The 144,179-nt window shown below is 41.8% G+C and overlaps 1 protein-coding gene across 1 annotated transcript; it reads left to right on the forward strand.

Annotated features, from left to right (window-relative positions):
- Positions 1–5,109: 5,109 nt before the first annotated feature.
- pcgf3 (polycomb group ring finger 3) lies at positions 5,110–103,474 on the forward strand. The gene is made up of 10 exons (XM_033632576.2): positions 5,110–5,238; positions 48,202–48,311; positions 60,919–61,036; positions 71,237–71,333; positions 75,818–75,873; positions 76,999–77,106; positions 88,020–88,108; positions 94,876–95,013; positions 100,225–100,305; positions 103,089–103,474. The coding sequence occupies exons 2-10, from the start codon at positions 48,297–48,299 to the stop codon at positions 103,134–103,136; spliced, it is 750 nt and encodes a 249-aa protein (XP_033488467.1). The 5' UTR covers positions 5,110–5,238; positions 48,202–48,296; the 3' UTR covers positions 103,137–103,474.
- Positions 103,475–144,179: the final 40,705 nt, after the last annotated feature.

Consider the following 144,179-nt stretch of genomic DNA (forward strand, 5'->3'; position numbering starts at 1 on the left):
CTCCGAACTCGCGTGAGTTTTCCACAGAACCGGAAACAAAGTCTCGCATTCTTCTTCTTCTTCTTCTACGTTTTCGAGTGGTTGGCAACATAACATAATGGCTACTAATGCATGCTTTTATTACCTGCAGAATTGACTATTGTAATGCTCTACTTTCTGATCTCCCAAAAAAAAATATATCTCACCTACAGTCACTTCAAAACTCAGCTGTAAGTATTGACAAAGACACTTTACACCAATTTTAAAGTCTCTGCATTGGCTACCTGTGTGCTTCAGGATTGATTTTAAAATCCTTTTATAAGTGCTATATAAATAAAGTGTGATTGATTGATTGATTGATTATTTTTTTTTATATGTATGTAATTGTTGTCTCATTTATTCATTTTAGGGTTTATTTCATTGTCGTATTTATTCATGACTATACCATTTAAGTCAATATTATTCATTTATTAATGACCTAAATGGTATTCCATACATCTTCCATACCTTGAAATATATAAATATGGCTATGGAATAAAATTATATAACAAATAAATTACGCAATACAGATATAAATAAAGGTCAAATGTTTCTATTCTTCATATTTATATACTGTCTTATTCATTTACTTTAGGATTTAATTTACAGTCATATTTATTTATTTCATAGACATTTATGTAATACTGACTTAAATGGTATTCCATCTTCCATATCTTGAAATATATAAATAAGTCAAAACATGAATAAATAAACGTAAATATAGGCTACACATAAAAATGAAAATGAATAAATAAATAAATAATAATAATGATAAAAAACTAATTCAATTACAAAAATTAAAAATCTTTATTTTTAAAAAGGATGTTTTTCAAATGACTTCAGGGGACTTTTATTTCATTGGCTAATTCATATATTTCTTTGAACATTTATTTATATATTTTTGTCTCATTTATTTATTTTAAGATTTATTTCATAGTCATATTTATTTATTTAACATTGACTTCAATAGTATTCCATACAACTTTCATACCCTGAAATAAATAAATATGGCTGTGAAAAATCTGTGACGAATAAATGATATAATACATATATAAATAAATATAGAAACAAGTCAATGTAGTTAAAAAAGAGGTTTTTATTTAAAAAAATGTTTTTCAAAGGGCTACTTTTATTTATTTCAGGGGAATTTTATTTCATTTACTCATTTATATATTTCTATTTAAATGTATTTTTTATTGTGTTATTTATTTACTTAAAGATTTTTTTCACAGTCATATTTATCTATTTGATATTGACTTAAATGGTATTCTATACATCTTCCCTATCTCAAAATATATAAATGATGCAACATAGTTAAAAAAAACTCTTTATTTTTAAAAAAGGATGTTTTTCAAATGACTTCAGAGGACTTTGACTCATTTATATATTTCTATGAAGATTTATTTGTACATTTTTGTCTCATTTATCTGCTTTAAGATTTATTTCATGGTCACATTTATTTATTTCACAGGCTTATTTATCATTTTAATTCTGACTTAAATGATATTCGCTCTCCAGTCACATTTCCTACTCCCTGCAGGCCCCCACTCTCATTGCCGTTATCCACACACCTGTTCCCACTTCCTTCATCTTCTCTGCCAACACTTCACCTGCAGCTCAGTCCCTCATCAGCCACTCAGCTCATACACCGACCCACTTCCATTCACCCTCTGCCAGACTATCAAAGCTGTCATGAGCTCTGAACTTTTCCCGAGCATGAACTTTACCCTGACTTTGGCCTTTCACCTGGACCTGGACCTGGACCTGGACCTGGACCGATCTGCCTACCTGTGTCTGACGCTGCCTGCCTGTAAGCCTTTAACTCCACATTCAGAACAGAACAGGTGCAGTTCAATTAATTGTTGCCTTCCTCTCCATTTGGATCCCGTCTTTGTTCTTTTACCTTTGTAAACTGTAAAGCACAGTGGGCCGCCTCTGGGCATGAAATGTGCTATATAAATAAATTTTCCGTGCCCTTTATTCATTGTAATGTGACTATTTTTTAAAAGTTTTGCAGAGTGTCTCAGAGTTGATGTTCATGGTTTTGGGATGATGAATCTGATCCCCTGATGTTTCCTCGAGAGCCACCAGCATTTCTGCAAGAGATGCAACATTCTGCAGACGACATTTATTTTTTGTCATTGCTTACATTTTATAACAGAGCAACCTGTACCCTTGCACATTAACTGATGTGCTGCTGTGATCTGTCATCTTCACCTTTCCACCATCTGTTCTGCATAAAAACCTTTCTTTATTTGTTTTATTACACTGTTAGTTTCCTGTTTTCTTTTTATTCTACTATACTGAATGGATGAATAAAGTTCTCATGGCATTTACACTGCTCAAAAGATTAAGTGAACATTTAATCCCCACAGTCTAACACCCAGTCAGTTACACTTCATCAGTCTGTCCATTTAGGATGCACAAGTGATTGTGAATCAGTTTCAGCTGCTTTGGTGCAACTGCTCTCTCCTTATCCTTCCTGACTGATTCCTCTCTAGTTCGGTCTTCTGCTAGTGTCCTTGTCACTACTGGTAGCATGAGGAGGTACCTGCAGCCCAATCAGGTTGCACAGGTCGTCCAGCTCCTCCAGGATGACACATCCATACGTGTAGTCACAAGAAGGTTTGCTGTGTCTCCCAGCACAGTCTCAAGAGCATGGAGAAGATACCAGGAGACTGGCTGTTACACGAGGAGAGCTGGACAGGGCCGTAGAAGGGCATCAACTCAGCAGCAGGACCGGTATCTGCTCCTTTATGTGAGGAGGAACAGGAGGAGCACTGCCAGAGCCCTACAAAATGACCTCCAGCAGGCTACTGGTGTGCATGTTTCTGACAACACTGTCAGAAACAGACTCCATGAGGGTGGCATGAGGGCCCCACGTCCTATAGTGGGACCTGCGCTCACAGCCCAGCACCGTGCAGCTCGACTGGCATTCACCAGAGAACACCAGAACTGGCAGGTCCACCACTGGGGCCCCGTTCTCTTCACAGATGAGAGCAGGTTCACACTGAGCACATGTGACAGGCGTGAAAGAATCTGGAGATGCCGTAGCGAATGTTACGCTGCCTGTGACATCATCCAGCATGACTGGTTTGGTGGTGGGTCAGTGATGGTCTGGGGAGGCAGATCCTTGGAGGGTCACACAGACCTCCATGACATAGTCAACAGTACCCTGACTGCTGTTAGGTACCAGGATGAAATCCTCAGAGTGATTGTCAGACCTGACGCTGGTGCAGAGGGCCCTGGGTTCCTCCTGGTGCAGAGGGCCCTGGGTTCCTCCTGGTGCAGGGGGCCCTGGGTTCCTCCTGGTGCAGGATAATACCCGGCCTCATGTGTCCAGAGTGTGTAGGCAGTTCCTGGATGATGAAGGCATTGATGCCATTGACTGACCCTCTCGTTCCCCTGACCTAAATCCAACTGAGCACCTGTGGGACATTATGTATCGGTGTATGCGACGGACTGTCCAGGAGCTCACAGATGCCCTGATCCAAGTCTGGGAGAAGATCCCCCAGGACACCACCATCATGCCTCAAGTGAGGGAGTTCAAATATCTCAGGGTCTTGTTCACAAGTGAGGGTAGAATGGAGCGAGAGATGATTTGGTGCGGTGTCTGCCGTCGCGGTAAAGAGGGAGCTAAGCCGGAAGGCGAAGCTTTCAATTTCCTGGTCCATCTACGTCCCAACCCTCACCTATGGTCATGAGCTCTGGGTAGTGACGGAAAGAATGAGATCGTGGATACAACCGGCCGAAATTAGTTTCCTCCGTTCAGTGACTGGACTCAGCCTCAGAGATAGGGAGCACTCTCCAAGCGGCAGAGTGCACTCTGGGGAGACGGAGCAGCAAAGCACCGAGCGGAGTGAATGTGTTTTTAACTTTGTTAATTCATCTAGAAATATAACGCTTTGTTTCTTCCACCAACAGGGCTCTCATTTTAGTGTAGAGCGTCAGATTGAATTTACCAACGCACCATGTCAGGTCACTCACTCTCTGGGACCGCCAGTGTTACTTGAATAAGTAAACACTGACCAACGGGACCAGACTGGCCGACCCGTATGCTCTCACTCAGTGGATAGATGATGTCACAGGAAGCCAATCTTACAAAGGAGGACCACACTTGAACAGTTTCCTCCAGTTTGTTTTGCTATGGAAGCTAATGTTAGCTAATGCACTCAAAAGTTAAGGCACTTTCACATGATTACCGATTTGCCGATGCCGCAGCACTTGCCGTCGGCTTGACCCAACGCTGATTATACACACGCACTGATGGCCAGTGGAAAGTGCTGCCGGCAGCGGAATCATTGGCTCAGTGTCAAACGGGGTCGAAGTTCAAAATTGAACGTGAGCATCAAAATGCCGGTGAAGCCCACAACGCGACGACAAAGTCGAAAAGTACCCCGACGTCTGCATTAACGCTAGCTTCCATAGGAAGGTCAACGCTGGTCATGTGCAAGCGCCGTTCCAGAGAAATCCAATACTCCTTTTAATCCCTCCCCAGTTTCTGATGAGGTGGACATGATAACCCTTAATACACATAATGTTATTCATCCCTACAACAGGAAATACTTTTTCCCTAACCTGATATGAAGTCTCCACCCAGTCCTTTGGTCTTATCACATTTAACCATAACTGTCTTAATTTTTTTTGACGTGCAGTGGCGGCTGGTTTGTGATAAAATGTAAGTTTTGAGCCATGACTCCTTCTATTCTGGCTCCCAATAACACAACAAGGGGACATTTTAAGACGGCTATGTAGCCTACAGCCCTGTGGTGGAGAGGCAGACCCTAAAAGAGTCTGTAAGAGTGTACTTTCCTTTTCACACAGATCTTACCTTAATTTATTTTTAATTGAGTGCTGTTTTCCTGCTGTATCTGTGTAGACAGAGGGACTAACAGGTTTATTACAGCTCTATTTTATCTCTGTTGACTCTGTGTCCCACACACAATGAAAACAACCATCGACTCGAGCCATTTCCTCTTAAAATTAATAATGAATGACACACTCAGCGGATCAATTTTAGAAATTAGTTGCACTCATCCACCCCACCCCCTCTTCCCCATCCACCTCCGACTGTGCTCTGCGCATGCGCCTCGCTGCTCCAGGAGTGTTGTTTCGGCCTGTTCCGCGGCCGCTCGGTCATTTTCGCCTCTTTGTTGTACTGATAGTGGATTTAACTCGGATTCAACCCAATATCCAGCGGACCGTGCTGCTCCCAAACAGGTTAGTTCGCCTAACTAGACTTGTTCTCTTCATGTTCAGTGCTCGGCGGGTCCGTCGCCGGTTTACGGTCCCGGTTTGTGCCCCGTCCTCCTCATTTTTCGCATGTCTCTTTCCGCTTGGTGCTACGGGGCATGCTATACGTGTTGTTTTATGTGTCTATGTGGTGGTGTATGGCGGCGCCGGGCCCTGCAGTTGCACACCGGGGATGGGGTTTATAAGGGGAAACGTGCATTGTAAAGGCGGCTTTAACGCCAACCGGGATGCACGCGGCGAGGCGGCCCGGGGAAGAGGCTCTGGCAGCCGCCTCTCTGCCTGTCTCGTCATGTTTAAATGCTGTTGTTCCTCTCAGCCAAACACCAATTCTTCTTTCCCATTGAGCCGGAATGTTCTTGAAAAAAAATCTCATGGTCCACCATTAGGCTAACCTCTTCCTCCTGCCGTCTAAAGTTCAGTGTGTGTGTGTGTGTTTGTGTGTGTGTGTGTGTGGAGGATCTACATGAGGTTTGGATTAAATCAAGACAGAAAGTTGGTGCATTTTTTTCTTCAGGGTGGATGTCGCCCCTCGCCAGACTGCTGCTGCAGCGAGGAGCCCTGTGTGACATTGTGGGGGGGAAGGCATGCAGAGAGCAGCCAACAAGTCTGTGCAGTTTTTTGTGTGTGTGGGGGGTATGCATTTAAAATATATGCCCCTCAAACAGTGACTAACGGGACAGCACCAAGCTTTAGGTTCTCAACTTTTCCTCTGTGCAGCACAGGAAGCATGGTGAGGGTAATAAACAGGTCAAAAAATGTAGGTGTGGAAGTTCAAACTGGGCTCAGTGTGGTTGTCTGCGTACAAGCATTGCCTCGACCACATCTGAAGATCTACGTTGTAAACATCTCTCTGATCAAGTAATTTTGTTTCCCCTTCACTTTGACACCAAGAAGGTTGTTTTCACGCTCGTCTGCTGCAGAGGGAAACTTTCTCTTTGCTCACACTGAATCTGAGTTTAACAAGTGAACGTACCGGCAGGATTTTGTGACATCTCAACGAACGGTTGAGAAAATGGACCATTGTGTTGAGTAAGAGGCATCATGTGTTCAGTTATAAAACGGCTGACATGAGTTTGCATATTCATAGGTGGTGGATTTTTCAATGAGTGAGTAGGAGTACGGGTAATTTTGATGCATTTTTAACAAGTGATGTGAACAGTTTTGTGGGAAAACCATATCATTCAAAGTAGAGTATTTCTCTAAATTTTAATACATGTTTGGACCCTTATTGTTGACTTGTTGGGGATCGTTAAAGTTTAATTTTCTTAAATCACATGACAAATTAGGGCTGAATCGAATGCTTCAAGGTAATCAATGTCCAAATCTGTATTTGAATGCTCTGTTCTTTTCTATACCATTACCCCCGCACATTGTCTTGCAAAACTAATAATTTTCAGGCAAACCTGATGAAGATTTACAAGTTGTCCACACCTGTTTGGAAATAGATGTGCATAGCATTCCTTTGTACTGACTTATGGCTGATATACCATTACCCCCGAATATCTCAAATAACCCATAAATTCAGAAGTAGCGATCCAACATGATTCATTATGCATCAGCATTAATTATTAGATATTCTCAGATGAGGACATTAAAACTTAGCGATAGGCCTGGTCTGACCACCTGTAACAGGCTCACAGATTCGCTAGCAAGATGTCTAAAGTGAAGCGTCTGGAATAGTTCCAGAATTTACAAAGATGACCCCCAAGAAGTCGAGTGCCAGATACGCCAAAGAAACCGGAATACCACAGATCTACAACCAGCTTGGCCGATCACCTGAAAACTGTGAAAGCTTGGCTGTCTTGGAGAGTATTCTTCTTTTAAGCTATTAAAGCAAATGTTTGTGCGACCTGCGTGCTAACAAAGTAGCTGATTGTTACATTCGTCAGTTGTAGGTGCAACGACTGAAAACTGATGTGATCTCGTCTCTCATGAGACACAAGTTCGGTTAATCGTCAATAATTCTCGATGAAGCTTCGATATCTTTGACAGCCATGTGAAAAACATATTTAAATTCTTCCTTATGTTGGCAAATGGACGTGTACAGCACTATTCTAGTCTTCCAACCACTCAAAGTGCTTTTACACGACAGACACATTCACACACTGGTGACCGAGGCCACCACCTGCTCTTCTATACAATCACTCAGCGATGGAGGGTTCAGGATCTTACACAAAAGTGCTTCGACATGCGGACTGGTGGAGCCAGGAATTGAACCGCTGATTTTCCGATTAATGGATGATTCGCTCTGTTTCCTGAGCCTCAGTGACCCCTACTTTGGTGCAGCAATATTTGTTTCTTCAGATACAGACATTAAGTTCTTGAAAAGTCAGGTTGAAATACTCTCTCAGCACTTTTTTGATGCAAGAAAACAAGGTTTGAAAGACTTGATAGATGTGTAGTTGAGACCTGCTTTCAGGGACGTCGTAGTGGGGGTAATGGTGGGAACTGATTACCAAGGGGCCTCGAAAAACCTGGGTTGAAAAGCTTGGCTTTGTTTGGAATTTTTTACTTCTAATTAGTGCCATAACTGAATTAAAATCGGCTGAATAAATCAGCTGAGTGACTGAACTTTGTATTAAAAAAGCACCAGTGTACACCGTCATGTCTCTCCCCAAGGAAGTGAAATCAGGGTTCCAGAAGAGACAAGAAAGAAAGAAAGAAAGAAAGAAAGGAAACTGACTTTGTTAAATTAAATAAATTCAAAAGGTGCATGAGAGAGACATCGATCAAGACAGGAGGAGCAGAGGGACAAGGACACTGTTGATATATAGGGCCCAGGCTTTGGTGCTACGCTCCTGCCTGCTTTACATTTAAATACAGTTATTGAAACACTGTTGAAACAACTGACATGCAACTCAGATGCCTAAAAACCTTTTTCTTTCCAACCATATGCAGCCCAATTGTAGCAGAGATGTCTAGACATCTTTTGATCTGCAGATCATCAAATCAATGCTTGCGTGCACTGTAAGCCACAGACCTTTATACTGAGCACACTCTCGGTGCAGGGGAGCCTACGAGTGTTGAGTTCAAGTTAGGGCAGTGTCTGTATATTGACACTGAAGCCGCCCCGGGCTTTGTCGTGCACATTGGCAGCTTCAAACAGGAGTGGAAGGTAACTGAAAAAAAACAAACCTGTGAACCTCCGTAACCTGACTAAGAGGGCGGTTGTTTAAAGCGCTTGACTCCCATTTTGCCTGCTAATTATATAATTTGTGATTTTGAAAGTGCACACACTGTGCACATGTTTTCTCTGCTTTTTATGAGCTTCAACAGCCCGAAATCCTCTAACATGCTGCTACTAAACTGCACCCAGCGTGCTTCTGTTTTAACAGCCGAGCTGCTCTCTGATGCTTTATACCATCAGAGAGGGAGGAGATCTAAGTCCGGCTCCTCCTGGATGGGGCTTCCACTTATTCTTTTGATATTTTTTAGCTTCCTTTGGAAAAGTGTACCACCTTGACACCTGAATCTAAATGCACAGAGCATCAGTCAGAAATGAAAGGTATCAGTTCTCTGTAACAGCCGCACTTCCTAGATGATGTCGTCTTTCGTAGCAGCCTCATCTTGCTTGGCTCCTTTCAAAGCCCGCTGAAGGACTTCGCTGACCTCAACGATGATTCTTGGCCAGCTGAGCGTTACTTGGCTGCTCATCAAGAGATACCATATGATATGGCTGTTGCATAAGACCGCACACACTGGCCAAGCATTAACTTTCATGTCAGGTTTCTGCTAACTTGGCAGGGAAACCCCAAATTACCCGCAGCGTCTCTGGACAGCTGACCTCTGACCTGAAATTCAATAACATCTAATGAGTTTTTTTTAAACACTATGGCAGGATTTCTAGCACACAGTGACTACGAGTCGAGCAAAAGGATATTTATTTTGACCCATTACCACTAAAACATGCGTCCATGCTCTGTTTAAACAATGTTAATGGTCCCGCTGGGCAGTCAGATAAAACTGTCGGCCCTACAGGACAGGCGAGCTGGATACGGCCTCTTTAGGGCCAGCACTGCTTGATAATGAAAAAATGGTGACTTAAGTGCTAGAGGATGCATTTGTCTTTTTCTTGTGACAGGAAATTATCTCAGGCAGCTTCCTAAATGAGCTACTGTGGAGAATCCCTCGCCTACAAATCAAGCTGCAGTTTGGAGAAGCTGTTAAAAAATCCTCAGCACCGGTCTCACTTTCTCCTCCTCGACACACTTTCTTTGAACATTTGATAAGAAACGAGCTCTGTAGGAAAAAGTAAAGTAGATTACAGTTCCAATATTCAGCAACAGTGAAGTCAAAATGGTATTCGGACCGGACAGTCCAGTGTGATTTATATCCTGTTAGATTTAGATAGAACTCAATGTCGGGTAAAAAACTTGTGGGTTTATCTCCACTCGATAAGACCTGACAGAAATATTTATGCAGTGGAAAAGCTGTTTAGACCTTACGGAGAATATCTGACAGAAAAATGAGCTGCATCGTTGGGTCTGAATGAAGTTTGAATGAAACCTCCATGGGTTTATTATCAGATGTCAAAAACGCTGCACAGCGCTTTATGATACGATGAGAGGGGATTTTGCAACTCTGTAAAGTTATCACAGCAACAATCACTTTATCCTGCGGCGGTGGGATGTGTTAGTGGTTGACACTGCATTTTGTTGAGCCAGGTTCAGACTTCTTTACCGGACAACCCTCTGCTCGCTGATGGATACAGTGTCAGCACAGAGGTCATGTTGAAGTGAAGAGGGAGCTGACAGGGAGGCAAAACCAATTAATCAATTAATTTCAGTTTGAGAGATCGCTGAGAAGTAAAGCCATATGATTTTTTCACATCAGGTTTAACTCAGGTTGATCTCTATAAACAGATATTTGCACATGTTTGCAGAATCTGTCGCAGCGGGAAAAGATTTTGGTATCGTAAGCATTCTGGTTTCCGTTTGTCGTTTGAGTAGTATTGATCAAACAAGTCTGAGCAGCATGTAGGGTTGCAACAGCATGAGATTTTCACAGTGCGATAACTGTCTCAGTATCACGGTGTTAAGGTGTACAGTATTACACAGTTATGATTATTATCAGTACAATGACCTTTAAAGGAATGAAAACAGGAGGATTATTTTGGATGAATTAACACTTTACTGTAATTGAAACTTAACATTTTTCAGTTGAAGTATGTGTAAAAAATCTGACAGTATTTTTCCTCATACCATAGACAAGCAAATGTACATGGTATGATAAATGTCATTGTTTCTATACCAAGGTATACGGTTTCACGGTGTACTGCTGCAACCCTAGCGGCATGTAAATGGTACGTGTGGAGAGGTGGAATGAATTGGCTAGTATAAAGCTAATTTATCTGACAACAATTTAGCTCTATATTAGCTTTTTTTAAAATTGTATCTGCATTCATATGTAGATTTCTGTTTGTAGAGTTTGGCTGAAATGAGTGGTACACAGAAGAGAAAGTCATGGCCTGGATATCTGCTGGCTAAATATTGGCCATTGCCCCCAGAGCCTTATTGTTACCAGACCGATAGCGGATAGGCTCCGAGATTGAACTCTGGGTAACTGACATACAAATTTGTGCCTTTGTACAGCAGCAAGCAGTCTTAATACCGCTGACCTTTTGAGGAAGTGGAGAGCTGGAGAGTCCAAAATAACAAAACAACTGCAAGATGACAAGTTTGCTAGTTCAGAATTCTTTCCCCCTTTTAATAACTCTTCATTAAAAGGATTTACAATCTTGAGGATGAGATACAAGAGGGAATAAATGGAGAAAGAGCAGAAGTAAAGAGAAAATGAAAAGAAGCTTGAAATGATAGAGACTGCAGAGCTAAAGAATTAAGATTGCCTGATTGCCTGCAACAAGTAAAATGCCACATCAGACTAGTAAATATGGCAACTCATGTGCCCAGTTGAAAAAACAAAAAACGTTTAATAAATGTGATGATGGAGTAGCCAAGGAGCAAGCCATCTCACTTCCTTCTGATCTCTGATGAGAGGTCGACATGCACAGCCCCGATTTGGGCATTTGCAAGAAAATGGTGGTTGGTATAGACGTACTTTACGAGCCGAGGTGCAGGTGAGTATTTAAGTTTCCGGTAAATAGGGTGGCGTTAAAAGATGTGAGCGAAAGTCCAACTACGCTTTGTATTGTGCAGTTAGCCGTGGTGTTGTGACTACACTGAACTTTTTAACTTTGATACAATACCTTAAACATATATCAATATTCAATACTATTTGTGATTCTATGGGGAAAATCTGAGGGCACAGAAGCTAAAATCTGTATTAAAAGATAAATATAATAAGGCAACAAAATGACGACTTTTCTTGACTAGTAGGAGAGGACAGCATAATCACTCTAGTAAACAACAATAACACTAAGAGATAAATAACAGTAAATAACAATAAGAGAGCGAGAAAGTGCAGCTGGTACTTGTGTTACGATACTGCAGAAAATGAGTATTGAAACTTTTAAATATTTCGCATTATAGATAAATTGATATTTTTGACAGCACTAGTTTGAGAACAAGTTGGATAAGACGGGGAAGTTTTTCATGACAGTTAACTTAGGTTTTTGTTGTTATTTGATAACCATTAATAAAAAAACAGTTTGTGTAGGGGCAAATAAAAGCTAGGTTTAGACAAGTAGATTTGTTCTCTAACATTAACATTGAATCCTGGACTGATTTCCTGGTTCCCGGCTGGCGAGTGTGTTTGTGATTGGCTCACCAGATATAGTAGTTTACTAGCTTACCATGCATGTAATCACAGCATCAACAAGTTTTTGAAACCACACACTCAGCAAAGATGTGTAAATGAATTTTGTTGTGCTGATTTCTGATGTGACTAGACTGTAAAACACAAAACTAAAGTCCTTTTTACACAGAGATCGCGCTATAGGGCTGCCACAAAGTCCCTTCTTTATAACTCCTTTGCATTTTTACACAGAACCAAATGACGTTAGCACCATTCTGCTCCAGTGTGTGATTATAGACGGCATTCAGGAAGCAAAAGAGGCATGGCGGGTGTTACATGTAGCGCAACAGCATCGGCCTCTAGTGTGACAAAACATATTCGTTGGCACGGCTTTATAAACAACAATGGCAAAACATGGCATTTATCATCTCTGTTATATGGTGACAGATGTCGTCCTCTGCTCGGAGGATAAGGAGCTCCCAGACCTCACTGTTTTCTCAATGTGTGGACATTTTCAGCTGCTGTTCTTCTTCTTTGAGTTAGCTGCTAACTGTCAATTTTTAAATCTCTTGTCATAGGTCACACCCATAACACATCATCAAAACGTTACATCTGTCCTGCCGCCTATCCTGTTTGTACAGACACTGTTGTGGTGCTGTTACTACCTTCCATGTCCCCCTAGTATGTGATCGTACCTTTATATACAGCCTGGTGAGGTGATGTAATGGTGTGGTATTCCCGCCTTGAACAGGCAGTGTAAAAGGGGCTTAAATGGTATAAAAGCAGAATTAAGGGAACAGGACTCGCCATCTTTTTATCCCTTTAACATTCTCTTTAGCAGTATGTAGATCAGGGAACATTAACACTTAGAACTGGAACAAGAGGTAACCAAACTTTCTGAAGAAGACTTATTAGGCAGCAGATAGGACCTAAAGCAGTATTAATACCACAGTAAAAAAAACACTCTGAATCCAGCAGCGGTGATTCATTTCCCTGAGTTACCGTTCAGATCAGAGGACACACCGATCTCTCACCAGAGAAAGTTGCAGCAAAAGTGTTAAAATTACACTTTTAGGCAGCAAGATGAAAAATTCTCCTTTTGTAGCCGGAGCACACAGAATTATTAGAAGCAGCATAAAGACCAGCGGACACAAGAATACACATTAAATCAGTGCAGATTAATATAGTGGTGTCAGGTGGGGCTGCTCAGACTCTGCAGATAAGATTCACAGCTCTGCTTGTGCTTTCACTGATCGTTTCTTTTTGACGTCAACATCTTGAGTAACTGGTCGTCAACAGGTTGTGTGAATTTAAATGCTTTGACTTGCTTTTATGTTGACATTAAAAACACCAGCTGACAGACTCGAGACAGATTTAGGTGGAGAAAACAGCTTGTTTCAGGAGCTACTTTCTCTTCTGTTTTTAAGTTTGACGTCCTGTCTGCTTTATTCCTCAGGCTTTTTTTAAAATGCAGGGAGAACACGGTTTTTCTTAAATGTAGAAGTCACTCTCAGTGATTTGTGGCACATTTTGAGCTTGTTTGTTATGTAGTACAGTGACGGGCTAATAAACAGGAGCTGGGTGGCTTCCAGACTCACTTGTTAGCTCAGTCAGTTTAATGAGAACAGTGTACATTGAGTGTATGGATTCTGCTGGGAACAGTTTCTCTTTGGGCTTTCAGCTGCTGTAACCTCATCTTTCTCAACAGTACAAGTTACAAGTTGATTTTCTGTACTGGATGAGCAACCAATAATATCAGCACTGCCTCATGATTGACTTTATATTGAGTTTAGTGATGTTAGTTTTGGTAAATGTTGCTTTCAGTAGCCCAACACTTTACTTTTGATAAAAAAAAAAACAAACTGATGTGAAATATAAGAGGCCTTTTCTTTTTAGTCTGGCGCTCCACTGACTCAGTGAGCTCAAGCACCATGTTTCAAAGTGCTATTTTAATGTTTTGTGACGTAAATGCCTTTCATTTTATTTTCTGTTGGCTTTGCTGATACACAGCTGGCTGGCCACGTTAGAGAAAGTGCCCACTGCCCACCCTCTGGTCTCCTCTGGTTAGCTGATGTCATGCTAAACTTGGCCACTCTGCACTGTGTACCACCTGGGTTGGGTGGTAACCAAAGGAGTGGCACCGATCATTTGGCTATTACCGCTGGTAAGACTGTCCTATTGGTGGGAGGATGTTGCTGTGTAAACATGGTAGCCACCCTCAAGTTTCCCTCCCAGGTAGTTGTGGTGAGTCAGTAGCTTCATTCTTAGCTGCAAAGCCCCTGTAGTACTGTTAACTATAGGCCCGTTTCCACCGCAGGAACTTCGGGGTAATTTTACGGGGCCGGGGCCGTTGGTGCGTGTCTCCACCGCAGGATCCACCCCCGAAGGACAGAGTTCCGGAACTTTTACAGGGGCTAAACAAGTCCCTGCCTCGGAGTAGGTACTCAGAACGGCCCCGAAAAACTCCTGGCTGGGGCTTGGGGATTACTTGGTGCTGATTGGATATACTCAAGGAGGGATGTGATGTCAACAGAAAGCAACAAAATAGCCGGCATTTTTAAAACTCAGCAGACGAGGGTTAGCTCGTTCATATAGCTTCCGCCGCCATGTAAAAAAAATGTTTTTTCCAGCGGATATCTCAGTTACAACATGATTGAGCTAGCAAAGCAGTTTTGTGTTGCTATGTGTGGTATGTATTCAGTTTTGGGAAATCACGATGTCTAGAAAGCATCAGTGGCTGCCGCTGACAGGGACAGCTAACAGCAGCAAAGCTAACATCAGGACGTCATCTGTTAAAAGCCTCCCGTTGTCAGATACGACATGAAACTACTCCAGTTAGCTCAATCATGTTGTAACTAAGACATCCGCTGGAAAAAAATTTTTTTTCACGGGCCATTTAGTGAGTTATTACAGACACCGCTATCGGCTATCAGCTAACAGCTAATGGCATCCCTACGTCGCCCCGGTCAAAATGGTCGCGCAACGATTACGTCACATCCAGAGCCCGTAACTTTACAGGAACCTTCCTTGTACTCCGCTCTCTCAGTGGAGACACGGCGGTTGAGAGGGCCGAACGAGAGGACGTTCCTGTAGTAGTTCCTGCCCCCCAAATAGTACCAGGAACTTCTTCAGTGGAAACGGGCCTAATGTTGGCATAACTAGCCGTTGCTTGCACTGCTAACAGTGCTAACAGAGCTATCAGTGATAACATATACCCCCTTTCCGCCAAGTGTGCATTCGTGTTTTTCCTTTTAAACACGGGAAAACCCGCTAAAAATAGGTACAAGACACCTTACCCATCGCCAGTTGTCAAGGGCAGTGGTTCATAACTGGTGGGTCGCGGATCCATCCGAAATGGACCACGAGTGAGTCGCAAACGTACAAAGTTTTAAAAAATGCACTTTATTTTTAGGCACAGTGAATTTCCAGCACAGAGCCTTTATATTGAAGTGCCGTTTCCAGTGAGTAACTAACGGACAGCTACTTGATGGAGACAGCAAACTAGCTCGACGACATGGTCAACCACAAGTATGATGCTGAATATATTAAACTGTGTGGACCTTGACCAAATGACTAAGGAGAAATCTGGACCCCGTGGCTGGACCAGTTGGAAACCACTGGTGTAGAGCTGTGTTCGTGGCTCTTCTGCAGACAAGTATGCCTTTCTGTGTGTGTGGAAAACAGGTTAGTAAACACTCTAAAGCAGCACGGAGGCCAGGGGCTAAAATTAGCGCACTCACCCAGGTATTGTATTTCCATCATTGCCAATCAGAGCTGAAGCAAACTAATACCTCTCACCCTTTCGTTGTCGTTTAACCTGGGTGTGAATGCCAATTGTAACCCTTCCCATTAGATACAGAAGCCAGATGTTAGCGGGTGATAGTTGTTTTGTTATGCAGTGGAAATGGGCCATAGTTTACAATGCTAAAGGGGGTTTTCAGGTCATAATTAAGCAGCGTACTCCCATGGGTTACCTGGAGGAGGGTAACGTGTCCACAGCAAAGGTGTTGGGTTGGGACGACTTACATGTGGTCATCAGCGGATAAGTGGTGCCATGAGCTAGCTCCCACTGCACCCAGTTGGAGCGCAGTGCGGTAAAGTGAAGAGTAGCAACATGAACCTTTAGACTTACATGCACAACTGGTCAAAACTATCGACATCCCAATCAAGTTTAAGTCTATTCCTCCTCCTGTTGTAAACCCATTTGATTTTTATTCCAGCTAGTTGTGTATGAAACTGGTTTGTTTATGTAAAAAGCTTTTAAAAGTTAATTTACTGGCTAGTTATGTGGCTAAAAACACCATCTATTTGCTCACGTTCCCCTCACTTGTTTTGTGGTAGTTGGTAGAAACCTTTAGCCAAAATCATGCAGATGTTGCTGAATGCATTCATCACTTTTACAACACTGGGTTTCTGTCATATTTCTCCTTCTTCCTATAGACCAGTTTCTCTTATATTTACTTTTGCACCCACAGTTTGCTCTCCACCAGCAGCAGCTCTCACTGCTGGGAAGTTTGATCTAACTACCAAGCCTGTAAAGCAGGAAATCAGCAAAACTGAAATTATATCACTTCCTATGCTGTGGATATTATAGTGGACGCTAATGCCTCCAGGAGAAAACAATTTAAAAACAGTTTAACAAAACCTGGAGCTGCATTTTCTTTGTTCTACATTCTTAACATTTTCTGCCTTCTTAGTGTAAACCAGTTCTGCATTTTAGATATTTGTTTTAAGTCTCACAGCCCACTCAGCTTTCAGTTGAATGATTCACAGGAAAGTTAACAAATGGTGTTGTGGACTGAGAGCTTCTTAAAACTGGCATGAAATGAAACCTGACCGAGAGGAAGATTATGCATAAAACTGTTATCACGGTATGGCATCAATCAAACAGTTTTCATCTGGTCCTCCTGCAGACTGAAGCCCTCTTGAAAGAGCCAAACAGACGATATTCACGGGTCAGCTTTTATTTAGTGGTCTGTCAGCTGTTTGATAAAACCTGGTCAAGGGTCAGCTCATGTCTGTGTCTGCACTAACTTTTCCTGAAAGTCTGTAACAGAGCAACAAGTGACAGCACTATTTAGCATCTCTGACAGTTTAACGAGCCCAGAAAGCCTTTGTAAATGAACGTCGGTGGCCCAAATGAGGAATTAATTACTTGCTTGCCTTGTTCCTCAGCCAGGCTTGTACAGTGAATGGGTAATAACTGTCATCTCTGGGTCTGTGTGCGACTCACCGTGTCTCTGCCTGCGGCCTGGAGCCCACGGTTTGTGGTTAAAACTGGAAAAACGAGACAGCACTACACGGCTACGAGCCTGTTAACCAACAAACCCACGTAATGGCTCATTGCATCCTCCGTGTTGCAGCGAGTCGCCTCTCCACCGCAGAGTGAATGGTGCATTTGAATGTGTTTACTCTGAGAAATGGAGATGGGAAATTATTTTCATTTGTTTGGTCCAAAAGTTGAAAGTTTGGTTGACAGATTGATGCTGGAAATGGTGCGTAAATCTTTTCCAGTCTAAACTGCTCTGTCTTTGCAGTCCACAGCAGACAGCAGAGGATTTATTATCCAACAGCAGATTCAGTGGAGGAGGGTTGGTGTCGAAAGTTGATTAATTGATTACTTGATCAATCTGAAAACAAGCTGACAATTGATCATCATTTAAGTCATTCATCAAGGAAAAAAACAGCAAACTCTTGCTGGTTTAAGCTTCAGAAAAATGAGTATTTTTGTCATGTTTTGACATTTTCTCTGTTTAATATTGTTGTAAATATATTTTAATTGTGACACAAGAAACATTTAAAAACCTCAGTTTGGGTTGTCAGAAAATGTGATTCTTACTGTTTTCCGACATTTTATAGACTAAATGAATAATTAGTTAATCATTAAAACTATCAACAGATCAATCATTGTTTAAATCAAATGGATTTTTCTACGTCCTCCTCTTCCTCACTCATTTAAATTGACCTCCGATGACCCCTCCTGGCAGAGGGGATCTAAATGTATTGGGTGCTGGTTTTCAGGACTTTTCCCCTCCCCCAAAACCTCCCCGGCCCTCGGGGTCTCTGGTGTCATTAAAGAGGTCAGTAGGCCAAGAGCTTCAGAACAGCGCCACTTTGACCTGAAGGGTTTTTCTCTCAACACGTGTGCTGTGCATCTGTGACAGGTGCGAGCCTGAGGTGACAGGTAGGGAGTCAGTTTTAGACTTTAGAGATATATGATAGAAGCGCAGAGTCTTGTGTGATACACGACAGGATGTGAATAAATGTCAGTATTACAGTATCAGGATGAGTAATAATCTGCAGTATTTTCATCTTCAGCTGGTAGCTGCAGTTTATTAAAGCTTTTACAGTTGTTTGAACACCTGGTTTGTTTTTCCTCTGGTACACAGGAAGTGAGGTGGGTTTTTTTTTGTGTCGTCAGTTTGGTTTAAATAAAAAGAAGAAGTGGGCTGGCAGGAAGAGTGAAAGCCACCATGTCTGAACAGATAAAATGATAAATGTCTCACACAGAAACTCACATGTCAAACCCAAAAATCCAGCAACTGGTCACAGTCCAGTTTCAAACCTGTTTAATTGCTTTAGAAAATGACAACCAGCTTCACTGACCTGTTCCAGTTGCTCTGCACAGATTTACAACTGCAACAAAGGACTATTTTCATTATCTGTTAATCTGTCCATAGTTGAATCAGTTGATTGTTTTGTTGATGAAATGACAAAGTATTGAAACATGCTCTGTTTCATTTCACAGAGCCCCAAATGATGTCTGACCAACAGTCCAAAAACCCAAAGCTATTCAGTTTATTATCATGTATGACGAAGAAAGCATCAAATTCTCACATTGAAGAAGCACGAAACCAACAAATGTTTGGCCTTTTTTCCCCTTAAAAATGTATTAAAAGTTCATTCAACAATCGGAATCAAAGAAGAATCTATTTTCCCTCAATCAACTAATTGATTAGTATATATATCATTGGAGCTCTACACAGATTCATTACAATTCTTTGACTGTTCTACTACAAATAAAGCAGATTTCTTCCCAAAATTAATTGAGATAAATCATTTACATTATTGGCTGGTTTTTAGATCCACTGGGTTGGACTCAGAGGGAAGTTGAATGGAGTGTTTTGTGGCACCCAACTGAAATATTTTTACTTTAGAGCTGAACTGATTAGCCAATGAGGTGGTTAATCCATGAACAGCAAATATGTCAATTATTTGGACAGTTAATTGAAATCAAATATCATTGATCAAGTATCCAAAGGGTAATTCTTGCAGCAAAAATTCACAGTTGTTGGTTCGAGCTTCCAAAATGAGAGAATTATTTCGGGTCATATTTAATATCTTTGGGTTTCAAAATAAGTAATTTGAAGACTGTCGCTCTGACAATTATAATCAACATTTTGTACATGAGCATGACATTAAATTGATGATAAAAGTTGTAACTGTTGTCGCGTTCTTGGAGCACTTCAGCTGAGGGCAATGGCCAACATTTTGGGAGCTCCAATGTCGCAAGCAGTCATTTCGTCTGATCTATAAGCAGAAAAAAATGCTAAGATGAAGCTAAGTTGTCGTCAGATGATAGCCTGTGAGTTCTGAGATTGCATTTCAGCCAGTGTCTTTTGTCTCTCCACATGGGCTGTTTACCTGCTGCTCAAATATGATTGTTCAACTAAATCTTGTACTGTTGCCTACAGATTCTATACACACATGCAGATATATGTGTATGGAGATTTTTGTTGTAGTAATTGTTGTGGACCTCCTTAACTTATTTCCATTTATACTATCTTTCCTGCATAGCTGTAATTTCAGATAATCTTGACCACGGCTGCTGATCCTTTCCCTGCTAAAATCAATGGTGCAACACAAGTAAAGGAAATGAGGGGCAGCATCCTCTCAACAACAGGAAGTTAAGGTCCTCAGGGAAATGAGGGCTTAATTTGAAAACCGGAAAACACTGCATGTCGAGGCTGTGGCTTAAATGGCCCAATGTTATTGATTCAAGCTTTTGACTGTGATACTTGTAATATGGAGAAGCTTCTGTGTCTGAGGAAACCATGCAGGAACAAAGGCCCCTCCACCTGCCTGACCTGGTCATGTAGCTTTATCTCCCAGTCACACCAGTGGAGCTGCAAGTCGTAGGTGACTGTGGTTTAACTTACTACGAATATAAAACAGAGCGATACTGAAAGAAAAGTCTTGCTCAGCAAACCCTCCCTGGGTAAATAAAGGTTTGAAATACAGTGTTACACTGAGGCATTGTCAGGATAAGTGGCAGGTGGTGGACTCACTGCGCTCCGTCAGCACAGAGTTCATTAAAGGAGTGACATTTCTGAGAGGGACCTTTCGACAGACGGGGTAAGTTAAGGGAATTTTGACACCAAAGTGACATGTGGTTGGTAATTAGTCAACTTAAGCCCTCAACATTGAAACTTAAACCAGAGCTGAACACGTGGGCTAATTAGAGGTGGGGGGGAGTGTGTATCACATTTGAAATTTTCACAATAAAATCACAGCCTGAGGCCTGAAGTGTTACCAAGAAGCAAATCTTGTGCGTACGTCTATTATTATACGTCAGATAAATAGATACCTTTGTGTCTGGTGGGGTGAAGTCATAGCTTAAATGTCTCACAGCAAATTAAATGACTGTAGCTGTGGTATAATTTACTCTCAGCAGTAATAAAAATCACACTTGGTGCTGCAGCATAATGGCTTAATTTATGACATTTCACAGTAATATTCGGCGTTAAGTCACAAAGTTACGGCCTTTGAAACTCTACCCCGACTCTCTTTTATCTGATAAAAGCTAATCCTTTGATTTTCCTCCACCAGACAAGTGCTTGTTTCAGCCCTAATCATGCTTTCATGCAGATTATTTTGAGTGTTGCAGGAGGGGAAGAGCTCCAAGCATCGGGACACCCTGTAAAAATCTAACTTGCGGCAGACAGTTAATTTAAGTGAGTGTGTTTGTGAGGCTGTAAAAATGTACCCTGTAAGCCACAGTTTAGAGGCAGAGCGCTTGGTTAATGCCACTGCTGTCGTTATCACAGAGCAAATCTTTATCTCTTGTGTCGTTGGGGGTAATTGCTCGACTCCTCACCCTGACTCAGAGATGTTTGGCGCTAGAAAAGTGATCCTGAAGTTAGGACACGTTCAGTCCTGAGCTTAAATACACTTAAATGAAGACAGTTCACTTATAGTCGAGGTCGTTGTCCCTGTCGCATTGGTCTAAGTGCTCTGATCTCGACTGGGTGAAATGTGTCCAGCTGATGATAATCACAACTTCAGCCTGGTGTCTGACCTGCAGCAGTGAGATCCGTCCTCTCACATCAGCACGATTCGTCTCTACTTTTCCCTCAAACCTTCCCAGCACTGTGTGCAGCACTTTATCAAAGCGATCGATCAGTGAATCAGCTGCTGGGCCAAATCTGACAGATCCTGATGCGTCTTATCTTTTATCAATTGTTAATTTGGTAACTAGATGACAATCACTTGACCTCGCTCATTAAATATGCAGCCTTCGTGTGATGTAGTGCTTGTTTTCGCCAAGCATGAATAAGCCTAATTTTGCATTTTATAAAAGTGTAGTAATTCCTATGATGTTGGTGGAGGTGCTCTTTAATGCAATGCAGTACTATGGCTATGTTAACCTCTAGTGTCCACACTACTCTGGCATTTTGGAACACTAAAACACTGCTGACCCTGTTTTTGTTCGAAAACTTCCAGGTTGCGTTTTAGTCAGGATGGGAAATGGAGACTTATGAAAGAATGTAGACACTAGGGCTGCCCCCCTAATAGTCAACCAAACGTTAGTCGACCAGAAAGGTCATTAGTCAGCAAGATTTCATTGGTCGCTCAGTTGCAGAAAAACAAAACAAAAAACATACGTGAACCTCTATTAGGAGCTTGTCAAAATAAATCCAAACCTATATGACTGGGCCATGTGGGACTTTAATTTGAAAGGACAGACACAGGAAGTGTCCATGCTCAGCAGTCAGACAGGAGTCAGGTTAATTTCCAGGGCTGGTACCTGCGGTTATTCCACAGGCTAGTTAATAAATCCAAAGTGTGGGATCATTTTAAGAAGGTGAAGGACGAACCCAAGGTGATATGTAAACTCATCTTCATTGGTCGACTACAAACATGACGTATCATCTGAAACATGGAAGTAGCTACATGCCCATTAGCCCACAGCGTCATTAACAGGCGGCTCGCTCAGTGTGTGACGTGCACTTGTAGATAAAATATAGGCCTATATTAATGAAGGTTCATTAGTACGCTTTTGTATTTCTCTGTAATGTAGCACAGTGTTAACAATGTTACTGATACTATTCTTTCTCACACCTTCAACTCAAACCACCAAAATATATCATTTAATATTAAATTAATATCGTAAACATGCGGGCGACTAGTCGACTAATGGCTCTAAATGACGACTTTTGGTCGACGAGGAAAGCACCTCTCTGGGATTTAATCCTTCTTGTGTGGACACTTCTTTCTTATTGCTGTGGCTTCCTCAGTCGATGGATAATGCTCTCCGTACCGCTCTGTCACTGTTATTGCTTTTCAGTGACTCCCCATCAGTTTTCAGCCACCTTCACTGCCTTTTACTGATGTGTTTGTTTCAGTAACAGTTTAGCCTCTTTGTCAGTCCAAGCAAATAAATCTCTGGTCTCACTTTTTCCCATCTCCGTAGTAATTTCTGTGACTACGCAACCAAGTATTTCCTTTTTACACGGTTTTAAGGTCTGCTAGTATGGAAGGAGATTCTTTCTGAAACTGTGCCAACACAGATTTTTTTGGTTTTAAAACACCATTTTAAAAATGAAAACGTGTTACAGTAGTGTGGATGTGGCCTCGGACTGGTGCGTTACCTCGATCCTTCACCGCCCTCTGGGCTTCTGTTGCTCTTTTCTTGGATTGTTCTCACATCTCTGGCTCATTTTCTTGGTGCTCCAGCTACAACTGTATCTTAATTTTGTCCGATGAAATCAAAAATGTTTAGAAACCGAAACTGAAACTGTTTATGTTGAGATCCTGATGCGTTATGAAACTAAGTGGTTTTGTCTTTCAAAAAAGGGTCTGGGACCTGAATTCATGGCCAAATTCTGACCATCTGCACTACAAAAAGTTAATTTGATCAGTTTATTAGAAGCAGCCAAAGTTGAAGCCTTACGATGTTCAGTAGTTCAATGTTAATGTGTGTATTAATTTGTCAGTTGATCTTGTCGTGAGTATTTACTCTTGTGAATATGTCAGTGTTTGCTGTAGTAATTACACACACCAGCTGAACTCTACTGTAAACGCTGTACGAGTACATTATTTAAAGTGTAAATGATCTCCCTCCAGGCAGCTGTCAGGGTTGGAAATATTTGTTCACCTTTTTTACAGTTTTTTTTTATTCACCAGACAAGAGGCTTTTTAAAACCCAAAAGAGACCTGTTTGTTCCCCTGAAATGTGACTGGTGAACCACACGTTGCTGAAGCAGCAGCAGCCAAAATAAAGCACCATTTGGCCGGCTGCTGGTGGTCCTCAGGATGATTATCTGGGATAGAGAAGAGCTGCTTTGCATCTTGACAACATGCAGCTAAGATTACACTGTTGCACCAAAGCCTGGCTTACTGCTGTGACTTGAAGGAAGAAAGGCAGCGTTTGACATTTCTGTGAGGAAACAACAGACACATTCAGCCTTTTATTTAATCCTCTCGTCACATTCGGCTGTTGAGAGGTCGATGATGTCGTTGACTCAGGTTCATTTTATGTTTTTGAAGCTGCTTTTTAGCAACTGCTATCAGCCCATCTGCTACACCGAGATAAAAAGTGAACTGTAACACAGGAAATTCAAAATAGTTCTGCTACACTGCATCGAGATGGAGTGTGTTAAAGGTACAGTGTGTAGGATTTAGGGGCAGAAAGGGTGTAAAGTATTCTGAACAATGTGTTCCTTAGTGTATAATCACCTGAAAATAAGAATTGCTGTGTTTTACCTTAGTACAGAATGGGTCCCCCTGCACGGAGATCACCATGGTGTTTCTACAGTAGCCTGTAATGGACAAATCAAACACCGGCTCTAGACAGGACTATTCGCATTTTTGTGTCAACCACCATAGTTCTCCCTCAGCCTTTTTCCACACTCGTGCTGGCTTGGTTTGGTTTTAATTTCAATTTATGTATTTAAGGAGGGACAATGTACATTAACCCACATGTAGGGTGCTTTCACACCTGCCCTGTTTGGTTCGGTTCAGTCGAACTCAGCTTCGTTTGCCCCCTCAGTGTGGTTCCTTTGGGCAGATGTGAACACAGCAACCACATTCGGGTGTGCACTAAAACAACCGGACCAAGACCTTCTTGAAGAGGTGGTCCAAGTCCGGTTACAAACGAACTCTGGTGCGGTTTGTCTTTAGCTCAGAGATTCAGAAAGAAGCTATAAATATACTGAGAGCTGAACACACAGATACTCGTAATTTTCCTCTCTGGTGTCCTTCAGACTGACATGAGTTGACTCTCTCAACACACACGCTTGTTTCAGGGGCAGAGGGGTTTGTCAGAGGTTGGCTGCAGTCACTGCCACCTGCTTGGGGGCGGGCAGTCGGTCCATTTTTGGCGCACTTCGACGTTGCACGGTGCACTAGGCTTGGGCACTATCTAATTTTTCATACCCTCCTACCTTCCTGGAATTAGGGGTATGCGGTATATGACGGTATTAGTGTGCTGCACTTAGCCATCCTCTTGGTGGTATTACCTTTGGTTGCTAAAACAGTTTTTACACTATGTTTACATTTAATTTCTTTCTGTCTGGTGTCGTAGTAACGAAAGCCAAAATGTCGACAAACTACGGAGCCACGGCATTTCTCTTTGGTACAAGTTGCTCAGTTGGCTGGGTGTTCGAGTTGTCCTCCATGTTGCTTCCATGTTGCGGACTGGACGGGCTGGAGTCACGTGACTACAAGTAGCAAAGTTAGCGACATGGGCAAGATTACATTGGGTAGAAGCTCTGAATATTGGTTTCGAATTAGGGCTGCTTGATTATGGAAACAATCATAATCACGATTATTTTGTCAAAATTAAAATCACGATTACGCAAATATGCGGTGCACGTGATGACTTAAATTGTTTACACGACGGCATTATTCGTAGTTCATCTACTTGACTGGCTCGTGGAGTGAATAGAGGAGAGGAGAGGAGGGGGCGGTATTGTGCATGTGCAGCTTCCGTAGAAGACAAAATAACATCTCCAGGCGTCCGAGACCAATAATCATTTACCCTTGATTTCATTAATTTTGAAATCGGTGGACCTCAAAATCGTAATCGCGATCTCCCGACGATTAAGCGCACAGCCTTAGTTTCGATAAATTTTTGATTGATTGCCCAGCCCCAGATAAAAAGTGGTATTGAAAATCATACCGTTGGGATTTCTAAGTACTGTTATACCGTAATACTGTGATACCGTCCAAGCCTATGGTGCGCCTTAACTGATATTGGAAAGAGAAATCGGCGCAGCATGGTTTGACTTGGCATGTTTGGTACATTGGAGACGTTTCAGTTCTGCACCCTCGCTGCTAAATCCTACACACTGGACCTTGAAAAGTACACTGTAATCTGACTGCCTTTATGTCTGTGATATTGAATATCCTGGAGGTTTTGTATTTTGGGAAAAAGCTGTGGTGTCCTCACAGCTTCATTCAATTGCGTGGCAGTTGAGAAAGAGAAACTCCAGTCCTTGTGCCAAACACAGAGTTTCTATGAATATAAACATTTAAACTTTTACTGCTGCTTTGCTTGTTACCCCCCCGTTTTCCTTCACTTTGGGAACAGCAGTCAGCCGTGCTCATTAAATGTATTTAATGACTTCATTTAAATGGACTCTTTGTTTCAGTGCTGTCTGGTGGATTGTATTTATGCCAAATTAACAACTGAGAATTAATGAAGCCATGCAGTGTTAATCTTCCAGGTTTCTTTGAGAGAGTTGATGATTGTTATGTTTTGGCCTTCTCACTGAAATAACAGCATCATAAGCCGTAAACCTCTGGACCAAAGGGCAGTTAGGCTCAGGAGAGGTTATCAGAGTTTACAGTTGTGAATGGTTGTAGCTGTGGTAGGTGTGGTTGATCGAGGGCCCTGCTGTTATCAGGAGTTTAACAGAGCTGCTGATGCTGATGAAAACTTTAGTCATCAGGCGGCCACTTGTAGCAAAAGATCCTCAATATTCAGTATTCAGATAAGAAATGTCTTCCCTCTGCTGAAGCCTGCAGCAGGTTTTAAGGAGCCTGTTTCATTTGCTGTGTAAACACCCGCCTTGTAGCTCCATTTTTACCAAGAAAATAACGAGCCCGTCCCGGAGGATATGATGCATTTTATGTTTCCACTGGCAACACTTGTTTGTTTGGAATAAATTAAAGAGGAGCCTTGTGCAGTGATGTAAACTGTAGGAAACTCAAGGAAAAAATTGTACTAATCACAGTTAAATTTGACAGCTGGTGTCTTTTGAAGGGTGCAGCGGAGAGAACGCAAACACCAAAGATGTCACTGAAATCAAAACAAAAAGGTTATTAAACGACAAGAAAATAATAGAAACTAGAAACTAGAAAGCCTTTATTGTCATTGCATAGGAATACAACAAAATTAGCTGTGACACTCAAGTGATGCATTCCAACGAAGAACATAAAAACACAAGACACAGGACATTTAGTGATGAGAGCACATAGACAAAAAAACACAAGAAATGCACCAAACTAGAGCGCCAAGAGCTGCTGCACAAGTGCACGCTGCCATCTTGATCACCATCTACCAAGCTGGCTATAATAATCTATATTTTTATTTTATTACTTTGATTTTAATTTAACCCATATTTAAGCAGATAAATCCTGTGAGACAATCTCTTCTACAAGGGAGACCTGGCCAAGACAGCAGCACACAAAAATATAGAAATATGTCAGGGACAATATGATAACTGTTATAATCTGAAAGGGGTAGCCCACCTGAATTTACAGCCCCTCTTGGCTCCTTTGGGATTCGACTTTTATGTGAATTTTAGCCCATTTTGTTATCTGTCTGGCCCACAAATTAACTGTTCTGATCCACTCTCACCCAGGGCACAACATTAGCACCATCTACTCAGCAAATGCTGGTAAAATATGCAAGTTACTGGTAAATTTGCTTCCAAAAAAACCCCAATGGTGATCTGTTGAGTAGCTGGTAAAATCTGAACTTTCAATAGTTATTTTCCGAATAAGCTGCTGCAGGCAGCAACCACTGTGTTTAAAGCAACAGGTTGCTGATTTGAAAACATAATGCTCCCATGCTTGTTTGGTCATTGCTGAAAAATAGGGCTGCAACTAACGGTTATTTTCATTGTCGACTAATCTGTTTATTATTTCTTCGATCTGTCTGTCTCTTCCAAACCCCCAAATTATGTCATCTAATGTCTTGTTCCGTACTCACGCCAAAGGGTTCTAGTTCATCGTCATGGTCTCCCATGACGATGTGTAAAGCTGCCTATAATTGAACGTAAGAAACTGCAATAAGAGTATTTTGGGGTACTTTTTCAAACCGATTAGTCGACGACTAAAATAGTCACCGATTATTTTGATAGTTGATTAGTCGACTAATTGTTGCAACCCTACTGAAAAACCATCCCTCAGTGGATTCTTGCCACAAGTTTTTAAGGAAGTTAGCCTACAATGGTTGCAGTAGCAATGGTACACATAAAAGTGTCCGCTACTTAGACCATCCTGCCTCGTTGATTTGAATGTCCGCTCAACTCTCAGTCTGTTTCAATGCACTGTAAATGACCTGCTCAGCAGCAAACAGCATACACAGTTAAAGACCAGCTGATGATGAACATGGTGGAGCATTTAGCAGCTACAGAGACAGATGTTTCCTGGTTTGGAGAAGAAATATCCAGCATGTTTAACTAGAACAATTAATTTAAATGATTTAGTAAAGTCATCTGAATGAGCCGAAATAAAACAATGTAATTACCAAGGCTTAAATTGTTTTAGCAGATGGGGACAAAGAGAAACAAAAACGGACACAACATGTTTCAACAGATTTCTTCAGAGCCTCTGGTCCTCATTTGAAGCTGATCTCTTTTGTCTTCCTGCCGCCGGGGTGACCGGTGTGTCCTGAGCCTCTGGGTGCTAAGACTCTTTGATATCTTCTCTTTATGTTAAGACTGAGGCCTGTGTCTGTCTGTCTGCACAGCAGGACCACCCCGTGCTCCATGATACAGCATTACAGATACTGTTTAATAACTCACAGAGGCTGGATATCATGATCACATGAGTGTATGTGTTTTTGTGGGAGTGGCTCTGATGGGAATCCCCGACCCTTTTAGCATGAGCGCTGTCTGCTAGCTAGTAACAGAAAGGAACCACTGATCCAAAGATCCTCCTTCTGGGATCAGTTCATCCCATCTTGAGCTAAACATGGTTTAAAACTGGTGTGCATGATTAAAAACCACCACTGGTTCACAGATTGTTTTATCTCCACACATGGGACACACACACACTTGGGTTTCATCCTACATCAGACAGCACAATAATATGTGTTAACACAGATGTATAAGCACACTGAATCTGCTTCTAGCAGTCTGATCTCTTGCTCCATTGAATTTACGGTAAATATGATATTCACATTCTGCATAGTTATTGTTTTGCTCTCCAATCAGAGGGCATCGGGTCCTGAGATCAGTAACAGGATCAGCTTGGCCTTCACAGATAGTAACTCAAGCAGAGTAGTCGAAAACAGATGTGGCGTGCATCATTGCCGTGTGTGACCTTGGATGTGCAACGTGAACACACACAGTAGATTGTGTTGTGATAAAGAAGAGTCATGAAATGTTTCAGTTTTTATACGCTATGAAAACAACATAAGTGTTATGGTGTCTCTGTTCAGGCACAGTCTGAAGGACCTGGTTAAAAATGGTGTGAATGAATCAATACACGTTATCCAACCTGGTTTCATAAATCTGCTCCTGACCTGAGTCCAATGCAGTTATTTCTGTTCACATGAAGTGGCTTAACTTTGGTACGAAGGGGACCAATTAGGAAGAACACTGGGTGCAAAAATAATTCATGGGTAACCAGAGAATTACAAAGTCACCCGGTTCTTTAAATTTCTGTCTGAGAAGGCTAGAGGTCAGTGTAATTCAGCGATCACAGACGTGCTTCAAGTTGATTGTAGAGCGCTAGTTGTCGCAAAACCTTTTCCTGATTAGACCAAGTGAGGAAAAAGCAACTCATCCTTGTTCAGCATCGAGCCCCAGTCCACTACATTTACCCTTAACGATCTGTCTCGTTCTCTTTGTGTGGACACAACTGACAAGTAAGTGGATGAAGTACTGAATTTAAAAACACAGTCACAATCAGCAGGGATACCAGAGTGTTTCTAAAATAAAATGGAAATAAAATCAGACCAGATAGACTGAACCTGTTGGCGCTGCAGCTGTAGTTTTTGCTCACTGGGAAGCTGATGGAGCTCCTTGGTCGACTTCCCTGCTTCAGGTCATTTTGTGGTGCTTTCACCTTCTTTCTGTACCCAGCAGCTCCACAAAGCTTTGCTGTCTTCAGCTTGAAGCCGGTAACCTGGCCCCCAAGTTTAACAGGAGGCTTCCAAGCTTTGAGTTTTTCTGCACTTTTGCCTTCTGTCTGAACCCAATGTTCTCTTTCCCCAAAAAAAACCCCCAAACACCTGGCTTTTTAATGTAATGGGAAAGATGAAAATTGGCATCACACCAGGGTCAAATGACTCTGCATTAGTCACAGGTATTTATTGGCTCCAGTCGGTATTGATGGAAACACAACAAGTGGGGGAATGCACTAATTTTAGCTCCTTTATCTGTGAGTTGCAGTGAAGAGCCACCACAAAATACCGTCTGTCTCCACCCAAGCAGTGCTCAAACATCGATCCAAATTAGGCCATGTTTACACGAAAACGATCCACTGAAAACAGAATCGTTTCTCATTTTCGTTTTGAAAAATGTTCCGCATTTAGACGACAGCATTTTGATAACAATCGCCGTGCACATGGATCTGCAAAAATGACCAAAAACACTGTAGTATACATGCCAGGCCAGTAGTTGGTGGTGTGACGCTTACGCTTCCTTCTACAGAGCGGCGATGTATAAACAAGCAAAATGGCAACCACGAACATTTGTCTGGACGGACAACAAGGTGGAGTTGCTACAGTAAATCTACACTATGATGGGGAAGCGTTGATAAATTCAATAGGGTGAGCAGCACAAGCAGAGCTCGGGAGTCCGCCATTGTTGTTGTGATGGTCGACTTTCTCGTGCATGCCTTGTGACTGGAAGCGTAATGCACATGTGCGAAAAGTCTCGTTTTCAGAGGAACTACATTTTGCAAGTTTACATGACGTTTCCAAATAATTGCACTCTGGAACCCATTTTCAAAACGTTGCCTTTTCAGGCACCCAAAACGCCGCTGTCGTGTAAACGATCAGCCAAAACACAACTAAAGTTTACTGTTTTCAGTTGAAATCGTTGTCGTATAAATGGGACCTTAGTCTGCACCAAGTTTGAAAGATAGACTGAACAAGTAAGAGATAGAAAAGGAAGATGTAACCACCATTTCTACTGTTTACTTACCTGTTTTCTGGCCTTTCAGTGACTTCGAACATGACACACCAAAAAATACACAGCTCTGGTCTACTGGCAATGGGAACGGAGCTGTGTTAAAAAAACACGTACATGTGCTAATTTTGGTCAAAAAGGGTATGAGGTACCAAAATGTGGCACTGATTGATTTAATGTTAATCAGTCCTTGGTGGTACAGACATAATTTGGTCGGTACCCTTAAAACTACCAAGTTTGGTTATCAACTCTACTCGATAATATCTCTAGCCTTGTCTTGTTCGAAAGATTCTTCTTCTTTTACTAACACAGACCAAAGAAAAGCAGCAATTACCACAGTTTTCTATCAGTTGACTGTTTCAGCTCGTCTGACTTTAGATTAAAAGTTCCTCCGGTAAGAGAAGCATTTGTCAAACTTTACTCACTCTGTTAAAGAGAACATTAGTCTCAGTTTTTGTTCTTGGAAAATCAGCGAGTTGTTCTCAGTGTCCAAAATCATTTCACATTTGCTGAAAGAAGACTTTGAATCACATAAATTTGCTTCAAATCGACAGTGGGGTACTTTTGATTTTCTGTCTTGTTAGTGTGATCAGACGTCTGAATCTTTTCCTGTCTTGTGTGCCGCCTGCGGGAGGCGCTTTCTGACACAAAGAAGTACTCGATGTACCTTCTCTTCCTCCTCACCGCTCACTCTGATACTCTGAGCTTCAAGTAAAGACGGAGAGAAAATAGCTTTCACTTGCTGCCAGTTCAGTATCATACAGTACATGATCACATCAGAAGAAACTTTCCTCCTTTAAGACTGTTACGCTCGGTTAAATTTACATCTAAAATGTAAATTTAAATATGTGTATCATTATAAAACTAAGCAGAAACAGCGAGTGGTTAGTTTTTTTTGCTCTGTTCTGTGTGTTTTTGTGTCTGACCTGTGAGGCGTATTACACATTAGCTTCACTAACTTCACTCCTGGCCTTCACAACCTAAACTCAAAGCTCAATTATTCAAGTGTTGCTGCTTCTTGGCAGCGCGTACGGCCTCCTGGCCCGCTGCAGTCTGCTTCTCTTTGGATCGCGTCTATTGTCTGCCTGATTTCCCCAGGCACCGAATCCTGGCTGGAGGATTGAGGGCCATCAAACAGAATTAAGAGGAGACAATAACTGTGTGTGTGTGTGACGGAGGATGTGTGAATACTTACATTCAGGCAAGAGCATGTTTTAAATTTTGTGAGCTTTTTTTGTAGAAGTGTGTGTGTGGCCTAGGTGTGTGTGTGTGTGTGTGTGTGTGTGTGTGTGTGTGTGTGTGTGTGTGTGTGTGTGTGTGTATGTGTATGTGTGTGTGTGTGTGTGTGTATGTGTGTGTATGTGTGTGTGTGTGTGTGTTTGAAGTGAAGCCAAAGCTCCCACAACAAGAAGAGGCCTCTCCTCCTGGCTCCGTCCACTGATGCAGGCCTTCAGTGTCCGTCGCTCCAGCTGGCAGCCAATTTATACCGAGGCCAAACACTCCAATACCCACAGGCAGGCCAACAGGGGCTCTTTGTGATGCCAGAGTGTGTGTGTGTTTCCTTCTGAGTGTGTGTGTGTGTGTGTGTGTGTGTGTGTGTGTGTGTGTGTGTGTGTGTGTGTGTGTGCGTGTGCTTATCAGCTACTGAGACAGTTGTTCAGCTCATGATTGACTGCAAATTTTGTTAATCTCCAGACCCTGTTGTAACCAGAGGACTTCTATCAGTGTTGTTGCATTAGTTAATATGGACGACTCACATTATGTTAGTGGCTCAGAGTTTGTACTGCTGCCACCCAGACGCCTGACAGGCTTCAAGTGCATTCATTGTCTTGTCACAGTACCAAACTGTGGACTCTGGTATCAGTATTTAAATATGTAATCATGATTCATCAGTGTGTATTTAGAAACATGATCCACAATCTGGTACAAAAATCAGGCAGATAAACTCGTCATCTGATTTGATCTGATTTGTTTTCGGGGTATGATATAAAGGTTTTTACGGCAGTAATGATGTTTGAAAACCAACATCATGTCAAAGCAGAAAACACATGAAACAGCTTTTTCTCACAGTCACCTAGAATGTAGTCTTGTGTAGCCAGACCTGTGCCAACGCTGGAGAAAGCCTGTTCCACACTCTGGGTCTTGGGCGGCGCTTAGCCCAGTTCGCTAAGTGCTATTCTTGCAAAATAGTGTTGGGAGGGAACTTGTTTTGGTGGAACATGTGCATGTTGGGAGGCGAGCCCTGGCATTAAAATGGCCATGTCCCCTAGAGATGCACTGATCCAGCTTTTTCAGTTTCAATACCGATGCTGTGGCTTTGAGTATCAGCTGATACCCGATACCGATCCGATACCATGGTTGACCTAAAATGCTATGTACCTTTACAACAGAAAAGACTAGAGGCATCAGGCATTGATGACTACACAGTTCTTTCCTAAGATAAAATGAAACAAGATGAAACAGATTAATGCAATGATGAACTATTTATTTTGAACAAAAATAAACAATTGTGCAACAGCAGTTGAAATAGTGTGAAATACCTCCACACAGCAGATTCTCTCCTTCGCTCCATGACGTATGACATAGCTCGCGTCACAATAGATTTAAAGGGAAAGGATCACCTCAGGTATAGGTTGCATTTTCCGATACACGATCCATCTATTTTGATGATGTCAGGGTCGATATTCCCTGCAAAAGAAAATGCCACATAAACAAAAGACATTTTAGTTTGTAGGTTACCAGCTGTGAGGTTTTTCTTGCTTCATGAACAGCGCTGAAACAAAGTCTGGAGAAAGGTCTGGTGATGTGAGGCTAGTTTCGCATAATGACAAGGAATTTCGCAAACAGATAGTGGAAGGGGAAGAAGATGATTGCTCGCTCTGCTCTTCTTTTAAACCCTTGAAAAAGAAGTATGTTGACATGACATACACATCAGTGTGGATTTAGAATGAAGTTATATTCAGGCAGATATGTTGGTCTCTTGTGATTGGTTTGGAAAAATCAAATTACCCTCCTGGAAACAGAGTAAGGATAGACCGATACATCGGCCGGCTGATATATCAGGCCGATATTTGAGTTTTTTTTACTTGTATCGGCATCGGCCTATACGCGCGTGGGTTCGCGGATTTATTTTTCCCTGGCATTTTTTTTCATTTGAAAGCATGTGGTTAAGTTGAACAAAGCTGTTGAATCCTACTGTGTACAGTAGTTGTTGTTTTATTTATGCTTCAGCTGAAATATTTGATTATTTTATAAAGACATTACTGGAAGATTTAAGAGCACTGAACTCTTTTTTTATTTGAATGTATAATAATAATAATAATAATAATAATAATAATAATAATAATAATAATATTCTACCTGTTCTACCTCAACTTTCCATCTTGTTGTAGTATTTTTTACTGTTCAATAAATGTTTCTTATTTTAAACTTGAGACCTGTAATATTTGTTATCATTGTGTCATTTTTTTAAAGTAAATTGAGGGAGCAAAAGCAGTATTGGCCCCAAATATCGGCTCAAGAAAATTGGCAGTCCATAATCGGTCATCGGCTAAGGGTGATGGAAAAAAATCGGTATCGGCATCGGCCCTAAAAAATCCATATCGGTCTATCCCTAAAACAGAGTGTCACAAGTCGACAGTTCTGTCTGATATCAGGCAACAACCAAAAGCGAATGTTGCTAAATCTGTTGCTGTGTTTACAGACTTACACGGCAGGTAAGCCACTCGTCGTTTAAAGCTGCTACTTTACCTTAAAAACTGTCAGTACTGATGGTGAGCTGTCAGTTTTGGAGTTAACTAGAGTCTCTGGCCTTTTGACAAAACTTTGTTTCCTGCTCTCATCTCTGGATTCTGGAGTTTAATGTGATGGCCAGCTTGTTGCTTTGGGGCCACAGTTTACAACAACCAGTGCAGGACTCAGCCTGTCTAGCTCTGAAATGCTGCCAACTACATATTGTGAACTGTTACACAATACGTACGGCCTAAATTCAGAATTTTACACATTGCTATAAGGGCATGTGCCCTTGTAAATGAGGCAGTTTCTTCTTCACGTAGCAGTAAATATTTAGTTGTTGCTTTGGTGAGAGCTTGTCTGCTCTGACTGATTGTGAATCTGTTTCCCACTCATAGTTCACCATCCTGTACCTGTTTACATTTATTTATTTAGCACTCTTAAATTAAAGCTGGCAGGTAAAATGATCGCACAACATTTATTATCATGATGTATGAAATTGTGCTCGGCAGACTGAAAGCAGGAGCTGTGAAATACCATTTGATACGCTCAGTTTGCACCTCGCAGGGATCAAGTAGGGCAGCTGACCTCCGTCACCCTGAAACCGTTAGACCACTGAAGGGCAGAAATAGCAGCACAGGTGAAGGATGAGGGTTTCAGAGAGGCAGCTCGACTCCGCTCTGCTTTCACTGTTTTATGTAGAGGCACAAAAATGAAAATGTGAAACACTCAAAATGTTTTACATTGAAGGCATTCAGCTGACCTTCTTACCTTGAGCCACTGGTGCAACAATTTTACGTTCACCAGCATTACAAGCAGCCGTCATTAGTAAGGAGTGGATTCGAGCAACAGTTCTGACAATGTTGAAGCCCTGACCTCAGAATAATCACGAAAAAGAGACGACTAGAAACTAACCTCAGCTCAAGTGGGTTTAAAAAAATGTTTTGACATGAATTCGGTCAGGGATAACTAAGTCTAGTGAATCACTGCAGTGTTTTGACAGTATAGTCCCACTCATAAGCGCCAGTATTATCAGATATTCTCTCCAGCCTATAATGGGGGGATTTTGGTAGTTGTAGAAACTTTTTTTAGCTGGAAATGTTTGTGATTGTTTGGATTTCATTCTCCTGTCGGTTCTCCTTAATGAGCCGCTGCAGCCGAAGGGGAACAATCCCAGATTATTATCCACAAGCATTTATTTATCGAAGACTGTAAAGAATTGTACTCCGACACTGAATTTGTCCAGGGCGGTGATACTGAACTAGGGTGCATAAGAAGCATCAAAATAGAGCCTGTTTCTCAAAAAAGTGCCAGGGAAGGATCCTGACCCCCGACAGAGGACCGGGCTAAGTCCTGAATGTCTTTAGATCCCAAAAAACACCCCTTTGTACACCTGACCCGTGTGGGGCTTTTGCGACTGGCCCCTGGCTGCCTGTCTTTTTGCAAAAGCAGCCCCTGGGCAAAGCAAGTTGAGTATCCCTGGTCTAGAGGTGTGATTCTCATTTTGGTGGGAGAGGTCCCAGATTCAGATCCCAGACAAGCATCCATTTGTCACGCCCCACCCTTGGGCAGCCCCATGGGGCAAACAACACTCCACCACTGACCCAAATCAACCACAGACGACACCTTTACAACAATCAGATTCATGGGATTTTTACTTAAAGATCATTTTGAAGCTTCAGGCGTTGTGTTAGGAAGGTTGTTCCCAAGTTGTTTTGGCTTGTGAACCATTAAGGTTGAGTTAAAGATGTATGTAGGCTCTATACACACTATTGTTGTAGTCTACATAAATGGCCAAAGCAGTTGTGAGTATTTGTACTCATACCGTGCAGTGGTTTATTTGTATTGCTCTGCAGTTACATCTCCACAATGCTGGTTGGTGATGGGGTTTCTGTGCCCTTGTGTTGAGTTTCTGGTAAGTGCAATTAAGTTGGATTGATTCAACTAATACACATAAAACACATTAAAACATGGGCTAATGGTGACAACATTAAACAGAAGTATAAAATTCAGCTCTATTATCACTCAAGAGGTTCACAGATAAAATATGTCAGCGGGACTCAGGAAGGGCTAATTGTTTTAACTATAAAATATACATAACGTTCGACTGAAGTCATTAGGTCCGCACCATTGTCTGTATTCAGTTAGAAATACATCAAGTACTTTACAGATCCCCAGAAGGGGAAATGGGACAAATTCCTAGCAGTGTTGGAACAATGTTGACTTAAAGTTTTGTCACCCTCATTTTCTACTACTACTACATTTTTCGTTGAGACTGGAAGCCTCAATTTGCCTCATTTTTTCAAGCTTGTCTGACTTAAAGCTGCAGTAGGTAGAAAGCCTGAAAACGGTTGATTTTTGAGTCTCACCTGAGTTAGGTTTTGTTCGTCTCCGCCCTGAGCCCCTCCTACCAGACGAGCACGCGAGTATTTTATCCTCTCCCTCACCGTGCAGCAGCCCTCCCCATCCCTCCCTCGTGGCCCCGCACATACTCCCGAGCCTCGCTCTCCTTCACCACGCAGCATCTCCCAGCTCCGCTCCCACAGCTCCGCTCCCACGGCCGACCCTTGCACCCTCCGGCCGGGCCTGGCCCCACCTCACCCTTCCCCTCCCTCCGGGGCTCCGGGGAACCGAGTTCTGTCTTCCTTTTTTTGGGTTTAGCCGTGTAGGCAGTTGTAGCCAATGCTGGAATAGCTGTTTTACCTGGTGCACTGTTCGGCATTGCCACTTGCTCTCCCCTTCTGCCGGCGGCACGGGAACGAGCATATGCAGTAGAACAGCCAATAGGAACGCAGTGGTCTGAGCTGACCTTTGATTGGTTCATGCACATCGGCACGATACTGATTCTTTAGAGGCTGAACACAGATCCATGGTGAGGTGCAGAAACCTATTGTTTGTCTCAGACCACTTGATTTACATTATACTTAGAGGATATTATAAAATTTTTACTCAATTATACCAAAACAATGTTGCCTACTGGAGCTTTAACAGAAACTAAGGGGGGCAGGACTTGGGATCAGGCAGTTGTCTTAAGGCATTTACATACTCTTTACATACTTTGGGAGTTCTTACAGCTTGTTCTCGACACGTCTTCTGGGCAGAACTTTTTTCTTATGTGGTGTCCGAGAACTATTGTGAGATTGGTCAGAAACTTGAAATGGGCGTTGTTACAGACTGTGTGTGGGTGCATGCTGAATTAACGGCGTGATCCAACAGACAAGGTCGTCAAAAGGACTGGCCGACATCCTGAAATAAGAGAAGTCCCTCTCCTGCATCTGTTGAACCAAGACTCTGTATTCGCCCTGCTCAACTCTGGTCGTACTGAATGGTCGAACATGCCACCTATGTTCACTCCTTTTTTCCCACCTCCTCGGCAATCGCCAATAGTAACAAATCTTCCTCCACCGCTGCTTCAATTTGTTTTCTTCCTTCTCCATCAACTCAAAAACTGCCATCTCCACCATTGTTGTTGTTGACCTGTCAGATTCCCACGATGCTTAGCGCGTGTGACGTATGCAGCACTCGTAAAGTACAAAATGTCCTGGCCAGAATGAACTGTTCTTGTTCTTGCCACCTCGAGAAAAAGAACACATTTCTCTGTTCTTGCAGAGTATGTACAGGGGTTTGTACTAGACACATTTTCCCCACATATAGAGCATGCTAACATTATTAGCATTAGCCTGTGTCATTTCCCATTGCATAAATTAGCTTAGCGGCCTTTTCCTCTGCCCATATGAAGCTGAGATAAATCACACACACACACACACACACACACACACACACACACACATACACACACACACACACACACACAGACAGGACTTGAAATACTATTTTGTGGGGGCTTCAATGCCCTCACAATATATTTTTATTTTTTGATCTGTGGAACAAAAAAGATGAAAGCTTTGTTTCTGCTAAAGGAAATAGTTTTCATTTTACAAAACTAAACAGGAGGTCTGCATGGTCATAACTTTTAGTTACATTTCTGGGGAGGTGCATGTCAGACTATGGCGTAGCGTGCTCATCTACACAGAGCCAAAATGAAGCTACATCCCGTTGTGACCCCGTCATGGCAACGATGTGAGCAGTTTAACTACAAAATCATTTGTTCCTTCTTATATTTGTCTTATTTAAATTATTTTTAGAGGTTGAAAGAGATGAATGTGTCATTGGGGCAGGGACCACCCGGGTGGAGGATGAGCAAGCTGCAACCTCTGCTGCTGACAGTGACGAGATACCAGACATTCAAGCAAACATGCCACCATAAATACCTCTAATGCGTAAATACTCAAGGCACACAGTGCATGATGTAGAGCTAGCTGTCTATAAACATTATCTTATCTTAAGTTTTCAAGACAAATTCCTGATGTTTCTTGGAGCTTATCATTGAATGAAATGAGTCTAAATGTGAACCCTGCTCCTGATCTGTGGTTTGATATTTGCAGTTGTAAAACGTGATTGATAAAACCAGAGCGACTGGTTTCTGAACATGCCCGTGGTGTGAATACAGTCAGTGGGTTTGTGGGAAGCAGTTGCTGTTTGACAGGTTTCAGTGGGAGGATGCGTGATGATGAACCCACAGTTTCATTGTGAATCACTACGGTTACAGTTCACCACACTGTAACAGCATCAGTCCGTCAGTCCTTCACTCTCATCTGGTGTTACTGAATGTACGAGTCTGCTGGAGCTCCTCATCGTAAGAGATATGATTTCTTAATGTGGACTGGTGTTTAAATGTCTTTTTCTCTTGTTATTTTTGGATATAACTGATTTAAGAACTGCAATAATAAGTCAATTAATTGGCCGGCCGACAGAAAATTAATTGGCAACAATTTTAATAATCAGTAAATTGTTTTGAGGCATTTTTAAAAGGCATAAATGTTTCAAATTCTCTTGTTGCAGCTTCTCAGATATGAATATTTGCTGCTTTATTTTGTCATCTGCCGTCTGTAAAATGAAAATCATTTGGGTTTAGGGCAGAACAAGTGATATAGATGCTGTAAACTGTGTAAACTGTACCTTTGTGTCCGTATTGTGCAGGAATTTGACAGCTGTGGTAAATGTCTCTGTGCTGCTGCCTCTGAGACGAATATCTGACATTCAGCTTTAAATTCCAGTGCAGTCATTTAACAGGGAACAGAGAGCAGACCTGAGCCATAAACACAGCAATGAAGGTTAATTTCACATCTGTCTTGCAAATCACGCAACCCTTTTAAAACTTTACTGTCAGCCAGTGATGTTTATAGACTCAGTGTCAGGTGCAGTAGATAAACAGCCAGACAGCCACAGTATTAAAGTATAACCTGCTTCTTCTCAGCTGGTGTTTATGTGACCCTTGATGATAGATTCGTGGAAATAATGTACAGTATGGCCCTCGGTGATTGCAGCAAATAAAGAGTGTAAATAAGCTTCTGGTTTCTGAGCAGTCACATAAATGTAGGAACATTATTCACGGGTGGATGTGAGAGACAACAGAAGTTATTGCCTTTTCCTCCCTGAGAAAATGAAGAAACAAATGTTTGTGTGGTTTTATGTTCCACGAGCTATAAGGTGGACTTTTCTTATTTTAAGATCTCAGATTCACAGCAGTAACGTTTGTCTTTAATACAGAGTATCTGCAGGTAAATAGTCTTAAGTAAATTTAAATTTGTGAGGTCTTAATTGCCGCAAACATTTTTATCTAATTTAACTGATCCAACTTTTCATTTCTTTTTGTCAAAATGAATCAAGCTCTTCTGGGTGAAAGCTCCTATTTCTGACGCTAGAAATCTTTAAATCTTCCACTAAACTAAACACTGTGTTTTTGCTTCATACTTGATGTACTGTTGTAGTGTTTTCCAAAGAATGAGAGTGTACGTGTGGTGGCAGATGTTTTAATCGTGGCAGGCTGCCAAAAATAATGTACGGGAAACCCTGCTGTTGACAAAATGTAGATAACCTAACTCACTGTGATTATCCTATTCCTCCATAAAACCTGCCTCTAGACCACATTAGCCCCATTTCCACCGAGCAGTACGGTACGGTTCAGTTCGGTATGCCTTTTTCCGTTTTCACTGTGAAAAGTTGTGGATGGTACCAGCAGAACCGTTCCTTACCGTCCCCATGTTTGGTCCCCCCTCTGTTGGGGTACCTAGCACACAGATCTGGTACTAAAAGGTGGAGCTGTTAACACTGCAGTCTGATTGGTCAGTAGAGGACGGTCACTCTGCTCAGGGCTGAGTTGTGTCTGGTTTTGAGGCTCATGTAACCACTGTTCATACTGTGGAGAGTTTTATTAGTAAACTGTGACTATAAAATGAAAGGATGTTTTGCTGCCTCTCACAGCAGCTGGAGTCTGAGAAAAAATAACTTCATTCACTGGGCCGACTGCCGGCGACTTTTAAGGTGGAGCACTAACTTGTAATGTTACTCAGTGCATGAGTTGATGACGTGAATCCATCAACACACCTTAAATTTCACTGTGACAACTTTGACCATCACTTTGGTTTTTATATGACGTACACTTTACTAGGGATAGACCGATATGGATTTTTTAGGGCCGATGCCGATGCCGATACCGATTTTTTTCCATCACCCTTAGCCGATGACCGATTATGGACTGCCGATTTTCTTGAGCCGATATTTGGGGCTGATACTGCTTTTGCTCCCTCAATTTACATCAAAAAAAATGACACAATGATAACAAATATTACAGGTCTCAAGTTTAAAATAAGAAACATTTATTGAACAGTAAAAAATACTACAACAAGATGGAAAGTTGAGGTAGAACAGGTAGATTATTATTATTATTATTATTATTATTATTATTATTATTATTATTATTATTATACATTCAAATAAAAAAAGAGTTCAGTGCTCTTAAATCTTCCAGTAATGTCTTTATAAAATAATCAAATATTTCAGCTGAAGCATAAATAAAACAACAACTACTGTACACAGTAGGATTCAACAGCTTTGTTCAACTTAACCACATGCTTTCAAATGAAAAAAAATGCCAGGGAAAAATAAATCCGCGAACCCACGCGCGTATAGGCCGATGCCGATACAAGTAAAAAAACCTCAAATATCGGCCTGATATATCCGCCGGCCGATGTATCGGTCTATCCTTACACTTTACATGATGTACACGTCATTCCTGTGGGCTACAGCAACACTAAACCCCTGAGCTTGCCTGAGAAGGACTAAATGCACAAAGCTGCTATTTTTAAATATCCCATGGAGAGAGACTCTCACTGCAGCCTGTTTTATTTTGTTCTGAAAATGTTGGCGTGCAGCCTCGTTCTGTGGACGATAAACAAGGTGCAGATGATAAGAGAGGAAATACAGTGAGTGCTGGACGGAGCAGTGAGTGACAACAACCCTGGCCACATTTAAGAGTACTATTTGTGGTGGAAACTCTAAACCAGGGTAGTCCAAACTTTTTTGAATGAGGGCCAGATAAGACAACGTGAAAATACCTTGGGGCCAACTGATTCTTGCATCAAATGGGTTTAAAAAAACAAGCCAAAAAAAAGTCTGACAAATGCAACCATTTTATCTTTTAATGAACTATTACTACTTGATGCCTGTCTACAAACTGTATGATAGTCCTGTCATTGCGAGGTAAAGGGTAAAAATGCGAAGTGATCTTGCTCGATTAACCATTATTGTGTAAAGGGCCATATATGGTATATTTTGAAAGTCAAGCCGATTAAAATTGGTCTGCGGGCCACAATTTGTCCAGGGGCCAGACTTTGGACATGCCTGCACTAAACAAACCGAGGGTCTAGGTACCATGTCTGAAGGGTTACTGTTGGTTCTAAAAGGTACCATACTGAAAGTGTTTGGTGGAAATGGGGCTTTATACACCTTTAAACTTTCCTGCAATGTTTGAATAAGAAAAAAAGATGATTTATCCAAAAACCACACTCAAGTTTGGTTCAAAAATATCTCTATAAGGTTTTAAGAGCAGATACCCGTAGACACTTTGGTTCAGGCTGCTGTCCTAATGTCTGCTATATTGTGCCGTGTTTGTCTCCATTAAAGTGCTGACAGTTGAGACAGGCAGGAAATAAGAGGTGGTTAACTGATATACTTAAACGCGTCTTAACCACTCAACTATCAGGATGTCCCTAATATCTGACTGTTAACTGAAATAACAGTGTGTTAAAGTATGATGGTGAGAGCAGGCTGTGTGTTGCCGTGGATGCAGGCTGTCTATTTAATATATTTCTGTGACATTCACAAAGCTGGTGTCCTGAAATGACCCTGAATGCAGCAGCCTCAGTCTGAACTAAACTGAGCTGAACTCGGAGGTGGTTTGTCATCTTTTATGTTTTATCCTTTGAATATATTTTTGCCTCCAGTGTTATCCCTCCGGTGGTTCAGGATCACTACAACAGCCATCATTGCTGCTGCTGCTGCTGCTGCTGCTGCTGCAGCAGTTGGCAGAAACTGAACAACCGTCTTTCAGTAGCAAAGATCTGCAGTCTGAATGTCTGCTGTTATTTCGTTTAGATGTTGTCCAAATACAGACACTACATGACCAGAAGCATGTGGACATTGTTAATATCTGTTAACAGAGATAACAGTGTCTCCAATATGATGGGAAAGCATAAAGCAGTGGATGCAGACAGTCTGTCTAATTTGCTGGCGTTCACAGAGCTGGTGTCCTGACGTGACCCTGAATGCAGCAGCCTCAGTCTGCACTGAGCTGAACTCAGAGCTGGTTTGTCATCTTTAATGTCTTATCTGTGATAGTTTTGCCTCTAGCATTATACATTTTGCCTGCAGTATTATCCCTCTAGTTGTCCAGCAGTGGTTCAAGATCACTGATTCCACCATCGCTGCTTTTGAAAAGACGTTTGTTCTGTTTGTTTCTGTCCTCTGCAGCAAAGATCTGCATCCCATCAGACATCTGACTGTCTGATGGGATTTTATTTTGACCACGTCCAAATAACAAAGAAACCAGAGCGCAGAGTCAACACATTTGAATATTTGGCTTATGTAGAGCTGTACTGTGATCCAGAGCTTGCAAACAAAATCCACATGGAGTGCGCTACATGTCCAAAAGTATGTGGACACCACTGTCCTTTTTTAATGCCTCTGCGCCAGTGGCAGCCGTAGCCGGAGGCATTATGTTTTTGGGTTTTCCAGCCATCAGTCCCATTTCCATGAACGCAATACCTCATAATGGCCCTGAGGGAATTTTTCAGATTTGGCACAAACGTCCGCTGGGACTAAATGATGAACTCATAAGATTTTGGTGGTCAAAGGTCAAGGCCACTGACTTTGTCTGTCTCATTCTTGTGAATGCGATATTTCAACAACACCTTTTGGGATTTTTTTCAAATTTGGCACAAATTACCACTTCGGCTCAATGATTAACTGATTAGATTTTGTTGGTCAAAAATTGAGGACAGTGTGACCTTGTATCCGTCTCAGTCTTGTGAACGTGGTATCTCATGGACGCCTTGAAGGAATTTCTTCAAATTTGGCACAGATGTCCCCTTGGACTCAATGATGAGCTGATTAGCTTTTGTTGGTCAAAGGTCAAGGTCACTGTGACCTCACATCAGTCTAATTCTCATAAACACCTCAAGGGAATTTCTTCAGATTTTGCTAAAACGTTCACTTCGACTCTGAAATTATAAGCTTAAGCTTCTACCTACACCCTTTCACTTACATTGATTATTGAAATGTACTGAAATAATTTCATTCATTCATTCATTCATTCATTCATTCATTCATTCATTCAAATTAACCAATTAGAATTTGTTAGTCAAAGGTCAAGGTCATTGTGACCTTGCATTAGTCTCATCCTTGTGGACACGATACCTCACGAACAGAGAGGTGTGTGTTAAACATACATGTTTTCACAGACATGGATGTACACTGTAAGAGAAACTTGACTGGTGGGTGGAGGCATACAATTGCTGGCGGTAATTTTAGTTTAGTTTCAGGGGGTATCTTGATGGAACAATGTGTCGACTAACTGATCGGTCAACTGCCAACTACTTGGCATTTTTACTTAAAAATATCTAAACCAAGGAATCAAATATTTTCTGGTTCCGGCTTCTGAAATGTGAGGATTTTATGTGTTTCTTTGTAATATATGAGAGTAAAGTGAATGTCTTCCTGTTTTTAGACTGTTGGTTGAATAAAATATGGACTCTGAAATTTTCAGTCAGGGCTTTTAAAAGTATTTGCTGCCATTTTATAGACAAACTGCTATTTGAATCACTGAGAAAATAACCTGTTGATTCATTGATCAAGTAGATGGCAGTAGTTACTCCAGCTTTGGTGAAGCAGTTTGTGTTTGGCACAAAACCAGCTCCATAAAGAAATGATTCTCCCAATTTAGACCTCACTAATGCTCTTGTGGCTGAATGGGAACAAATCTCTACATCTGGTGGAAAGTCTAAAACCAGACAAGTGGAGGCTGGTATAGCAGCAGATTAATGACCATGGCATGTTGTGGAGTGTTGTGTTGCCTCATTGCCTGTTTCATAAAAGGTGCAGACACACCAAACTGACTTCAAAGAACTAGTGGCGACGAAGACCCCCTGCTTGCTTAACTGACGGCACCGAGTCTTGGCCAGTAGTTAGCCAGCTAGCAAATTTACAACACCATTCAATGTTGAAAGAACAGAGCATGTTTATCATGCGCCAGGGAACAGTGACAAACCATCAGGAAACAATTCTGCCAAAGAGCTCAATGGCTCAGGGAAAACAATCTGACCCTATGGAACAAGTTTGTCTTGGTCTCACTTCCTCTTACTTAAACTCTTTGTTTACTTACCTCACTTCTATCTTGTGCGCCCAAAACATCAGCCAAAGAAAAGGTGTCAACGAGGGGCAACAGCGCAAGACACACGGCACCAACTAGGGCAACAAACGCTGACCAACGGCCAACTGTCAGCTTGGTGTGTCAGGACCTTTAAGATGAGGCAAGCATCTGCAAAATGTTTTAAACTATCGAACTGTACTTTTGTACCATGTGGCAGTGGTGAAGCGTTTCCAGTGTCTGTTTGTAAGTGGATTTAATTGGTTTCAGAGTTGTCATGCTCGCTTGTGACCAGCTTGTGGAACAGTATGTTATGTGGGAGAAGGTCATCGCATGCATAAAGAGGTTGGATGCCTCTGTTGTAAGCAATGCTTTTATATGCCTAAAATTAGCTAGGTTAAATTTGAAGTACCAGCCACCTTTATAACAATTTATTTTTCGACAAATTCAGATCTAGGATGATTCCAAAGCATTTCAAATCAAACGTCAACTTTATCTGTAATGTCAGTGTCTGATTTCTGATCCCCACATCCCTCAACATTCTGGTGTTTGAAGTTGTCAGCGCAGACAGGTTTACGCTTTCACACCAGTCTGAGCAAACCAAACAAAAAAAGGAAACCCTCGTGAGTTTCCTCGGTGTGAACACGAACTCTACTCAACCCCCAACAAGGCACATATAAAACATTACATCACAGAGGAGTCGCTGGGCGTCATGTGACGATAACATCTGTGTGAGGCTCCTCTGTGCGTGGCAGCTCTCTAATAGGCAGCGGTACAGTGTGTGTGTGTGTCCTCAGCCGCCCCGCGCCACATTTCATCTCTGTCAACTAACCGGGCTAATTTCACGGTCTGATGAGCAGACGGAGGCAGGCTGGCAGACTTACTGTTGTCACCAGAGACTTTAAAGGCTGTTTTCTTTTTAAACCATGTATGTGTGTTTGGAGGAGGATGAAACAGTGGTGGGTGTTCGCCTGGCGTTCCCTCTCCCATCGTGACTGGAGTGGTCGGACTCCTACAATTAAGCAATGAATCACACGAAGTGATGGCAGGACGAGTCACTGCTGCACGGCTGGAGGACGGACATCAGTTGCCCTCTGTGGAGGATGACCGCAACTTTCAGGAACACTGGACAGTATTAAACTGGTGTGTTTAAGTGGTAGTACATGAGATCATCTCCTTTTCGTTTGTTCGCTCCTGGCACACATTCATAGCTGTGGTATTTGGCTCGTCAATCAAACGGTGTGGGTGGTACAGTGAAGTATTTATTCCTTAGAGTTTCCATTGCAGTTTGACTCTCTCAAGGTAGTTTTCTTTTCTTTGGTTGTTCAGTAAAACATCACCAAATTAAGAGCCTTTGATTTAAGGAGTAGCTCGTTGTCGTCTTCACTCTTCAGCTTTTGTACTGATCAAACAAACTAAATTAGCGTGTTAATTGATGAGCTCTGGATGAGGTGCTGGTTGGTAGAGCTTGTACAGGGCCAGGTCAGTTTTGTCTTTGTGCTAAGCTAAGCTAACTGGCTGCTGCAGGCTTCATATTGAACAAACAGACATGAGAGTGGTATTGATTTGTCTCATCTAACTCTGAGTAACAAAGCAAATACAGTGAAAAGATGCTCAGCTCTGAACGCAGTGACCTTCAAATCTGGACTTTATGACTTGTTTTTAATATGACAAACATTCACTTGGGATGTATTGTTGTGTGTAGCTTTGTATTGTACTTTTTGTCTTGTGTTCTTATTTGTGTGTGAGTACAACTTTATATTGTATTACTGGCTGGGTCTTTGTTCTGACCTGCTAAAGCAGGATTTATACTTCTGCATCGAATCGACGCCATAACCTACGTGTAGCCTGATGTGCACCTCCCCAGAAATGTGACTACATGTCGCGGCGACGCAGACCTCCTGTCTATTTCTGTGAGCTGAAACCATTTCCCTCAGTGCAAACAAAGCTTTTATTGACTTTAATTTCACAGATAATAATACAGTAAATTGTGAAAACAATAAAGCCTCCACAAAAATAGCAAGTCCTGTGTGTGACTTATCCTGGCTTCATATGAGCAGAGGAAATCTCCACTAGTCGCTAGGCTAATTTATACAATGTAAAATGCCATAGGCTTGTGCTAATAACATTAGCATATTGTATTTGTTTGGAAAATGTGTTTAGTATAAGACAGTTGTTTTGTCAGTGAACCTTGTGAGCTGTAATGGAGCCGAATTTTGTAACTTTACCTTTGTTAAATGTTGCTGTTGTCCCTGGCTTCATATGAGAAGAGGAAAAGTCCGCTAGCTGCTAGGCTAATTTATATAATGTAAAATGCCATACGCTTGTGCTAATAACGCTAGCATGTTATATTTGTTTGGAAAACGTGTTTAGTATTAGACAGTTGTTTTGTCAGTGAACCTTGTGAGTTGTATTGAAGCCGAATTTTGTAACGTTACCTTTGTTAAATGTTGCTGTTGTCCCTGGCCTCATATGAGTAGAGGGAAAGTCTGCTTGCTGCTAGGCTAATTTATACAATGTAAAATGCCATAGGCTTGTGCTAAAAACATTAGCACGTTGTATTTGTGGGGAAAATGTGTCCAGATAAAGACAAGTGTTTGTCTGTGAATGCTGTGAGTTATAGTGAAGCTGATTTGTGTACTTGTGTTTGAAATTGTCTCTCTTAAGCCATGTTTAATGTGTGTTTTGAATCAACTACAATTTACAGCACTACACAGAAACCCCACCACTGACTAGTGTTTTGGAGGTGTAGCTGCAGAGTGACACAGACACACTACCACACAAGTATAAATGCTCACAACAATGTAGGCCACATGTGTAGGCTCTGCATAGAGCTGATGCACAAGTATAAATCCACCTTAAGAGACTACAGTTGTGAATTAGCTCTAAGCTGCAGTTTGGTACGGTGCATCATGATAACATTTATGTTTTGAACTGTACATGGTCCCTTTTAAATAAGATTAAATCAAATAAATTTTGAGCCTGTTTTCTGAAATGATCAACTGTTCCTTTAAAGCTGAACTGGTTATAGGTAGAAAGTTTCCAAGTTTCCAATTTAAGTGTCCAACTTTCTAAATGTCACAGCATCGATGAGATCTCAGATTAAATCCTCCTAACACCTTTGGCACTTGCTTTTCTTCTCTGTCTCAGGCTCCGATGAGAGGCTCTTCATGATGAGGAGCTAACACTGACGGCCGCACAACCGCAGGAAGAGACGTGGCCGCTGCACCACCCACAGTCGACGCATGGCGGTATTAGGGGTAAGAAACATACCATCTGGTTTCCTTGTGTCTCTTCAGCCCATTGACACAGAGATCGTGCTATAGGGTTGCTACAAAGTTCCTTCTTTATGACACCTTTGCATTTTCACACAGAACCAAACACGGTGGCATCATATCGCTTCAGTGGGGGATTGTAGACAGCATGCAGGCGTCCTGGAAGCATAAGAGGCATGACAGGCTTGACATGTAACACAGCCGTATGGGCCTCTAGTGTGACATTTAACATACCCATCAGCAGGGCTTTATAAACAATAACAGTGGCATAACATCGCAATAACAATCATTTACAGTCCCTGTTATATGGCTGCTGATCTTGTGGAGGGTAAGGAGCTCCTGGACCTCATTGTTTTCCCAATTTGTGGACATTTTCGTCTGCTGTTTTTCTTCATTGAGTTAGCTGCTAACAGCTACTTTTTAAGTCTTCTGCAGTGGGTGGCACGCATAACAGCTCATCGTAATGTCACACCTGTGTCGCCCATGATCCCGTCCTGCCAGCTTTCCCTTAAAACAAACTGCACTGTTACTAACACTGATGCCAGCATAAAGGTGAGACAACTCTACCCCCATTCCACAATTGTACATTTATACTGAACAGCGAGGCAGTGTAACAGTGTGAAATTCCCTGAGAACTCCTGTTGTGTTTTCTTACTGGGCAGCGAGATGTGAGCGTCCTGTCATCCAGTCCACATTGACGCTCTCTTCCATATATGTCTCAGCTGTCTGTCAGCAGCAGTCCCTGGGGAGCTGTGTGGACAGAGCTAACCTGCCTTCACCAGGCTGACTGACAGCAGAAACCTACTGAACCAAAATAGTTTTAATGTCGGCTCCATGGGAAGAAATCAACAGTATTATATGTGTTGATTTATTGCTTTTATTTCCCCGCCTGCTGTAGCGAGTGAGGGAAATATGCCTGGAGTGAAACAAGCTCACACAGAGACTGGGAGCTGATCAGTCAATGTACATTCAGTTGATAAGTTGAGAACATACATACAGCAAGTTGTGTGTGTGATTAAGCAGCTGCCTATGCAGATCATGCTTCACTGAATACACATACCACACCAGACCTAAAAAACGGGGGATCAGTGTGGATTGATTCATCTAACCAAATAGAGGCGTGTCTGTGCCATGAGGTGCGCGAGTGATGGACACAAAAACACTATCACTGTGGATTTACTTTAGTCTTGGGAACCAAAGTTAGATGTCATTTGTAGACAGCTTTAATCAACATGGGTCAGTACTGCGTTACGTTTCTTATTTGTGCTTACTGTCAGGCTTGGCTGTTAGGAGAAGTAGGGGTAAACTTCAGCATCCCAAATGTTGATGCACTAGGGCGGCACGGTGGGGCAGTGGTTAGCATTGTTGCCTCACAGCAAACTGTTTCAACCCAGGGTGGGGGAGAGTTTGCATGTTCTTCCCTTGTCAGCATGGGTTTTCTGCGGGTACTCCAGCTTCCTCCCACAGTCCAAAGACATGCAGGTTAATTGGTGACCCTAAATTGGTGAATGGTTGTCTGTCTCTATGTGTCAGCCCTGTGATAGTCTGGTGACCTGTCCACAGTGTCCCCCAGTGTCAGCTGGGATAGACTCCAGCCCCCCTCCGACTACCAACAGGATAGGCAGTTACGGAAAATGAATATTAATTATTATATTTGGGTAACTTTGAGTGAAGATGATTGACAGCGGTTAGATGAGGGTGACTGGGGGGGATACATTTGTTTTTGTCTTGATGTGATGAAAAACAAAATGCCAAAAAATATATCTGTCAGAAAAAACCCCAAAGATATTCAATTTATTATCTTAAGAGATAAAAAAAAGAGCAAATCTCCCCAATTATGAACGAGAACTGGGAATATTTGTGATTACTGCTCAAAAAAATGCCTGAAACAAATAACTCGGTTATATTTTTCTGACATACTGCGGTTATGAAGTCGTTTTATAAAGTCATGAGATGGTAAACTGCACCATCAAAGTTTTTTAATTCTTAAAATCTGGACAATGGAGCCGCTTGTCTGATTATAACATCTCTGTTTCTCTTTTTATCTTTTATCTTTTGTCACATCTGTCTGAGAGCCCAGAGTTGAGTCTGTCAGAGTTTCAGCAGTCTGAGGACTCAGAACAGCCCGCAGCCTCTAAATGACGGACGTCAGCTGTCTCTGTGTCTCACTCAGCAGCCACAACCAGCCATTATCTGACTGTTAGCTGGCTGTTATTTCACATCTGATGATTTTGTGCTGTAGCTGTCTGCCTGTTGTTTAATCAGCACAGCTGGTCACTCAGTTACTGTGTCTTTACTAGACAAGAAAAAACCTGGAGCAGCACTATAGTAGCAGTTGTACATTTTATCTCCTCGTTAAAGCAGGCTGGTCGCTGAGCCGCTGCAGCTGCCTGGTACGCTGAACACAAACTGTTGGTAGTGGATTTGATTTGACGGATGGTGGAGGCAGAAGCAGTTATGTTCAGAGTAGGTAGGGTAAAAACATCAAATATGATTAATATATGGGCTGACATAAAGGTATCTTTAATGCAAATATGACTGAGAGCGTGAGTGGAGGCAGACAGCTGAGCGGTCTCCTCGGGGCGTCTCTCCTCTGTGCTCGCGCCGATACCAGAGGGCTGTCGAGGTTCATCAAAAGAAAAGTTGTGTTAAAAACGCAGCTCACACATTCTCTTTGAATGTCTTGTTATTTTTAAAGTTACTCCTGATAGCTGATGGACAGAAACTCTCTGTAGGAGCCACCTCATTAAAAAGTCTGTCAGTTAACACGTCAGCAGCAATTTCTCTAAAGAGTGCCAGAGTCATAATAAACTAACATTTACCAAACATCCATTGATATGACATTTTAAGGCTTTTCTAACTCTGTGATCATTTATTTCACTCACTGACCTGAGAACAGTGGGGATAGAATATGATATGTTGTCGATATCTTGTATTTAATTCAAATATAATTAAAAAATGATCTGATGTTTCATCACAAAGGAGAAGCTTGTAGTGGTTGCTCTTGTTTTTCTACCTTTCATTTTTAAGTTTTTAGTGCAGTTCTTTTGTTAAAAACTTGAAGTAGTAATATGTCTGTACTTTTATTGTTATTGCTTTATGTTAGCTGACAGCTTAGTGATGGAGGAGTGTGTGTTGTTACGTTTATTAAAAGGAGATAAAGCATCTTCAACAACAGGCCACAGTAACATGAGTTAAAAATGGTGCGTGAAGAAGGAGAAAGAGTTCTTCTGTCGCTTTGATTGATCTTCAGTTCTAGATTTTAAAGGCCCTGACACACCAAGCCGACGGTCAGCTGTCGACCAAAGTTGGGCTGTCAGTGAGCGTCTGTCACCCTAGTTTTTGCGGTGTGTCCCGCACTGTCGGCACTTTGGCGTTTGCGGCGTTTGCGGTTGCTGCGGTGCTCGGCTGCACAGATAGGAAACCCCTCGGCTGACAGGATGTACCACTCTCTCACTCCGCTCTCTCTCACGGAGGCGCAGAACGTACGTGCTACTTGGCCATCGGATGTAGTCCGTGTGGTGTGTTCAAATTCAACTGACACAGGGCGACGTGAGGCGACGTAGACGACGCAACAGTTGGCTTTCATCGCCGCTAGTTCTTTGATGTCGGTTTGGTGTGTCCGCACCTTTATGATTACACATCAGCTGTAAATCCTGAAAAACATGAATGAGGGCTTGAGTTTTTAACCAGTGTCTGCGTCATGCTGCGTCAGACACTGAGAGCAGAGTGTATGTAGCCTGAGAGGCAAAACCCAGGCTATATTTTTCAACAGGTTGACAGGTTGTCCATCTGTTCAGACGTACATCCCATTCTTGTGAACGGGATATTTCAAGAACAGCTTGAGTGAATTTCTTCAAATTTGGCTCAAACGTTCCCTTGGACTCAATGATGAACTGATAAGATTTTGGTGGTCAAAGGTCCAGGTCTGTGTGACCTCATCTGTCTCAGTCTTGTGAATGTGATATCTCTAGAATACCTTGAGGGAGTTGCTTCAATTTGGCACAAAAGTTCACTTGGAGTCAACACTGAACTGATTGGATTTTGGTGGTCAGAGGTCAAGGTCAGTGTGACCTTGCATCTGTCTCATTCTCGTGAATGCAATCTCTAAAGAACACCTCAAGGGAATTTCTATAAATTTGACACAAACATTCACTTGGACTGAAGAACAAAATAGAATTTTGCGGTTGAAGGTTGACGGTCAAGTTCAGTGTGACCTCAAAAATGTATACGCTAATAATGACAAACCTTCACACAAATGTCTGATAGGATAAAATAATGAAGTGAAGACATTTTGTATCGAAAAGGTCAAAGGTCAACTTCATTGTGACAATAATATTCTGCATAAAACAATTTTCTGGCCATTAGATACTGAAGTGATGACACTCATCTTGAAACTGTGCTGATTGTATAGATCTTCTGTGCTACTAGTGACAAGATGTGTGTGAAGCATCCATGTTTTCACAGACATGGATGTAAACTGTAAGAAAACTTGACTAATGCGTGGAGACGTACAACCACAGGGCAGTAATTCCAGTTCCTCTTAAAGCTGTGAGCACATGGTAATGACTGCATGTGAAATACATGGGTGTATCTGCACTTTTATCACTTTAAAGTTCACCTGGATTACAAAACCTGAGCAGAGGACACTGTTGACTGATGTTGAAGCGAGTCCGTCAAACTTCAACTGTAAAACTGGGATTTTAATAATTGAGGGGGACATTACCCATTGGATTCAAGATGAAGTTACTGGTTTTGAGTAGGTGTGGGAATCTCTCCGCACATATGATAATTTGATTGCAATTCTGAGGACTACGATGCGAGTATAACTATAGATGCATCTCGATAGATCAAAATCTTTTTGTCTTAACAACTCTCAGAGTGACTACTTGCTACTTTTAAAACATATTTTTAATGATCCATAATTAAAATAAACCGATATGTTTATGTTCTAACTTATGGTATTAATAAAAGATAATGGAAGAAAATTCGACGCACAGGTTTACATCTGTTAATGTTTCACCCACTGATTGGTTCAACTGTGAGGAACGCTCAGCCAGGTCGTACAAAATTGTTGCGGACGATCATAATGGTGAGAATTTGGTTTTAAATGTCCAGTTATTGACTTTCTGCATCAAGATGTAATCTTGTAAGAGAATTGTGAGGCATCTGAGAATCCATTTGTAGTGTTGAGTTTGAAAACATCACAGGAAACCGGGGTCACTGTTTTTTAGGCCAGGTCTGGGCACTAATGTTAATCAGTGAGTGTGTCATTAGTAAAACAATAACTGAAATGAGGACACACTGAAACCATTCCTATTGTGGGCATCCATTGATGAATATTTCTGAGCTGACCGGCCAGATGACCGCTTATACATCAGCGTGTCCCTGTTTGCTCAGCTTCTGTGAGAACAGAGAGGACTCCCAGTGACTTGTCGATGATGTTACTTACAGAGTGAAACCACAGTTAGTCACTCAGTTACTCAACACGCAGAACAAATCACTGCTTTCAACATCCTTCTCATTTACATCTTTCTAAAGTATGAATCACCAGCTGAGCTCCGTGTCGCCGCCTGTCAGCCCTTCTGGTCTGAAGTCGACCCTGCAGCTACATGTTTAACTGAAGACTTACTGTAGCACAGCTGATCTCTGTCTGTATGTAACCGGCTTCTTCACTGCCAACACTGCCACACAATGCTTGGATAGCCACGTCTCTAATCTCTGTAGAGATATTGTGAAGTGTTAAAACACTGTGGTGCTTCTACTGTACTCAGAGAGACACTCGCAGGTAAGGGTTCACTGTAACAGCGATATCAAACAGGCCACCAGTGCTGCAATAAACCCTTAAAAGTTGCCTTCAGAAAGTCACCTAACACAGGAGGTACAGTGACTGTGGTTGGCAGGAGAGCAGAGATGATAACTAGCTCCTTGGGTACAATAAGACAAAGCATAGACAACAGTGAGGCGCAGGCACACAGAACACGCTGACATAAAATGCTGCAGTAATATCCAACATATTGTTCCTTGTTGTGATTAGGGCTGTATAACAGGCTGTGCTGCACTGGCTCTGGCTTTTATTCAGTGGTGTTAGTGCTGAAATGGTCTCATCTTTCCAACTCAAAGCCCAGCAAGGGACGAGAGTTAAAAATCAGCAATAGCTATAAACTCTTTGGGCAATACAGGACTCTCATACTCTGTGTTGGAACTATGCTAAACTGCGTCGTCCGATGAAATAAAGAAGAGGAAGAAGACATTTCTTCCAGGTATATGGAGGAATAGTATTGGTACTACAGGTTATATTATCTTTTTGGAAAACAATAATGTGTCTTTGTGCATGGATTTCCTGTTTTGTTTATGTCTACCAGAAAGTGATTTAGTGATTTGTCACTAAAAGACAGACCTTGCTTATGAATCACTGACCAGCCCCTCCAGGATTTTGCTTTATTAGGGGAATTGTTTTGACCTAAAATGTCACGGCAGCTTTTCTAAAAAAATTGCGACCCCTGTTGTTGTGTTTGTAGGTATTTTTTTGTAATGAAATTGCAGGAAAGTGAGTGAAAAGTGCAGAATTAGTTGGTTTTTGATGTCTTTGCTCTGGCAATAGCCATGGCAGGAAGCATTATGTTTTATCGTTCGTCCCATGCTTGTGAACGCAATATCTGTAAATCTATATCTAAAAAGAGGGAGACGCAGTCTAAAGGCAAAAATATTTTAAAAACAGGAAACAAAACAACTAAATAAAGTAAGGGTGAGATGTGTTTCAGTAGAATCAGTGGTGAAGGTGTGTGTCTGCGTGAGTGCTGCGTGTAGTGTGGGGTGTTGGAGGTGTGAAAGTAACAAGCAATGCTTTGAGGGAAGAGAGCGCTGCAGCCAGAGTGACGGGGTATTTATAGACTGAGAGCATCGAGCCCAGGTGCTCCCAACATGGACAGTCACTCCGCCCATCAGGTAGCCTACCTGCTGCGTTAAAGAAACAGAGCACAGTAGGCCCGTTTCCACTGCAGGAACTTAGGGGTAATTTTACGGGGCCACGGCCGTTGGTGCGTGTCTCCACCGCAGGAACCACCCTCGAAGGACAGAGTTCCAGAACTTTTACAGGGGCTAAACAAGTCCCTGCCTCGGGGTAGGTACTCAGAACGGCTCCGAAAAACTCCTAGGTGGGGCTTGGGGATTACTTGGTGCTGATTGGATATACTCAAGGAGGGATGTGATGTCAACAGAAAGCGACAAAATAGCTGGCATTTTTAAACTCAGGAGATGAGTAGTTGCATTTTTAAAAGCAGTTGTAAGTAAAAAAGCAAGAAATGGAAAACAAATTGTACAACAAATGGACCGACGAAGAGGTCCAGGTGCAGCTGGCATTTTAAAATGGTCGCACAACGATTACATCACATCCAGAGCCCGGTAACTTTACAGGAACCTTCCTCCTACTCCGCCCTCTCAGTGGAGACACGGTGGTTGAGAGGGCCGAGCGAGAGGACGTTCCTGTAAAGTTCCTGCCCCCCAAATAGTACCAGGAACTTCTTCAGTGGAAATGGGCCTAATAAATAAACAGGTCAGGGGATGAACTGATTAGAATTTGGTGGTCAAAGGTCAAGGTCACTATGACTTTGTATTCATCTCATTCTCATGAACGCGATATCTCAAGAATAGGGAATTTCCTCAAATATGATACAAATGTCCACTTGGACTCAAGAATGAGCTGATTCAAATTTGGTGGTCGAATGTCAAAGGTCAAGGTCACTGTGACCTCACAAAACCTGTTTCTGGCCATAACTTCATACATAAAGTTATACGTAGTTACGACAAAATTTCACACAGATGTGTAACAGGATAAAATGATCAAGTTGATGACATTTCATATTCAAAAAAGGTCAAAGGTCAGCTTCACTGTGACATCATAATAACCTGTAAAAACACTTTTCGGTCCATTACTCAACGTCATATCTCAGGAACAGAAGAGGAGACATTTGGTCAGATACTGAACTGGCGACACTAATCGTGGGTGTCCACCTTGAAATTACATAGATCTTCTGTGCTGTCGGGGGGAAGATGTGTGTAAAGCAAACATCCTTTTTTTTTTTTTTTTCCCCATGGATATAAACTGAGAGAAACTTGACTGGGGTGCAGAGCTGCCCAACCAAGAGGCTGTAATTTCATTTTTTCTTATAATTACTGATAAATTAATTATTAAAATATTAAACCATGCACTTCCTCAAAAAAAAAAAAAAACAGCGACCTAATTGCCAATCAGAGCTTTAAACTACAAAAATAGTAGTACAAACAGGGGAAAAAAAACTCTACCTTTTTCCCTGAAGCCATGGCCACTTCCATTAACCCCCCCCCTTTTTTACACCCAGCAAGGGCAGAGGGTAATTAACACTCGAGTGTGCAGCAAACACACCAAGAAAAATGCAGAGTTCAGTAAATATCAACTACAAATTTAGCACGAGCCGACGACGACGAGCCCCCAGTTTGACACGATCTGGCTCAAAGGCCGCATCAAAAAAGGAGGAAGCACACGGTTTAAAGGTTACAAAAAAAGATACTAAATTTATTTAAATAATCACAAAGGATGAACTGAATGTGCAACAAAAGGATAATGTGAGGTGTGTCAGTCAGTTGTCAGTGGTGTAGTGGTGTTGTGAGTCTTGATTCTTTCAGCATGTGCAACAGATCTGAACGCAGTCTCTGTTAAGGTGATTTGTCTTGTCTGTTGATGAGTTTCAGCCGTTCTCCGAGGGTGTTTTTCTGATACAAAAGTTTTTGTTTATTTAGGATCCCCCATTAGTTGTTACCACAGCAACAGCTATTCTTCCAGGGGTCCACACAAAAGACAAACATTCAACATCACGTTACAAACAATTCACAATAGCGTTTGTCTGTTGATGACTTTCATTTGTGTTGCAAAACAGTTGACCCTTGCTTTTGTTCAGAACGTCAGGTGAAAGTCTTACGCAGTTTTTGTTGGTAAATGTGAGATGTTTGTGTTGCACAGGTTTGCATCTTCACAACCAGGAACAAGGATGGGAGTGTAGAAACTGGAGAAACTGCGATGATTGGACAAAATTACAAGGTCGCACAGAATTCACAGGGTTGAATTTGAGTTAATTATCAGGATCGCGACATCCTGTAGGAGCTGACTGACTTCTAGGGTTGCAGCGATACACTAGTTTCAAGGTATACTATGATCTAAAAGCTGATGGATATCATCCTCTGATATTTGCTTATTTTTTTAGATTGAAAACAAAAAAAAGTGGATGTTGAATTTCCTCTTTAAGTTATTTTCTAAGAGGAGACTTTTAACACAAACTTCCATTAACAATATGGTTTCAGGTATAATTTTATTTAGTACTGTGATAGCATGAAGTTGTTTCTGGAGGAGGTTATTGTGCTGGGGAAAATCTCATACTGTTGCAACCCTGCTGACTTCATGTATCAGCATGTTTGCATCCCTAAGTTTAAATCCCCACTGCTGCTCCTCTTACATACACAGGCTTTGGGTTGGGCTGAAACTATAGTTCTTAAATTGCAGGTGCTAATTACCTGCAGTTGGCTGGATCATCAGTCACATTATGTGTGCTTGTTTCTTGAACAGAACAAAAGAAGAACATAATAATAAAGATTTTCCTGTGTTTTTATTTATGCTGAATTAAAATCAGATAACATTTAAAACCACGAGGGATTCTTTTGTATCGTTTCTGCCCACATGCTGCAATCTGCTCTCTTTCCCACTCTGTGTTGTCAGAGACACAACTTCCTTTATTTGGGCTTCTGTGATGTTATGCAACTTACACATTAGCCCTTTAGCTATAACTGTAGGGCAACACACAGTCAGTGAGCAGGAAGTGGCTGCAGGGATTGAACCTTAAACCTTTTGGTGAACGAATCACCTTTGTATCTGCAGGACAGTACGTAAGACGGACTGAACCTGTGACCCTTCAGATCTTCCCTGTAAAATGACGATTGAAAGGACACAAAAAAGTATCAGAGTTTTATAGCAGTTTTGTTGTAGTTGCATGTGGTTGGTTAACCTCTTCCACCTCATCCTTGCCACAGCCCCATTTTTGTCTTTTTTTAGTGGTGGCAGGGAGCTTTAGGGGCAGATAGCAGATCAGTGTACAATACAGGCCAAAAGTTTGGACACACCTTCTCATTCAATGCGTTTTCTTTATTTTCATGACTATTTACATTGTAGATTCTCACTGAAGGCATCAAAACTATGAATGAACACATGTGGAGTTATGTACTTAACAAAAAAAGGTGAAATAACTGAAAACATGTTTTATATTCTAGTTTCTTCAAAATAGCCACCCTTTGCTCTGATTACTGCTTTGCACACTCTTGGCATTCTCTCCATGAGCTTCAAGAGGTAGTCACCTGAAATGGTTTTCCAACAGTCTTGAAGGAGTTCCCAGAGGTGTTTAGCACTTGTTGGCCCCTTTGCCTTCACTCTGCGGTCCAGCTCACCCCAAACCATCTCGATTGGGTTCATGTCCGGTGACTGGAGGCCAGGTCATCTGCTGCAGCACTCCATCACTCTCCTTCTTGGTCAAATAGCCCTTACACAGCCTGGAGGTGTGTTTGGGGTCATTGTCCTGTTGAAAAATAAATGATGGTCCAACTAAACGCAAACCGGATGGGATGGCATGTCGCTGCAGGATGCTGTGGTAGCCATGCTGGTTCAGTGTGCCTTCAATTTTGAATAAATCCCCAACAGTGTCACCAGCAAAACACCCCCACACCATCACACCTCCTCCTCCATGCTTCACAGTGGGAACCAGGCATGTGGAATCCATCCGTTCACCTTTTCTGCGTCTCACAAAGACACGGCGGTTGGAACCAAAGATCTCAAATTTGGACTCATCAGACCAAAGCACAGATTTCCACTGGTCTAATGTCCATTCCTTGTGTTTCTTGGCCCAAACAAATCTCTTCTGCTTGTTGCCTCTCCTTAGCAGTGGTTTCCTAGCAGCTATTTGACCATGAAGGCCTGATTTGCGCAGTCTCCTCTTAACAGTTGTTCTAGAGATGGGTCTGCTGCTAGAACTCTGTGTGGGATTCATCTGGTCTCTGATCTGAGCTGCTGTTAACTTGCGATTTCTGAGGCTGGTGACTCGGATGAACTTATCCTCAGAAGCAGAGGTGACTCTTGGTCTTCCTTTCCTGGGTCGGTCCTCATGTGTGCCAGTTTCGTTGTAGCGCTTGATGGTTTTTGCGACTCCACTTGGGGACACATTTAAAGTTTTTGCAATTTTCCGGACTGACTGACCTTCATTTCTTAAAGTAATGATGGCCACTCGTTTTTCTTTAGTTAGTTGATTGGTTCTTGCCATAATATGAATTTTAACAGTTGTCCAATAGGGCTGTCGGCTGTGTATTAACCTGACTTCTGCACAACACAACTGATGGTCCCCACCCCATTGATAAAGCAAGAAATTCCACTAATTAACCCTGATAAGGCACACCTGTGAAGTGGAAACCATTTCAGGTGACTACCTCTTGAAGCTCATGGAGAGAATGCCAAGAGTGTGCAAAGCAGTAATCAGAGCAAAGGGTGGCTATTTTGAAGAAACTAGAATATAAAACATGTTTTCAGTTATTTCACCTTTTTTTGTTAAGTACATAACTCCACATGTGTTCATTCATAGTTTTGATGCCTTCAGTGAGAATCTACAATGTAAATAGTCATGAAAATAAAGAAAACTCATTGAATGAGAAGGTGTGTCCAAACTTTTGGCCTGTACTGTATGTCACATAGAAGTAGTATACATCAACAGAAAGCTGGGAACCTGAAGATTAATCCGCAATCTGGTCTCACTCTGAAGTCGTTGATTAGCGACGCCTGGTCAGTGACTTCAGGTGTCAGACACCAACGATAAAAGCTGTCCTTTCATGTCGCATGATGCGCAACTAGTACCTGTTATGGTTAAACGGCAACAACCACCGACTTTTCACTGACTTTCACTTTGGAGGTTGGTGTTTGCTTCTTGTAAGATCATAAAGTCATATCCTGTTCTTCTTCCTTAAACCTAACCATGTGCTTTTGTTGGCTGAACATAACCACGTGTGTGCGTTGTTGAAGGAAAAAAACAATCAACTCACGCTGTTGTTCCGACGTAGTGCTTTTATTTTTTCCCTTTAAAAAATTTAGCTTAACATTGGAGTGCTATTTAAGTCACTCCCTGACAAGCCAGCGCGACATGGATGGTACTAATGGATTCTGTAGTTTTCTAGTCTCATATGACACCAGTATTTTCGCCCACCCTGCTACAGCCTCTGAAAACCAGTACTGTCGGTGTCCTGGCGGAGTGGAAGAGGTTAAATGTTCTCAGACTGAATATGTTCCAGTTTTAATGAGTAAATTGTGTTTTCATGTTGTAGTTTTACAATGAAATGTGAAGGAAAGTGTTTGTAACAGCACAAATCAATATTTTAAAATGTTTGTTCCCGGTGAAAGTGATGTCAAAAGTTCACTGTGTGCTCACAGTGATTGAAGATGACCTGAGATGAATACCACTCTTTAGCAGCTGCGGTGAAGTTTGACTTTTGCTTGAAGTTTTAATCCCTAATTCTCGTCTCTCCTCTGCAGAACCCCGACATGCTGACGAGGAAGATAAAGCTGTGTCACATCAACGCCCACATCACATGTCGTCTGTGTGATGGCTACCTGATTGACGCCACCACTGTCACCGAGTGCTTACACACCTGTAGGTCCCTCCTCACACACTTCCTGTCTGTCTTTGTGATTTCACATATTCTTGCTTTGTTGCTCTTCTGTCACTTTTGCTCCTGTTTTTCCTTCTTGTCATCAGCTCTTTTTCTCTCATCACGTTCTCTTTTATGTCTCTTGTTTATCTGACACATCGGCTGTGTTTGTCTCCAAGGGGCTTTCTCAGCTCTGGAGTTGTTACCTTCAGGATTTATCCCCGGTGGGAAGAATCCCGGAGGTAGAGCGATGCCTCTGTGATCTGTGCGGCTCAGCTTGTAGCTGCATTTTGATTTACAGCACTGCCTTCAGACTCTGTGTCTGTCACACCACCAGATATAAAGTCCCTGAGGTGGCTGCTGCTCTGTCAGCAGTCTCACCCATAAAACAAACCACTCTCATAGTTTATACAAATATTATTTTTAAAGTTTTAAACCCAGTGACTTAAACCTGAACACACACAGACTCACATGAAATAATGACACATCGTATCGTTAGTGGCGTATTTTCAGTAAAGTAGGATAATAAAGTCTGTTTGTGTCTTCAGTTACAGTCTTTGTACTTTCTGGTCAGACCATTCGGTATCACGCCACTCACTCAAACCCAAAAAACGCTGCTTCATTGAAGCGAAAATTCTCTTAAAAATACACTTTAAAAGGAAAGTTAAGTGATTGCCCATGATAACAATATATGATAAGTGCCCTCCTTTCATTACATCCTTAAATAACTTCTCAGTTTGTGTCTTCGGACCTGATTAATTTAGTGGAATCTGTTGCACAGTCCTCAACAGGATACAAAGTCTGATTATAAAAGTTTTTATCATGCAAAACCATTGTTCTTAGTCAAGTGCATCATTTTGTTTATTTTCAGCAAATACAGAAATCCAACCTTCTTCAAAGACAGAGAGATTTAAATCAAATACTGACTCTGCTTCAGTTCAAAAACTAAGACGGAAAGACCTCACAGACCCACATGGACCTGTTTTCTTTTGTTTGTGAAGCTTTTAGATAGCGTCATTTGGAGTGTGAACATCATCAACCATTAAAGGTGTTTTAATGAGTCTGGCAAGTTGACTCAGCGGCCACTGTGATAGTGCACTTTGATAAGGAAGAAAGTAATTTAAGCCTGTTAAACTGTTGCGACTCGTTCAAAGTCGTCGTGTTTATCCGTCACAAAGTGGCTCAGTGAATGTGACAAGCAGTCTGTGCACACAAAAGATCAGCTGAAAACGAACTGGATTGTTTTAAACTGAGAGAAACTCAAATGAACAAAAGAGTGTGTAGATCAGCAGAGAGTGTTGAAGGTGCAAAACCAAAAGACAACAATGCAGCTGGGGCAGCTTTAATAGCCTGGAAGGCCCAGGTGAGCTGAATCAAGCAAACGACCGTCACCTGTCGGCTGATTGCCTGACGAGTGGTGTTTCTCAAAGTCAAGGACCTTCCTTGGTAGGACGAGTTCTTCCTAATGTTCATTGAACACACATTGTAACAAGCTAATGAGTGCCTCCAGGTGTGCGTCATTAACTCTCAGCAGACTGAGGAGGTTTCAGGGAACTGTGATCATTTTGGCATTCTCTAATGTTGTTGTACAATTTGAACAAATGTAAGCAGGATTTTCAAAGTCACGTGACCTTCAGGGATAAAATTTGTCTGGCTTATACTTAAGAAAAAAACCCTCACCCGTTGTGGTGATTTTTTAAGGTCAGTTGAGGTGATTCAGTGAAGTGTTAGGAATGTATGGAGCATTAACACTTTAATCTGCTCCACTGATTTGAACAGTTAAATGTCCATCTAATCATGCATGTCCTGTTGTTTGGGATAAAGAGTTGGCAGTAGAAGAGGTAATCCTTTTCACTGAATATGCAAAAGGTGCTGTTCACAGGTGAGGTCAGGTGAAGCCCCCGACACACACACACACACAGACACATTCACACCCTAATCCCTTTTCAGAGTGGAGTAAAGACAACAGCTGAAAAAAGATTTGATGACGCGCCATCCTTGAAATTCAGCCATTTAAGGATCCTTCCATGACTTTGGGAAACACCCGAGGTTGGCCAAGTCATCCTGCCAGACAGTGGGAGGGGTGTCACAGTGTCCTGTCATCGTAATTTAGTTTATTTATGCAGCACTTTCCAAAGCAGAAGTTACAAAGTGCTTCACAGATGAAGAAAAGAAAAAGGGGAAATAAATATGAAAGACACGACAGAGACAAAAGAAGAAAATGTAAAGTTTTACACCAAAACCCCCCCGAAAACAACACATTCTAAAAAAAATACCCCTGATTTTTGCTTCATACTAGCAGAGGCTGATCTGAAGCAGCGACAAGCTTTTCAAAGGCATCACTGTGGTTGAAGTGTGATGTGATATAAGTATAGATGACTTTATTTAGATGTTTAGGGTTGATTCTCTCCTTGTTTGTTAGTTGAAACACACACAGGACTGGACGAGTGATTTCACACAGAGCTCAACATTTAGATAAGAGTTCAACATGACTCAGCTTTCCATCAGATTTACATTAAACCATCCAGTTTGGGTAATTGTGCATAAACAGTATCTAGGCTCAAAAGATGTAGAAAACGTGTCATAAAATGCAGCTGTCGACCATCTGAGTTGCTTTTGCGAAACAAGGTTTAGGGCAGAACTTCCTCTTTAGATTCCTCGCCCATCTCGCCAGACACTTCCTGTTCAACCCGCGAGACCTCATCTATTTTTACAGCCTCAGTATTTCTTGATTTTGGACACTGAGTGTGTTTAAATGCACAAAATAGTACGGTTTTTACCCGTATTCATAAAAAGACAATTTTACTACTAAGCTGTTGACATGCCCAATCAAAAGGAATATTCCACTAATGTTTCCCTTTACAATCAGCCGTACATACTCCGTACATGTCCTCTATCATGTCAAAGAATAGGTAGAGGAAAGTGGAACGGCTGGAGCTGCATGTCATTTTGCTTCTTGCATCAAAACAGGATTTTTTCAATATGTCGTAACGGTGGCAGATTTGTTTGACCGTGTGAACACAGCCTTCTTCTTTTATTCCTTCAACCACCCCCCTGAAAAGGACAGGGGTTTGATGTTCGCTCATATCCAAAAACATGCTTTAAGTTGTGTTTCTTCTTCTTACCAGGGCTCTCATACTTAAAATGTACGTACGAACAAAAGCCAAAAATGACATACACCAAAAATCACATCAAAACAATTTCTACAATCTGACTTTCACCTCACCATCTGTGTCGCCAATTTCCCTTCTCCAAAATGTCCGTAAGCACGGGTCAAAGATTCTCCCATTAAGTCTGTTTTTAAAGATCACAACTTTTCTGTTGGAAGTGGCGAACGCTTCTTTCAGGCCTTGGTTTGTGGGTATGCAGAGTTTAAAAATGAGACCCCAGCAATGTGGGCTTTTCTTTTGGACATGAATCTGCAGCCTCACAAACTGTTGGCGAGGTAGTTTGTGTACAATGTATCCATGACAACACACAGAGAAGACTATAAATCAGCAAAAAGCAGTATGTCGCAAACTGTGGCTAAAACAGCGATTGAAAAGCATATTCCGAATAGGCTGTGTACATGCCCATAGAATGCTATTAAAACCCAAATATTTTCAGAATGTCTAAGTGTGGAAAAATCCTAATCTGGAATACCCAAATGGAATATGCTGTTTACATGACCCGGATCAAATTCAGAATACCCTCCTGAGACCCTGCGTCCTCATATGAGGACATCACATCTGGGTTTGTTGCACCTTAAACTTCATTCTCCATTCTTCATTAACTTAGACCTGATGTCCTTGTTCGTGGACAGTTTTTTGCTTGGTAGGAAGAGCACAATACACTGACCCGTGTAAAAACAAGATGGCGGCCATCTCTAGCAAGTCAGTTTGCAGTTGATCCCAACATAAAAGTGAACATGGCACAAAACTTGATCGAATTTTAAGGCTGAAACTTGTTTATTTATGATTGATAATGTTTGTAGTTTGACATGGCTGAGGACATTGAGACTTTATTATGATCTTGTTTGAGGACGTTGGGACCAATCTAGACTCACAAGTCAGTCTTTAGACGCTTTGCTTAACTAAAGACTGATGTCTTTCTCCCTGATTTTGTGTTTAGATGAGCGGATACAATTTCAGAGTTTAAAAAAACTCTCTACGTTGCAGAACCAATAGTAAATCCGCAGGGCGGTCCTTCGGTGGCTTGCTGAACTCTTGTGCTCGTAAACATAGTCCGACTGCGTTAAAAGTTTTAAACAAAGTCGCTGTAAGTCCTTCATTTCCACCATCTTGTGGACTGAGCACACATTTGATAAAACTGAGTTAAATCTCTCAGCATCCATTTTCAAGCTCTCTGTGTGTTTGTTTCCTTGTGGACGAGAAAAGGGGGAGCGCACATTTCCAGGAGTGCGTGTCCTTTTAAAAAATTCAAGAGGCGTTGCTTTGTTGCCGGCCGTTTTCGCCGGTGTGTTAAGCACACTCTAGAAAGGAGTGTCCCCAGACTATCAGAAGGTGGAGATCTCTGATTGTCTGATGGCGAGACTAGGACAGGAAAATTCATGCAGAGTTTCTAAATGAACAAATCACAAGACTTTTAGATTTGTTGCACTATTTGGCATTTAGTTTTTGCACAACAGTGGTCAGGTGAACAGATTTATACTTTATAGATAAGATAAACCCATCGTCCCCATATGAGGATATCATTTTTCTTCTCCAAAACCACTTCCTGTTCAAACACAGTGTTTAGTTTTTTATACTTATCAGGTCTGACTGATCCCAAACAGCTTGGAGAAATCAAAATGCATACCAAACAGAAGCTGAGGTCTCAGGAGGATATTAATGTGCATGTAAATGTGTCCATGGTTAAAGCTTCACACTGCCTCTACAGATGATTGTACTGTATGCTGGCTTGTGTTTTACTGCCTGTTACAGTGCAGAGGAAGTAGCCTGACCTTGAATCAGCTGTTCTGTAGGATCTGGGGGTCACTGTGTTAACAGGGTCTCAGCCTGATTACTTCATCTGCAATCTTACAGTGCCCTTCAACGCTCACACGAGATCTGGGCCAAGTTGATGTTTTGTTGTGAAATGATAATCACACAGAATAATGGAAGGGGTCTGTGTATTTGGAGCTGGAAGGCATTCTCACCCCCACTGTGTTTGGAGCTGATGAATCGAACTCGACACATTTATTCCTGGTGCAGTGCATCGGGGCTGGTGAGAATAATCTAATCAAACCGGAGAGTGGACCCATCAGTCGCTCTGTGGTTTGTCTGATTGAAGTGAAAGCTTTTTGTTCATTTAAAGTGAGAAATCCCTGCAGATAAATCCACTTGATTCTGAGTGTCTTAAGCTTTGCTGCTGCTTTGAGGATACACAAAACCAAACAAGTAACTTAGTCTTCCTGCTAATGTTTGCAGCATCAAGCAGCCATAATAAGCTTTAATCAAGATGCTGAACTGAACACCCAATTGTTACCATGAGCATGCAGCGTTATCAGTTTGTATCAGACATACACTGTGTGCACAATTATTAGGCAAGTGAGTATTTTGACCATATCATCATTTTTGTGCATATTCTCCAACTCCAAGCTGTATAAACTTGAATGCTTATTGGATTTAAGCATATCAGGTGATGTGTATTTGTCTAACGAGGGAGGGTGTGACCTAAGGAGATCAACAGCCTATATCAAGGTGTGCATAATTATTATTAGGCAGCTTCTCTTCCTCAGGCAAAATGGGCCAAAAAAGAGATTTAACTGACTCTGAAAGGACAAAAATTGTAAAAAGTCTTTCAGAGGGATGCAGTACTCTTGAAATTGCCAAGATATTGGGGCGTGATCACAGAACCATCAAACGTTTTGTTGCAAATAGTCAACAGTGTCGCAAGAAACGTGTTGAGAAAAAAAGACGCAAATTAACTGCAAAAGATTTGAGAAGAATCAAACATAAAGCTACCAGGAACCCATTATCCTCCAGTGCTGTGATATTCCAGAACTGCAACCTACCTGGAGTGCCCAGAAGTACAAGGTGTTCAGTGCTCAGAGACATGGCCAAGGTAAGGAAGGCTGAAACCCGACCACCACTGAACAAGACACATAAGTTGAAACGTCAAGGCTGGGCCAAGAAATACCTGAAGACAGATTTTTCAAAGGTTTTATGGACTGATGAGATGAGAGTGACTCTTGACGGACCAGATGGATGGGCCCGTGGCTGGATCAGTAATGGGCACAGAGCTCCACTTCGACTCAAAGATGAGCTAGTTGGACCTTTTCGGGTTCAAGATGGACTCAAAATGAACTCCCAAACCTACTGCCAGTTTTTAGAAGACACTTTCTTCAAGCAGTGGTACAGGAAAAAGTCTGCATCTTTCAAGAGGACCATGATTTTTATGCAGGACAATGCTCCATCGCATGCGTCGAAGTACTCCGCTGTGTGGCTCGCCAGTAAAGGCCTTAAAGATGAAAAAATAATGACATGGCCCCCTTCCTCACCTGACCTAAACCCTATTGAGAACTTGTGGGCCCTTCTTAAACGGGAGATTTACAGGGAAGGAAAACAGTACACCTCTCTGAACAGTGTCTGGGAGGCTGTGGTTGTTGCTGCACAAAAAGTTGATCGTCAACAGATCAAGAAACTGACAGACTCCATGAATGGAAGGCTTATGACCATTATTGAAAAGAAGGGTGGCTATATTGGTCACTGAATTTTTTTTTTGAAATGTCAGAAATGTATGTTTGTAGATTTTGAGTTGTTTGTTTATTATTCTCACTTTAATAGATGAAAATAAACAAGTGAGATGTGAAAATTTTCATTTTTCATTTAGTTGCATAATAATTCTGCACACTAATAGTTGTCCAATAATTGTGCACACATGGATTTTCTCCTAAGAAAGCCAAAACCTCACTTTTACTTTCTTAAATATTCAAGTTTGAGGTTTATTAACATTTTGGATTGACCAAGAGCACTGTAGTTGTTCAATAATAAAATTAATCCTCATAAATACAACTTGCCTAATAATTGTGCACACAGTGTATAAGATGATCCCAGGCAGTGTAGCACCACATCTGTCCACTAGAGGGAGCTCCTCTACCGTAGTTTGGAGCTGCTCCGCTCACTGTAAACATCAGAGTGTCGACGAGACGCTTTGATTCTCCCTCTCACTTTGGGCAAAGGGGGCTCCGCCATCAGAGAGTTGAGACAAAGAGATTCACATCACGTCAGCGTTGCAGCTGTTCAGACAGGCTGAGCTCCACTGCAATAAAACTCAGGCTGCAATAATAAGTGTCAGGTGGAGATGGATTTGATAGAGACGAGCGTGCAGGGCAGGGTCTCAAAAGGTGTCCCATATTACGCACGTTTCCACAGGTGGAAGGTTGAGTAATTTATGTTTAAATATGATTTTTAATGTTAGATTATTCATGAGGAATCAGTGATCTGGATAGCCATGTTTTTTCCTGCAGGATTGCTGTTTGTTGATGCTCATCTTCAGATTGCTTTGATTCTTTTACTCTGTTGTTGATATTTAATCAGTTAGTTGACTGACAGAAAATTACATTAATAAGAAAAATCCCAAATTTTCCTATGTGTCAGCCTCTCAGATGTGAAGGTCTGCTGCTTTCATCAGTTTTATCTCATTTTAAATTAAATACCCTGAAGTGTGGACTGTTGCTCGGACAAAGCAACTAACCTGAACATGTCACCTCAGGCTACTGGAAACTGATGATGAGCATTTTATAGACTAAATAATTTATTAAAAAAAAAAAAAATTGACCTAAGTGTTGCCCCACCTTTGGGCGGCCCTTTGGGCGGTCCTTTGGAGCGAACACAACTCCACCACTGACCCAACCTAACCTAACCACGTTGAAACAATCACATCAATGGGATTTATTTATAGAAATCATACTAATAAGGCAATAAAATCCCAGGCTGAGAGGCAGCACCACCAGCAATCCCCACTCTCTCCTCTCCAGGAGCTCTTAAGCACCTCCTCCTCACACCAGGTGCAGTGCACCTCCTTAAGTAATGCAGCACACCTGGGCAGATGTACAGTGGAGGGAAAACTGACAGCAGCACAGAACACACACAGCTGTAGCAACATTTCAGCCAATATGTAAACTCATAGCTGGTTGTAGCTGTGTGGTGAAGCTTCTGTGAGCAGTAAATAATCAAATGTTAAAGTGTTGAATGCAGTTTGAAATAACATGATTTAAGGCTGTGGTCACCATCTGGTGGGTCACAGGTTCATTCTGAATGGACCACAAATGGCTCACAAATGTGTCAAGTTTTGAAGTACAGTGAATTTCCAGCACAGAGTTTGTGTATTTAAGTGCTGTTTCTTGCTATAGAATGAGGGGAAATGGGACAACTACCTAACAGAGACGGCAAACTAGCCTGACAGCATGTCCAAACGCAAGTATGATGCTGAATATATTGAAGTGTGCGAACTTTAAACTAATGACTAAGGAGAAATCTGGACCCTGAGGCTGGACCAGTTGGGAACCACTGATTTACAGATCCTAATAACATTTACAGTTTAATAATCCAGCTGATGCTCTGATTATTGTAGAATAAGATTCAGCTTTTAAATCACCAACATTACAATCAAAACTGTGCCTGTACTGGATTTTTGATGCCAGTACAGATGTTTCTGGATTTTAAAAAAAAATCTGTTAACAAGTCAGTCATTGCTTGCTTTTGACATTGATGCCTAATTTTAACATTTATAAATAAGGGCCACTTTGTTGACATTAAAGAATTGTGACCAAAATCATAATCTGTATTAAGAAATGGACGTAGCCCACTGGTTTGTGGACTTGGTTTGAAGCCTTGAATTTGGCCTTTCAGCTGTCGCCATCTTGGTTATCTGGAGCCAGAAGTGTTAGTACGAGAGGCTGGAGCTGTGGAGGAGCGAGGCGTGGATCTGACTCATAGACCAGAGGTTCTTAAATGTTTTGTGCTCAAGGAACACCAAAGGACAAGCCGAAATCTGAAGGCACAGCTGTATTTATATCTGTGCACAGTAGCTTCTATAACGTGTTATCACTCTTATCATGACAGCAGACAATAAAAATATGGGAAACAAACACAGGTAGCTTTAATGATACGTCTACTGACAGTTTTTTTTCTCTTATCTTATAACGGTAGGTCGTCTTGGCTGGTGCCTTGTTGTAATTTGCTTCGTACAATAAAGTGAAGTAAAGTTTCTCCTTTTAAATGTTAACATCTCTCACACTGGCTGCCTATCAGGGTTCCTGAAGTGTCACACACTTATGATTCCTACGTGTGAACGGTGACAAATATGTTCCCCATGAAGGTTTTAGAATTAAATTAAATAACATTTTTTAAGGTTAAGTTTGCCTCTTTTTAAGGAAATGGGTGCACACAACATACTGATACAGTCAATTAAAAAATCATTCATAACTTTTTGTAAAGGCCCAGTTGAAAATTGCAATGATAATGTGCGGTTATCACAAAATCCCACGGCACACCTGGATTGGCATCACAGCACACCATTTGAGAACCACTGTCATAGGCTGTGGTGACACCCTGCAGGCAGCCTCTCACTCAAAGCAGAAATTAGCCATAGAGACCAAAACTGTTTTTTTTTTCCAAGCTGTGACCATGTTTACTCCTGTTGTAAAGTTGGTTATTTTAACATGGGGGTCTATGGAGATTGACTCACTTCTGGAGTCAGCCTCAAGTGGCCATTAGAGGAACTGCAGTTTATGATACTTCCCTCATGGCTTCATATTTCAGCCCTGGAGGTTGCAGCTTGGTTAAAATAAACCTATCTGTGCTCTCTGGTGGACAAACTGGTATTGGAAATGATGTTGTTACATATCATCTGTTTGATAAGCCGATGACAGTCATCCAGATTGTCAGTTGGGCTGTAACTATAAGCTGTCAATAGTAATGTTTTCTGTTTTGCAGCTGACAGTGAGATGTGGATTTTAAAATGCTGAATATGTGGTTGAGTTTCTCAAATCATCCAGAGTGACTGTGATCAGAGTATCCAGCAGATGATGACGATTATGGTGTTAGCCAGTCACACAGATGTTACTACAGATGTGTTTTAAAAAAAAAGTGAAACATATGTGATTTGAAACATTTATTTAAAAAAAAAAAAACCTCCATACGCAGTATAATTGTTGGTTTAGTTTTAAATCTTTGACAGTAACCATATCTCCCTTGTGTGTGTGTGTGTGTCTCCAGTCTGTAGAAGCTGCCTAGTGAAGTATCTGGAGGAAAACAACACGTGCCCCACGTGTAGGATTGTTATTCATCAGAGCCATCCACTGCAGTATATTGGGTGAGTGAGGGAGCCGCCGCAGACCCTACACACACACACACACACACACACACACACACACACACACACACACACACACACACACACACACACACACACACACACACACACACACACACACACGGGTACAGTGAGCTACTGTCTCTCAGTACGCTCCATCTCTCCAGGTTTCTTTCTGCACTCCATCAGCGGTGCACCGGCAGTAAACAAAACTACCAGAGACCGAAGTGCTGCCAGTCTTTTTCCGTTTTGTTTTTCTACTCTTCTGCAGTAAACAAAGACGTCTGTGGTCACTCTGCTGAGGGTGGGCTGTATTACATGAACAAAGAAGGGTCAATTAACAATTCTATTTCCTAGATTTGCTGCTAAAAATACCTTCGGTACACAGTATAATGGATAATATATGCAGTTATTTATTCAAGGAGCTCTGCTATGTGACATCTGGAGCTTGAGCTGGGATTGTCTGCATACTCCTCAACATGAAGGTTGCCGAGCTGGCAGCTAACAGCTAACGATGCTAACTCCATAAACAGTGCTTAACGATGGTAACAGTGCTATTACAGAGTTAACAGTGTTACTGGGGGGAACTAGAGGCTGGGAATAATGCTGTTACAATAATGCAGTCACTATTATCAGCAGTAACTGTCCGTAACTGCTGTTTTAGCGCAGTGAAGGGCAGTTGTAAGCCTCAAGCAGAGATGAGCAGCAGGCTGCTGAGGTCTCACTTCTTTTTAACTCCACAACCTCCAAATGGTAAAGTTAGTCATATAGATGAACTAGCTAACATCTTAAACCCTGACTAGCAGTTGTCCAACACTGCTCAGCTGTCCGGTGGAAGCCGTGGTCAGCCATTCCTTGACAAACGAGCTGGAACACCTTCTTGATCCTACAGTGTGAACCGGAACGGTTCTATAACAGTTCCCTGTGGAGCCCCAGTGCTGCTCCTGACCATCCTGAAGATACAGCTTCGAAGCCTGACGTACTGAGGCCACTCTGTCAAGTAGTGTCTTATCCAGGAGGTCAGGAAGCGGTCTACTCCATCCCCTCCAACTGGTCTCTCAGTATGGGGGGCTGGATAGTATTAAACGGACTTGAAAAGTCAAGGAAAGAATCCTCACACAACATCCTGCCTCCTCCAAGTAGGTGTAGGCCCGATGCAGCATGTTAAGAACCGCATCTTCCACTCCCATGTGCTCCTGATAGGCAAACTGGAGGAAACTGTAGTCCCCATAATAAGCGCAGCTGGGGAGTGTTGATGAATTTTGTTTCAAAAACATCATAATCACATCTTTTATTCAAAATAATTAACCACTTAAATGAAAAATAAAGTTTCCGCACACAGATTTCAGCCTGTACTTAAACATCAAAGACTTTGAACAATGAGTTTATCTTCAGGATAAAATGCAGACTTAATGTTTATGAAGTCAAGTCTGCTTCTTATTGTTTTGGGGAAGTTGACTCTGCCAGACTAAATCCTCCTCTCTGAGGGATGTTGTCGTTCGTGCTCCCTCTGAGCGCTCATGCATTAATGTCTTATTAATGCGACACACAAACTTAATGTGTACCAGCAATTTAGTCATTACCGTCTAAACTGCGCTGTCTGCTCACTCATTGTTTTGCAGGAAATGCTCCATTTCAAACACATTAGCTCGTCGCACAGCTGTTTTCTTTTTTTTTGCCTCATTGTTTGCAGGAAATTGGAGTTGATGGGAAACATCACAAGTGATTTGAAGGCAAAACTCCCAACAGATGATGGATGAAAGCCATCTGCTCATCAAGAAAAAGACTGATCAAAGTTGATGTTTGAGATTGAACTCAAAATCAGACGCCTCCTCTCAGAGAGTTAGCTCCACAGATGTAATCCAGCCTCTTGTGCTGTCAAGTGGGGCTTTCCTTGATGGTTTTAATCCATTTTATTTTCACATAGCGGACAATAAAACTATCACAAAGTCATTCTTAGCATTACTAACAACTGTGAAGAACTTTTTGTAAATGTTGCAAACAGGTCCCAGCTAATAATTCATTTTAAGGAATATAAACCTTTAAGATATTCTTTCGCACCACCCTACAGGCCCTGCACACTCATGGTAAACATCAAAATTAAAATCGTCTTTTTCAATAGCAGCATTAAATAACAATTTTCATGCAAGAAAGACAAAATAGAGCACACACAGGGTTCGAAATACTATGTGCATACAAGCAATAGTGAATGTAAATTTTACCTGTGCATGTGATTCTCAGCTTGACGTGCCGATGCACGTAAGTTGGTACAGAAAATATGTTGTTACAACGTGAAACGGAGACACTGACAGTGCACAGACAAGACAGAGAAGCGCTGTAAAATACTCGCAAACTAGCTGCTGATTGTATTTTGATGCACGTCTGTTCGTGCTGTTACGGTACCCGTATGTGGAGAAGCCAAAAAGGTTGAAGAAAGACTTGCATAATCTACAACACATCATATATTTAATAAGTCTTGTTGAATATGTGACGTTACTCAAGAGATCCCAATTTGAGAAAAAGCATTTCCATATTATGTTTGCTGAGAAGCACGATTGATTTCCGCTTAAAATGTTCCTATGACCACGCACAATTTAAAGTAGTTTTCATGTTAGGCAACGTCAGCTCATAATTTTGTAAAACGTTGAAAATGTCCTCATGTGCACCCTCAGAAATGAAATGAATAAATTATTTTCTTCCCCATCTTAATTTTGATGTAATCCTGTACAGGGTGATCCATCCTGACTATGACTGTGTAAAATCTGAAGTTATTTTCCCGTACAGTGTTCGAGATGAGGGTGACTGAGATGGATTGGCGGTTTGGTGTGGCAACTGCAGTGATGCAGGCGCTGCGCCGGACTGTCGTGGTGAAGAGGGAGCTGAGCCAGAAGGCAAAGCTTTCGATTTACTGCTCCATCTACGTTCCAGCCATCACCTATGGTCATAAGTTTTGAGTAATGACCGAAAGAATGAGATCGCAGATACAAGCCGCCGAAATGAGTTTCCTCTGTAGGGTGGTTGAGCTCAGCCTTAGAGATAGGGTGAGGAGCATCCTGAGGGAGCTCGGGGTAGAGCTGCTGCTCCTTCGTGTTGAAAGGGGTCAGTTGAGGTGGTTCGGGCGTCTGATCAGGATCCACCTGGGTGCCTCCTGTTACAGGTGTTTCAGGTACCTCCCACTGGTAGAAGGCCCCGGGGCAGACCCAGAACACGCTTGAGGGATCACATATCTCATCTGTCCTGGGAACGCCTTGGGGTCTCCCAGGAGGAGCTGGCAAGTGTTGCTGGGGAGAGAGACGTCTGGGGTGCTTAGCTAAATTTTGTTAAAAGTCCTGTGCTACTTAATTTTTATTAGGGGGGAACAAATGCACATGTTCAAACTACAGAGGGGGACATGTCCCTGTGTTCCCCTCGAAATCTACACCTGTGCCAGTGTGATTCCGATATACTTACAGACAGGTGACAAATAAAAGGAAAAACCTGAATGAAAATGTGGAGACACACAGCAGATGCTTTTGTACAGCAATGAGGGCTAAATGGTTTGATGAATGTAAGTGGGTTTCACAGCCATCAGACGGCTAACCTAAACTATGGGAGATTTAGATCTAACCTGTCAGACACTGATCTCCACCACCATCATCAAAGCACCAAGGTCTTTTGGAAAGGTGATGTTCCACAGATTTTAAATACATGCTAAGGTCAACACAGACACTTCTCTTACATTTAACACATGATCTGTGTCACATTCATTCACAGCAGACCTCAATAAACAGTGGTTAAACCCACAAAAACTTGACTGTGAGAACGTCCTACCAGCTCTGTCCAGCAGGGGTCAGTGTTTTGCTGCTTTTGGAGTGAGCCTCAGCCCTGAGCAGCTTATTCTGGCCCCAGATACAATAACTCTCCCAGCGGACAGCAGGGGAGACAAACGTACCACTTCTTTCTAGAGTTTTTCCTCCATAACGCTGTTACCAAACCCAACATGTTGTGCCTCGGCTGGTTGTCAACAGGCAGCAGCGTGGTGATGGCAGACCTGAGCCCAAACTGTGCACCTGTGTTACCTGCACTGTGGAGCAGGGAGAGGCTATTTAACACTCTGACCGGCAGCATATGCTGCACACTGACCTCTGAGAGCATTTGAATTTTTCAGTTTAAATCCTTTGTCATTTCTCAGTTAATGTCACTTTGAGATTTTCAGGGTTCTGACAGGCAGTGGTGTAGAGTTGTGTTGTTTCTAGACCTTTGTGATGTGTCTAAACTTTCTCTGCTTTCCTGTGCTGTCAGTATTTTGAAGGGCCCCTCAGAATACTTGGGGCCTCCAGAAGGGAACCACTGCTGTAGAAAAACAATTTAAATTCACAGAGATATAGTTCCCGTAATTCAGATGTGTTGTTTACATCTTAGGGTGTAAAACTCAAATGCTGTTGGCCTACAATGTTGATTACCATAAACTAATGAGGCAACTAATCAATGTCTTTTCTTTTCAGCCATGACAGAACAATGCAAGACATTGTCTACAAGTTGGTACCGGGACTTCAAGAGGGTAAGTGTCATGTCTCGTCTCTCTTTGACTCTGTTTACACCAATGCTTCCTGGCCATCATGCATCTCTACATGACCACTTGTCCAGATTTCGCTAAAAAGGTCTTAGGGTTCAGCAGACACGCCGGTTGCATCAGTACAGCTGGAGATATCGCTGTCAGCAGTATTCAACACATCGTCTTCCAGAGAGTAGAACAAAAAACGGTCACCCAATGCTTCGACCAACCTCGCTGTAAAATGAGCAAGTTCTAGGGCGTTAGCGCACCGTCACAAAAACACCCCCCACATCCTGCACTTATGACGTAGTCTTTGTCAAGCACGCAGGGTTTACCCTACGAAAGATATGTGGTCAAATGCGCCCCAGACCAACCTAGCAAGTCGTTTCAGTGATCGGATCGCAGTGTGTCTTTGTGGTCGTTCAAACTTGTATTGTCACACTGTCCAGTTGTGATTGGATCACCCAAGATGCATGTTGATACCAGGTGTAAACAGACTTTCAACAGCCCATTTTACACTGCCTGTTCATGGCAGTGTATGTCGGGCTGTTATTCTGCCTCGACGTTTTATATAAAAGCTATGATCACAGAATTGTTGGCTGGAATTGTCTTGCCTTTAAGCTGGCAGCGGAGGTAATAACAGCGCCAAATCATGATCTGTGCAAATGGGACAGCTGGCAGGAGAGGACAAATGTGATGTTTTGAAGACATGTTATGTGTTTGACCCACTGCTGGGAGATTTAAATAGCAGTTGATGCCACAATAGAGGCCGAAATTGTTGTGTTTCCCATCATGCCACTCACACCTCTTGTGATTCTGGAATGACGGCACGCTGTCGTCGTTTAGTTCTGTATAAAAAAAGCAAAGGAAACATAATAAAGGTCTTTGTTGCTGCCCTGTCACACGATCTCTGTGTAACAATGCACGAGAGATCAACCAGTAGCCTTAAAATTCCAGTACATTTTAATAAAATATTCTTGCTGTCGTTGCTGGGCTTAGAAAGCCTCATGATGCAGGTTATAGTGCACACACCCCCCATTAAATTTTAACGACCCAGTGGCAGAAGTGACCTTGAGAAAAAGACACCGTCCTCTCTGACCTTTGTCTCATCCTGCTTCTTTTCCTTTTCAGCGGAGATAAAGAAGCAGCGGGAGTTCTATCAGAAGTTGGGGATGGAGGTGCCTGGAGACATTAAAGGAGAGCTGTGCAACATGAAGACTCATCTAGATCAACGCAATGGTACAGTCCTCCACACTCATCCTCCTCCGGCTGGTTTTATCGACACTCAGACTCACAAAGATTTCGGTTCTGTCTGGTTAAACATGCAAATTGTTTTAGTGAGGGCAGCCCCCAGTGAATCCAATAACTGCCCTTGGTGGCTGTAGTGGCTTGATTTGTTTGTTTCCCCCTGTTCAGCGTGACCTTAAGGTAGTGCTGAACACACACGGGGGACACAGCATGCCGAAAGGTGTTGTTTACCTTTATTATGTGATATGAGTTTAGTGTTGAAGGTCCTCCAAATAGCAGTGGGAGTCAACTTGGCTGAGACGGTCAAACAAAACAAGCAGAAGCACTCTGATGATCACACAAAGGGAATGCACCCAAGATTTACCTGAAAACAGATAGTGTCTGAGATAAATACAGTTTATCACGTTTAATGTCATCAAAGCCTGATTTAAAGCTGTTGCAAATGGTAAAGGGGTGAATATCAGAGTAGGTTTGGATTTATTTATTGTGTTGATCATTTGAAAAGTCTTAAAGGAATCCCCCTTTCCTTAAATCAGCTTAAGTAACGGAGGAAACACAAACAACAGTGCCATTTTTCACAAGGAGTAGCAGTGTTTCCCACTCAGACTTTGCTTAAGCAGGCTGTCCAGGTCTATTAACAGCTGCCAAAGCATATTTCGCAACCCATTTTAGTATTATTATATTTCGATTTTTATCCATCCGAGTTAGTGACGCCATCTAAGATCAATTTACGATGAGACAGTATCCCCGCGCTCTGCCTAGTTGTTGTGTTGAAGTCTGTTCCCCTTTCAAATTGTGTTTCCCATCAGTGGCGTAAGGTATGAGCAACCGTTTTGTTTTATGGTTTTCCATATGACGGCACAGCAAGGTAAAAAAAATAGACTGGAAAACACAGGCTGGGAAACGCATGTGTTTATGGCTCGGCACAGCTGGGCATGATTACAGCGGGCTAAACCGCACCTGTGCACAAACATCCTGTTTTTACATTTTGGATCAAACACTGTAAATATGCAGCCACAAACCTCCTGATTGTTCCAGTGAAGGGTCGTCACCTCAGCAGCGAGAGCGTCCTGCTCTTGTCACTGCACTATATAAGGAATGAAGCATCCCACTCATAATGACTAACATTAGAGGCAAGACCACAAGTATCAGCAGAAGCCATTAAGCAGTAGAAATGAAGGCAATTTAGCCAATCAGAATGAGTCCCCGGCCTGTTCGTTGTGCACGACGGCTTTTCCGTAGCAGCTCTCTTCTGAGGGGCTGGTGTAAATGTGTGCCCAGAGGGCTGTCACGCCGGCAGGCCTAATCGCTCGCTTAATCCCCCTCTCTCTGATTTTGGTAATTAAGGCTCAAATGGAAGTGGAGCTGCTCTCCGGCTTCCCGTGCTTCGGCGCTTGAAGTCAGGTTTAGCTGCAGCACACACAAACACACATACATGTTCATACACAAACACATTTTAAGGATCATTTGCACAGACGCCGACAGAAATAGAAACCCGGGATTGTATTTCACCATCATTTCCATTCATCATCCCAAAACACAAACAGATATGTCATCTCTGGGTAGAAATACAAATATTTTTTGACTTCTGACAAACAAGAAAAACTGTGGAAAATCAAATGTGGTTGTGTTTCATTCAGAAGCTCATTGACCAGGATGTTTTCTCTCTCTCGGGTCAATAAGAGTTGGGTTTTGTTTGTCTCTATCAGCCTTTTGACACATTTACTGTGTATCGGTAACTCTGTTTGGTGTTTTGTGAATTGTGAAAGCTGCCGTCAAACTCGAGTGCAGTTGAGAAAATAAGTCAATCATCCGCTCCACCTCAGAGCTGGTCTGAGGGTTGTTTTCCACCTCTCAGCTCCTCAACGTGTCTGACTGAATATGTCACATTTCCATCATCTATCTTCACCTACAGTGTGATTACAGTATATTTTAGTGTGGGCTTTACATAATGAAAACACACTTCAATATGAATATATTATCGTGGTTATAATACATGCACAGAGAGCGCGGTACGAAGTGTTCATCTGATGAAAGCCTGCAGTGTGAGGGACCCTCTTCTAAATGAGACTCCTCGTTTGAAGGTGCGGCTGCATTGTAATGCTCCACACACTCTGACATCACTGGATTTCTTTGGTTTTGTGATGTTAGATGGACCAAAGTAGCAGCAGTATAAATTGTTTGGGAAAGCGGTGAGTCGTTACATAAAACATGAGAGTTCTTGCAAAGACACTTTCTGGACTGAATAATTTGACACAGGCCTGAAAACACACTAAAGCTTCTTCCCCAGTGGACAAAATCCCACAAACACCAACTTACATGAGGCTTTGGTCTTCAGTGGGAAAGGTCACAATCAGCATTCATTCCCAGGACATGTGTCTCTGCTGTAGTCATGATTATTTATCGGCTTCTGCTCCGATCGGCAGTGATGGAAACATGACACCTGGGTTGACACGAATATTTTCCCCTCTTGCAGCACAATTGTCTGTCACTTCTGCTCTTTGTCATCTCAGCCACAAATTGCTCCTGTCTCCGTCCAAGCAGCGCTCAAACATTGACTTTGAAAGAGAGACCGAATAAGTAACAGATTAAAAACATATGTGACCACCGTTACATATTTTCAGCCAATATTTTCACGTTTACCAACCCAGACGTGTTTGTGACGTCAAATGTAAAGCCTGGTCTCCACTAAACACTTTCGGTACAGTACCTTTGGAACCAACAGTAACCCTTCAGACATGGTACCTAGACCCTCGGCCTGTTTAGCGTTTCCACCGCAACCAGTCCTCTTAAATGTGGGCGGGGTTGTTGTCACTCACTGCTCCGTCCAGCACTCACTGTATTTCCTCATCAGCGGTGACACAGATGGAAGTCTGCGTCTCGTTTATCATGCACAGAACGAGGCTGCACGCCCACATTTTCTGAACAAAATAAAACAGGCTCGAGTGTCAAAGTTGTCACAGTGAACTTTAAGATGTGCTGATGGATTCATCGTCAACTCATGCATTTAGTAACATTACAAGTTAACGTTCCACCTTAAAAGTCGCCGGCAGTCGGCCCAGTGAATGAAATTATTTTTTCTCAGACTCCAGCTGCTGTGAGAGGCAGCAAAACATCCTTTCATTTTATAGTCACAGTTTACTAATAAAACTCTCCACAGTATGAACAGTGGTTACATGAGCCTCATAATCAGACACAACTCAGCCCTGAGCAGAGTGACCGTGCTCTACTGACCAATCAGACTGCAGTGTTCACAGCTCCACCTTTTAGTACCAGATCTGTGTGCTAGGTACCCCAACAGAGGGGGGACCAAACATGGGGACGGAACGGAACCTTTTATAGTGGAAACGTAAAAAAAGCGTACCGAACTCAACTGAACTGAACCGTACTGCCCGGTGGAAACAGGGCTTAATTTTATATATGTTAACGGCAGCTACTAGTGCTTGTATTCCACACAAGTGCCATAGAAGCTCACTGTGTCTGTCAGTTATAAGTATCCTACTTTGAAACATGATAGTATTCTGAAAACGATATAGAAATGCACATAGGGGCAGGCTGTAGGACACAGTTCAGACTTAATGAAGTTTGGACCTTTGCTGGGACAAAATTTGACTACGGTTTAGAGCAAAAAGGTCCAAAGGTTTTAATTAAAATTACTATATTCTCCTCATAAATGTTTGATAGTCCCAGCTGACACCATACTGCGTATTCTCCTGCATAGATCTGATTATAAATGCAGCCTCACAGTCTAAATGCCCAGCTTGTGATCTCCAGAGGCCGTCCCTTAAAGCCAAAGGCCAACAACATCTTTTTAATTACTTCATAAAGGCTATCGTGAGAGTTTGTATATCCAGCCTCAGCACATGGGTGTTTGCGGTAAAACACACAGCCAGAATGTGGCGTTTATTCCACTTTTACTCTTCAGTCTGAGGAAATAGATGCTCCTCATTAACTCCTATTTAAAAACGGCAAACTAAAGTTAACGCATGGCAAAGCAGAGATCACAGACACCAAACTACCTACAGACGACAGTGGGCACTCTGTTAGTGTTGCCCCTGCTGGCCAAGCTGAACTGCATTACACTTAATTAAAGCCTCATTTATCCAGAATCCCTCAGATATAGAAACTTTCTCCTGGGTCCTCCATTACCGGCGGAGTTCAGTAAATCTGTTGGTGGCACATTGCTCACTACACAGGACACAGCAACACTTCCTAATTCCTCAGAGCTGAATTCAGGAGCAGAAATGTTAATGCTGTTAACACAAAGTCCAGTAAATTTATTGTAGTCAGTCTTTGGTGGAGACAAATGCCAACATGTGCTTTTCAAGAACATCAAACCAACAACCCTGCTTGTGGCTCAAATATGCTCTCTGTGATGCCTTGGACGTTCTTTCTGCATTGAACGTCCACAAACGCGCACCCAGTTCCATTCACACATCAATCGAGAGTCTGTGTTGGTCAGGTGTTCCTCACACGCACATTCCCAGATCCACACTCTGCTCCAGTTGTCTCAGCTGTGTTCAGGGTTCCTACACAGTATGGAAAAGTATGGAATTTGATTTTAGTCATTTCCAAGTCTGAATAAGAATGGGAAAAAAAGAGAGGATTGAAGAATATTTGTGTTCCAGGCTTTTTTGTCTCTATTTTGTTTTTTAAAATATGAAATTCAGAATTTCTAAAAGTGAATTCGTCGTACAAGCAGAGTGTTTTTCATGGCATTTGGAGCAGCAAGGACAGCCACAGTGTTTACCAGAGTGTGAGAGAGTGAGAAAGCTGGATTTTGTTGAAAGCAAGGCATGAACTAGAGCAGAACTGCACAGAATTATCAATTTTAAAAATCACTGATTCTAGTTGTTTGTACTCAGATGCCAAATATGGTCTGAAAAAAATGCACCAAGAAGTTTGGAAAAGTATGGAATTTTGAAAAACATGCAATGACCTGAGCTTACGCTGGACTGTAGTCAACAAATTTGCAACAATAATTGAAACTAGTCCATACCCATTGAGTACAGCATACCATACCATGACTTAGTCAAAAATTAGAAAACACCAACATTGGTCCACAGGGGGAGCCACAGCGATCGGTCACATTTTAGCCATTTTTAAGCATTTTTCTGTTGTTATAGCGCCACCCAGTTGCCAATTAGAGTTAAATTTCTCCAGTCACCTTGAGGCGTCCTGTTCTACATATCTACCAAGTTTAGTAAAAATCCATATGGCGGTTAGGCCTAGATAAGAAATTAGCTCTCTAGCACCCCCATTTTGTTTGATGGGGTCAATAATGGAGGGGTCCCCTCAGATTATGTGTGCTCATATGCCTACAAAGTTGCGTGGTGATGGGTGAAACCCTTGAGATGTTATACACCTTTATGTGATGAGCCACGCCCTCCGCAATATTCATTGCCTTATAGAAGCTCAGTTTTAGTAAGTTTTCCAACTGTTGCCAAGAGGGAACTTTAGATATTGGTCCCTAGATTATGTTCACCCAGTTTCATGCAGATCGGTCAAACTTCCTAGGAAGAGATCCATTTGAAGTGTTTTTCAACTTCAAGAATTTAAGTGAGATGAGTTGAGCCAAAACCGGCCAGTTCACACCACTGCAACTCTTCTCTGCAACGTTCTGAAACTGCTTCACCTCATTGCAAATCTTTGGTCTGAACTGGGCTTTAAAGGGGTTAAAAAAAAGATAGGAAAACGCCCCACACACGCACACACCCATCAGTCAACCATTAATGGCGCCAGGACATTACCAGAAAACATCACAATGTTTGAAATGTCACACGAGTCGAAGCTCTTTTCACTTTGCTTTAAGTGCATATATGAGTTTTCTTCTTATCACTTCTTGACACCTGCAAAATAAAAACGTGGTTTCCACCGGCACACAGCAGACTCATTTCTCAAAATTGCCGTGTTTCCTGAGCACTTAACGCAAGAAAATGGAGGGACGCGGCGCCGCGACGAGTCTGCTGAGTGCACTTTTCTCTTTCATGACAATATAAACTCCCACACATGGATAGTTTACTGCATCTCATCCCCAGTGTAGCTTCACTTGATATTTGTACATGCCTTTGTGATTTGATTGTACATCAGGAATCACAAACGAGTTTCTTTCTGTAAGGAGACAGACTGCTCGGTTTCTAAAATCCCAAGACAAGCAATCATCCCATTACCTGACGCACAAACAGGGTGTTCATGTCAGTTAAGAGTCACTGAGAGACTGCGGGGTTGCTCGAAGGTGAGACACAACAATGAGAGGGAGCCCCTCTTGATAAGTAATCAGCGAGGCCGACTCTGGAGACGACCACCGCAGAGACATCAGAGCAAGCTCAGGCCTCTCCCGGTAATACTCGGCGGAATTGGTGACAGTTAGGCTGAACGGAAAACGGTCACAGAGGGGTGAACGCAACCCCATCTACAGCCTGAGCTGCAGTAAACTGTCCACACACACTCACACACACACACTCACACACACCCTGTTATTACATCCACTGAATCCAGGAAGAATAGACTGGATTTCTTTGTTGGTAAAGGTTACAGAAAAGCAATACCTATCTGTGCAGCAATTTTGTCACAGCACCGCAATTTTGAGTTTGATAACTAAGTTTCACATCTAAAAAATTCAATACTACGACAATATTACAGCCAACAAGAAAATCCATAACCACACCTGTCCTGGACAACTTTGTAGCAGCTGCTTCAGAGGTTTTAAAAGTTGGTTATGTTTCTGTGTTGTGCTGCGTTTATGTGCACACAAGGAACCAGATTAACACCAAAAGTGAGACAGCAGGATACAAAACCACTCAAATACTGAGACTTAGTTGTTTCAGTTTCAGTTGAACTTTCAATTTTACTGTTTTGGTCACAACTAGAGCTTAAACTATAAGTCCAGTAAGGGTCGGATATGTTTAAAAAATGGACTCGGACACAGTGAGGATTAGTGCTGGGCAATATGTTGATATTCGTGACACGAAACTAGATATCGTCTTAGAGTTTGGATTTCATTATAAGTGCTGCTTTTCCTGGTTTTAAAGGCTATATTACAGAAAGGTAATGTCATTTTCTGAGCTCCTCTGACTGTTCTCGTTGTTTTATTATTTGCCTTTACCCCCTGAGTCATTATATCCACATTACTGATGATTATTTATCAAAAATCTCACTGTGAATATTCTGGGAAAGCACTTATATTCAACCCTACATTATTGTCACAATATCGATATAGAGGTACATCCACATAGCCCAGCCCCATTGAGCATACTGTATTACATTCTGCAGACATGGACGTAAACACTCATATTTGATGCTTTCTCTGTTTAATATAACTGAGCAACACTACAAAACCCAAAGATATTCAGACAAAACAAGCAGTTTGAAGGCGCCACAGTGGGGTTGTTTGCTGGGCTTTTTCCCATCTATCTAAAGTAATTTTGTGATTAATTGATAATAAAATAAAGCGCGTTAGTTGCAGCCCCAGATGCACCGCTACAAGTAATGGTGTGTCCTTTCACATAGACTCTAAAAATAATGGACGTAGCTACTGCAACCTGTTAGTTTGTGGACTCCTGTTTTGAAGCCTTGAGTTCGGCATTGTGGCCATTGCCATCTTGGATTTTTTTGGAGCCAGACGTGACCAAATTTGGGCGAGAGGGTGGCGCGTTGACTTGTATAAAGATTCAACCCCTGTACAGTTGTCATCAATGTTGAAATTAGCAATAGAGTCCAAAACCATTTTTTGTACCAGGCTGTAAATATGTTTATTTCTGCTGTAAAGTTGGACATTTTAAAATGGGAGTCTGTGGGGATGGATTTGCTTCTGGAGCCGGCCTCAAGCGATCTTCAAAGATCTGCAGTTTTTGGCATGTCTTTGTTGGCTTCATTTCTAAGCCCTGTAGGGTTGTCGCTTGGTTGAAGTAGCAGCTGTGCTACTAGGATTGGGTACCATTCCCATTTGAACAGATACCAGTACCTGGAATTCTGTGCTGGTACCCAATGGTACCTTTTCTTTGGTACTTGGAGATGCAGAGTTGACAAAGTAGACTAAAAAGCAATTCTACTCTTCTGTCTGCTTATGAGTGTGTATGTATGCATAGGTTTTTATTAAAATGATATAGAAAAGAAAATAGACCAGACACCGGAACTATCCTGGAGCATCTGGGCTCTGTGGCAGGCTTCCTGGCTTTGGGGCGCTTCCGCCTCCTTTCTGATGTCGAACCTAGCGGCTCTGCAGAGCTCCATTGACGGCCTTGGTGCTCTATGGCTGGCTTCCAGGCTTTGGGGCTTCCAATCTTCAGGCACTTCCGTCTCTTTTCTAAACCCGGCATTTTCACCCAGATGTGCCCTTAGGTGCCAAAATAGATTTAATGTGAAGTGGTACATGGTAGTAGTAACGTTATTTGGTTGGTCCACTTAAAAGTACTGAGTTCATTATCCTACCTCAGCTACTACATCAACACTTTCCCCATCTGAAGCTCCAGACCATCCTTGTTTCTTTGTACCGTTTCAATCCATCCCTACATACAGTATTACTCTCTGGGGGGAATAATTAAAAGTATTTTCAGATCGCAGGACACGTTTATCAAATGTAAACAGTCTCTTTAGTTTTTAAAATCATATCCCTTTTAGGCAAACAAATATTTCCCCTGAAGCTTTTCACATAAACTCTGAGGTGTACTGTATCCTTCAGTTTTCTTGCAGCTCCAACCCAAAAGCTCCGTGTGATGTATTATTAAACGCTACCATACCTCTCTCTCAGTGCTCTGAACACATTACCCTCAGCAGCGCAGGATGTGAGAACTTCCTTTCTTCCCATTTTACCATATGTTCACCAGAGATTCCTGCTCTCTCCAATATCCTCCAGTATGTGCCTCCATTTCCTTCAAAAAAGGCACACGAGGCAAAAAGTGGACAAACTCATGATGCCAGCCCTCATGTAGGCTAATCAGTATGAGGAATGACTGTTTTTTTTTCTTCTTCTGGTTAGAAGTTGCCCAGTATTAGAGACGTGCCCAGATGGCGGATAAGTCGTATAAAGAACGCTTTGACACCCTCGGACATGTAATTGCCTTATAAATGGAGCTCTGCTGGAGGCGTTTTTTACGCTCCAGCGGGCAGAGGCTGTTTAAACACTGCAGATAGACAAACATGTCCGCTTCCCGACAAGTCTTGTTTTCAGCAGGGTCACAATGGACGTCAATTAAGATCAAGCCTCTTTGACTCAAGTTAATGAGCATGATGAGAGAAACTCGCTGCTTGGTCACGGGATTGACGGCAGCATGAACAGAAACATGCAGCTCGAGACAATTAAGTGTCTTCGAAGGACACACTAAAGACATGGTTGTGAGGCTCTGCTGAATTCAGCCATTTCTTTTCACACGAAGCTTCTATTTAAGTTTCTGACTAAAGCTTTTTATGCTTTTTTTATTTTATGATGTCATCACCCTAAAAATTTAAATAAAGTGATTCTTCCGATTGAGTGCGCTATGCTGCGTTCACGTGGAATCAGGCAAACTGGACATTACTTAGTGGATGAGAGTAGGATAGTAAAATTAGGTGAGGCTGTCAAAGAATACTAATAACTTTAATGGTAGTGGTAGAAAATATTTTGACCCTTTGCCATTCTCTTAGACCAGGGATAGGCAACCTGCAGCTCTTTAGCTCCTCTCCGATTCCTCCCTGTGGCTTGTTTGGGTCGTCTTGATTATGACAACTTGACATTAATCAAAGTGACATTACCAGAAGTTGTCTTTGTCATGACAAGTTGACACTGAATCTGTTTGGCATGTCCTTATAATGACAACTTGACATTAACCAGGATGACATTACCAGGAGATGTCTTTGTATCAATCATTATGTCCTTGTCATAAACACAAAAAGAGGTGTATTTCTTGTTAATGTCAACTTGTCATGACAAAAACCGAATGACACTTAAAGATAGCAGTCATAAACATTTATGACATGTACATAATGTTTATGACAGGTTCATGACAGTGTCATGTTATAGTTATGACAGTGTCATGTCACCCTTATGTAGATACCTTCAAGTAAAGTGTTACCAAATGTTTTAACGTTTCATGAACTAAAATGTGTGTCATACGCCTACGACCTGGTGCCTTCTCCTGTGAATTTTGCTGAACTTCAGAAGTCATGGCTGCCTGCCTCTCCAACAAGGCTAGCTATGGATTCCCAATCGTTAAAAGGAAAAGTCTTGGAGGAAAATAGGAGTTAATAATGTGTGGACAGATTCATTTGCTTTCATCATCAATGCTGCAAAGTTTAAGTACGAAATAGTCAAATAAATTATAAATAGCCCACTGCAGAGTCATCACCTTGTAGTAAATCAAATCAAATGTTAATTTAGAATTTGAATGTCAACGTTGTGAGTGAAGCTTTGAACTGTTCGGTACAGCTCTTGTAATGGCTGACTCAAAACTAATGACAAATATCAGGAGGTGACGGGGGTGTGACAAGCAAATGAACCAGTAATTTATTTAAAAACTAACACTAACAGGAAGTCAGTAATGCCAACAGGAAAGGATGGTAAAAGAAAAAATAAAGATAAGGATGGGGAGCATGAAGCACATGGAGCAGCGTTTCCCTCCCTTCTCTCATCAGGGACAAAGTGAGATGCACTTTTATAGTCCTGGGAACACTGGTCCCTGGTGTTCCCAATAACTAATGACTCAACCACACCTACCAGCTCCTGCAGCACAGAACACAATCACAAAACAAGCAGCCAGAATAGGCGAGGTCATCACACCCTAAATGTTTGTCATCAGTTCTGTGTACATGTGCATGTTTTGATGTGTTTTGTGCTCTACTCTGGAGAGCAAATAAATATTTGTTTTCAGAATTTACAGCATGGCAGCTCAGCTGATTTCCTCCCTCTCTCCTCTTCCCTTTCTTCACAGGCGACACAAAATCAGAGGAGACAGCCAATAAGGAGGCAGGAGAGGAAAAACCAGAAGAGGACAATGACTATCACCGTAGCGACGAGCAGGTAAGAACCTCACTAATGGACAACAGTTTATGCTTCTCATTTTCTCTCTTTAAATGACAGCCTCTCTTTCACTTAGTGAAGGTCCAGTGTGTTAGAATTCGGGAGATGTGTTATTAGAAATGGAATATGATATAATTAGTTTTCTTAGGTGTTTTATCACATGAAAATAATAATTGTTGTGTTTTTGTTACCTTAGAATGAGCTGTTTGTATCTACATAGGGAGCGGGTCCTCATCTATAGAGATTAGCATGTTGCTCTGTCATGTTTCTACAGAAGCCCAGAACGGACAAACCAAATACTGGATAAGGCCATTTACGTTTTGTGCCAGCCACCATAGTTAGCAGCCCCTCCATGACAAGCAGTGTCGGAAAAGCACTGATTTTTTTAACATGAAGCTGCTCAATTCTTTGTTTTTACTGGTTTAAATCACCTGGTCAGTTTGTTTTGGAGAGGAAGAGACCCATGTGGATAATTTGTCTCCTGGTAAAAACCTCCTGAACAACTGGATCTTGAGAAGTACAATCTCACTGCTAGATGCCATTGAATCCTCCTAAATCTTACACACTGGATCTTTAAAGACTCAGTTCGCCTAAATTAGAAAAAAAAATTACTTTTAAAAAGTTGACCATGGCTTAACATTTACCAAAATAATAATAATAAAACTGTTGACTTTTGTTTCTGTGAAGTTATAAGAGTCGGGTATCTAAGAATGTGGATACGCGAAACCAAATTATCTTGCATGGACAGTTCAGCCAGAGTCAACAATATGTTTTTAAAATGTAATTTAGCTCAACCAGCCCTTTATTAATAATCCAATTTTTTAATATGCAAAGAAATTTGGCAGGCAGCACACACTGGTTTGTGTTTTAGCAGAGATTAGAAGAAGCAAATTGGATAAAATAATTGTGGGTTACAAAGCAGTCTGTCAGGAACAAAAGCACCACGGGACAAAAATACTACTGGTGATAATTGTGAGTACAATTGCTTTAAAAGCCTGCACATCAATTATTGCCTTTATAAAAGTGGCCCCCATGTGAGTTACCAGGCTGCTTTACAATTACTGGATTCTTTTGTCTTTGGTGTTGCGGCTGTTTGATTTGTACAGACCCACTTAGTGGCAGACACCACAGTGCCACACCACTGCCATCCACTGAACACGTTCAAAAGGAAATAGGCTTTTCTTGATGTCATCTGTATTCTGGCTCATTCCCAAACCCTGCGAAATATTAATATATTAATATGACATTAATAATGCAAGGAGAGAGAGCAGAGTAATTGTTGTGTCGGACAGATGCTATCAGAAACACAAAGCGTCTTCTCTGCAATGCTACACAGGCTGAAGAAAGCTGGTTTTACATCATTTCAGTTTGAAAGGGACAGAAAACCAACAGGCAGCTTTTAAAAACAAGCCGGTCGTCTCAAATCAGCCATCTCTATGCTGCCATGTGGGGAAGGCAGGCTGCCCTGATGAGGGTAGAGTTCTTGCCCTTTGGACATTCTGCAGCGGTGCAGGATGCATTCAGAATAGCTAATACGGCTGTCTGTGTGAGCTGAATGCAGTCGTGTCAAATGTCACTGAGAGGAGGAGGAGGAGGTGGAGGAGGAGGGATGGGGAGAGCTGAGGAATACAAGATGACTGATGAAAATGAGAGATCTACAGGTCACAGAGAGAAAAAGTCACCGTGCAGGGTGAGGAGGTGGGATGAGAGAGAATTAAAGGACTGAATGTTGGAGGGAGGGGTCGTGATTCGGAACAGACAGAAAAGAAATGACTGAAATGAGAGGATTATGAAGAGAAAGATGGAATATGAGAGTATGCTGGAGATATGCACACATTCAAAAGTAGGGATCTCTGAAATCGAAAGGGAGACAATACTTCCCATACATGGTGCTAAAACAGACAGCACATTTTTCCATTTTTGGAGAAAAAACTGCAGGTCCGTCTGGCAAAAAAAAACACCACATTGAAATGCAGTGTCATCAGGCAAGAGTGGAGTACTTCTGTAATCACCCTCACAGTCATCTAGACGGAGGATAAAAAGGATTGCTGCTGTGATAACCTCACAGAGTTGAAAAAAACCAACATCATATCATTATCATGGACATAGCTTCCGTGACGTCACCCACTGGTTTGTGGACTCCTGTTATGAAGAAGCCTCAAGTTTGGCATTTTGACTGTCACCATCTTGGATTACTGGAGCATGAGTGACCGTATATGGACAAGAAGGTGGTGCTAACCTTACTGCTAGCTGCTAGCTTGGTTAGCATGTGATAATGCTATTGCTATTGGTCATTTTTTGCTAGAGAATAATCAGGCTTAAAACTATTAAAACAAAATGTACTTGAAGGAAAAACTGCATATCTGCCTCCCGAGAGGGTTTTTTGGTACAACTAAACGCTGAATAAGACTTTTTAAAGTTCTTAACAACTAACTTTAATAAACTGAAAACACACTGAAATAGCAACAACTACGACTATGTCTTTACACTCTAAATCTCAGGTGACGCCATGGTAACATAACCTAACCAATGTTGCTGCTGTAGTAGTGACTTGTCAACAGAAGGCATCCACCTGTCACTGAAAGTGGCCACTTAATTATGCATAACTTTGAGCCTCAATAACATTTAGATTTGTGGGTAATCTAAAAAATTTACCCCCCATACAGTTGTCATGACAGTGAAATTAGTTACAGAGACGACAATTATTTTATTGTGCCAGGCTGTTAGGCATTTTAAAAAAGGGGGACTGTGAGGATCGACTCGTTCTTGTAGCCAGCCTCAAGTGGCCATTTGAGGAACTGCGGTTTTTGGCACTTCAGCATTCGCTTCATTTTTCAGCTGTGGAGGTGCTATCCGTTCAGAAGACCACATATATTAACCTTTTTTAGTCTAATAAATAAACAAAATAAACTTACAAAGAGTCAAGGCAGCAAATATTCTTACACTGATTTTTCTTCTGAATTCAAGTTTGTCTCTTTCACAGAGCTGACTAGTTTAATTACCTTGGTAACTTCATGCAGACTTAACAGAAACAAAACAAAACTCACCTGAACAGTCTTAGTTAGGCTTTCCACTGTTCCAACAATCACCATCTCTGGTTTGGTTGAAATAAACCCTTAATTCACTGAGTAAGATTTAGAAATATGCTGACTCTACATGCTGTTTCTCCCCTGCGATCTCACTCTGTTGTTGCTGGCTGCTGCTCAGCGGGCAGCTTTTACTCATTCTTTGAAGGCAGACCATTAAATTCACAAAATGACATAAATTTCCCCTAAAAAACTACAGACAATTTACTCAGCTGATTTATAGGTCCAATCGCCCAGCCTTACTGTAGAGGTCCCACATTTTACTCGTTAATCTTGGAACTAGATCGTCAGAAGAAAGGAGTTGTTCAAGTCAGGTACTTTGAACTTTAAGAAATCCTCCAGTGATGAGTGGAGTCAGGGTTGGGCGACACATACATATACATCTGTATTGTTTACACCAACATAGAATGACATTTATTTTGTGTTTGCTCATACCAGCGCTCACTCAGCTGTAAAATGATAAACAGACAATGGAGGTCAGATGACTCTGCTGCTGTAAAGGTCCTTCAAAGCCCTTTTTATTTTGTAGAATGTAGCAACCAGCCCAGATTGTAGAGAGCCGAGGAAGCCGTAATGAACTGTATTAGAAAAGCAGAGAGTGGTGAAGAGAGAAAAATGGAAAATGCAAAACAAGAGGAATGATGGCATCGCTTGCAATCAAGACGAATGAAGATAAAAGACAACAGTCACAGAAAGCCGCTCGCCCTCCCTTCATCGTGATCCCACTGAAGATGTAGAAGTGACTCAGATATAGGAACCGGCAGGCGAACCTGCATGCATGGCCGACATCCAGAACACTTCCCCGCTGTCTTCTGGACGACCTTTCGGAGTGTAACCTTGGGGCGTGAGGCCGTGCCAGAGAAAGTTAATGAAAGCAGTGACACACCAGTAAACAACAACAAAAGGATTACAATAGAACGAAATGAATCAGAGAAACCTGCTTTATCGTAACAGCGTGAAATACGAGTTCAGATGAGGTGTGAAATCTCAGGACAGGGTCACCTTCAGGCTCATAAAATTCTGATAAGATCTCCGTGTGGTGAGAAAAGTTTGTATAATTTAATAAACTTCAGCTACTTTGAGCTTAAAGAGTCGACTTTGGAGAAATTGGAGAACGCAGCTTTGCTCTGAATTATTAATCGAGCTTTGAATTCTCAAAGCCTGATTTCTTTTCTTCTTCAGTGGTCTGAACTCAACCCTCACACACACACACACACACACACACACACACACACACACACACACACACACAGAGCTTTTCTTTTACACACAACTACACACACAGACTTAAGAAGAACAATACCAGTCGACATATTGCCTCAGACCTCTGCAAGCATTCAGGACTCAGTAATGAGCCTGTGAAATAGTTCCACGCTCTCTCTGCGTGACGCCAAAAAGGCACATATGATGTTTTCTTGATATACCTCACTGTTGCATCAGTCACGTCTGTGAGTGTGTAGCTGTAGGACTGCAGGACTCCATAAAGATGTCACTAATGTACTGTAATGTAATGAAACTGCTGCCGTGGAGTCCAGATCGCCACCAAGGCTTTTATTTCACATTAGGAGCCCCCTCATTGCCAGCGCCACTGGAAAGCAGACATATTACGGTGTTCCTCTGTGCTTATAGACCAGCAGCCTGGTGTTTGTTTGAGAACAGACGTGATTTCCAAGTTGAAGCAGAAACCTGGGTAATATTAGTTTTTCCTGTCTCAATAGAGAGAGAGGTAGACAGCGTGTGACAGAAGGACACCCACAAATAAAGAAATACTGTCCTCCCCTTCTTCTGTCTTTTGATATGTGGGGGCAGGAGCTCAGTGGCAGTAATGCATTCTGACTCCTGCAACCATCGACTGCCAAAACCACCTACCGTGTCACCCAAGGGGGAAAACAAGAGCACAGGCCAATGGCAGTGACGCATGAAAGAAGCCAATAAGCAAAACACAAACAGACAATACTGGTTCAGTGAGACGTGCGGTACAATCAGCACCAGGGCCAGGTTGAATTAACCAGCCATCATTATACTTTTATTGTCTTTTAGTCTGTTTAGTAACCCTCGGGTCATTGACTGTAGACTGGCAGATACTTGGACTACAGTATCTTTTATGATTAGCTGCAAGCTAAGTGGTTTGAAAGAGTCTGTTTACATCTGGTAACCTTGTAACACGCGTTTTGGTAATCCCAAGCTGACAGCTGATAGACATCATTGTTCACACCTGTGTCTATCATGTGACTCCAGGTGACCACTTGTGTTCAGATTTCATTATTGCCTACATCAGAAGGCCCCATGCAAAGTTATTAGGTCCTCTTGCTAGCTGCTCGCTAGCATGCTCGCTGGTCCGGCTTCCTCCCACAGCGCAAGAACGTGAACAAGTCTCAGTTCTCTTGTACCATGGCAAAGGAGGAGAAAACACATCAAATCCGTCACCAAATCAGCTTTTTTCCACCTCAGGAACATCTCCAGACTCCGACCTTCACTCCCCGACTCTGTTGCTGAGACTCTAATACACGCCTTCATCACCTCACGTCTGGATTATTGTAATGCCGTTCTGTACGGGGTCACCAATAAAACACTTGGCAGACTCCAACATGTTCAAAACTCAGCTGCCAGGGTTCTTACTCGCACTAAACCTTGGCAGCACATCACCCCCACTCTCAAACAACTGCACTGGCTTCCTGTGAAGTTCCGGATCACCTTCAAACTTGTCCTGCTCACCTACAAATCTCTGTACACCCTTGCTCCTCAGTATTTAACAGACCTCCTTCATGTTCACCACCCGTCCCGGAACCTGCAATCTGCGGACTTGGGCCTCCTTTCATTTCCTCGTACTAGAAGGCAAACCTTTGGGAGCAGGGCCTTCAGTGTGGCAGCACCCACCCTCTGGAACACGCTTCCGCTGGAGATTCGCCAGGCCCCAACTCTGGACTCTTTTAAATCTCAGCTAAAGAGGCACCTTTTTCTGCTGGCTTTCGCCAGCTAGTTGTGTTTTCTGTTTGTTCATGTCATGTGATTTTGTGGTTGTCTGTGTGATTTTGTGGCTGTTGGCAATTGTGAAGCGACCTTGGGTTTCTTGAAAGGTGCTATATGAAATTGATTTATTATTATTTATTATTATTATTAAACTGATGGAGATGTGGAGTATTTTGTGAAAAATCTTGATTGTTGAAACAGTTCGACTCTCATTCCCGCGGCTGTCTAACTAAAATAGTGCCACTAATCAATGGAGGCTGGTAGCAGGTTGAATCAACAAAATCCAGTTTATCTCTATGGATTATTTTAATGCTGAATTGACAAGGATACGGTCGACAAATGATGCCTTTTATGTTGTGTCTCAGACATTGTGTGTTTTTGTGGACACCTCAGAAAATCTTAATATGTCACATTTCTAAAGGTAGTTTGGTTTAGTTTTTTCCACCAGCAGCAGGATGAGAAATAATCTCAAAAAGAATCTAGGTGCGGTCTTGCAAATAGTGACTCCACAAGATCCCCGGTCTTTGTAAGGTCTTAAAACTCAGATTGTCTTATGATTTGAGATGGTTTCAGACTTTTCAAAGTCTTTTCAAAGTTTTCTTGTGTGTGGTAGGCATAATTTGTAGCCTAACCATGCTGTATTTGGTGTCAGGGCTTTTTGTTTCCCGCAGAAGGATGCTCAACCTCTGCTCTCTGTGTTTCCTGTAACAGGTCAGCATCTGCTTGGAGTGCAACAGCAGCAAGCTCCGAGGCCTGAAGCGTAAGTGGATCCGCTGTTCAGCACAAGCCACAGTCCTCCACCTCAAGAAGTTCATCGCCAAAAAGCTTAACCTGACATCATTTAATGAGGTACAGATATTAACACACAATGGGACATGAAACAGTAAAACCTTTTACATACATTCATTCATTTTTTATTGCCAATGGGTGAACAGATTGTGAAGTCACCTAACTTCCTGGGTTGCCCATCAGCTTGTGGACTGATTTCTATATAAAAAGGATTGATTCATTTTCCTGACAAAATCCAAGAGATTTCTTGCCTCTCTTCAATTCCCCTAAAGTACCTACAGTGTGCAACAGTAGCTAATGTTAGCTTAGAAATGGAGTCTGCTAATGCTAACAGAGTCAGTTATTGTCAACAAATGACAGCACAGCGTCCACACATGCAGCGGTAGCTCGTAGATGGACCTTTGATTAGGGCTGTAGCAAGTTAGGGACCGTGGGATGTGCTAGCTAGCTAATTCTTGTCTCACTGTCTCTCTAAATTAAATTAAATTAAAAATTAAAATTGGCATTCTACAACACTGTAAATTCACCAGAATTCAGAGTTTCACTGATATGTGAACTATATTATGATATTGTAGCTTTAGCTGGCTAATGATAGCTAACGTTAGCTTGCTTGCTAACGCGGAGAAATTGCTAGCTAGCTAATGTAGCAAAATACTGTCTTGAGTGGATAATGTCAGCTAATTCATTCAGACTTCCGGGCTGGTTTGCGAATCCGTTAACCATAGCTTGCTCACCCGCTAACGTTATTGCTGTGTTAGTTTGCTAGCTTGCCAAATCACCTCACTAGCAACACGATCCATGATACTAATTCATGTGGGCCATGGCTGCTGTGATTGGTACTGTTGACTTAGCCAACAATAAAGGATGTAATGGTACAAAGTGATGTCTGCTAGCCAAGAGCAGTGCAAGCTAACTATAAACTAAGCTAAGGTTAGGCAGCTGTAATGCTACTCTGCATGGACTTGTCATTGGTTGCTTTGGTTAGCTGATGAAGTAAATGTGCAAATGGCAAGCTAGTTATGGAGCTAATGGTTCAAATTAAATATTGGAACATTACAGATAATGTTATTCTCAATATGATTGTAATGTATTTTCTAGCATTCTACCAGCATGATTCCAGCCAATCACATTCAGTCTCTTGTGTGTCACGTTACTGGTTTGGCTGACGGTTATTGAGTGCGAGCGCAGGCAACAGGATGCTGACTGCAGTTCACTGAACACCCAACTGTGTCATTAATTACAAGGATATTCTGAAAGTTACATACAGAACTTTTCCAGTAACATTTGGCACCAGAGCAATTGTTTTGTTGCTTTTTCCTGCAGGTAACCAAGGAATCTGTAATATTCTAGTTTATAATATTCATAGTTTCCTTGCAGGTAACACCTGCAAAAACTCTGAAACGCTCAAGCTACACAGTGCATTTTAAAGTTTTATATCAGTCTTCTTTGCAAAAAGAAAAAAAAGGACATATTAAAAGGTTTTAATATCAGAGAATCAACTGATTAAAAGTAATTCATGAGCACAGAGGATTCTCACTGGGTGGTGAGACAAGATGAGAGTGACCAAAATTAATTTTACAGCATTTTGTGACAAAATGACTCCAACTCTGGATTACTCAGTTCTCTGTCATCTTTAATTCCTGTGCTCATTAACGGCTGACAAACATTATTCCCCCAAAATGGATTTGTAGCAATTTGGAACAAATCTTTTTAATTCTTGGCATGTGTTTGGACATGTTTGGAAGCACCAGCTGGGCGGTGCATATCAGAAAGTTTAGTTGATCATGAGAAATTACATAAAGGTCAGTTAATTATACTTTTCCGCACTGACTCATACAAGTCCTTTTGTGTTTGTTATATTTAGCAGGAAACGAGCCTTTAATGATATCTACATGTGATAATTTTTCTATTTATTGTGCTTGCCGCCCCGTTCAGAGCAGCAGGGGGAAGAGTGGGCGATCGTTTGAAAGATGGATTTTTAGAACGCCGTGAATAATCATCACAGACGCCTTCGTGTCTTCTATTTTTTATTTCCTGTCTCTTTTTTTACTGGCTGTCACAGAGATGAGTGGGTAGGCTCCATCATATCGTCGGCCTCCATAGCACCACTTTGGCAAGGACGTCCGCTCTCCCATTGTTGTCCTATCTATTGACTATCAAAAGCTGTTGTTCGCACCAATTCTGTTATCAGCGGCGAGCCGAGCACAGAGCTTTACAACACTTTGCTTTGTCAGAGAACAGTGCGCCATTTACTCATTCCTCCTGTCACCCATCTAAATGTGTCTGCAGGAAGTGAACGCATGAATACATGAAGAGAAGAAACGCCCAAACTGACGAACCTCTTTAAAAAGCTCATCTTTGATACAGTCACTGTGGAAGATTACGTTAAGTGTAGGAGACACTATTACATTACACTATGTAAAGACCTACAGCATTCTCACATCACACGTCTTTTTAGCTGATTAATAACATCTTGCTCCCTCTCCTCAGAGGTAACATATCGTCGCTGTCCTGTGATAGCCCTCTGTGACGAAGTGCAGGTGACAGCTGTGGCCGTAGACATTTTGTTTGAGAGTTCCGTCCCATTCTTGAAGGATACTCTCTTCAAATTTGGCAGAAAACTCCACTTGGACTCACTGTGACCTCATAAAACACCTTTTCGGCTGTAACTCAAGAATTCATACGTTAATTATGACAAAACATCACACCAATGTCTAATAGGATAAAATTTAATATCCAAAAGGTCAGCTTCACTGTGACATCATAATCTTATGCAAAAAAACTTTCCTGGCTGTTACTCAACACCATAACTCAGGAACAGGAGGGGAGACATTTGGTTGGATACATAATATGTAACACCATTCTTGGGTGACTCATCTTGAAACTGTACTGATTGTATAGATCTTATTGTGTGAAGCGCCAGTGTTTTAGAAGTTGTACTTTCTTTGCAGCAACATTTATATTTGAAGCATCGTCAGCTTTGTGTTCTGTCCTGTTCCTCTGGTAGTCCATCACAAGCTCATTGGTTTTGCTGATATTGAGCTTCAGGTGATTGTGGAAGGTCTCCCTCAGTCCTCTGTACCCCTTTGTAAAAATGGTTTCTTATTACACATGTTAATAAGTATTTTGCCAAAAACTACACTTAATATCTGTAATTAAAGTCCTCACTACATATGTCTTGCGTCTGGACAGACATGGATGTGAACTGCACCTTGACTGGTTGGCGGAGGCATACAACTGTGAGGCTATAGTTCTTTTTCAGACAATCAAATGGGGGTTAAAAAGGTCTGATGAGGTTAACATGTACAAGAATTTTCTCAACTCATAAAAGGAACCTTCAGTTGATCTGAGAAACTCAAACTCACTTTATTTGCAGATGCTTGATTTTCACTAGACAGCAATGATAAGTCAAAAGCCCCTTTTACACTGCCTGCTCAAGGCTTAAGTATCAGGCCGTTATTTCTTCCTGCCGTTCTGTGTAAAAGGTATGATTGTGAAGTGGGGAGATAGATTTGTCTCACCTCTGAACCGGGAACAGAGGTAGTAAACAAGACAGCCAGCAGCACGGGATCATGGTGGCACCGGTGTCATGTATTGATGACGTGTTATGTGTGCGAGTCATCGCGGGAGATTTAAAAAGTAGCTTGTAGCAGTTAGCAGCTAACTCAAAGACATAGAACAGCAGCTGAAAACAGTGAGGTCTGGGAGTTCTTAACCCTCCAAGCAGAGGACAAGATCAGCCAACAGGGACGGTAAATGATTGTTATTGCCATGTTATGCCATTGTTGCTGTTTAGAAAATGCTGCCGACACATGTGTTATATATCACTCTAGAGGCTGACGCTGTTGTCACGTCCGTCATGCCTCTATTGATTCCAGGATGCCAGCATGCTTTTAAAGTCACACGCTGGAGCGGTATGATGCCTCCCTTGTTTGGTTCTTAAAAATGCAGAAGCGCTGTAATGAAGGGGGCTTAAGACTGACAATCCATTCTATGATTGATTTGTTTTTATAGCTTGTAGAGGTGAAAATCTCTCTAGCAATTATTTCAGAAAAATCAGAAAACATAATTGTGTAGCAAGAATGTTTTTTCTTCCTCTTTCTTTTCTTTCCTCAGGTTCACCTTGTGAACACTTGGGGGATCCTGAACCCCAGTTTGGGAACTAGAGAATGCCTTTATGTCTGTCATAAAATAATGTGCAGTTAATCTTTTCATTGTCTATCGGGCTACTGATTATTTACAATACTTAATCCAGTTATTTTCTCAACAGAACAGACATCTTAATAGATGAATCCTTTGGGTCTATTGAGTGTCAGAAAACAGTGAAAAGTGCCAGGCACAATTTGTCCGAGCCCAAGCTGACATATTCACTCAACTGGTTCATGCTATCAGCAGTCATAAACCTAAAGATCTTCAATTTAATGTCACAAAAGATAAAGAAAACCAGCATATATTCACTTTAAAGAAGCTAAAATAAGCTTTATTTGTGCTTAGAAGTTGACTTCTTAAAGAAATATCATTACTCTTTTTGTGCAGGTTTATTTTGGTAAGGATTATAATTTCTCCAGATCTTTAATGTAAAACTTTCTTGATCATACAAGGAAATCAAAAAGGATCAGGGATGTTCTTTTTGCCGTGTTTTTTTCTCTTAATTGTTTTTTATTTTAGCACAAAGCCCTCCATGACTTTCAGGATAAAATCACATTTCCAGCTTTCCTCTGGATAATATTTAGCACCCTCTAATCACACACCCTGGACACTTTCCACTGCTCTGTCAGCGCTAATAAAGGCTGTTTGGTGTTTACCCAGTCAGAACCAGCAGGTGGCGCTGTGGCCGTGTTTGCTTCCAGCCTCCTCTCCCTCCCTCCCACTCTGCCTCCCTCTCAGTATTGACTGGCAGATGCAGATGCGAGGCGCCGCTCAGCAGAATATCAATGTTGACTTCACAGGGGGAGCAGTAGATTTGGTGTTCAGTATCGAACTCATGCATTCTCTCAAAAAGCCCCGCTGCTGCACAGGAGCCAGGGGCCACGCTCCAAGTCAAACTAAGCTTCCTCTCCGAGACACAGACATGTTATAACTCAAGACTGAAAAGTGAGAGCAGAGGGGGCAGCAGACAGGTGGTGGAAGTTTTATTTCTGCATCAAACACAGCCTTAAAAACCCAACAGCAGTGGCATTGGACGTGTTGTCACAGTTCAGTCACGTTCACCTCAGGTCACTCTGAAGTCAGACATTGTTTAATAATTTGCTCTTTGTTATATTTTCACAGCTGGACATTTTATGCAACGAGGAAATCTTGGGAAAGGACCACACTTTGAAATTTGTTGTTGTGACAAGATGGAGATTTAAGGTAAGTCATTCTCTGAGTTGAAATGATTTAAAGGGCCAGTGTGTAATATTTGGCAATGGTTTATTGTCAATCTGAATCTGAATCTGAATATTCTACCCATTAATATGTTTATACAAGTGTATAATTGCTATAAAATAAAATTCGTTTGGTTTTCGTAGCCTTATAATTATGCTTTTATATATATATATATATATATATATATATATATATATATATATATATATATATAGATAGCAAGGGCCTATAGAGAGAGGTCGCCATCTTGCGCCGCCATGTATGTACGGCAGACCGAGCGGACAATCCAGCCAGCCAGAGAACGCGTTTCGCGTGTATAAATGAACCAACGAAGACAGCGGGAGGAAGGAAGAAGGAGGAGGAAACAGCAGAGAGTGTTAGTAGTTCGTCGATAGAGAGTAGTGAAAAGTTTTTTTTAGTTATAAAGTTTGCGAATGGACCACACTTACCACGCAACAGGAGAGAATGAACCCGAACCGTCATCTGCGAGGAAAAGAAGACGCAGCTTCACTCCTTGTGATGCACTCTCTGCGGCGCTTTTCCTCCTGATGATATATCTCCCCAACGATGGTAGCACCGAATCCCATTCTGTGCATTCAGCCTCTCTTCTCATCCGCTCAGCATCAAACACATGGAGTTCCTCATCTGTGTGCTCTGGCTCAAACAGGTATGGCTCTGGGTCTGTGTCCGCTACAAGAAACTCTTCAAAATCGCGTTCAAAGTCGTCCATTGCAGCTACTTAAACAGCTGAGCACTGTTTACCGGCTACGCTGTCAGTCAGTGTGTGGGCTGGAGATTGGCGGAGCAGAGAGGGGAGGGGGGTCGGTCCCCACTTAGTATCGTAAACGAGTATGTGTGTAAAGTTATGAAGTGTGTCTGTTACGCCAGAAGAGTCAGACTCTGGGACAGAGTGGAGTGTTACCAGAGTTTCTGGAGTGCTCAAATAAACTGGCCTTTTTCCCGAATGCTCCTCTGGTCTCCTGCTCGTGAGGGATTCATTACAATATCGTAACATGGTTTAGATTTCTAAATAAACATTCACCTCCTCGCTAGATAGACCTACTCCTGAAAAACTCGTGCACAAGGCTTTTTGTCCCTACGAGGCCACCGTCATTTACCCGACGGGAGGGGTGAGCGAGTGAGCCCTGCAATCTAGAATTTGACCACTGATGTCACTGTTTCCAACGGTTTTCAACCCATTTTACACACTGGCCCTTTAACCGCACTGCATTATTGGTAAACATCCTCACCAACTGTTTGCTAAACCCCGCCCCCTTTATTAAGTGTTGCTACGCCTGTCAAGCTTGTGGCAACTGTGGCCGATTGAAATTTGGGGCTGTTTTTGAAACAATGATTTCAGGAGACAGCTTCTTACTTTTAGTCAGCATCTGTCAGTTTACAGAAAACTAAAATGGCCTCTCTGACTTATTTTATCAGCTGTAGTTAGCTAACGTAACAAGCTAATCGATGCTAGGTTAGATGTGGATGAGTTGTTTGAAAAGTCCTTAGACTTCGTAATACTTTTAACTAGCTTATGTCAAAATAATGGCTACAAATGCCAAATTAGCACCATGTGATGTTGCATAAAAAGTCTGAGGCTAAAGCTACACGTCTCAGGCAAAAAGTCCAGGACACACCTGCTAATGTTGAGCTAAACTCAGATATAGACCCTGTCTACAGGTGTAGGGATGTTTTCAAAAACAAACATAGTGTAGGTCACTAAAACTGCCTTCTAAGGTGGAGAATTTTCAAAACTCGAATTACTTTGTATCCAGATGTTAATGGAGCATATAGAAAACGATGACATGCCAGGTACCACAGCAACAATGGTGTACCTCATCGTCCGTCCACGCGAGTCACATTTTGGGTTGGCTGTAGCACCAAATATGTATGATGTCAAACATGTGTAAATAAAGAAATAATTAGCTATTATTGTTTTTATTACTGTTTAATTTGTTAAAACAACTAAAGGAAAAATCAACTCACCACGCATTCTCCAGTATTTGACGTATTGTTGAGGTAGCCTTTATCGTCACCTACTGGTGGGGCAAGCGGTTGAGTGTTTGGAGTCATTGTTGTGTTCTAGTGTGGACGGAAATATTTAGTAAAATGAGGTTAGTGTGGACAGATTTTTTTTTTAAAAAAACATTAGGAATAAATACTTGTTTTTAAAGATATCCATATACATGTTAGGGCCCTTTTTTTCTTTTTTAAAAACATAATCTATAACCCCAGAAAATGATTTAGTTATCTTATAATATGTAGACTTTTAGCCTTGGGGAGTATATTTTTATTTTGTGTTTTTGTTTTCTATATTTTTTTTCTGTTGTAAGCTAGTTAGCTGGCATGCAAACGTTACAGTAGACCAGACATTTATTCATTCATTTTCAGCAGCCGTTTATCCTGGTACAAGGTCGCAGATCTGCTGGAACTTATCCCAGCTGTCTTTGGGCGACAGGCGGGGTCAATCACGGGCAGCAGGCCAGACTATAACAGGGCTGTAGAACAGACAACAAACTATTTCTTACAATTTTTCCCACATATTTTCAGTGAAAATAACTTTCCAATAAATTTCCATAAAAAACTTTCCAAACTCTTGGGACGGAGAGTATCTCTCTTGCTGGAGACCCATCCACAGTGCAGATCTTGACAGGCGTTCTTTGGTTAATAAGCTAACTGATGTTTAGAGGACGGGTTTAATGAACAGTCTATAAAGTGGTTTCACAGAAACAGCTCATACTGAGGTTGTGTTTTTGTTTCCCCTCCAGAAATCCCCCCTCCTGCTCCATTACAGACCCAAGATGGATCTGCTGTAGCTAAAACGGACACAACGGTTGTTTTTCTTTTTTTGGGGGCCCAGTGGCCGCGGACTGTGCCGAAACCTTTTTATTTATGCAAAGACGATCAACCAACACCAAGCAAACACCCGACGGTAACAGTCAACATAAGCCAGCAAATCGGGATCTAAAGACGGGGGAGGGGGGGGCAACTACAACAAAAACTGGCAACCTCCAGCACAGATACTGCGACACTGGTGTGTTTTTAGGAAATAAAACAACCATTTTTTTGTCCGCTACATCCTAGATATGTGAACAAAACAAAATAGAAAAAAAAAAAAAAAACTAATGGAGAGAAAGCATATATTTATACTTTTGTACAGAAGAGACACATGGAACCAAGACACTACTGGTGCTCTGTTTACAAACAAGATGTCGGGAATCACGTCTTTTTGAGCTTCATGCAGATTTCATCCTCCCGAGACAATGACTGAGAGCAGAGGAGGACGGGGTTTTTTTTTTTATATATAAAAAGGTGTGGGTTTTTTTTTCTTCAACAATACACTCGACACGTCTTGGGAGCACAGAAAGTATATGGAAAAAGTTATATAACAACAGGCATCAATTTTAAGCTGTTTATCAAGTAAATTGTCTCTGAATCTTTTTTTTTTATTTTCATTTTGTTGGCTTTGTCTAATTTGCTATTGGGTTCTTGATGATTGTCAATTGTGAATAGGCTAAAAAATTTTGTGTAGTAATTTATGTTCTATATACCAATATTGTACATAAAATGTCATTACAGAGAGAGAGAGACTGAAGAGAGTAAGAGAGACTTTAGACTGTTAAAAAAAGAGAGTGGATCCCAGAAGTGCTATCTATATGTTGGGCGATAAGTGTCCGGAGGCGATAAATTAGGATTTTTAAAGACAGACTCACTATCAGTATCAAAATATATAGATGCATCTTTATGTTGTCTGAGCAAGACACAAAACGAATATATCAAATCCTCTGCCATTAGTGTGTACGTGGGGTCTGAGTATGTTACATTGCATTACATGACTTTAAGAAGAAAGCTTCCCCCGCCTCCCCATGCTCCTCATCTCACCTGCCTTCCATGGAATACAGTCATATGTCTTTTTTCGTTTGTTTTTGTTTGTTGGACATCATTTTGAACCAATTCTGTCTTAACAATAATGCTACACAAAACACTCACGTTCAAAAAATGCCTGCGAGACATAAAAATGCAATATCTGGGCAGAGAACTTGTTCATGTTTATAGATTTTAATCTCACACCATGCAGTCCTTAATATCCATCCTCGTGTGTTTGCAGTCTTTCAGCAGCACCAGGCAGGCAAGTACTGATACACCCACATGTTTACAGCTTTGAGTTGAGCTGCGAGCAGCAGATGTTGTTTGCACCCTGCACCCTGCATACCATGCATTTTCCTCTGCTGCATTTTCACTGCAGAGCCAACCCAAAGACCAGAAAATAGTGTTGGCACTGTGCATACATGCAAATCGAGGTTACATTGCATTTTCACGTTATTATGTAAAGTTACATTTCATCAACGCTGGGATTAATGTGTGGATAGGTTTAGGCACCAAAACCTCTTGGTTATGGTTAGGGAAAGATCATGTCTTGGGTAATGTCTGGTTTTGGGGGCACAAACCAAACGGAAAACACAGCAATGTCTTCGTGGCACTATTTCTGCTGGAAAAACAGTGACGGTTGCTAAAAACACCACAACTGGGTGCTTTAAAGCCACTGGAAAAAGGGCCAAGAGCTACTAAAAAACAATCACATTTGAGGGTTAAAAAGCTGCAGGAAACACAGTGACTGGTCCCCAAAAACACCCATGGTTGGAGGCTAAGAAACTGCAACAAGCACAGCATTGGTTCCTTAAAAAGCACCAATGTTTGGGGGCTAAAAAACTGTTGGTAAAACTGCCTTCTGTCGCTAAAAACACCTTTGTTTTGGGGTTTAAGAGCTGCAGGAAACACAACAACAGATCCCTAAATAACACCTACGTCTGGGGGCTAAAAATCTGCAGGACACCTAACAATTATTCCCTAAAGCACCCATGTTTGGGGGCTGAAATACGTTGGAAAAACAGCCTTGGGTCCTTAAAATACACCTTAGTTTGGGGGCTAAAAAGCTGCTGGAAACACAGCAATTACTTGCTAAAAAACAACTGGTTCAGTAGTGTGCAGCTCAGCAGGCATTGCACCTAGGTGACATGCCTTCCACCTTTTGATGACAAAGTCAGCTCATATATTTCATCAACACTTAGATTAATGTGTGGTTAGGTTTAGGCACCAAAACCACTTGGTTATGGTTAGGAAATGATCATGTTTTGGCTTAGAATATCCGGTTTTGGGGGCGCAATCCCGACTGGAAACACAGTAATGTCTTGGTAAAAACAACCTATTTTTCATGGCACAAACCCTGCTGGAAAAACAGTGACAGGTCACTAAAAAACACTCAACTGGGGGCTATAAAGCAGCATGACAAAGAGCCAAGAGTTGCTTAAAATCAATGACACTTGGGGGCTAAAAAGCTGCAGGAAACACCAGTGGTTCCCAAAAAAGCATCCATGTGTTAGGGCTAAAAAGCCATTGGAAAAAACAGCCTTGGGTCGCTAAGAACACCCACCTTTGGAGGCTAAAAATCTGCAGGACACACAGCAATTGTTCCCTGAAACACCCACATTTAGGATGATAAAGTCAGCTTATATGTCACTTTAGAAACGTTGATATGATACGTATGAAACATGTAAATGCAATGTATTCGTGGTTTGCAGAAACGTACAATGTCAACGTTTTCCTCTGGCGACTGGGCCGGCAAAACTCTGTCAAAGCTACAACACAATAGATTTTTCTAACTTGTAAATTACGCACCAGTCTCGCTTGTCTTAACAGCCTCAGTGACAAAGTGAGGCTGTAACAGAGTTGAGCATCTTACGCTAACTCTGACGTTAAGTTTGGACATTTTCTCGCCCACAGGAAGTGAATTTGAAAGTTAGGAGCAAAGTATGGTAAACTGCGACTTTTCTTTTCAGAGCTGGACTTCCTCGGTATGAAGCATCACAGATGGGCCAGTGTGATAGACATGAGTGCAGAATATTGACGTCACATCGTTGTGTTTATGGGGTATTTTTCAGTTACTTCTCACTGCCAGTTGGAGTTGCAGACGTGCACATTTGCACTGCGTTTAAGAAGATTTCTGAAAGTCAAGTGGATAATGTTTCTGTCACAAAATCCGTACAAAACTAGGATTTTTTTTTTGCAGCCAGTGTTCAATATTGTCGACTTCACAAAATGACACAAATTTACGAGTATTTTTGAGAAATGACTCGCAAATTCAGGTTTCGCACAGGGAGGGTTTTTGAGCATTTTGATAATGAAATTCTGAATAAAAATGACTACTGTTTGGTCATTTGGTGCTTCTAAATGTATGTTTCTAACCCTGAGGAGGATTGTTCCTCGGGAACGTGCTGTTCTTTAACCGTGTGACACAGCAAACCAATGTTCTGTTCAACCACAAAATGTCTTTACTCACAACATTCAAACTGCTAAATTGTCTTTAACGTTACAACGACTGGATCCCTGAACGCCATGTCAGACCTCAAGTAGTATTACCTCACTGACCTGTCTGTAACTAAACAATTATTCACCCTTGCATTGTATCTGCCCACTACAAGCTGTTTTATCATGAGCAGGGTTCCTATGCATCAGAAGGCTCCAGAAGTCTGAAAAAATAGTCATTTGACAACTTTTGAGATTGGATAACAATTCTGACACGTGTAAAACACAGACATTTATTGGAAATTCTCTTATCATTCCCAGTATTGTGCTATGTTTGGAAATGGAGACTTGTATAGGAACCCTGCCTCGTAAGGACCTATATGACGTGTGTATTAAATAGACGTTTTTATAGCCTACAGGTCTGTACCTAACCAGCTCAACCAAAACTCCTACTGCAGTCTGTGATATCATCTCTGCCTGTTTGAGTTTTCCTCTTATGGTAACCTTTGTGTGTAATCCAGCCACCTGTCTAAAAAGTTCATTGTTTTTGGTTTAAATTCATGGCAAGTGTGTTTAATATGCACCAGGTGCTTGGACCCCAGTGTACCTCCTGCTTGCAGGTCGAGGTGAAAATCTGATTACAGAAATGTAATTTGCAGCACAAAAATCCTGCGTTTGCAATTTCTCCCCATTTTTCTCTTCCCTTTTTATTTCTGTAATTATCCTGTGATCATTGTGATTGCACTCCTGCAGCAGGTAACAACTTTTTAATGAACTAAGGCAGACAAAAAAAAAAAAAAAAAAAATCAGAATTTTTGTTTTTAAAAACAAAAAAAAAAAAAGAAATTATGCTGATCAACTCTTAAAATGATTAAAAACCAAGAACAATGAGCCCTACCAGCTTGTCAGCTCCTGGAAGACTACTGTGTTCGAACTTGTTGCAAACCCCCACAACAATAATGTACTAATGTGCTGTTATGTCTTTGTAAGTGCAGACTTGGTGTTTAAAGGCTTATACGCAGGTTATTCATAGGAATAAGGCAAATGTCAGTAAATTTAAAGACGCTCTGAGGCTGACGTCACAGTGATCTGGTTTTACGTTGGTGAAAATGCGGTTTGACTCTGATATCAGCCACTACAAACTTCAGCTTCTGCTCTTCGCCTCATCATGTTCACGTGTCGTCACCTCGTGGCTCTGCAGTCTGTTGATGATGAAATCTCTTCAGTGTACATAAGCTTTTTCCTCAGGTGATTAAGCTGTAAAACACCCAATACAAGGTGCTACGATAACAGTGACTACAAACGCAAACAAATGTTATCAACACTTACATTTCTGTATTATGCAGAGCACTGCATACACTGTGTTGTACTGATTAGAAGGACTGGCATTGAAACAAAGGTTACATCTGTACGTGTGTTCATTTTTTTTTTCTTTACACTGAGGTGGTTGCGTTCACACTGCTGCACTTTTGGGTTTCCCCCTCACGTCAGATTATTCCTCATTGCTGTGAAGAGGAAAATGTTGTGTAGTTCTTCTCTTTATTCTGAAATATATCGAATTAAAGTTCAACTGATGACAAACGTATGAATATTTTACCAAAATGGTGATTGTGACAAAACAGTTGCACAAGCGAAAACAAAGCTTTCTCATCAGAACTCGTCAAACACCTACAATTTTGTGCAAGGTATCTTCCTGTGTCTGATTTTTACGTTCTTGGATGGCGAGTCAATTTACACTTGTTACATGTACCGTGTCTTTTCAAAGTACACTTCCGTTTTCACAGGGAATGCACAGTTTCTGCTCGGTACATGTACAGTCTTTAAAAATAAAACGTACAATGCATCTAAAAACAGCTCGATATAACATTTATTTCCTTAAGTTTAGGCAACAAAAGCACATGGTTAGATTCAGAAAACGAACATGATTTGGTTTAAAATAAGTTGTTAGTCGTAGCGTGCTGCACATACTAGCACGCTGTGTTCTTATTAAAATAACTTGACACTGGAAACAAACAGCAGCTGGGTGAAACTCTGGTGTCGGAGTCATATCACATCATAACAATGGCGTACAACACTTTTTGCATTTGCCTAAAGGCTCAATTGGTGGCACACTAATAAAGAACATGGGGGATGGTTAATTCGTTTTGATGAGGCATCTGCAGCCGGCCTTGGGTTGGAATATTTTTATACGAAAGCTAAAGATATGAGGCAGAATAACAATTCTGTAATTATTAAAAAAAAGTCTGAAATAAAAGACCATAAACAAATGCTTACTATTGGCAAACACTAATAAATATTGGCTGCCATCCAGTTAAGTGCACCTAAAAGTTCTTCAGGCCATAGAGGCTAAAAAGAGCTCACCCAAAGAACACCTGAGCAGAAACCATCCCTTTATTTCCAGCGCTGTCTGCTGTAACCCTCCAGCATCGCAGCAGTGACACCCCATAGCTTTCATGGTGGGCAACACACCTGTAATCTTGGTTTGAATCAAACTGAGAAGTCCGGACCGAACAATATAGGTATCAAAGAGCTCCAAGAATCCATCAGCTCTGCAGGACTGATTACTACCTGCGACTTTTCTGTCACCACCAGAGTGAAAGTAAATATGTGATTCAACCCAAAGAGCCGCAGTGTGAACGAAGCCTTTCACTTTGTCCGTGTTGATTTTAAGAGTATTGTTCCAAGAACCCTGTGATCTGTGTGACGGATGAGGAACCTGATGGAAAGGGCGATGCCACAGTGACAGTCAGATCTCTGGTGCTTCCTTTGGTGCTAACGACTCCTCGTTCAAACTTCAGACTAAGACAGCAAAGCACTGTGTCGCTCCCGTCGCCTTTTTTTTCTCCCCCACACGTCTTTGCTCTGAACTCGTCCGTGCTTGAGTCCTTGGGTGTCTTTTCTTGTCAGAGCTGTCTCGCTGTGCAGATTCAGAAGGTGCTGGCTTCATCCCTGCCTCTCCCACCCCACCACCCATCCCCCTTTGTCACTGATTTGTTGGGTTTGGTTTCCCCACTTGTCTGGGCTTGCTCTGGAAAACAAACAGAGGGGATTTTAACAAGTCAGACTGTGACGGGGCTGATGCTGTGAAAAATAAGAAAACTAGTGAGAAATCAGGTGTGCTAGCTGCAATTTCCTGCCTCTAAGAGAAACTCACACTTATTATAGGCTGCGCTGGTGAGGTGTTTGCACCTCCCAAAGTCAGATTGAGACTTGACGAAAAATAAAGAATCACATAAAGTTGATTTTGTTCTTTTGAGCCTCTCATCACCAGAGTGTGTGCATACTGCATCTTCAGCCTCCTGTGCAGCAGAGAGAAGAGACGCTTTTTTATCTGCACCAACATTAAGACATCAGCGCAGCTACGCTTGACTGCCAAACTGAGAGGCTTACAGGCGGCTCGACTCTGCCTCGCTGCAGACTGGGGTCGGTATCAGCTGGTGAGGCCGTGATCTGTCAGTTCTCGGCCTCATCTTCTCTGCTTTGACCTTGAACACCTGTCAGCCCGTTCGTTATCCCCTGCCAAGATCTGTGCGAGGCTCAGGGGTGAGCTGTGTGAAATGTTGATTGGAGGCGCAGCTTCACGCGGACTGTCAGCACCAGTACATCGTAGTGCACACCACCAAGTAAACAATTTATTCTTCTTTGTGCACAGACCCTGAACACGTCCATGTCTCAGAAGCTTGTGCTCTAAAGGCAGCAACATTCATTTCAAGCTTGTTGGCAGCAGAATCATTCCTGGCAACTTAAAATGGCTCTTCTATGCTCGCTCCGCTGTAATAAGTATCCACTCTGGGAGTGTGATAGCTTTCTTTGTTGCCCAGCTCACACTCTCCCTTATTTCTGAGTCCTCTGTAAAGCTCAGTAATCTCACAGGCAGGCTTTGTGCGTGGCAGAGAAGGAGACCTCGAGGGTCACTCAGATGGCCACATGGACTAACACACTCCAAAAAAACATATATGGCCGGGGCGGCACCGCAGCGCTGCAGCTGATGCTGCCTCTAAAAGGCTGCTGGGCTCTGAAAAGCAGCTCGCTCTAGTGCACTGAATCACGTCGCCGCGGGTGGTGCAGTTTGAGAGCAAATGACTGGTTAAATTATGGATTGTTACGCCACTTCAGGATCGTGACTGTTGCTTTTAGAGATTGTTCACTGGTGGCAGGATCAGCAGAGTCCTTTTTCAAAGACACACTGGTTGAAAACGACTCCTCCTGTGTGTTCGACTGATAAAGGTTGTTTCAGTAATCGATTACCAAACCTCACAGTGGCGCGCCCCCATGAGCCATAGCAGATGTCATCAATTAATCTGTCCAGTTTTTTTTTTTAAATTAATGTTATTTATTTATGCTGAAAAGTGACTTCTGCAGTAGAATTTCTGATGTGAGATTTGCTCATTTTTTGCTCAAAAAAATTGTATTTCTCTCCTGTTTTTTTTTTTTTGCTGAACCGATACAGAGCTCATAAAATGGCTTAAATTATGAATTTCAAATTGAATTCCCTTTTTTGTATTATTCCAAGTGTGTTAATGTCTCCGCAATGCTCCGTCTGTGTATAACAACACATAGGTGTCTTCTTTTTTAGGTCAAGCGCAAAAAAAAAAGAAAAGGACAAAAAAAGAAATGTGAATCTGGCAATGTGGTTATTGTTATTGCAAGGAAGATGTGCAATATACGGTTCTCAGATGGTTCCAGGTTTCGGCGTAGAACTCCAATAGTTGACTTTGTTTTTTCATTTTTCCAGTCAGTTCCTCAGGTCACTAAATGCCTTCTGGTCCTGAGGGTGACCAGGAAATCTCAGAACATACACTAATGCACCCGAAATACAAAACGACTGGATTTTATTTTAGTCTTGTCTCTCTCTCTTTTCTTTCCTCCCCGTTTTGTTTTCTGTGACAATTTTCTCCTTTGTTTTTATTTTCAGGTTAACCCAGGCACTTATTCAGGTGTCCTTTTCCTTGCCTCCTTTTGTATTATTGTTATTTATTGCACATGTAATGAACTGGTTTCCATTGCCACATTGAATTCAAGGAGTTTTGGGTCTAGAATGGGGCTGGAATTTCTTACGTACAAAACTACAGAAGCTTTTGTCAAAACCTAAGTGTGTATTTCATCAATAAATGCCTTTAAAAGTCACTCCTTTGTTTGCATGTGTGTGCAGAGTTCCTGTGGATCTTTAGACAGTCATCAAAGGAATTAAATTCACTTAAAAAAAAGGCCTTAATAGGTGTTAAAATGTCTTAACGCCAAGACATGGAAAGAATTTTCTGAATATTTTTTTTTTTTATGCTGCATGTAAAACCTCAAAATAATTGGTAACATGTTTTTTAAAATATTTTATTGCAATGTTTCTTTCAGCATCTTACAAATAATAATTCATACCTGTCCAAAGCAGTATGTCATTTTGTGTATTCAGCTGTTGGGATATAATTTATTCCATTTCTCAAATTGGTCTCTGCCTGTAAAAGTGAATCCCTCCATTTCAAGAATCTTTTCTATTGTTGCTATCCATTAATTTAGTTTTGGGTGTGATTGGATTTTTCCATGTTCTTGACACCTGCTTCATGGCTGCCACACACGGTATATTAAAAACACATACTCTTCCTTCTGTTGCATCCACATCATTTAATTTCAAATCTGTTTCCTAGCTGTGAGGGCTCTTTTAAATCAGATATGAACTGTATTGTTTTCTTAACCTTGTCACCAAAGGGCGTTCAACAGCCACATCCTCTCCAGCAGTTAGCTCTTGATGAGGTGTAATATTTCCCATATTTAAATAACAAATAAACGCCTCTCACATTACAGTCACTCAGATCATGATGGAACCAGCAACTCTCATATTTTGTTTCCAGCAGGGATGCTCAGAGCAGAGGATCCACTGTCTGCTGTACCGTGGACGACATGGTGAAGAACAAATTCAATAAAACTTGTCTATTTAATCAAGACTTCATCGCATGGCTAAAACCTGTACCAGACAACAAACAAAGGCTTGGTGCACTTTTTGCTAAGTTTTTCAAAGTTGGCACGATGGAAATCAAGACAGTGGAATCCCACATGCAGAGTGAGAAACACAAAATGGCCAAGAAAACCCACCAACAAACACACTGTCAAATAAATATTTGAGCCAAATCTCAAAGTCTCTAACTCTAAGTCACTGACGCTGGTTCATGTTTTTTTCTTCCAGTTCAATGTAATTCAATTCATTTGTTACATGAAATCACATCCAGCTCTATGTAAAGCCTACGCCATTGCCTATGCACGTGGCCTATGCCGTTGTGAGCATTTATACTTGTGTGGTGGTGTCTGTGTCACTGTTGTAATGTAACTCAAAAATTGAGACCTCTCCTGCCTTTCTCGGTTACATTTAGGCCTTGTTTACATGGATACCGATACAAATAAAAACAGATTTTTATTTATCCCACATAAAAAAAAATTCTGGGTTTACATGGTCAGTTGTGAAAACGATATCCCTGTTTACACGAAGACGCAAAATGGCAGCTTTTGTTTGTTTTCCTCTTGGCACTAGCGATAAAAACAATGAAACTACATTTTAACCTTATGTAGCATAGTTAGCTGCTCTGCACTTACTAATATTGGGCACAGCAGACATCTTTGTGCACCGATGTAGTGGTGATGTTGATGCAGCAGTGCTAAGTTCATTTGTAAGCTCGTAAGTAGTCCCAAAAGTGCTAACAAAACGTAAACAACCCGGCATATATCCGCAATTGTTGTTGTGGTTACCGGGCGCCTAATGGGCATGCGCGAACTGGGTTGCAACGTCATCATTTTCCAAAATCTCCGTCTATCCTGTTTACACGTCTCCATAGACATGGATATATGCCAACTTTCACTTTGGAAGCCATTTTTGAAAATCTCCGTTTTAGTCGAGAAAAACGGTGGTTATGTGTAAATGATAGGTGCAAACGCAAAGACAGATACCTGTTTTCAGGAATATACGGAACATGACTTATGTGTAAAGGTCTCGGGCCGAATGTTATGGGAATATCCAAAGGATGCGACCTCATGCGTGTTCCTGAGCCTTGCCTTTCTTCAGCTCCACTACAGCACTAAAACTGTGCAACTGCAGCTAACGTTAGCTAAGAAATGGAGTCTGCTTTCATCAACAAACAACCAGCACCCACCACAACACATGCTGTGTTTCTGCTAAATACATTTACAGCGGCGGTCAGGCAGACACGGACCTTTACTTTACTTACTAATTCACCAGAATAAGACTGAGCACATTTCATTCATTCACTTCTTTCATTTCCAGGTTTTCGGACTCATTCTTGGGTAACTCTGTAGAAGCTGCAGTAACTCCTTGTCTTTGTTACACAGGTTTGCCAAAAAGACTGACTGTAGTTGGTTTTTCTTTGACGTCTGATGCATTTGAGCGACTCCTGTTAATCTCTCACTCCGAGCAGATTAAAATAATGGATTATTTTCAAACACAATTTCACACATTACTGGTTTCAATCGTGACAGTCGTGGCTGCTTCACAGCTGTTATTAGGTTCTGATGTTTGCAGTACAGGGGACTCTATCAGCTCCAGCTACAATTAGTCAGAGAAAACTAAATGAGGTTTTGAGTGTACAGGGGATATTCATTACTGATATCTGCAATGCCATTTTGCCTAGTAATTCAAGTTATCAGTAATTCGACCAGTTAAAGCTCTAATTTTAGCAATTTGAAACTGCAGTTTGACCAGTTAAAGTCAAACTACTTAAATTCATGTGTATAGAGGTTGTTATTATTAATATCTACAGTTCAGTTAAGATAAGATATAAGATAAGATATCTACCATGTCCTTTTAAGATACCTTTTAACAAGTCAGGATGACAATGTCGGAATATCTTGAACTGGAATTAGGAGTAGTCACAATTCAATTTAGATATCTATTATCAAGTTATAGATATCTTGAAATAAATATTGATAAGAGATTTCTCAAAATGGAGATTTCTATAACTTTAATTCTGCTGAGTCAAAATGTGATTACAGGTACCTTGAATTTGAGTTTTGATTCGATGAAATGACCAGTGTTGGGAAGGTTACTTTTGAAATGTAATAAATTACAGATTACTAGTTACCCTGTTAAAAATTTCATAAAGGAAAGTAACTATTTTAATTACGTCAATGTAAAATTACTTATTTTATTTGATTACCTTCTAACCAATGTTAAACTGGGCAATAAAGTGTAAAAAATGTCAGGAAATAGCCGCAGGCTGTGGGTTGACTTGCGCATCTCTTGTGGGCACCCATAGAACCCATTTTCATGCAGATATCTGGAGGTGAGATTTCAAGGGACCCCTTTGAAATTGGCCTTATCAGTTGTTCCCTCACCAAAATTAAGCCCAACTTTGGAGCCTTATTTATCCCCCTTCCTGACAAGCTATGCTGACATGGTTGGTACAAATGGATGCCTTCGGTTGTCTGTTTTCACAAGATACAGCTACTTTGGGCCTCCAAGAATTAGCACACCCCAGCCTCTTAATGACAGTAATATTGGCCTCCAATTATTTTCTCCAGGGGTGGCCAGTGAGGGGGGTGTGTTACCCTGTGGCCTCCCATGGGGCGCCACTGATCATCAGACTTAGCTAAAATGGCTTGCCATGTGGACACAGCATCAAGAAAACCTGTGCACACTGCCCAGTTTCACTCTGAAGTAGTCAAAGTGAGTTAATGTTAAAAGTTTTAGCAAATGAGTTTGATGAAGCGTCGACAGTGGACCAGAACTGTAGCGTTTCAGGCTGCAGAGCCAAAACAAAGAGCTGAAAGATGCTAAAATTCTTTGTAGAGCTAAACAGAAAGACACAGTCATTTGACCCATTGTTGCATCCTGTTCTCACTCTGAAGTCGTTGAATACTGGCGGTTGGTCAGTGACTTCCGGCGTCAGACACTAAAGAAAAACGCTGTCCTTTCACTTTGGCATGATTCACTGCTGGTCGCAGTTATTACCCAACGGCACTCAGTGGCATCCGGGGGAAATGCGGAGGCCCAAGAATAAAAGGTACGGTGGGGAAAGTCCGAGCATTCTGGTGAATGGGTCCAACAACCACAGAGTTTTTACCCGGGAGAGAAGTGTTCATGTCCGTTGAGTTTGTAAAGGCAAACCCTGTTCTTTTTTCCTGAACCCAATTACGTGTTTTTGTTGGCAAAACATAACCACATGCGTTTGTTGTTAAAAGAAAAAAAACAACCCATCAATTGGAGGTGTACCAACATAGTGCGTTTATTTCCTGTACATTTCCTGTGAAAATGGAAATATATATTGAAAACAGACAATGCATGTAACAAGCTGAACTCGACAGTGTCCCAGTCGGAGTGAGAATGTGTAAACACTTCATTTATAAAGCTTCTGATGATCAGTTTTTGTTGAGACTCTGCCACAATGATACGATCAGCAGTGAACAGTATCTGCAGCAGCAGTATGAACAGACTTCATGTGATTATATGTATGAACATTAAAGATAAACAGACATCTTTAATCCTCTCCACAGAGCCACTGATACTTGATTATTCATTTGCATGATAAATATGACTTCATTTAGTATGGATGGCCCCTCCTGTGGTGCAGGGATGGAGGTTTTCTTCGCTGCTCGCAGTTTGAGGAGAAATGACTCTCAGAAGACAACAGGATGCAATGTGCTGTTTGTTTTCACAGGACCATTAGATGGCAGCTATTTCAGTCAGTATCTGTGGGCGGAGTGCTCAGATGTGTGAAATGAGAAGAGGAAAACCGTATTATTGACTCATTAACCAAGTCCGTGGTGTGGAGACTGTGGAGCTGTCTTTTATTTTCCAACACTGGTGTTTTACCACATAGTGTTCTCACACCAGCAGGGGCACCGAGAGTCAAACTCAGGGCAGATAATCAGAATGTGAGACTGAAAAGGGTGTTGTGATGACGTGATGCTGTGGTTTCCAGTCTTAAAGCTTAAAGATGCAATCTGCCCAGGATTTTACAAGAGAAACAAAGATTACAGAAAACTAAAGAGTAAAGTAAGACATCTTAAGAGAGAGAGAGAGAGAGATTCAGCATTCGCCCGTCATATGCTACTGCAAATATTAAATTTTATATGCAGTACATCAGTGGTGGGTGAAGTAAGAAGTCCCTTATTAGAATATTACTTGAGTAAAAGCCAAAGTACCTGATATTAATGTACTTAAATATCTTAGTATATTAAATTGTACTTAAATTTTGAAAAAAAAAAGTACAGGTAAATGCTGTTATTATAAAAGCAAGTGGTCAGTATTTAAAGAATAATGAAGTTTATTTCTTTATAATGGAACAACCTACTTCCATCTCTACATACAATCATCATCTACATTACTGTCATTCAAAAAAACATCTATAAAGGACTCTAATTTGCAACTTCAACACGTCATTGATTAATTTGTAATGTATTCAGTCTCTTGACTGCTTACAAACTCTTGCTCGACAAAGAGGGAGTGGCGGGTCAGTTTCTTGATCTGCTTTATGTCCGTGGTGGCGGCATGGGTGGCGGGAAATACAAAAATAGGAAAGTACAGCCTGTAGCTCCAACAACAGCCTGAGAGCCAGTGAAACATAGGGATATCTAGGTACTGGTTAGATGGAGGGAAGTTTACCACAGTCCATTTACACATACTTCCAACACTGTTTTGATACAAAGCTGGTTGAAAATTGGTGAAGTATTCTTTTAAAATGTCCAGTGTGCAGGATTCAGGGGAAGATATTTGTAGAAATGGAATATAATTTTTTATAACTTTGTTTTAATCAGTGTATAATCACCTGAAACTGAGAATCATCATGGTTTCCTTACCTTAGAATGAGCTTTATATCTACATACGGAGTGAGCCCTCTTCCACAGAGTCCGCCATGTTGTTTCTACAGTAGCCCAGAATGGACAAATCAAACACTGGCTCTAGATCGGGATATTTGTGTTTTTGCTTTAGCCACTGTAGCTCCCCTATACCCCTTTGACAGGCATGGGCTGGCTTGGCTTGGTTTGGTTTGGTTTGGGCCGTCAGCCCAGCACAGGAGGGTTTCCATTTCCATTACATCAGGGCTACCTTCCTGAAAGGTGTGTCTTAAACTGATAACAGCTTGTCTTGAGTGATGACGTTTGAAAGCAGCTGTCTGATCCACGGCTAAAGTCCCCTGTTATTTTTGCTGCATGTGTTTTTCCACAGCAGGGCAGGTAAAAAAAAGTTTACCTGTCGGAGGTGAGCTGTTTGCAGAGGTGCAGTAAGAGCCTGTTGTCTGCAGCTCTTCATCAACATCTCACTGTGGCTGTTTCTACCTGGACTCCTCTTCCCTGCCGTATTATTACACTTATCTTCATTGAAGAAAAGCTGCTAATAAAGTTCAGCTAATTCAGTGATAAACACATTTAATTTCCTGTGGATTCTTCACAGTAAAGTCCCCTGTTAATTTGTTATGTAAAACTTTTATTGTGAAGCAGGAAAAATAAGTTGATTTTTCAGCAGCAACTTCACACAACTTCTAATACCGCTGATAGCGAACATGAAACAGTGAAATGAAGTAGATATCTAAAGTACAAACAGGGCGCAGGAGGGAGACTATACTCCAAACAACGGAAATTCAGTTAGAAGCTACAGAGGTACTGACAGCTGAACACACCGACTTTTAAAAACGCCTTTCCCCTTGGTCTCCTGTAGACAGAGGTGAGTAGAGTCTTGCAGTTGGCGGCGGTCGGTGAGAAGTCACTGCTACCCGCTTGAGGGTCGGCGGCCCGGCTTTTGGACCTACTCCAGAGAAGGTCCGTCTCAGGCGTGGCTTGGCGTGTCTACACTGACTATGAAAATACAAATCGGCAAAGAGTGACAATGGAAAAAGGGTATCACATGCATGGCACATGGGAGAAGTTTCAGTTGGTTGCAATCTGCAACCTCACCACTAGATGCCACTAAACCCTACACAGTAGACCTTTAAGACCATCTGATGCATTGTTGTAGTTTAAACCCAACAATAATTTAAAAGAGTACTTTGGCTTTAGCACCACAAGGATCCTATTGACCTTAAAATACTTCCTGCACATCAGCACATCAGTAATTTCATACTCTGAGAAAGGACAAGTCTCCAAGATCATTACTTCTATTATTCATATAAGTTTATATATAAGTTTGTTTTGCTGAAATACCTACCTTTACCGAAATAACATTTTAAAATGCAGGACTTCTACTTGGAATACAGCACGACTGTGTTCCTGCTTTTTAACTAGAGGATTGGAATATTTCTTCCTCTGCTGCACCAGTTTTAGTTTTCTCTCGGGACCATCAGTGCTCGAGTTTCCTCTCACAGCTTTAAAACTAAACACAGCAGACATGTAGCCAGTGCTGTGCAAGTTCATATTTTTAGGGTGATCCTAATTGGTACAACTGTCCTTAAACGGCCCCTTCCACATCATGTGAACACGCTGACAGCTGTGGGGTTACAGCAGATCAGGGGAAGTCTGAGCCAGCACCGTGGAGCAACAAGATTTCCCTCGTACTGGGCGACCCATTGGATGTGGTTCGATGCCGGCAGGAGGTAAGTGGAAGGATCAAGTGTCACGGCATTTTCTTTTTTTCCTCAGAACTCCAGCGCCCAATTCTCTTGATGTGCCTAGACAGCCATGGGTGGAATGACAGCGAGAGCAGCCCTGTGCTGCATGATATGCTCAGTGTTGCTGGTTTTGACAGCAGCCTCCCCGTCCGTCTCCCCTCTCGCCTTGACTGAAAAATCAAAGCCTGCCATCTAAGCTTAGCATGGCTACTGTGAGTCAGTTAGTATTGGACCTTGTCAACGTGTCAGCTCCACGAAACACAGGATCTCAAACTTTGGTCATTACCATTAAATCATAATTAGTTTGAACATTACAGTGAGTGTAATATGACAGCGGCTGAAATCTAACCTTTAGTTTGAGAAGATTGCACCTCAGAGATGAGACCCTACAGGAGTTTCATCTTCCTGACTTTTATAAATTCAATTTCTCTTATTTATTTCTTTTCATTTACTTCCAATTCTTTCCCTTTATGGATTTGGCATTATTGTTGCTGCAGGTTATTAATGCTCTGTGTGACGCAGGGCAGAGAGAGCGGCGGAGAGAGGAAAGGTCAATAATTCATCAACCAAGACACAAAGGTGGCAACACACAAAATATCTTTCAGCTCCAGAAGGGAGACGCTCTGGTGCCACAATACTAAACTTTATTTTATATCACGTGTCCAAGTATTTATTGGGCTCCTTGTTCAGACTGCCAGCCCAATTCTGGTTTTTGGCAAATCCAGATTGATTTAAAGGGGAACTAATGTTTTTTTCACCCTGGGCCCTGTTTTCCGATCTACTTTTGTCTAAATGAGTGATAGGATGTTCAGTATGTGACATTTCTCCAGTACGAAGCTAGGGCTGACCTGCCTGCAGCTCGTGAGTGTGCGCTGTATTAAATAATAGGGCACTCAGACAGCGTCAAACTACGTCAAAATACGTCCACTAAAAGTGCATATTTTTCACACAGAGGCTCGGATTGTTAGTATAATTATCTGACAACGTAACGGAAAGGAGAAATGAACGTCTGTGTTTACCTTTAGCTGGATTTGGACATGCTCCTCTGCCTGTTGCTGCTCCCTCTCTCTCCTCGCAAGAGCTCTGCGTCCGTGTACGTCTGTGTACTCCGTGTTCAAATAAATACGGGCGGCCATGAAATTCAAATTGCTCATCGAGATCCAGTTGAGCAAAAATTGGCTAAAAATTCAGCGACGTTTGTTGTGGGAAGTCAAAACACTCACTCAGAGAGTAAAAGTCTGGCTCTGAAATCTCATGTCTCGCAAGATTTGCGTTGTTGCAGGAAGTTACCGCTGGAGTGACCTGAGTTACTCTGTTTGGAGTAGTCATGGCTGATTTTTTACCCAATGTTGACCAACTGGATCTGGATGAGCCATTTGAATTTGATGACCGTCCGTATATATTTGAACATGGAGTACACGGACGTACATGAAAAACCCAAATATTGAATTATTAAAATATTGACATTTGGTCATGGACTTTCCGCGTCCACCTACGATGTGCAGGGAACCCTGGGTGTGGTGGTTGGAGAAGTTGGACACATGTCATTTGTGTTGCTTCAAACTTGTTTGATCTGAAGAGTCGTTAAGTTATTCCACTCAAACTAACCCGCAGCAACTTTCAAAACTACCCAACCTGCTACATTTTGTCAATCCACTGATTCTTTAGGACAACGTGCAGCTTCCTTCACTTTCGATAACAAATGTTATCAAACGACCAGGCATTTTTAAAAAAAACCTGCATGTGGAAATACACATTAGAATAAACAGAGACATCAGAAAATCAGCCGCTCTTATTTTAGTAAACGTAAAAGAAACATCTCTGTGTCTGTTTGATGATGATTTAAGAACTTCAGAGTCAGAATGTGCACACTGTGATCCTGTCGACTGGATTTAAGACTACAGATGGTGTCAACAGTCATGAACTGGGAGTAACGACACTCAGAGGAGCATCTCCCAAAGCCCGGTATTAACGGTCCCCATGGCAACGGCTGTCAACCTCCGCCCTACACACACACACACACACACACACACACACACACACACACACACAAACACACAGAATAAATCCTATATACACACACACACCCACAAAGCATGGAGGGCACATTCACCACTGCGCCAATTAGCAGCCTCACAGAAGGAGGTAAACTGTGGTGTGACTGTGTGTAAACATTATAACCTCCCCTGAGACTCATGCAGACTGCACTTACTGTATGTATGGGTGCTATAAGAGCGGTGCAGAGACTGCTCTGCAAAGCTAACCTCTACTCACTGCAGCTGGATACAGACCAACTACAGTGCTTTTTTGGTTAAGAAAATTTTCCCTGTCTCACAGGTCTGGAATACTAAGCATACATCTGCAGCTGGCTTAGTACTCGATAAAACTCTTGTTCTTTTTGCAAGTTCTGTTCCAATGTTGCCGATATTTCAAACCTAGTGTGCACACAGACACAAAAAAGTCATACTGGCATTGAGCATGAGAGTTCATGACCTTGAGAATAGTTTGACCACATCAACTCAAGGCCCCCTCACCATCTTTTTATGGAGCTTTCAGTCTCATACAGGGTCTTCATCAGTGGATGATGTTTGCTCAGTTGTCAAAGCGGCATCGTTCAGAAACAGGGATCTGATTTCTACCACAAAGGCGACTGCCTGTTGTCACGTGACCTTAGTTTAATTCGTCTTAGGTCAAGTGATAACGGGGCATCATGATGACGGCCCAAGCCTCCAGGAAGTGTGTCAGACTTTGAAGACAATTTCACACAGTGGCCAAACTGTCTAACTACAATGTCCAGAGGGATATTCCAGGTGGGAGGTTCAACAAACTGAGTCTAATCCTGAACTCTGACCCTGAGATGGGAAACTCTGAGTATCCGGTTCCAGAACAGCTGATTTGAATTAGTTCCAACAACTCTGATTTGATTTATTTCGTAAAAAAAGTGACCGTGCTAAAGCTGCCAAGGAGAGAGAGGCAGCATGGGAGAAAATTTCTGGCCCAGTCAACGCGGAAGTTTGAATGCACTACTCGATTAATTTAACATTTAACCACACTTAATTAAAATTGTAGCATACAGGTGAAAAAGTGGTGGAGTGGTTTTGCATAAAATCTGATTTTCATGTAGGTGCAATCTCACAGGGGAACAACACATTTGGAAGCAGCTTAAAATGAAATATAAAAACATCATTCAAACAAGTAAGGCATATTTTACTTGGCCATGACTGTACCTCTCATTCATATTTGATTTAATAAATGAAGTAGCTTAAATAACCTCATTCAGTGGCTATTTCTTTATGTACTGTGTCTGTACGCCACTAGTAATTTAAACCCCCCCAAAAATACTGTTTCAACTTTTATGTCCTCTTACCTTATATCCTGCTTACTAACATTTGAGTTTCTCTCAGCCAATAGAAAGAAGGCAGAGGCCCGAAAAACAGGTGGAGGGGCGCCACCACCACCTCTGACAGAGGCTGAGGAGCTGGCCACTTGGCCTCCACATTAGTGATGATATGTGCTGCATCACATATGATCTTGACAGTGCAGAGAATGACATGTTAGTTGCAGTATATTGTGATGTATAATCTGTCACTTTAAGATAAAAGGCTAGTTAATGTACCTGAACATTAATGCTGTGGACGGACTTCCTATTAACATAGTCAACCTCATTTTTTGCTGGAGCAGTGATGGGTGTTTGGGGCCATCTATGCACCCTGAGACATTGGGAAGCCCTGCAGAATAATAGCTAATTACTGATCTCAGTCTGAAGTTGCAGCAGAATGTCTAACATAATGTTAAATATAATATAGCATATCTAAACGGGGTCTGAAGATCCTCTCCCGTCGTAAGGCATTGCGAATTTATTCTGCTCAATATCAATGGGATTTCCTACATACGAACAACCCATGTCTGTCTGTTAGCTTGCTTCAGGCTGGCAGTAGGGAGGAGACAGGGTGAACTCAAGGTTTCTTCACGAAAACCTGTCAGCGAGCAGGTTAGGTTCACAGCGTCAGTTGCCACGGTGACTGACTCAGAGTTTGACTTACCTCTCTTTCTGGAACTGAAAACCCAGAGTTTCCCCTCATTTCAGGGTTAACATACGCAGAGTTTTCACTAAACCCGCTTTCTGGAAAACCCCCCAGGCTGGCCATGTGATGCCATCGGCCCCAAAGACTTTTTCCCATAGATTTACTTTGGGAAAGAGATGTCTGTAAATCAGTGGATACTTTTTGGGGTGTCACAACCCCTGCGAAATGGCCCCATTTCACGATCAGGATTGAAACCTTTCGGTCTGGTAAATATGTAGGTGGAATTACTGTAAGGCAAGCCCAAAAAAGTTTTGTTTGCAGAGGCCCTCCACAGCTGTTTCCTGTATGATTTTTAGCCACTTTAATGCTGCAGTTTGTTCCAAATTGAAATATCTCAACAACTATTGGATGGACTGCCTTTAACTGTTGTCGAAACATTCAGATGTATCCCCTGGCTAGTCCTCTCATGCCACAAGAGTCCATGTTACACCCCGGTCTAGGGGTGTGGGCGCGTAACATAAGGATACACAGGAGAACGAATATCAATGTACAGGTGAGCAATTCATTGCTATACACTCAAAAACACAGCACAATATCACACACAAATGGAGCAATGACGTCAGGGTGAACCCAGACCAAAATAACAAACAGAAAGCAACCTGTCTACCAACCGGCGAAATAACTGATCCCTAACGAAAATGAGAGAAAACAAAAATACAATACTAGGCCTAAGTCCCTAGGCTAAGGAAAAACAGATAAAACAGAAATAGCAGCTCACCCCTACGCTCCGTGCAAACAATAAGTGACAGTGACTATTTACAATATGTACACACACAATCGACTCAGTTGGCCCTAAGGTGCTGGTCTTAACAAAAACTCCGATATTTAGCAAAGCAAGCTAAACACGAGCACACACTATAGTCACACAAAAAAAATCACTTATCAATCACCAAAACTAGAGAAACGATGCACTGCTGCCATGTACAAGTCTCGTCTTGCGGCTTCCGTGTGGCCGGAAGTTATGAAGGCCGAGCCAGAGCCCTTGAATATATTCAAGGGCTCCAGTCAATCTATTCAATATATTCTACAGCACTGGGCCGAGCACCTTGCTCAGCCAATCCGGCAGCGGTGACGTCACGCTTGTTATCAAATCACCTTCACACCTGTCAACACAAAACACACGATCTCTGGACAGAAAGAGAGGTCTAACTCTCCACTAAAACAAACAGATCAAATGCATATACACATACACATACACATACACATACACGTAATACATACGCATAATACATACACAGGCGGCCGGGGGACGTAACAGTCCATGATTCAATAATTTTATCCCCATTCAAGCTAGCAGAGGGTTAAACTGGAAGTAGTTGGCTCGGCCAGTGGAGGTCTGTAGTGCTACTGCAAAAGATCCAGATAATTTTACACCTGGGAAGTCGAACTTCTTGGCTTCATGTGCCACTGTGCAACTTTCGCAGGAATGAACAGGGTCCGTCCTCCAACGCTGCACCCAGTTCTCATTATATATCTATGTGACAATCAAGCCAACTCCCGATGAAGACCATGATATGTGGTTAAAAGCTCTGGAAACAGGTTCTAAGCTCAGTGGACCTTCAGTTAAGATTTATTTTTGCAAAAATCCATACTGAGTTATCAATACTGAAAATACATGTCTTCTAATAACCACCGGATGTGCCATAAAAACAAAAACAACCAAACTACTTGTATATATTTAATGATAATAAAATAATAATAAGGTGATACTTTCAATGTATCCACAGGGAATTTTCTGGACTTCATCCTGGAGTTTATGCAAAAAAAACCCCTGTTGTTTTACAGCCTTGTTATATTTATCAATCTTTTCCTCATGGTTTTTGAAATGGTATCAAATATCGATATTTGTCAAGGTATTGTATTACATATTACACACACACACACACACACACACACCTTCTGATAATGGCGACCTATTGCACGAACCCCGTGGTCAACATCAACATCTCACATTACCTGTTAGTGCAATCTTAATGGACATGAGAGGAATGTTTCTAATGATTCAGCCTGCTCTGTAAGAAACCCTGAATCTTCCAGCAGGAGGTAAGAGCTGGAACTCTGAGAGGAGAATATGAGTTGGATCAGACACTGTTGTCTGTGCCTGTCTGATTATAGACTGCTCACAGATTGTTTGGAGGGACAAGTATTATTTCAACTCCATCATTTTCATAGCAGTCTGTACCAGACGAGCAATCTGTGATTTCAACTGTACCAAACCAGATCTTAATCCATCTATCCATCAATGACAATACAAGTAAACATTCTACCATGAAATATCATATATCTATGTATAGGGTGTCTACGTGAAGCTAATCTCTTGTTAGGCAGGAACAGACGTTGCAGGTTGGCTTCAGCGAATTAGCTTCTGGATCCAGTAACTGTCAGAAATGTCAGGAGCATGAGCGTCGCTTCAAAAGGTCGCTTCAGAAACCTGCGTGCGACATTTGATATGATACATTCACGTCTTTCTACTTGCTGTTTAAAGTAGCAGTGCTATGTTATCACTAGATATGTGGTGTACCATAGTTTTCTTGGGTACTTTTTTTAGGGACGTCTGGAATATATTGCTCAGCCTGCTGCCCCTGAGACATGGCTTCAGATAAGTGGTTGAAAATGGATGGATGAAAGTAAATAAACATTCAGTGATCTGTCTCTGTGGCTGCTGATCACACCTCAACAGGGCATGAGTCATAAATACCGTTTTTAAAGAAAGAATCCTTTATGAGATTCAGATTTGTCACTGACATGTGACACTTTAACAGCACCTGGAATTGAATCCAACCAGTGAAATGATTTCTGGCTGCAGATGTAATGAAACCTCCTCCACGGTGAACAGGGGCCATTTCTCATTTCAGGAGTTCTGGGATTTCTCTCTTTAACCTCTCTGTTACTGGACTCTGTTTCGCAGTAGCCTCTACTCTATCATTGCCCCTGGAGGCAGATAGGAAACTATAGAGTTTTTCACAAGTGACACACACACACACACACACACACACACACACACACACACACACGCACACACACACCTGGCCTCCCACTGACTCCTCTTAATTCAACACTCTGCAGGTTTCTCCGCTGTCAGACCTGCTGAGATTTAAACAAACTGATTTTTGTGTGTGAATGGGCTCGTTAACTCTGCTCAGCTGTCAGTCTCAGTGTGTTACACCGGTGCAGGCCACAGTGACAACATGGCATTATTGTATACATCACAACAAGACAGCCAGAGTTCTGTAAACTGTTATGTACACAGCGATCTTAAAACCTTGTTTCAGGCTAAAAAAAGGAGCACATCACTGATTTTTTTAGCCAAACACATGACAGATTACTCTCTTTACCAGATGCAGAGAGATAAAAACTGACACTTTGAGGCTTAGCGGTGAACAAATGTATTTAACCAAATGTCAACTTGTTCCTTTAAAGCTCTCTGTAGCTTGTAGAAAGGCTCTCCTCACCCTTAATACTGAGCCCACCCTGGTTTCAAAGTCTTAATTTTATCTGGTGCAGCCATGTTTTCTCAGCTCAGAGATTTGTACCAGAAACCTTCTCTCAAATATGAAGGATATTTTTTTCTCATTGCCAGGAGTCCTGGTTGTCTGCTCACCTTTCCATTTGTCCTGCACAGTTGAAGATATCCAGGCTCATTTTTCTCCCTCAGAGGAAGCCATTTTCTGAAGTTCATCCTTGTGAAGTATGAAAAAAAGTAATCCTGTGACTTAAAGTAAACTTTTTGAACTATGTGTTGTACATGATCAGGGTTGGACTGGGAACAGAATTCGTCCCCAGCAATTTGCGGCAAGCTCCAATGACACTGTCACTGCATGTGTCCCCTGCTGGGAGGTCCTCAGCTCCTTCTTTCACCTCTTCATTTGATGCCGGCAAACTGTTGATGTCATCACTGCTGCAGCTGGTTTGATTTTTTGTGGCTTTGGTATTATCAATGGTGACGACATTATTTCTGAATAATAAGTGCAGCATTTGCCTCAAGATTTGATCTTTCCTCAAGTTTTTCTGCTCAACCTTTTTGCTTCTTCGGTCCTTTATTATATTCCGCTCTTTCTGTCCTGATTTCATTTGGGACAGGGCGGCCCCCTGTGAGTGGTGCTCTCGGCTGCTGCTGCCCATGTTGCATATGGGAAGATCTGCCACTGCTGCCAGTGAAAAATCATACATTTTTTATAAGGGCTCACGATCCAGTCATTACCAACGTGTATGTGATGCAAGAGAAACAAAAACAAACGTAAGGATCAAAGTTTCATATTAACATTTATTAGAAGTTCAATACTGCAACCAGAAATAATTTATTAATTTATTCATATCTGGTTTGAACTCGTGGTCAGTCAACGAGGTGCAGATGTGCCTCTCTATTATCGGAGAAAAGGAAATACAGCTAGACAGAGCCGTCAGTCAAGGACCACAACATCTGGAGTGGCGCAAACAGGAAAAGCTGGTGATGGTTTGACGGCATGGACGCCATCGATGGTCACAGGCTGGCGAGCTTTGGAAGAGAAGGGGCATCGACTCGGCCACAGCTCTACTTGAGTCCCCTCTGGAAGCCAACAGTCAGTATTCTGTTGCATTAGCTAATGTGTTAGCTCTGTACTCCGGTAGCAATCTCACTTCACTTTTATCCTAACATTGCTGTCCAATGTTGACTTGAGCACCATGACAGACATGACAGGATATAGAATTAAAGGGTTACAAAAAAGGTCTCATGTCAGATTCCTCATTGAGGCCCAATGTGTGTACCCAGAACAGTTAGCGTTTAGGAAGCATTGTGTATATATTTCCTCCTCTGACCTCATACCTGAGTGTGGAAATACTGTGTTCCTTCTGAGAGAAGTGTACAGCCACAGGGCTAGGTATTAAATTGTTGCTGATAGTGCTCCAGTACTTAAACAAATGGCACTACACTCCTAGAGGGGATGATGGTCGGTACCACTGCACCTGTCTTACAGTGCAGGTAGCCTGTTGACAATTTTGGGACTGTCCTACTCCTAATTAGATGGGCTGCTCCAACATGAAGTAGGCTGCAGTCAACAAGCCAATCTCTTTTAGCTGTACAGTTTGTTTCCACACATTGCTAGTGTTAGCCTGGTGGCCCATGAGGTGGGCCGGCCCATCTGGCATTTGCATGAAATGCCAGATTGCAAGTCCGAGCCTGGACATAATTGTCCTTATGGTGCACTGTTGTTTTTGTGTACAGTACGTTTGTGAACATTATTCCTCCTGGAAATAATAAACAAGAAAAGAAATCCATGTTTTCAGTCAATTGTTCTCTTTGGTTAAAAATGAACTGCAACTAAGGGATATTAATTTTGACGGTTTTTGATTGATTGTTACCTCCGCCATGAGGTTATGTTTTAGCCGGCGTTGGTCTGTTTGTCTGCAACATAACTCAAAAACTTATGAACGGATTTTGATGAAATTTTCAGGAAAGGTGGATAATGGGACAAGGAACAGATGATAAAATTTTGGTGGTGATCAATTGAAGCAAAGTGGATAGAATAATAAAAGTCTATCACCTGACAGCCTCAGCAGCAATTCCAATTTCTAAAGACGGGGAAAATAGTGCCATCTGGTGGCCGGAAAGCACGTCTTGTTCTACTTGCTAAATATAGTTGTAATTCTTAAGTTGAAATTAATGTTCTGTGTTGGAAAAAAAAGAAAGTGAAAAATACAAAAAAAAAAAACCCATTATATTCTGTGTTGGTACAAAATAAAAACGAAATAAATACACCACAGTGTCTCCATGGTGAAGGCATGTATAACCTAATAATGATAGTGATGCAGATAACCTAATTGTGATGCAGGCTGCAAAATCTGATGCAGAGGGGGAGGGAATATCACCTACTTGGCGGAGGTCTGCACTCTCTGAGTGCTTTTCTAGTTTCTGTACTGAAATGGTAGGAAATAGTGAAATATAGCCATCAGCTCCAAGACCCCATGGTGGTGGTCTTCGAATTGCTTTCTTTGTCCTCAATAGACATTTAATTTACAAAACATAAAACAGACAAAAGCAGCAAATTACTTCATTTAACCAGGTACAGCCATAGAATATATGTTATGAATGACTTAAACATAGTCAAGCATCAAAATTGTTGCGGTTACCTCACACAGGAATGACTCAGGTCTGGTTTTTCACCATTTTAGGGTTTTTGTCGTCTCCTTTGGTCTGAATCAGGGACTAATTTTGTTCCAAAGTTGTATAATTGCCTAGAGTTGGTTCATGTTCTCACGGCAGCATTTACAAGCGGACCAGATCAAATGCCTTGTGTGAGAAAGCTGCTCTTGATTGGTCAGAATGTCCATGTGGGAAAAATCCAGGAAGTAAAGCAAACGTTGAAGAAGAGTACACTTGGAAGATAAATGTGACACTCTCTAATGTCACAATGGAGGGACAACTACGCAGGTTGATTTTAGCGCTGCTCATCGTGGACTATATTGCTGTCATTGTTCATTTTAGTCAAACCATACAGTTTGAAAACGAGGCGCGGCTCCAACTAGAAAACAATGTTTTGATGCATTGGATGTGCTGAATGTGCATATTAAGGCAGTACAGGAGGAGGTGCACATTAATAATCCTCCAGGACTGTAACATGCTCATGTTTAACCCAAACAATGTGTCATGTGACTGCAGTTGGTTCACATCCAGGTCAGAACACGTTCGCGCCACAAACCAACCGCACCAGAGTTCGTTTGTAACCAAGACCTTCTTGAAGAGGTGGTCTCGGTCTGGTTGTTTTGGTGCACACCTAAGTGCGAATGCTGTGTTCACACCTGCCCAAATGAACCGCACTGAGGGGGCAAATGAACTTGAGTTCAATTGAACCAAACCAAACAGGGCAGGTGTAAAAGCACCCTTAAACTTTGAGGAAAGAAAAATACAGAAAGGCTTTAAATAATGTTTAATCTTTAAGATATCCTCCAGTCAGTACAAGATGAGTGGAGGATATATAAATCAAGAAAACACCAGATAAATACAGACATAGTCACATTCTACCAGCAGTTTCTTGGGAGGAGAGAGACGTTCTGTTTCCCACCGAAGAACACAGTCACTCTTTCAGCTCTGTAATCCTCCCTCAGGCTGCTTCATCCTCAGGTTGTTCATATGAAGTGGAAGACATCAATGCAAAGAACCAGCTCCTTTACTTCCTCATCGATCTGTTCCTCGCTGACCTCATCTGATCTGCTCTTCCACACCTCTGGGTTAAACCAATCAAGCTCCACCTTCTAAAAGTCTTCCTTCTGCTCAGCTGGTGAGAAAACAACAACAACAACAACAACAACAACAACAACAACAACAACAACAACAACAACAACAACAACAGGAACAGGAACAGGATTATTTATTCGACAGCCCGGGATTGATTGACCGCCCTGCTGGGATCATTTCTCCAAGCACAGTAAGAGTTTAGAAAGTAAGTTTCTTTTTTTGAAGTTCTTTCTCTAGATTTTTGGGGAGCGGTGATTTAGAAGTGAAATTACATCAAAATTTCGGATAATGACTGCCTCCATCAAAGTTACCTCCTGATAGCTGTGACTTCAGCAGCTTTCAGTCATTTTCTCGTCCTCCAGACTGTTGTGGAGTCTGAGGAGGGAGTTATGACCGAGACATGTAAATTACCCACATAGAGACATTTGAAATAGCAGGCTACATTTACATGGGTAAACCCTGACCTTTACATTGTCCTCATGTTGTCCACATTGTGCATAAGCTTGCTTTACTCAGGTAGTATTATAATTTAGGCTGCATAGTGGTGCAGTGGTTAGCATTGTTGCCTCACAGCAAGAAGGTTCCTGGTTCGAACCCTTTGAACCCTTGGGGTGGGGGAGCCCTTCTGTGCAGAGTTTGCATGTTCTGCCCATGTCAGCGTGGGTTTCCTCCAGGTGCTCCGGCTTCCTCTCACAGTCCAAAGACATGCAGGTTAACTGGTGACTCTAAATTGTCCGTAGGTGTGAATGTGAGTGTGAATGGTTGTCTGTCTCTGGGTTCATCCCAATATCTCTCGACTCCTCTATCCTTGATCACTTGACCCAGAAATTGATTGACACCCACCATCTTGAGGGACGTCTCAATTCATTAAATGCGCTCGGAGGAGTTGAGGAGAGAGGAGGCTTTCAGAGGGGAGGGAAGCAAGGATACATGAGTGCAACCTTTGTGGAATTTTTTTTACAGACCGACACTTCCCCGATTGTATATATGAGTGGATCGGCTTGTTTTTTCAAAATGGCCCAAAAATCAGCAAGATATTAAAGTGTTATGAGGGGTAACTTAAAGGGCTAGTGCACCCAAAAATGAAAATTCAGCCATTATCTACTCACCCTCATGCCAAGGGAGGCTCTGATGAAGTTTTAGAGTCCTCACATCGCTTGCGGAGATCCCTGGAAGGAGTGGGTAGCAGCACAACTCCACCTAATGGCTTATGGCGCCCCAGATTCAAACGTCCAAAAACACAATTGAAACCACAAAATATCTCCATACTGCTCTGCACTGCAGGCTACAATGAGGCTAAAAACAGAGTTCAAATGACGTTTTTCCAAACAACTTATGTCGGGGCTTCAGGACACTTGGATCACTACGGACGAGCAGTATGGAGATATTTTGTGGTTTCAATTATGTGTTTTTGGACGTTTGAATCTGGGGCGCCGTCAGCCTCCATTAGGTGGAGTTGTGCTGCTACCCCCTCTCCCCTTGGATCTCCGCAAGTGTTGTGAGGACTCTAAAACTTCACCTGAGCCTCCCTCGGCATATGGGTGAGTAGATAATGGCTGAATTTTCATTTTTGGGTGCACTAGCCCTTTAAGTAACTAAGAAATTATCCACAAATATGCCAAAAACAAACAAGAGACAAGAAAATTTCTTGAAAAAAAGAGCTGAAAAGTAAATTAAATAATGTCTGTATTCATTTCTACAACATCATTTCAAAGATTTAATTAGAACTTGACATTTCCCTGTCTTTTTTACTTAAAGGGCCAGTGTGTAATATTTGGCATGGTTTATTGTCAAATCTGAATCTGAATATTCTACCCATTAATATATTTATACAAGTGTATAATTGCTATAAAATAAAATTTGTTTGGTTTTCGTAGCCTTATAATTATGCTTTTATTTATATATTTATATGTATATATATATATATATATATATATATATATATGTACACATACAGTACAGGCCAAAAGTTTGGACACACCTTCTCATTCAATGCATTTTCTTTATTTTCATGACTATATGTGGAGTTATGTACTTAACAAAAAAAGGTGAAATAACTGAAAACATGTTTTATATTCTAGTTTCTTCAAAATAGCCACCCTTTGCTCTGATTACTGCTTTGCACACTCTTGGCATTCTCTCCATGAGCTTCAAGAGGTAGTCACCTGAAATGGTTTTCCAACAGTCTTGAAGGAGTTCCCAGAGGTGTTTAGCACTTGTTGGCCCCTTTGCCTTCACTCTGCGGTCCAGCTCACCCCAAACCATCTCAATTGGGTTCAGGTCCGGTGACTGTGGAGGCCAGGTCATCTGCCGCAGCACTCCATCACTCTCCTTCTTGGTCAAATAGCCCTTACACAGCCTGGAGGTGTGTTTGGGGTCATTGTCCTGTTGAAAAATAAATGATCGTCCAACTAAACGCAAACCGGATGGGATGGCATGTCGCTGCAGGATGCTGTGGTAGCCATGCTGGTTCAGTGTGCCTTCAATTTTGAATAAATCCCCAACAGTGTTACCAGCAAAACACCCCCACACCTCCTCCTCCATGCTTCACAGTGGGAACCAGGCATGTGGAATCCATCCGTTCACCTTTTCTGCGTCTCACAAAGACACGGCGGTTGGAACCGAAGATCTCAAATTTGGACTCATCAGACCAAAGCACAGATTTCCACTGGTCTAATGTCCATTCCTTGTGTTTCTTGGCCCAAACAAATCTCTTCTGCTTGTTGCCTCTCCTTAGCAGTGGTTTCCTAGCAGCTATTTGACCATGAAGGCCTGATTGGCGCAGTCTCCTCTTAACAGTTGTTCTAGAGATGGGTCTGCTGCTAGAACTCTGTGTGGCATTCATCTGGTCTCTGATCTGAGCTGCTGTTAACTTGGGATTTCTGAGGCTGGTGACTCGGATGAACTTATCCTCAGAAGCAGAGGTGACTCTTGGTCTTCCTTTCCTGGGTCGGTCCTCATGTGTGCCAGTTTCGTTGTAGCGCTTGATGGTTTTTGCGACTCCACTTGGGGACACATTTAAAGTTTTTGCAATTTTCCGGACTGACTGACCTTCATTTCTTAAAGTAATGATGGCCACTCGTTTTTCTTTAGTTAGCTGATTGGTTCTTGCCATAATATGAATTTTAACAGTTGTCCAATAGGGCTGTCGGCTGTGTATTAACCTGACTTCTGCACAACACTACTGATGGTCCCAACCCCATTGATAAAGCAAGAAATTCCACTAATTAACCCTGATAAGGCACACCTGTGAAGTGGAAACCATTTCAGGTGACTACCTCTTGAAGCTCATGGAGAGAATGCCAAGAGTGTGCAAAGCAGTAATCAGAGCAAAGGGTGGCTATTTTGAAGAAACTAGAATATAAAACATGTTTTCAGTTATTTCACCTTTTTTTGTTAAGTACATAACTCCACATGTGTTCATTCATAGTTTTGATGCCTTCAGTGAGAATCTACAATGTAAATAGTCATGAAAATAAAGAAAACGCATTGAATGAGAAGGTGTGTCCAAACTTTTGGCCTGTACTGTATATATATATATATATATATATATATATATATATATATATATATATATATATATATATATATATATATATATATATATATATATATATATATATATATATATATATATATAGCAAGGGCTACAGAGAGGTCGCCATCTTGCGCCGTAAGGCAGCCCGAGCGGACAATCCAGCCAGCCAGAGAACGCGTTTCACGTGTATAAATGAACCAACGAAGACAGCAGAAGGAAGGAAGAAGGAGGAGGAAACAGCAGAGAGTGTTAGTAGTTCGTCGATGGAGAGTAGTGGAAGTTTTTTTAGTTATAAAGTTTGCGAATGGACCACACTTACCACGCAACAGGAGAGAATGAACCCGAACCGTCATCTGCGAGGAAAAGAAGACGCAACTTCACTCCTTGTGATGCACTCTCTGCGGCGCTTTTCCTCCTGATGATATATCTCCCCATCAATGGCAGCAGTAGCACCGAATCCCATTCTGTGCAGCAAAATGGGAGCAGAGGATTCAGCCTCTCTTCTCGCCCGCTCAGCATCCAAGTTCCTCATCTGTATGCTCCGGCTCAAACAGGTATGGCTCTGGGTCTGTGTCCGCTACAAGAAACTCTTCAAAATCACGTTCAAAGTCGTCCATTGCAGCTACTAGTCCGGAGATATTGCTAGGCTAAATAAACAGCTGAGCTCTGTTTACAGGCTACGCTGTCAGTCAGTGTGCGGGCTGGAGATTGGTGGAGCAGAGAGGGGAGGGGGTCCCTGCTTGGTATTGTAAACGAGAATGTGTGTATGGAGTGTGTGTGTTACGCTAGAAGAGTCAGAGTTTGGGACGGAGTCTTTTACCCCCTGGAGTGTTGCTGGAGTTTTTGGAGTGCTCAAATAAACTGGCCTTTTTCCCGAACGCTCCTCTGGTCTCCTGCTCGTGATGGATTCATTACAATATTGTAACATGATTTAGATTTCTAAATAAACATTCACCTCATCGCTAGATAGACCTACTCCTGAAAAACTTGTGTCTACGCAAGGCTTTTTGTCCCTACGAGGCCACCGTCATTTACCCGACGGGAGGGGTGAGCGAGTGAGCCCTGCAATCTAGAATTTGACCACTGATGTCACTGTTTTCAACGGTTTTCAACCCATTTTACACACTGGCCCTTTAATCTTTCAAATAAGGCTTTTCAAATACTCGTTGCCTTTGTTTTCATATTTTCTAATGAAATTACACCAATTATTTTTAAGGTTTGGATGGATAAAATGCCTGTGACACACATCTGAACGCAGCATAAGAAAACGGATGTGGATCTAAGTTTAAAAGTTTTAACTGGTCCCTGGGTCTCCTGCCAATTTGCAAAAGTGGCCCTCAGGCAAGGCAAGTTGAGTATTCCCACTGTAGACTCAGAGTTTGGGATCTGGACCTAGAATTTAAACTATATTTCTGTGGGTTTAAAGAACACTTGGCTGTGTAGTATGCTTAACCGTCCATCAGATAGTTCGGACCAGCTAAATTTATTACCGGCTTTTGGCAAATCTTACATTTCAAATCTCAAACCTGGCTCTGACTCTAAAATCTAACCCTTAATCCAGGTTCTGCTTCTTACATCTCCAGTGGAAATCGTATAAAATGAGCTCACTTCACAGAAAATGAGCTCACACTATAAAAAAGGTCTTTGATTCAAATGGTCTCTTTATAAATGCTGCAGCTCCTCTGGCTGGTCTGTTGCCCTCAGGTAGAGCTGAGTGTATCTGCTACGGGGTGAAGGGAGGGTTTATCTCCCCATTTCTTTACTGCTTTTATTGGATTCTGAATCATTTCTGCCGAATTTCCTTCATCTATTGTAACCAACCAGATATCAATTAAAATCTGTTTTTACTGGTTTCAAACATATGTGGCTGGTTTGTTTGAGAAAATAAAAATCAGTGGGATATTAATGTTCTCTCCTCCCTCAGGAGCCAGCAGGAAGAGGCTGCGTGTCCTGAAGTAAAACAGGGTAAGGTAAACAGCGTGTGTTCAGCATATTAAATGCTAATTTTTCAAATGAAGAGTGAATTGATATATATAAGAGGTAATCATTGGAATCTTGAGGGTTAATGCCATATAGCGTCTTCAGGTCTGTTATTTTCTCTGCTCTGGTCTTTGTGGCACATCAAGTCAGATTTTGATCAAATGGTTTCCTTGGAAAGCAGCTGAAGCAATTTTCTCCACACTGCAATTTAGAGAGCGAGATACACAAACAATCGAAGTTGAAGTGGAGGAGAAAACAAGGGAAATCTCGCCCTCGCTGCGATTTCGAGCACATACACTGAATGCAGGGAAATATCCTCTCCTCTTCAGCGCCGAGCAGAACAAGAGCCCGTAACAGGCAGGAGCATTTATCTAGTTTCTCAAGGGACTTCGCTCGACTCGACATCGAAATCACGCGAGGCTCCATTAAGCTGCTTTTTAATCACCCAGGTGCAAAGAAAAGTGAAGCAGCTCCTGTGGGGATTTCCAAAAAACTCAAATAAGACAGAGCACCTCAGAGAATGAGTGTGTGGTCCTGCTGAGCTTAATATGTAGAGCAAGGCACGGTTAAAGGGTTAAAGGCTCCATTTCAATACTGCTGTGTTTGTCTGGCTTATGGGGAGGACAGTATCTGGGTAATTAGATCAGAGACAAAGTTACATGACCCAGAGGTTGTTGATTCAATCCTCCCATTGCTTCTTGCTTTATTCCTTCACTTGTTCATCCACTACCCTTCCCTTCTCTCCCATCATCCGTTTCACTAGCAAGGATCACACCCTCAACAGGATGTGTTTAACAGTTTTAAAGAAGAACACGACTGATGTCTGAAACTGCATGTAGGCTATCCACTTGGATGAATGCACTGTGGGGGAGCTTCGACAGGGAATCCGCTGTAGCACTTGGGCTCAACAAACCCCCACAGGACCCTACGCAGATGAGAGAAAGCACCTTTTACACTGGGTACGGTTAAATGTTGGCTTCTCATTCGGAATTAAATAAATCTGATTGAAATCATTCGGAATTGAAGTGTTTCCAGGTAGTTTACATGGGAAATATTCATTCTGAATGAGGGTTTACACGGAGATCAGTTTAATCACCTTTTAATCGCCTGTATTCTGGTCCGCGCAAAGTTTGGGGCAGGGAAGGTTTCTGATTGGATAGGAGGCGGGGCGGATGTTACGTGTTTATGTTTACTGGAAGAAAACACTGTAGTCTTCGCTCCGGATAACAAGATGCTTGACGCCGCCGTTCTTAGTGCCTTTTTCGGGCTTGTTTTGCTTATATTCTTGAAGCAGCAGTACGACAACAACCTTGTTCTGCTAATGCTTCATCTGTTGAGGAGGAGAAGGGAGGTAGAAGGCTGTGCTTTGACGAACGGAAACCGGTGAGTGCAACGAGTCGCACGCGCTATATACGTCATCGCGCCAGAAGGGCAAGGAAACGAGCATGTGCAGAAAGACCGGAATGAACTTAAAGAGGAATGAGTGTATATAAGTACGAGAAATTCTTTCATTCGGAATTAGAAACAGAATATTCCAGCCCCTTACATCGGATTGAATTTTCAATTGAACTGGCCATTTTCATTCCGAATTATTTATTTATTTATTTATTTATTGTTTATTTGATGTGGACATCACAATTGCATTGGATGGACCTGTTGCATTGTTTGAGTGTTTTAGCACACATGCTAATTCGCAACACTTGTCCACAGGAGGCTTTTGAAATGATAAAAATAATAAATGTAAAAAGAAAAGAAAAGAGAAAAAAGATGCAGTGTACAATAATATACAACAGTAAAAGAATTAGGTGTTTACAAGATCACTTTTGATAGGAATGAACTTTGATTCCGAATGAAAAGGGAGTTAAACTGTCCATGTAAACACACTCAGTGCCTCTTCAAGGTGGGAACTTCACGCTGTTATGACACCTCGTTGTTCTGTATAAAACGGTACAATCGTAGAAATGGGGGACTGAGTAACCTGTCCTTTAAGCCGACATTGGAGGTAGTAACAGCACTGAAACAATGTCTGCATAATCGGTAGGACAGGGTGTGACGTTTGACAACGTGTTATGCTTGCGACCCATTGCAGGAGATTTATAAAGTAGCTGATAGCAGTTAGCGGCTAACTCAAAGAAGAACAGCAGCTGAAAATGTCCACTAATTGGGAAAACAGTGAGGTCCGTGAGCTCCTCATCCTCAGAGCAGAGCTTTTAGCAGCCCTGTAGCCCAATCTCTGTGTAAAAAGTGCTAATGACAGGAAGAGAAGAACAGGGTGGGAGGGAGGGGTGAAAAATATGAGTGTGTTACGCAGGTGTTTATTGACGCTGTTGAGGTGTGACACTGCTCTGAAATTCTGCTAGATGGTTTCAATTATCTTCCTCTTGTTCTCATTTCATCGTCTGTAATTTAATTCTTTCCTCCCTCTTTCCATGTCTCTTTTCATTTCTCTTTTTTTCTTGCTGCATCCTTCCTTTTTTCTGCTCCCTACATCCATTCCTTCCTCTTCCCCCAGCTTCCTAAAACTGGCCCTCCTTTAAATTCTCTCTCCCACTTTTATCTTACCAGTTCTCTCTTTTTCATTTCCCACACCAATCCATCCCTTCATCCATTAGATGAGGTGAATGCTGCAGTAAAAAGGCTCCAACCCTCCATTAACGTATAAAAACCTTCATGTTATTCTGTCCCTGGTGGACACAGCATTGATTTTCTTGTAGGTTTCTCTCCCCCCTGCTCTCACTTTCTCCTCTGTTTCTCTTGATACAACATTTGTGGAATATCACGCTCTGTGTGACCCACTTGAAGACACTTCTGTTCACGCCTTATATGGCAGATGATGTATGGTGACGTATGAGTCCCCGGCTGCACATATGTAGTACAACAGCCACCACAGTCATCCCTCACTTCCTTCGCTCCTCACCTGATGAAGAACACCTTTGTTGAGCTAATTTGCTATGGACAGTTAGCGTTGTTAGCTAGTATGCTACTGCCAGCTCAAAGTTAGTTTAACAGCCCTCATTGGTGTTACTGGTGGTGACTACCTGCAGAGTGCTGATTTTAATTTTTTTGCTCTCCACAATTGATTTTGATTTTTAATAGGAAAGAAGAAAGAAAATGTTTTCTCCTTGTGAAACACTGCACAGTATTTCCTTCCCAATTCAAGCGAGGAAAAACACACCCCAATGTGTCATCCTCCAGTATAACAAGCATAAAATCCCATGTCATGTCAGACTTTACAAAAAAAAAGATGATTTCATGCCAAGCCAAGTTTCTGTAGATAACTACATGATCCAAGGTTCCTGAACAACTCATTATTTTAGGTGTAATTTGATCAGTGTGTGTTGTAAATGAGGCCCCAGGTGTGAAGGTCTAAAAACAGAATTTTAAAAACGGGAAAAAACCCCTGCGTTCTGTGTGAAACGAGAGCTTCTGACTGTTCTTGTGTAACAGTTTCATCAGAGTGAGAACCAGATGCAGAGACGCACACTGCACACACAGGCAGATGGATGTTCCACAGCTTTATTCTCACATGGAGGCGTTTTAACACAGCCAGGCTCTGGAGACAAACTTTAAAACCTCAGTGTGACTGAATGAAAAAATAAAGGGGAGGAGAGAAAGTTCCTCCTCTCCGCTCCAGCGTGGAAATGACAAAAGGTGAAAGCCTCAGACTGAGGAACCTTTAAAGGCAGAGCACAGGTGTGGACTGGGTGAGCAATCAACAGAGGTGACATCACCCACACTGATTAACACACAGAGACAAACCTGAGGAACAATGTTAATCTCCTATTTTTAAAGGACAAGATACAATTCAAAACTAAATTTTTAGGCTCTTACCTGACAGTGCACATGTTTATTGTATCAGCTGTATCTGTGTGTGGAGTTTGTCTGTGTTCAGGCTGATTTCTTAACTTACAGGAAGATTCAGTGGTTTCTTCATAAAAAATGACATAAACGCAACACTTTTTTTTTTTTTCTATTTTTCAAGAGTTAAAATAAAATATCTGACACTGTTTCTTTGCACACAAAAGGCTTATTCCTATCACATTCTGCTCACTGTTTTAATGAGCACACCTGACAGGTGCGGTGTATCAAGATACTGGTTACACAGAATGATTACACCACAGGTGTGCCCTGAGCTGGTCACAATAGATGGTCACTCTAAAATTTGTGGTTTTATCTTGGGAAAAAAAGACATCATTAGGATTTCACAAGACTCGTGCAACAATTTCTTTTGGTAACAGATAATCCAAAAAATCACTCAGTATCTGGTGTGTCCACCATTTTCCTATTCTTAACTGATATTGAAAATGTGACAGACCCCACACAGAGTGACATGTAATAAAATAATTCAACAGCTCTTTTCCTAAAGTGAGTGGGGAGCAACAATTTACCCAAAAGCATCCACACGTTAACAGAGTCTTGACTCACAAAACTGGAAACTTGCACAAACAAACTGAACGTAAGACTAAACAAATATGCCGAAAAAATTAAATGTTAGTTTTTGCACTACTGCTAGGAAATTTACAAAGAAAAAAATTAAAAAGTATGGATGAAATCAAGGACAGAGTGTGAACATGGTCTGTATATGTTACAGCATGAGTCGGAGGTAAGTAAATCCAACACGTTCTCATCCCAACTCATCAAACATTAGCCATGTTTCCATCAACCTGTTTAGATGCGCATCTAGAAGTATCGCATTGGAAAATTATGATGGAAACGACAAAATTGGAATTAAAATCCCCTGATTGGCACAAACTAAAATACGCTCGCTTTAGCCGGGTTTTGGTTGATTCGAAAAAATGTTGATTCGCAAAACGGGGGATGGAAACAGTTATGTTCAAATTAAGTCTGACGTAGCGCACCTCTCTCCATGGTGATATCCACACTCCGGGTTGGGAAGGCGGTAATGCATTTACAAGCTGGTTGCCAACCGCCAGAAAACATAGAAGAAAAAGAATGCGAGACTTGTTTTGTTTCCGGTTCTGCGGAAAACTCGTGCGAGTTCGTAGTTTTTTACCAAAGTCCGTACATTTAATGGAAACACACAGGATTCGTATTTCTTTTAATGCACATTTCCCAGTGATTCGAATCACTTTTGGATGGAAACATAGGTATTGCCATTTTCACTGGACTCTGACGTCTACATATGACACACTAGGTATCCTCCTGCATCTGCTGTTGACCTTCTGGGACGCCATGTCAAATCACGCTTGACAAATGCACTGTGTCTTTTAGAATACACTTCCCTTTCACAGTAAATGTGCAGTTTCTGCTCAATAGATGCATATAGTTTTTTTCAAAATAACCTAAGACTAGTCCATACCCACTGAGTGCACAGTTGCCCACGTACAGTTTCACATGGTGTGTGTTTGGGATACAGGTCATAGGAAATTGCAGATAAAATAGTCAGCTGAACCCATTAAGAAGAGCAATGTATTCAGACAGAGTTTTTGTGAATTTGATAGTACGATCGCTTATTGAAAGTACAGTAGTACCATTGCCAACAGTGGGATAGTTAGTGGGCTAAAACTGTACATTAGTAGTTGAGGTAGCACATTGAAAGGCAGATAGTTAAAGTCATTGCCTTATAGAAGCTCAGTTTTAGTAAGTTTTCCAACTTTTGCCAAGAGGGAACTTTAGATATTGGTCCCTAGATTATGTTCACCCAGTTTCATGCAGATCGCTCAAACTTCCTAGGAAGAGATCCATTTGAAGTGTTATTCAAAAAATTCAAAATGGCAGAAAATCTATATAAGCAGAAGTTATGGGTTCTTGAGGCAAATGTGTTCCTCATGAGGAGATGCATCTCTGTGCAAAGTTTCATGTCTCTATGACATACGGGGCATGAGATATGCCCATTCAAAGTTTGCCATTTCAATCGCTTGCTATAGCGCCCCCCTTTGGCCAATTGATGTAATATTGCTTCATTGGCATCCTCCCATGACCCTCTACCACTGTGCCAAATTTCACATGGATTGACCAAGTCAGTGAGGAGAAAAACGTGGAACAAATACACACACAGAGTTTTCGTCTTTATATAGTAAGATAAGATATAGTAAGATTGGTAAAACATCTTGTATTAACATTCATTTCCTTGTGCAAAAAAGGATGTGCTTAGGTTTAGAAAAATACTTTGGCTCAACATTCACACAGGAAGCACACAGTGACCTCCCAGATGAAAGTCTGGGGTTTGTTGGAACCTCCCACCTCCCCTCCTGCCCACCAGTAAAGGATCTCTCTGGCTCCCTGTATTGCTTTGTTACCAGCAGCATTGTAAATCTGACGCACCTTTCACTGCGATATGATACACCACTGGGCAGTGCTCTAAACGGACTATCTGGTGTGTCATACTGTCATGAGAGTTGCCTTTTTGCGTCTGTGTCTAATGCAAAAAACATCATCTTTTTGATGAGTTATGAATGAGAACAGGCTGGTAAAATCTGGAGTTGAATCCCATTGGATACTGCATTAAAACCCTCTGGGACCTGTGGGACTGCTGCTAATCCTCGGCATCCCCCCAACACAACAGGATATTGGATGGTAAATATTGTGCATGTCAAAAAGTTTCTTTTTTTGCAGTCGGTGCAGTCAGGATGGACTTCTGAGCAGACTGGAGGATGTACAAACACTCTAAACACTCCTCACACCACAGGAAAATGTGATCCTGAAAATGTGATCTTAAAAACCATACAGAGATTAGGCTTTGCTGACGATCGTGGGAAGACGGGAATCGGGCCCTAAATTGGCCTTATTCTCATGTAGTGTGCGCCTGGCATTATCCTGTGTGACACATTCCTTGGCAGGAATTGGATATGCTCAGTGAATGAGTATGCAGGCCATGCAAGAACTGGGATTCTTTCAGCTTCCCAGACTCTATGAATTCAAATTGCATTCAATAAAATGCACCTGTGTTTGTTGTCCGTAGCTCTCTGTTCACTATGTTGGCATCAGCAAACCTGGCATTCTTGCTGCCATGATGCCATACACACTGTCTCCCATGTGCACAGTGAAAACTGGAATCATTCTTACTTCAACTCATAAAAAATGGGAGCAAAATAAAAAGTGTTTTTGCATTTATATTATTGTTCAGTGTATTTTCCTCCAGACTCATTTCTGCTCTGTTGTCTCTGTACAAGTTTTTCTCAAGTTAAAACATTTCACACGTCTGAATTTGCGCGTGCTTCCAATTAGTGTCTGTTTGGCTCCATTCATGTGTCCATCAGCTTTGTCTAATTTTCTTAATTTTCACTTTGTGTCACTGAATGCAGCAAACATAAAAAAAGCACCATTTAAAACCAAGACACTCCGTCATAATAAATATTTTATGGCAGTTATACAAAAGTGGCATAACTGTGTCTTTCAGCTGAGGTCTTGGTAAAGACTTCTTCATCTTCTTCTTCTAACCGCTTCATCCTCTTGAGGGTCGCGGGGGGGCTGGAGCCTATCCCATCGGGTGAGAGGCAGGGTTCACCCTGGACAGGTCGCCAGACTATCGCAGAGCTGACACATAGAGACAAACAACCATTCACGCTCACATTCACACCTACGGACAATTTAGAGTCACCAATTAACCTAGTCCCCAGTCTGCATGTCTTTGGACTGTGGGAGGAGGCCGCAGTGCCCGGAGAGAACCCACGCTGACACGGGGAGAACATGCAAACTCCCACGCCCGGGATCGAACCTGCAAACCTCTTGCTGTGAGGCGAGAGTGCTAACCACCACACCACCGTGCCGCCCCCTTGGTAAAGACTTGATTTGAATAACTCTGCTTAAGAACTCTTTAATTTAGCAGCACTAATTACAAGTAAAATATAGACATTTGGTGCACTTCCAATTAACTAATGTTAAACCTTTCAAACACTGAGCTTGCATGATAGAGTCTTCTTGTTAGTGCACAAAAATGTAGAAGAAAATGTGATGTTTTCATACAGGTGTGCAAATTTTTTAATAATAAATTTATGATGAATAAATATTTATTTGGGTTTCAATATTGCAGCTTTTCCAAGGACCTTTCTCTGGAAAGAAACAGTTGTCACAGTCACAGAAACGTGGCTCTGTTTCCCTTAAAATAATTACAAAAATTACAAAATTCTTTTCAGAAAATGTTCAAAAAAATTAAAGGAAATAACCTGGAAAATGTTGCTGAGGTTTTTAATATGAATGATTTTGATGTTTATTACGTGTGTCTTTGAGTTTGTTTGATA

The sequence above is a fragment of the Epinephelus lanceolatus genome, chromosome 7, assembly GCF_041903045.1.
Source record: "Epinephelus lanceolatus isolate andai-2023 chromosome 7, ASM4190304v1, whole genome shotgun sequence".
Taxonomy (NCBI): Eukaryota; Metazoa; Chordata; class Actinopteri; order Perciformes; family Serranidae; genus Epinephelus; species Epinephelus lanceolatus.

Excerpts from the sequence above, each read along its gene's own strand:
- pcgf3 (XM_033632576.2), top strand. Across the intron at positions 88,109-94,875 it reads ATCACCGTAGCGACGAGCAG|GTCAGCATCTGCTTGGAGTG; the intron begins GTAAGAACCTCA and ends TTCCTGTAACAG. Across the intron at positions 100,306-103,088 it reads TGACAAGATGGAGATTTAAG|AAATCCCCCCTCCTGCTCCA; the intron begins GTAAGTCATTCT and ends TTTCCCCTCCAG.